General features: G+C 38.1%; 1 protein-coding gene across 2 annotated transcripts; it reads left to right on the top strand.

The window, feature by feature from the left end:
• The first annotated feature begins 28,658 nt into the window (after nt 1-28,658).
• LOC124168177 lies at nt 28,659-108,334 on the top strand. 2 transcript variants are annotated; one of them, XM_046546304.1, is made up of 2 exons: nt 28,659-29,095; nt 106,349-108,334. In XM_046546304.1, the coding sequence occupies exon 2, from the start codon at nt 106,349-106,351 to the stop codon at nt 106,751-106,753; it is 405 nt and encodes a 134-aa protein (XP_046402260.1). In that variant the 5' UTR covers nt 28,659-29,095; the 3' UTR covers nt 106,754-108,334. The 2 variants fall into 2 exon arrangements, with proteins under 2 accessions (XP_046402260.1, XP_046402258.1); XM_046546302.1 differs by lacking the exon at nt 28,659-29,095 and adding an exon at nt 62,731-62,988.
• The last annotated feature ends 20,366 nt before the right edge of the window (nt 108,335-128,700 follow it).

The raw sequence follows: 128,700 nt of genomic DNA, 5'->3' as shown, positions 1-128,700 counted from the left end.
GCCGCAATTGAGGTGACCTTGGGGCGAGGCTTTGAGCGCTGATACGACGCAGGATGCTAGCAGGTAGCAGAGTACCCTGCAAGTAGGTAGCGCTTGGCTTAAATTGGGATTATTAATACCCTATCAAACGAAGGAAACTTTCCGACCTTGGGCAATTTTGATAGGTGATTATTAAGAGATGTTTCCCTGAGCTCAGTGCCTCATGCATGCATTGGTAATGTCAGGCGATGTAAAACTCCTGACTACTCGTATAGCATCTAGGTCCCTGTGACGTCACGTGGAGTGGTATCGCATGGCCGCCAATCTGGCCTTTTTCAAATGCGGTTAAAATTGACCATTAACATTCCTCTAAACTGGGATGTCTAAAACCAAATAATTTGTAAATTATGAATATACTAATGGTGGGTAACGAATCGCAATTAATGCCTTTCGTTTTCTTTGATGAAGGAAACTACCCTATTGCGACTAAAACTTGACCGTCTCAACTCTTTCAAAAATGAATCACGAACTCATGCAAAGGCTGTCACCGCTTTCCAGCTATTCCTCGGATTTTTATGGGCCTCGGATTTATGAGCATGCTCTCGGAAATACTAGGAAACATGAAACATGTATTAAAGTTAGTAAGTTACAATACCAGTCAACCATTGTTAAAGCCGAAGAATTATTATAAAAACATCTGGCTCATCAACCTGCTACTATTCCTGTGTATCAACTCTTTAGTTAATTTAATTCAATGAGTTGATTATTCGCAAAATATTAAGGTAAATAAGTAAGAAAGTGAATTATAATTATGTTATAACTTAGGAATTATTATGAAAAAACTTTGGCTCCACACCGGCATCCATTGCTGTGTATTCATCCCTTTATTTAATTTATAACGAATTGGCATTCCACAAAAAGTCGATAGGTAGACCTATATTGACAATCGTAACGGTGGAACAGTTTTGAATCGCATAACACTTCCCTGGGGAACAGTTTCCACGTGCCAATTCTCGTGCAACCCGTTCATAATGGACCCGAATTATGAAATGTAATGTGAAAATCCGGAACAGCAAGTTCGACGACCTCCTTCCATTGCATTCCCTCACTCGTGGTCGTGTTTGGCATTTCGCTCATTTCCGCGATTCGGCGCAGCGCACTAAAAGTGAAATTTCCGCAACATTCCATTTCGTAATCCGTGGTCATCAACCCCGTCAAACGTTCGTATCCATTGTCATTTAATTAATAGTAGCGCGCGTAACTTTTTGGAAATCCTTTATCGTAGGAATAGCTCAAATAAAAACTTGGCCATTTCCACATGGTATTTTATTGTGACCGACCATGGTTTCGTTAGAGCGTAACATTATCAAGGTGGGGAGTTACAGGTAAGTTGACCAGTATATATATTGCAAAGAAAGGGCCCACAGTGACGCCTAATCTAGCATCGAACCAAACCCAACCTCCCCTTAACCAAGGGCACCCGAAAATTCCCACCCCCCCCCTTCCTTTGCTATATTTACTGGTCAACTTACCTGTAACTCCTCACCTTGATAGTGTTACGCTGTAACGAAACCATGATCGGTCACAATAAAATACCATGTGGAAATAGCCTCGTTTTTATTTCTTCTATTCCTGCTTTGTTAATTATTTGGATGTTATTTGGCCTGTATAGTTTTGTTATGCTGGTCGAGAAGTATTCCTAGCCCTTTCCTACCAGAGCCTGCGACAGTACAGTGTTTTCCGTGCTACGAGGTAGTATGAGAATATTTTAAACCTCTCTGTGCGAAGCTCTTTTTTTGGGGCGAATATGCACAGGCCCTTATTCGTGTCTCACCGATTTGGGGCCCAACTCAATTAGGCGCCCGGGCATTGCCATGAGCACTGAAATAGACCCTTTTTCAGCACGATTCCACGGTCAACTGATCGAATTAGATGTGATTTTCTAAAATGAATATCCTACGTGATTTTCAATAATTTGCACTTATATTACATTATTACCTAACATTCTTTAAACGATTATTGAACTGTAAATGGATTTCTAGTGCTGATAATAACAAAGTTAGTAAACGCAAGGTACAAAGACTTTTACTCCATAGGCTCGATGTTAATAACTCTAAAATTTTGTTTAAAAATTCCTTACGCACAGAACCAAACAAAGAATTCACTTCAAATACAAAAAAATTGGAATATGCAAAAAATCATTGACACTTAACAATCACTTCACCCCGGATTACTGCTGTGAGGAGGGTCATGAATAGTTGGGAGGGTCGGGCCCAATTGCCGTGGGGTGGCACCAAGGTCTCGCTAAGCTGGGTCATATCGATTACACAGGGCATGAATGGGTCATTCTCCCATAATCGTACGACATGTCCATAGGCTGCCATAAAGAAACCTAAACTTTTAAATTAATACTAAACTGGCGCATTATTTTATGCACACTTTTACTAATTTTAGTGACAAATTAGTAAAAGAAAAAAAATTATATTCCCCAAATTTAATGTCCACAGACTATAGTTCGTCATCTCCATGGACATTCACATAGATTTTTGAAGAGGTGTTTACATTGTATTAATAACCTTTACTAAATAATGTATTGTAAAATATATTATTAAACTAGTCAAAACAATATAAACATTCCAAAATAGTCTTTTTGGGTTGATTTTATTTCATAAAATTTATTATAAAATAAAAAAAAACATTTGTCCTACCCAAAATAGCAATGTACGTGGACACACAAGAAAGAGGAGGAATTATTCATAGGAGAAGGTGGCAGCCCTAAACAACCAGTGTTTAGAGAAGGATATCATCAGTTATATTGGTTGTTTGAGTTTATACTTGGTTAAGTGGATGTTTTAGCGCTGGAAGAAAAATTTTAGTTCAATTTTTTGAAAGAGCCAAGATCATCTGTCATGTCCGTGGACAAGTTAAAAAAGTAAAAGTAAAATCTTTTACTGATTACAATTGGGATGTCTTGTACAGCTATAAGATGCAAGTTCAATGTAGTAAGGACAGTGTCCTAACTTATTGTCAGTTCCAACTATAACTTAATTTAGAGGAAATCGTCACGTCCGAGAACATCATGTCCGTGGACCAGGGGCGCAGCTAGAAATTAAGCCTGGGGGGTTTATGGTGCAACTAATACCGGGGTGCGTGGGGATACGGAATACCCCCCAGGATAAGCGGTAGGTGCGACCTTAATAAATAGCGGAATTTTAAGATAAATGGTTCAAAATGGTGAGTTTTAAGGCTTTCTTAGGGATATTTTATTAATCCTTACACTATTCTATTAGTAATATCCATCCAATTAAGTAATATGAATTAAACTTAAAATTTCTCTGAGCTCTGGGGGTTTTATCCCCCAAATCCCCCCCTCGCTGCGCCAGTGCCGTGGACTTCATGTCCGTGGGCATCATGTTCGTGAACTCTGCAGTCCATGGACATGACGGATGGTAACGGACATGATGATACACTATGACTAGTTACAGAATGTGCAATGACAAATTAAAAAGATTTTTTCTCGTGAGTAAACACAATATTCCTCTTCTGCTCTGCCCGTGGGCATATATATCATGTCCGTAGACACCACAAAAGTAAAAATAAAAAAAAAACAGTGTAAATATTACTAACGATATCTGTCACTTAAGTCATTATATTGCATGGTTGACAAACTATAACAACGCAATTTTGGTTCTTATATAAGCAAAGTGTATTTTTCTTTAAATTTTGCCAGTAGGAAATGTACGTTTTTTGGAGATTGACCCGAATACATCCGACCATTGCTAATGGAAATGCTCGACCGCTATAGACAGTCGGCGCGAGAGGCCTAGTACTGCGAGATAAAATAATCTTAAAAAATCCTTCCTCCCCATTTAATTATTCTGACTGTAAGACGCCCGTCTAATCTAAGCTTAATCTATGAGTTACACAAGAATGCCGTATTCAGTGGCGGCTTGCCCATAAGGACTCTCGGACGCCGCCCCTCCGACAGATTTGAAAAAGGAAAAACAAAATAAATACCCATTCGATTATAATTATACATCTAATTAACCAAAGTGTTTTTTTCAATCGCATACATCGGAAATGTAGGAAAAACACGCAAAAATAGCGCGATAAGTTCGCATTTGCAGCCGCGGGGCGCTGGCCAAAACGTCCCAATCCAACGCTATGCTATTATATGAAGAGTGGCAATGGTGGGGGCTGCTGGTGCTATGACGCGACTAAGCTTGTGCCTTATGGAAGTCTTGGGACGCCGCCCGAGCATGCGCAGAGCGACGTATTTAGTGAGATGACATCGCCGCTACGGCTGGCGGCGTTATAATCTGGCGTCTACTTGGTACTGCAGTGTTGCAGAATACATCGTTTTGGTTTAAATATTATTATTATAAATATTTAAATTATATTATTTTAAATAAAACAAATTTAATGCCTAGATAGCCTTAAAGACTCACTAAAATACACAAAATATTCAAAACATATTTGACCTCCCGGTGAAGTGTGCGTTTGACCCGAGAATTTGACTCACGAGCCGCCACTGGCCGTACTTGGAACTTTCCCTGTTTTTAAGCAACCGACCTCTGACCGCTTTGTTTTAAGACGGATGGAGAAGATCTGAGACGCCACTACCCACTGATGATTAGATTGAAAATAAAACGAATTTTTCCTAAGTTTCGAAAACTGTATCTGTCGTCCCCATAACTTGGAACTTCATTGGTATACTATTATGTAGAAAACAATCACGCTATGAGGAAAACAACATTATTGAAACGCTGGCAAAATAACTTGAGTGATATTTTCATTGACCAAGACGCAATATGAAATTATAAAAATTATGTTAACTTAATGGTCATTAAGCAGATTCGTAAAATGTTTTCAGTGCGAAGAGCTGGGAAATTCGTCTGCTGGAATAAAAGAATCCTATTTGGCCGCGAGGATAAAGAGACGAAATGATCTTAGGAAGGATGTCGTGAACGGCATCACGTATTCAGTGGTACTGACCACGCCGTCCGCGAACATCTTCTGGCGCGAAAGAGCCTCATTGACCGGGTCAGATAATTCCATTGAGCGCTTCTTCCTTGTCCCATTGTGAGACCCCTACCATCAATCAACTTCGGCTAAATCGGTTCAAACGAACGCCCGCCATCTGCCCCGTCTGAAGCCGCCAATCCCCAGCCACCCTTTCACTGAGGATGTTCTCGCGCTAAAAGAAGTATCAAAAACTAATAAAAAATCAACTTTAGAGAAAATTAGTGGACAGTATTGTAAATGCAAATTGACCAAAATGCACTCTTTTTGTCTTGGATAGAGTCACTGGAATATTGTAGACTTATTTTTTGTCAAGTAATCACTCCTTGTAGCTTTAGTTTTTGCTTATTATTTTAGTCGTCTTTGTGATTTCTTCAGTTAATCAGTATTGTAAAATGGAGTTATGCGTTGGAGAAGAAAATTCTTCCTTTTCCTCTAAATGGATTTTCATACGTAAAACCAGCAAGATATAGTCAAGCTCTCAATGTGGAAAGTTGCAGGAAAAAGTGTGGTTTCCTATTATTTTTTTATTGCCTAAATCGAAAGATAAACTAGTGGAGTACGCATTTCACGGTCTTAGATTTTTCAATGACGATATCTATTTTTCGTGATTAAATAAAAAGTGAAAATTTTCAAGCGCGCGAAAACGCGACGGCTAAGTATGAATGCTGGGAAAAGCCCGTGTGACGTCATTCTGGTTCCCGCTGCCGTCGTGTGAGGCCACCTTGGTGCGAGGCTATGAACGCCGCAACGAGGTAGTAGAGTACCCTACCAGCAGGTAACGCTTGCCTTAAATACCCTATCAAACGAAGGAAACTTTCCAACCCTAGGCAATTTTAATAGGTGGTTATTAAGAGATGTTTCCCTGAGCTCTGTGCCTCATGCATGTATTGGTAATCTCAGACGATGTAAAACTCCTATCTACTCGTATAGAACCTAGGTCCCTGTGACGTCACGTGGAGTGGAATCGCATGGGCGCCAATCTGGCCTTTTTCAAATGAGGATAAAATTGACCATTAGCATTTGTCTAAACTGGGATTTCTAATCCCAAATAATTTGTATATTATGAATACACCAACTGTGAGTAACGAATCGCAACCAATGCCTTTCGTTTTCTTTGATGAAGGAAACTACCCTATTGAAAATATTATTTTAAAATTTACAGTACAAATGTTAGTCGAGTAGAATGGGGCACTATTTTTATACTCACCACCACCACAGCATAAGTCGACTCGACAAAAGGCAGGTGATCGTCGGAAGCAATCTGCACTCCATAGAGACACAAAATAAACATTTCTGAACGTGCGTCCTTGGAGACCGACGTAGGTGACTGAATAATCTTCGTCCGGCCTCAGAATTCTTTGAGTATAAACATTCCCTCACGTCTATCTATGGAAAAGGAATAATTTATCAGACAGCCAACCGCGAAAAAAATAAATCTCAACATCTTGAGGTGATGGGTTTTCTTAAGCTATTAAATGAGTTAGGCAGGAATCATTTTTGCAAAAGCAAAAACATCGATAGAATTAACTACCATCATGATTACAATATTTATCCAAATTCATTAACATTTTTGTTAGATACTAGAGGATAATGTTAAATTTTTAAAAAGGGGAGGAAAAAGTATTTACCAATATAAAATAGAGCTTTCGTATTCTTAATACTTGGACAGCAATAGAATAATTCAGCTAAAGTAAACCGAAAATGAAACATAAAAGTCTAAAGTAATAGTTTTACTTCTAGGATTGTGAATTAATACATCCATGTTAAATAAATAAAATATACTTGGAAAATGGAACTCAATGAACTCGCTGTGATTAAGGCTACAAAAAAATTAATATAACATTTTTGCATCTTTAAAATAGATTTGACTTCCTATTTATTTGAAGAAATTTTTTCGATACAATTAAAGTATATGCCGACTTATGCGATTATATATAAGATTACTCCTTATAAAGAAAATGCAAATCGATGTAAATAATGATTAAATTTTTTTCTCTCTACGTACTCACTCAGTGCTTAATCCCAATGTTGGCTTGGAAAAAGAGGCAAGAGTGAAGCTCAACCCGGATTAAGTCTGAATTTAGGGTAGGAGGTTAGTTTCTTTCTCTGAGCCACTGCGTACTTTGAAGATATGAATAGGAGGTGTACAATGGCTTCACCCAGTTTTTTTTTTCATTTTCCGTCACTAGCCAAGCGCTCTATCCATAGGGCTACCACGCTACACTTTATGCCATTTTCCCAATATATACTATGACGAGTATATTGGGCGCTTGAATTCATCAAGCGGGTAATTAGGGGGGTGGGAACATAGTTCTGTCACGTGTTTCCGAGTCATGTGCCCATAAGTGGTTCAAAAAGTGAAAGAAACACCCCAAATATCGTTTTGAATGATTGAAATATGCGGGCAATACGCTCATTCACTGTCAACAATACTTAAGACCTTCTTAGTAACCACGGTGATCAATGCTTCGGGAAACCGTTTTGATATGAATGATTTACGCAATGTAGAAAAATATAAAGTGTTCGATAGATGAACTTATGAAATGTAGCCGATTTTTCTTATTTTATCCCTTACCCTAGGATTGTATCACCTCCATTTTTTATTTTTAACGTTTGAATACAGCAGACTTAATGAAATTAAATACATAAGTATTAGAAAATAAACGAACAGAGACTAATGAAATGATTATCCGAATAAATATGTCTCGAATAATGAAGTAATGTTCCGATTTCTCTGACGATGTATGTCTCTCAATGCTGTCATTTTTTTATATCTAAGGAAGGTTTATAAGAACAAAACGCAATGATTACAATAAATATATTAATACGGTTATGAAACTTGAATTGGAGAAAGAATTGAAGAATGTTCAACTGTCCCCGTTGATAGCAGTTCGATATATTTTACAAAAACGTAGATTCGATATGTGTCGAATGGGAGAATTAAAAGCGAATATATTTCATAGGTGCAGCATGAACAATGCTTTAATAAACATATTCATAAAATTTCTTCGGTCTAACATCAATTGTAATAAAGATACGGAAATTAGTAATTTGCTACCATAATCATAACGAATTGTCAAGTATACTCACATGCGAAAATATAAATTCGCAATCCTATTGATTTATCTTCCCGTTAGGTCATCTACCCTATATTTCATGGTCAAATACGACCGCGGATGCAAAATCCTGCATGTTATAGCAATTCGATATATTTTCAGAAAACGCTGAATCGATATATATCTAATGAGACACTACATGCAAAACATATTTCCCTTGGGCTTTGTGAAGAATACCAGGCTGTACATATTCACCAAATTTCATTGGTCCAAAGGATATACGAATCAAGTTATGCCAATTTGCGTATTTTCTATAATAATCGATTCGATCATTCGATTACACTGCATCTGTAATGTAAAATTCGCAAAGCTTTTGATTTTAATTCCGGTCCATGGCCATTTACCATATAATTCCATGTCAACTTTGCCCATTGATGTAAATTCCGATGTGTTATAACAATTCCATATATTTTAAGAAAAAGTATATTCGATATATATCGAATGAGAGACTACATACAAAAAATCTTCCCATTGGGCATTGTGAGGAGTACCAATGTGTACCTATTCACCAAATTTCAATGGTCCAACGCATATATTTTTCAAGTTATGCCAATTTGCATATTTGCTATAATAATCGATTCGATCTTTCGATTTAACTGCCATCTGCACTGTAAAATCCGCAATGCTGTATATTTTAATTCCAGTCAATAGTCATCTACTCTATAATTCCTGGTCAACAATGCCTGTGGATGTAAAATCCTAAATGTTAAGGCAAATCGATATAATTTGGAAAATGAAGATTCGATATATATCGCATGTGAGACCATATACAAAACATATTTCTATTTGTCATTGTGAGAAATATCATGATAGACCAATTCCCAAAATTTCTTTGGTCCAACTTATATAGCAATCAAGTTATGCCAATTTGCGTATTTGCTATAATTATCGTATCGATCTTTCGATTATACTGACATCTGTACTTTAAAATCCGCAATGCTATTGGTTTAACTTCCAGTCTGCGGGTATTTTCTATATGATTCCTGGTCAACTATGTCCTTGGATGTAAAATACTATATGTTATGGCAATTCGATATCTTTTAGGAAAAAGTAGATTCGATATATATCGAACGTGAGACTACATACAAAACATATTTCCATTGGGCATTGTGAGGAATACCAAGATGTACCCATTCATCAAATTTCATTGGTCAAGCGGATATAGTCTTGAAGTTATGCCAATTTACGTATTTGCTATAATAATCGAATCGATTTTTCGATCATACTGACAACTATACTGTAAAATCCGAAATGCTATTGGTTTAACTTAAAGTCTATGGGTATCTACTATATAATACCTGGTCAACTATGCCCTTAGATGTAAAATGCAATTTGTTATAGCAGTTCGATATATTTGAAGAGAAAGCATATTCGATATATATCGCACGTTAGACTACATACAAAACATATTTCTATTGGGCATTGTGAGGAATACCAAGATGTGCACCTTCGCCAAATTTCATTGGTCCAACGGGTATACTTTTCGAGTTATACTAATTTGTATATTTGCTATAATAATCGAATAGATTTTTCGATCATACTGACATCTGTACTGTAAATTCCGAAATGCTATTGGTTTAACTTAAAGTCTATGGGTATCTACTATATAATAACTGGTCAACTATGCCCTTGGATGTAAAATCCTATTTGTTATAGCAGTTCGATATATTTGAAGAAAAAGCATATTCGATATATATCGCACGTTAGACTACATACAAAACATATTTCTATTGGACATTGTGAGGAATACCAAGATGTGCACCTTCGCCAAATTTCATTTGTCCAACGGGTATACTTTTCATGTTATACCAATTTGTATATTTGCTATAATAATCGAATCGATTTTTCGATCATACTGACATCTGTACTGTAAAATCCGAAATGCTATTGGTTTAACTTAAAGTCTATGGGAATCTTCTATATAATACCTGGTCAACTATGCCCCTAGATGTAAAATCCTATTTGTTATAGCAGTTCGATATATTTGAAGAGAAAGCATATTCGATATATATCGCACGTTAGACTACATAAAAAACATATTTCTATTGGACATTGTGAGGAATACCAAGATGTGCACCTTCGCCAAATTTCATTGGTCCAACGGGTATACTTTTCAAGTTATACCAATTTGTGTATTTGCTATAATAATTGAATCGATTTTTCGATCATACTGACATCTGTACCGCAAATACCGCAATGCTATTGGTTTAAAATCCAGTCTATTGGTATCTACTTTTTAATCCCTGGTTAACTATGTCCTTGGATGTTAAATCTTACATGTTATAGCAATACGATATATTTTAAGAAAAAGTAGATTCGATATATATCGAACGTGAGACTTTATACAAAACATATTACCATTGAGCATTGTTAGGAATACCAAGATGTACCCGTTCACTAAGTTTCATTGGTCTAACGTATACACTTATTAAGTTATGCCAATTTGCGTATTTGCTATAGTTATCGAATCGTACTTTAGACAATAGTGACATCTGTACAGTAACATCCGCAATCCTATTGATATCCCTTCCATTCTATGGTCACTGCGTTATCCCTGCCTTCTCTACTATCCCCGCTTTCAAAATTTAGCCTATGTTCTTATATTGGTGACGTAGATAGACGGGATGCGTGTATTTCTTACGGGGGCCTGATACAAAAAGGTATAAATTCATATCGATGTATCTTCATAAGGAAACATAACTCATCTAAATAATTTATGTGTGCGCATAATTCATTCTTTTCTTTACATATTGTTAAAATTTTTATCCCCGTAACTATGTAAATAAGCCCAAAAAAAGGCTCAGTCGAATACAACCTTGTATCGATCATAACTTCGAGTCTTATCAATCGATCCGCTTGATTTAACTTTTGTCGGATGAGTGACATTATCAGTTGTATTTTGTATGACTTTCATGTTCAAATCTTGATTAACAAAAAAGTTATTAGCGATTGAAGCGTATCCAAGGAGATTGGTATCGATATAACTCGCACGTGAATCGATCGAGCGGAATGGCAATCATTGCAAATGTTGACTATTTTAATGATGCTATTACCCTGAAAATTTCATTCATCTAGTTGAAATGGTTGCTAAGATATTCAAGATTGTATGCTTCACAAAAAAATGGCGACAATGATTTTTCGCTTGCAGGACATTTTTCGGAATTTAATTATGAATTAACCAAGAGGGTTACGGCGAAAGTAAGCTTAAACGTGAGGGTACGAAGTACCCTCTAACGGTTTTTCCAGAAGAGTCCAAATTTTCATATGGCACATGTCTCAAGGCTGAAATCCGAGTTTGAAAATTCGCCCTTCACGACAATGTAAAATCGAAATCGTTTATTCCTCGGAATTGTTTCGACATATGAAAATTTCAAGATAGCCAAAATATCAACCAAAAAATCCTCCACCAAATAAGTCAAGGAATTTGTCGTACGATTATTGCAAGTTGGTCAAAAAAAATCCTAAACTTTTTCCATAAGAAAAGCATAGAAAACGTTCAAAAAATAATAAAAAATACTAAATATCAATTGGTCGCCATGACAACCGTACCAAAAAATCGACCAAAAAATCTACTTTATGTCCATTGATTATCATGTTCCTCAAGATTTTCAAAGTACAAAATAAAAGCGAAAATGTTTTAGTCCCATAAGGCTCCCATGTTAATTCAAGTCGATATATCTCGAAAACTAATCGACTTTTTCGAGTTTTCAGATTTTTTCTCCCGATGAATTTTTTTTTACTTTTGCGTCCAATAAGCCAAATACCCACACCTATCACAGTTTGGGCAGTGAATTTTGATGAGTCAGTCAGTGGTTAACCAATTTGCCATTATATATTAGCTTAACGAGTCGATTGGGTGCTTGAATTCTTCAAGCGGGTAATTAGGAGGGTGGGAACATTGTTGTGTCACGTGTTGTCGAGTAATGGGTCCATAAGTGTTTCAAATATTCACAAATTTCCCTGCCGTTTTTTTTAATGGGAAAGGAACCTAATTGTTTACTTTTAAAATTATTTGTTATTTTCATTATGATTTCATTTGACGGATAGTTCTTTATTTGAATAGGGTAAGTTTAGAACTGAGACATAATTGGAATAAGGTTTTTAAAATTTCAAGACAGTGATGATTTTGTGGTTATTTTTCAACTCTTAAAGTCCAAAAGCGTTGTGATAAGCGATAATTGAAAATGAAACGCAGATTCCTTAGATAAATATATAAAGATTTACCACTCGCAAAACATATGTCCATAGTGCAGTGTGTAAAATACTAAATTGTAACGATTCCCCAAATTTCTTTGTTACTAAAAAATGGTTATTCTCAAGATATTCCAATTTGAAAAAAATAGCTTTGGCATATTTGCTATCATTATCGTATCGAATTATCAAGTATACTAACACGTGTATTGAAAATTCGCAATCCTGTTCCAGTCTACGATCATCAACCCTAAAATTCCTGGTCAACTATGCACGTGGGTAGAAAATCCTGTATGTAATAACGATTTGATATATTTTAAGAAAAAGCATATTCAATATATATAGATCGTGAGATTACACGCAAAGCATATTTCCATTGGGCATTGTGAGGAAGACCAAGATGTACCCATTCACCAAGTTTCATTGGTCCAACGTAAATACTAATCATGTTATGCCAATTCGCGTATTTGCTACAATTATCGAATCGATCTTTCGATAAAACTGCAATCTGCACTGTAATATCCGCAATGCCGTAGATTTTAATTCCAGTTAATAGAAATCTTCTCTATATTTCCTGGTCAACTATGTCCTTGGATGTAAAATCCTATATGTTATAGAAATTCGACATATTTTAAGAAAAAGTAGATTCGATATATATCGAACGTGAGACTAAACGCAAACAATATTTCAATTGGGCATTGTGAGGAATCCCAAGATGTACCCATTCACAAAATGTCATTGGTGCAACGTATATACTAATCAAAATATGCTAATTTCAGCATTTGCTATAACTATCGAATCGATCTTTCGATTATACTGACATCTGCACTGTAAAAACCGCAACGATATTGATTTTATTTCCACGCTATGGTCATCTTCTATATAATTGCTGGTCAACAATGCCCGTGGGTGTAAAATCCTAAATGTTATAGCTATTCGATATAATTTGTGAAAAAGCAGATTCGATATGTATCGAATGTGAGACTACATGCAAAACATATTTCCATTGGGCAATGTGAGGAATACCAAGATGTACCCATTCACCAATTTTCATTGGTCCAACGTGTATACTAATCCAGTTATGCCAATTTGCGTATTTGCTACAATAATCGATTCGATCTTTCGATTATACTGACATCTGTAATGTAAAATCCGCAATGACATTTTTTATTTTTCCAGTCTATGGTCATCTACTATATAATTCCTGGTCAAGAATGCCCATGGGTGTAAAATCCTAAATGTCATAGCTATTCGATATAATTTGTGAAAAAGCAGATTCGATATGTATCGAATGTGAGACTACATGCAAAATATATTTCCATTGGGCAATGTGAGGAATATTAAGATGTACCCATTCACCAATTTTCATTGGTCCAACGTATTTACTTATCCAGTTATGCCAATTTGCGTATTTGCTACAATAATCGATTCGATCTTTCGATTATACTGACATCTGTAATGTAAAATCCGCAATGACATTTTTTTAATATCCAGTCTATGGTCATCTACTATATAATTCCTGGTCAAGAATACCCATGGGTGTAAAATCCTATATGTTATAGCTATTCGATATAAATTGTGAAAAAGCAGATTCGATATATATCGAATGTGAGACTACATGCAAAACATATTTTCATTGGACATTGTGAGGAATAAAAAGATGTACCCATTCAACATATTTCATTGGTCAAACGGAAACACTATTGAAGTTATGCCAATTAACGTATTTGCTAGAATAATCGAATCGATTCTTCGATCATACTGACATCTGTACTTTAAAATCCGCATTGCTTTTGGTTTACCTTACAGTCTATGGGTATCTACTATATAATTCCTGGTCAAATATGTCCTTGGATGTAAAATCCTATGTGTTATAGCAATTCGATATATTTTAATAAAAATTATATTCGATATATATCGAGCGTGAGACTACATACAAAACAAATTTCCATTGGGCATGGTGAGGAATACAAAGATGTACCCATTCACCAAATTTCATTGGTCCAACGGAAACACAATTGAAGTTATGCCAATTAACGTATTTGCTATAATAATCGAATCGACTTTTCGATCATACTGACATCTGTACTTTGAAATTCGCAATGTTTTTGGTTTAATTTCTGGGATATGAGTATCTACTATGTATTTCCTTGTCTACTATGTCCTTAGATGTAAAATCCTATATGCTATAGCAATTTGATATATTTTAAGAAAAAGTAGATTCGATATATATCGAGCGTGAGACTATATACAAAACATGTTTCCATTGCGCATTGTGAGGAATACCATGATGTACCAATTCACTAAATTTCATTGGTCCAACGTATACACTTATCATTTTATGCCAATTTCCGTATTTGCTTTAAAAATCGAATCGTACATTCGACTATACTGCCACCTGTATTGAAAAATTCGCATCCTATTGATAACCCCTCCATTCGATGGCCATACCCTTATCCCTCTCTTCTCTACTATCCCCGCTTTCAAAATTTCGCCTATGTTCTTATATTGGTGACGTATATAGGGCGATGCGTGTATTTCTTATGGGGACCTAATACAAAAAGATATAAATTCATATTGATATATCTTCGTTAGGAAACAATACTCATCTAAATAATTTATGTGTACGCATAATTCATTTCTTCCCTTACATATTTTTATAATTTTTATCCCCGTAACTATGTAAATAGGTCTGAAAAATGGCTCAATCGAATGCAACCTTTTATCGATCATAACTTCGACTGTAATCGCTCGATTCGCTTGATTTAACTTTTGTCGAAGAAAAGACATTAACAGTAGTATTATTTATGACTTTCACAATCATGCCTTGATTATGAAAAATGTTATTAGCGATTTAAGCGTAACCAAGGAGATTGGTATCGATATAACTCGCACATGAATCGATCGAGCGAAATGGTCATCAATGCAAAAGTTGACCATTGTGATAAAAGTATTACTCTGAAAATTTCATTTCTCTAGCTTAAACGGTTGCTAAGATATTCAAGATTGTATGCTCCACAAAAAAATGGCGACAATGATTTTTCGCTTGCAGGACATTTTTCGGTATTTAATTATTAATTAACCAAGAGGGTTACGGCGAAAGTGAGCTCAAACGTGAGGGTTCGGAGAACCCTCTAACGGTTTTTCTTGGAGATTCCAAATTTTTATATGGCACATGTCTCAACGCCGAAATCCAAGATTGAAAATTCGACCACCTCTACAATGGAAAATCGAAATCGTTTATTCCTCGGAATTGTTTCGACGTACGAAGATTCCAAGATAGCCAAAAAATTAACCAAAGAATTATCTAACTTTTTGGCAAAGGAATTTGTCGTGCAATTATTGCAAGTTGGTCAAAAAAATTCCCAAAGTTTTCCCATAAGAAAAGCATTGAGAGCATTCAAACAGTAATAAAAAATACTAAATATCAATTCTTCGCTATGGCAACCACACCAAAAAATCGACCAAAAAATCTAGTCCATGTCCATTGAATATCATGTTCCTCGGGCGTTTAAAAGTACAAAATAAAAGCGATAAAGTTGTAGTCCCATAAGGCTCCCATGTTAATTCAAGTCGATATATCTCGAAAACTAATCGATTTTTTCAACTTTTCAGATTTTTCCTCCCGATGAATTTTTTTTTACTTTTACGTCCAATATTCCATATACCCACACCTATCACAGTTTGGGCTACTAATTTGTGTCAATCACACAATCAATCAATTAGTTTCCCACTTTATATATGCTAATATTACAAAATAAGACGCTCTCTAAGAAGACAATCGTCAAGGGATAAGTAGATGGCAAGAGCATGAAAGAACGGCCTAGAACAAAATATATGAAACAGGTAAAGAAGGATGTCAAAGAGATGAAATAATTAGGTGTGAAAAGATTAGATGGTAGGAGAACTGATTGGAGAGCAGCGTCAAACCAGTCTTAAGATTTTTGAGGTTTATTTCAAACCTGCCCCAATTATAGACAGTTGAATCCGTGAAATATCTAGGAGTTAGACTCAAATATGATCTATCGTGGAATAAACATATTCGGGTAATAACAATCCAAGCTAATCGTAAAATGGGCTATGTTAAAAGAATATTAGGAATGTGCGACGACAAAGTGAGAGAAATTTATTTACGCTATTTAAATGAAAGAAGAGAGTTAGACTGTAGATAGAGACAATCTACCGATTTGATCGATAGATTTTTCTTCCTCATAGGAAAATCTACTAAAATTGGTAGTATATTAATTGCGTATTGCTTGGTTTTGCTAATAGTAGGACCTGCCCGCCTTTGTGACGGTGCAGGATTCCTCGTCCCGTCCTTCCTTCCCCGTCCTTTCCTTGGAGGCGTCGTCGGGCTCCTATCGCGGCGGCGCCTCCTTCCTTGCTCCTTCCAGTCCTCCCCCTTCTGCGGTGCAGAGGTGATAAGCTAACGCTTCAGACCTCGGCCCAGGAGAGTAACCCCGCGAGCCCGCCCAAGGAGTTCGTATCCATTGTAGATAGAGACAGATTCAGAATGCCTTTTTTTCCACGATCAATAAGAGATTGTTATGGCAGCGTTAGAACTTACAAATAGATTAGATGACTTGTAGTGTAGCCTACTAACTTATGTATAACTTTATGCATGTTTCTGAATTTCATTATTATTTTTAACAGCATGTGGTAGTTATGATCTGATCTACCGTAGTATGTTGGTGTTTGTAAGATAAGGCTAACTTCATCAGAAAATACAATGCTCTTGAATTTATCTGAAAGGTATAGTCTATTTTTCAATCTACGGTCTGACAGAGATTCCCATCCCAGTTTATCTAAGAGCTCAGTTACACTAACTAGACTATCGTAACGACTTTTCACATATCTGGCAGCTCTTCTTAGCACGCGTTCTGACTCCGTTATTACTAAACCTATTTCAATGGGGTCCCAATTACTGGCAGCGTATTCTAAATACGGTTTAACGAGGGAGAATCAGGTAATTTCTCTCATTTTGTCATCGCACTCTCCTAATATTCTTTTAACAAAACCCATTTTACGAATGTGAATGTGAATCGTAAGATTGCTGACTATTGATGATGATGATGAAGATGCTTTCACGACATTTCACTCAAATAGGTAAGATATTTAAAGAAAAACCTCCAGCAAACTAAAACGCCCATCTGAGCAAGTCGTTAAGTCCTCTCGAGTTGACAAACCACGTCTATTAAGGCTGCGAACGGGCAGCGGTCTCTTGATCAGAGTTGGAATCGCCGCACCTCATGGGAATGCGGCTCACGTGCAGGCAATTGTCTTCCGGTGACATCACTCGACGAACTCCAGCAACAATGCAAGGGCGTGCCCGTAAACAGCAGAATTCTCATGGGGAAAGAGCCGCAGGCCATTTTAGTTTGAATGAGTTTTTTTACGGCAAAACTTTGGAAAGATTAAAAACTATTTTGTGAAGCAGTCATCCGAGAGGCTTGTGATAATAAACACGATGGTCTTATGTGATCCAACCTCCATTTCTACAAGGTATTTCACAGTGGCGTAACTAGGAATATGCTTTGGAGTGGGTGGGACCAGGGGGGGGTGTCGTTTATGCCTTCAATAGTATCAACAAAAACAATTGCGCAATCTCACCCATTTTAATATTATTTCAGACAGTTGAAATCGCACGTTTTCGTCCAATCTTAATGATTAAATGTCCTTTAAATCTAGTTTATTAAATGAAACGTCGAAAAGGCTGGATAAGTATCCAAGAAAAACCGTTTTCATGGTAACCGCAAGTGCATCCAAAAAAAGTGTGCACTACCAAGGCTCAGCAACTACGGAGTTGTAACCCCATGTTCATGGACAAAAAAGTGATTAATTTTTTTCCCTACCACCTACTGAAGTACAACAGTCAGTGGCGTAGCCAAGGAGGTCCGGAGGGTCTAAATGCCCCCGAAATATAGAGACACATTTATTTTACTTCATAAAAGAAAACAAAATATTGAACAATTATGAATTTACTAAATATTCATTTAACAAATGAATTTTTTCCGATTATGAAAAGTGCTAAAAAATAGTTTGAAACACATTACTTGGTACCCTGTTTTTTTTTAATTTTCCCCCCTGGTTTTGGACCCCACCGAACAAAATTCCAGGCTACTCCACTGACTGCAGTTTCCTCGCGAAACACCCAGTATAACAGAATCAATTAACTACAGGCGAATATGTCTTTACTAGTGAAGACGCTATGTTTTTTTTCCAAGAGATGCGAGTGACAAAGATCTATATGTATGAAAACAATCCTTTCATCAAGCTTCAAAAAAGAGGTTGAATATCTTTTTATCTTGAAATGCCTGTTTTATGGTTGTATACTGCATGGTGATCACTAAATTACCGAAGTAGATTGGAGAATGTTGACATTAAAATTCAGTTTTACCTTGATCATACATTACACTAGAAATAATCAGATTTAAATCAGCCGGTGAATGTAACTCAGTGGTTTAGCAGTTAAATTCCTGGTTATGTTGTCAACACTACTCACCGGTCCACATGTAAGAAGTTCCTACGGTTTGCATGCGTTCCATGATTATAGTCTTTGCTGCCTAACTAAGTCTATAATAAATGTTGGCTTACGTTTAGCGAGAGCTTAACTCCAGCGCATGTATTGTCGCACCTAGCTCAAAGGTCTACGTGTACAAAGCTACAAAGCTCTTTGTACACGTAGCACCATGAAAGCCATTTATTGATATTTAATAGGGTAGTGGGATTAAATCGAAACTTGAAGCACGTACGTGGTGGAAGGGTTCCATATTAATAATGAAAGATGCTTTGTTCCTTCCACAAGTTTATAAAAATTTATATTTATTACTGGTTTCGGCTATTACACCATTATCAAATACTACTAACACTTTTAATAGGGTAGTGGGACTTCACGACAGGACCCATTTTTTCAAGCGGTTTTAAGCACCTGTTGCATTACGCTTCAGAATTACCACTTTAAAAAAATTGCAATTGAACGTCTGACGTGGGTACACGATGATTTTTTTATGAGACAAGAATTTGCATATTAACTCTTAGATATAACCATTTAAACACCGCATAAGCCCAGCCTTTGATAGCAATGTATGATAATGAGTATAGAAAGAACCTTCTGCATATTTATATCTTCAACGCTATTTGAGGACATACGTAAGCGTACGAAATGTGTCAAGAAAATGACAGTAATTTAACATTTTTAAAAATATGTATTCATTTGTTAACATTAATGTTGTTTTCTTCAAAATAGTCCCCGAAAGATATTCATTAGAATAAATATTCATAACCATTTATTTCACTTTTACCATGTTTCCATCGGTTTTTGATGTGCTGGAGTGTTCGTTTTCTTCAACGTCTTCGCAGTCATCTTGAAAACGCTTATGCAACTCAAAAATCTTGTTTTACAGATAGTACACTCACCATAGGCCTTTTTTAATACGTTGCACACTTTTTTACGGTTTATTTTCTGATTATTCTTTTCTGTGATCAATTCCTTTTAACAAACGAATCGCCAAACTCATAGAAACACGTCTAACCTTAACGGCTACCACGGATTAAATAAACAGCGAATACAAATTAAACTTTTATCATAATTCAGGGGCATGTAGGCCAGCATAATTAAAATGATATACAATCGGACTTACCAAACCAGCGAAATTGAAAAATTCCCGTTATTTTCTGAACACAGCTCGTATCCCATGATATATGCAATGAGTATTTCTAAAACACCTGAAGATAACATTTAAGGACCATAGAACCCAAGGGATATAAGTGCAATTTTTATACTTTTGAGATAAATGCAGGTAATGGTTGGTGGGATACACAATATTGCTGTGGCAAAGGAATACAAGTGGATCACTTATAAGTAAAAATATATTGCTTCAGTGATTCACTTGTATCCATTTGCTACTGAAATATTGTATACCCTACCAACTGCATTTATCTCCACAATTATGAAAAATTGTTCTTGCGTCCCTTCGCTTCTAGGGCCTTCATTTACTACAGGCGCTGATCATCAAACTACTACACGGTAATTCTAAAAAAAAATAAACTTGGAAAATCAAGGTACGGCATAAATGCTACGTGAACAGAAATTTTCAGCGATTTAAAGTGTTAACCTGAAGTGCTTCAACTAGAAAATTCACTCCATCCGGAGAGAGCTGTGCAACAGATGGCGTTCTGTGAAATTACGATCATTTTTTCTTGAATTATTCATTTCCTCCATTCGATGAGGGCTATAAGCTTTAGAATGCGTCATCGGGAATCCATGGATGAACCGTTTCCCCATTCAAGTCACAAGTGTTTCTTTTCTGGCTGGGTCGTGATGGCGTTTTATGTGGCAACCTATTCTCTTCGAAGAACAATTGAGAAGCACAGTTTCTCGAAAGAAAATTAAGAAGAGTTCATAAAACTGCTATCACCCCACCAGAGACAGAAGTTAGAAAAACTGAGGGGCTGTCTTCACATTCCTATTACGATTTTTCATTTATTTTTTTAATTTACCATCATCTGTAGATATGTCATATTCTAAAAAGTTGATACACATTTTATAATTAGAATAACCATTTTAGAAAAATATTTATTTACAAAACATAATCTAAAAGACACGAGCAAAAGGATTTGAGCAAGAAGCTATGAGAATTTACCGATAAGCCTATAATTTAAGCGACCTTGGTGAAGTTCCTGCACATCTGTAGATAAACGTAATCTGAGTCTGTCACACTATTTCACCAATTCAAATATGACGACAGTTTCAGAAGCTTCTTTTTTTCCAAAACCATCGTCTTTGGTGAGTACAGCTCGACGAATTAATTAATTATTTATATCAATTTGATTTATCATAAAAAATATTGATTTACCAGACATAGACGGTTTTCCTCATCACCTACACATTGTGACATACTCCGTTTCCGCCGATTCAAATTATTGGAAAAATACTCATACGATAAGAAATGAAATTTTACCAAACAGTGACTAAAAATTCCATTGTAAGACTACATTTTGGTGTGAAATTATATGATACTGGCGACATATTCCATATAATTATTGAGGTTTGGATGTCAGATTATAAATACTCTGGCCCTTTGTTCAGATTATAAAGACTGTGGCTACAACTTCTGGCTCATTAAAATCAGAACACCTTACGGGGAATGTAAAATATCCGAGCAATGGAAGGAAGGTTCTTCTGGTATCTTTAAATTCATGCTTCGGAAAGCTTTAGCACACTGTTTTGAGCTCTAAAATAACAGCAGATGCAGAAATTATGCCTACGCATACATTTGTATCGAGGCTTATTTTGCAGAATAGCGGTCAGTCAACACGCTAAGAACAAGTATCCTATCACGCCTTTGACGCAAGTTCAGGAAAGAAAAGTTTTTTCCTACTCCAGTAATTTCCATTTAATCTTAATTTGAGAAAAAGTTGTCGTGGTAGTTTAATTTGATTCACATTGATGATAAGACGAAGGGTAAAAAATTAGATTCGAAAAATTTGCCCATTTTGCACTATAGTTCTCGATGCAATATCTTGATAAAATAGGTTTTATTTTGATACAATCATCAAAATTAGTCTTTCCTCCATGGAATTTTTATATATTCATAATAAAGACTTGATATTTTCCCATGCTATGCATCTACCCCTCAAAGGTGTAAGTCCTAAGTGGTGAGAAAAGTCCACATAATGTAAGGTGCCTCTTTGATATGCCTGAGACATGCGCAAAAGGATTTGAGCTTGAAGCAAAAAGTATTTACCAATAAATTGTCAATTTAGCAACAATGCTGGAGTATCTGCACATCTGTTGATACATTTATCCAGAACCTGTCACACTAGTTAACCAATGAAAAGATATCAACAGGAACAAAAACCATCAAACGCTTCTTCTTTCCAAAATCATCGCAATTGGTGAGTAGAGTTCAACGATTGGAATGAAATTATTGCTATTTCGCAAATAAAATTACAATAAACGCATAACATGAAGTATTTTAGCTCCAATCATGCGAGACTACGTCCTCGATGAAGAAATGGGGTGCCTAAGTGTGATTTTCATTTCAAAATAAAAGCACTAAAACAAATTATTTAACACCTTGAGTGCGGCATGACGTGATATCACGTCATGGTGCGCTATCTCCTGGTGCTGATGACGTGATATCACGTGATTTCTCGTCATGCGTACCCCGAGGGTTTCGGCCCTCTGTAAGAGCTCGGTTCAGTTCTATTATGACATTTTTCGCATCTAAGTTGCTCAGCAGGGATCTAGCAGCGCATTTGTGAACACCGTTCAAGCAACCTATCCTGGGAGGATCGGGAGAAATTTTTTCTTTTATCTGAAGGTAAGCCAATTCCATTCATTTTCCCTGTATTTTATGCTAAAAATTTTATTTCTTTCTCTTAATGCGTGAGTATGACAAATTTTATTTGAGATTTATTTTACAAATCATATGTATTTACTGTCTGGAACTTAATTAGACGTGTTTATTAATTTTATATTCCGTTTTTATAATTTTTAGCGAGAATATAAATATTTTATTATAAAAAAATCGTTGTAACGGACAAAAAGAGGTACGCACTATAAAGTCAACGTAAAATTTATGAAATAAATTGAAATACCACTATTGCATTGCCTAATAGTTCCACGAAAAGACGAAGTGGCTAAGAAAGGCGAGGTAGATTTTGAGAAAATATCGAATTCAAAGATTCTTTTTGCGTAAATCTTTAACGGAGGTTAACTTTAACCCATAAAAGTTTGGGAGAAGCGGTGAGCCAAAAAGATTGAATGGCGTGGGCATCCCTGAGTCGGTAAGGCAAAATTTAATCATTCCCCATTTTCATGAAACTTTAAATCGGTTGAACTTTCAAAGTCAAAAAGCAAAAAAGTCGTCAGTTCAAAAGAAGATTTTAGTATCGCAACATTTAGAACATTTTGCTAACCATTACTACGTTCTAATCTCAAAGGTATTCAGGAACTTTTTCACCGGCCTCGAAAAACCAGATCCTTTACTCAAAATATGCTTCTTTTTCCTCGAAATGGATTTTCGTGCGTAGAAACAGCAAGATATAGTCAAGCTCTCAATGTGGAAAGTTGCTGGAAATTGAGAATTTTATTTTAAAACGTACAATATCTAATGTTAGTCAAGTAGAATAGAGCGCTATATTTATTAAAATAACGCACGAGGCCCTCATCACAGCTTTAGCACAAGAATAAGAATGCTGGGGTACTAAACTTTCATTTTATGACTCTAGCATGATGGCGTAATGTGAATCACTTTTTTGTGAAAATACCATTTACATCCAGTCAACGTTACTTCTACGCATAATAAAGATTGGTCATTAAAGGCTATTGAAAATTGAAAGTCATAGATGCAATTTCCGCATAAAGATAGCATAGATAACCCAGGGTTACAGAGAAAAAGTAATTTTAAAGGCGCAATGCTTTGAAATTTTCGAGGAAAATACATGAGCCTTTTTTCTCGGTAAAATTTCCGCAAACGGATTTCATGCGAAGGCGCGGAAGACGATCGGCATATTCTTTGACACGCGACAATGACCACGAACGAAAAACAGAACAAACACACATCGAGAATCGTCACTGTATCGAAACCTTAAGCGACGTAGCATTGTTGTTCGCCATTTTTATTTTATGAACTCATCAGTGACGTCATGGCAAAATTATCAGTGCCGGAACGCACTTTCCTTAACTTTTATAGAAGTGAAATATTACTCAGCGTATATTTTTATTACAAGTTAGTTTTTATATTTCATTAACACCACTAGTATTCATTGCTAATTTATTCCATAACGCAAACATTATATACGTTGTTAGGACAGTATTGGTTCCAGTGACGGTCTGGTCAAGTCAGCTGGTCGTCAATCGCCGAGGGGCCCGAGCTCATGGGGCCCCAACAACGCCTGCGTCTATCGTGAAGAGTATATGAAAAGCGTAATAAAAATGACTCAGATTACTCGAATCTAAGTCTTTTGCAATTTTTTAAAATTCTACGTTGCCATTTGTGGCTTTATTTACAACATACTAAGTGTTAAACAATTATATAAAAATAAAATTAAATTGTCTGAAGAATAAAGAGAACCCGATGATTAAATGAAAGGGTAATTTGAAAAGGCTTTTTCCAGGTTTTTTTATTCACATTTCAATGCAGTTTCAAGGTAAAAATTCATTATGAAGATCATGGAACCACTTTAAATATTTGAATTTTATTGGGTGTGAAATTCTCACTATTACAGTTTTTTAATCACGAAATTTCAATTTTTTTAATGATATTTAACTAGTTTTTAGGAGCCTTAATAGCGTCAAATTCCTTATCCGGGCATGCAATTTCCTAAAATTGTCCAGGGGAGGACCATCAAATCCCCCGATAAGGAGGGCCCCATCATGAGCCCCAGCCTGATTGGTCATCAAGGATTGACACTCAATATTACTATCTAAAACTTTGGAAAAAGCATGTTTTTTTATCTTTTTTAATTTACTTTTTTCTTCTTTTTAGTGGTGAATCAAGTAAGTGATTAAAAAAGCTTTTAAAAAGCTTAAAGCAAAAAACATTATATAACAGACGCCATCTACTAAGGAAATTTTAAAACTATAATTCCATTAGGAAATGTAGTTAATAAATTAGAGCACAATGGAAAAAAAATTGAAATCTATGATTGTTGAATATTGTATTGTTATCAGAAGCCAGCAAGTATGCAAAGTTTCGAGCCGATCCGACCGTGGGAGGTGGGTTAAAAATCAAGTTCAAAATTCCAACGATCAAATAGACAAACAGACGAAGCAAGAAAAAGCGTACAATACATGGGAGTCTGCTATGCGTAGAGCGCCCGAACGATTCAGGATTGCATAGCGACCACCATTCCTTTGTTTTCTGTTCAGTTGTCGAAACCGTTAAACCTTTCGTTACTGAGATAGAGCCCACGGGCGAATCAGAAAGGGAAAACTTAGCGCATCGCCGCGCCGATTCGAAGATGAAAAAGGAGAGAAAAAAGTTATAAGGAGTGGGTTGAGAGCTATGGGGGAAGTGAAAGTCTTCCAATGGCATATTGACCTCCCTCTTTTCTCTCGTGAGTTCTTCCACTCGCAGTAGGTCTTCAGGACGGCCGTAGGAGGAACTTAGTTGAGACGGAGAATATTCTTATCTCCCAAGCCTCTATTTTACTTTTCCCAGAAAATTTTCGTTCTAAAATAGAACATGAATTAAATGTACGAGTAAAAAATCTTGATATGCAGTAATTTTCCGAAAATTATTAGTAAGAATCAGATATATAGATGAAATTTCCGCATGTGTTGAAGATAAAAAGACGATGACGTGATTGCACCTACTTTGAAATTGTTCAGGAAAATACATTTACCTCGTTTTTCCAGTGAAATTATCACGAACGGGTTTTTTGAATGCGAGCGCGCCGAAGACGATGGCTTCATCCTTTGACACGCAACAATGGCCACGATAATAAACAAGAACAAACACGCATCGAGAATCGCCACAGTGCCGAAACCATACGAGAAGTAGTGTTGTTGTTCATTTGTAGACCCACACCATTTAATCGGCAACTTTCCAGGGAATATCGGTATCAAATTGATGGATAATTTGAAAAGATTTGTAGCGGACGACGAAAAACATATATTTCGTACTATAGTAAACGTGATCACTAGAAGCAAAAGAAGGAAAAAGGCTGCAAAACAGAGATATATAAAATGTCATTCTCTCCTCATCCTATTAAGGATAGCACCGGTGCCTCGATTAATTAAAACTAACGGCGCCACTCGCTGGGACAACTCAATGTATGTTATTATTTTTCCATTGTTCAAACATTGCATAGATTTGCTTTAGGATTCACTTACCGTTGGCAATTTTACTTAGCATGAATTGTGAATGTATATTTTTTTATGATGGGTAATATTTTTATGACCGTGAGGTATGTGTGTATGTGTTGTGCACCTTCTTGTATGATGCATGTTGGTGATTGATCACCCCCTGCTAAACACTACAGAGGTGGCTCGCAGGGCATTATGTAGATGCCCAACCTAAATTGAGCGCTCTCGTAGATTAGACTAAGGAATGATGCGACAATTTATACGTTTCTACACGTTTCATGAAGTTCATGATGACGTCACAAAATGTCATGGTAGATATTTGAATAAAAGTCATTACGTAAACGGACACATGTCAACATTATCGAGATTGATGCACTCCGAGATACTACATTGGTCCCAGCATACCTCTCGCGTCTCATTGTTAAGGAAATGTTTCTGAGTCATGTGACTTGCATAAGATCAGTGGCGTAACTAAGGCGGGGGATGAGGGGATATATTCCCCCTCCCCCAAAGCCTAAGAGAAATAACAAAATTAGTTAAAATTATTGTCTAGTTTTGACGCATAATAACTGCATCTACTTAAAGTTAAATTTGAAGTACCAAATTGATGTAACATGTTATTCCAGGCATGTCTTTTTCAAAAATTTTCCCGGAACCCCCGTTGCCTTGAGGGGTGGATCACCCCCTAGGCCTCTTCATCCCCCAAAGCATATTCCTAGTTACGCCACTGGATACGATTAGCAAATGGTTAATTGTCGCAGTAGATTTGAGTACCGAGAAAAATCATTCAAGGGTAGCTCAGGGTAGCTCAGTAACCCTTCATAGATTATTTTCACAAAAAGAAGGAAATATGGTAGGAAGGGGAAGAACAGTGATAGGTGAGTGAATACCATTCAAGCAGTTCTCTCTTGAATCAGGCCCTATTGGCTGGTAAAATAACGAAATCATCAGCGAAGGAAATGAAAAACAAACGCTACAAATACGGCTCGTGTGCCTGTTTTGTAATAATTCTTTGAAATTTGAAGTGACATGAAAACCAAACAACCCCAAAACCAACCATTCATTATTGTACTTGATAATGACCTAACGGTCGAAACGCGTTGTACGGAAAATAAACCTGTGGAATATTGCCATCTTCGTGTTATTTTTTAAAAACTTAGAAAGTCATTCCACTACATAACGCCTGCTTCTGTTACTTTTATGACATGAAAACAATGAATAACACAATGTGTAGTGATGAAAGGCTGCGCTACGCTATATTTGGCAACTGTTTTATCAGTTATTGTCGCGAAGTTCAGCCGTTGTTGGTAACTGGAGTTTGGCTTTTAAGTGAGGTGTGGCGTTATTGTTTTAAGTGACTATTCTTTGGGTAATAATTGTGTGTGGGATGTGTATTTGCATTTTTGGATCTGTTGTATTTGAAATGTGAGTTGTCATTGTGACTCCAGAACGATTGCAGTAGAGTGTTTTGTTTAATGAATGTTCGAATGATTTCGCAATGTAATTTAGGCATTGTGTCAGTGTTTTGTTCTCGAGGTTTTCGTGTATATATACGTGTTGCGGAAGAACCAGGGGGCCAGTGGCGTATCCAGGAATTTCGTTAGGGGGGTCCAAAACCGGGGGGGAAATTATTTTTAAACAGCATTCTACGTAGAGGGTTTTAAAGTAATTTTACTTCTCATAATCGAAAAAACTTCATTTGTTAAAGAAATACTAAGTAAATTCATTATTTTTCAATATATTTTTTCTTTTATGAAGGAAAATAATTGTGTTTTTATATTTAAGGGGGGGGGGGGGGTCCGGACCGTCCAAGTCCCCCCTGGCAACGTCACTGCAGGGGCACGACAAATTTACAGGTACAAGAGCCGTATTCGTAAGGGTTAATAAAACATCCCTCAAAATGCCGTAAAAATGACAATTTTGAACCATTTATCTTAAAATTCCGCAATTTATTAATCTCGCACCTACCGCTTATCCTGGTGGGTATTCCATAGCCACACACACCCCGGAATTAGTTGCACCTAAGCCCCCCCCCCCCCCCCCCCCCACTAGCCTTAATTCCTAGCAGCGCCCCTGGTTCATCATACACATTTGGAATAAGTAAATAATCGCTCAAGTTAGCTGCGCAATAACCAACAGCCTAGGCCAACACAGAAAAACAAAACTTAGTTATTATCATGAGATATTGAAAAAAATAGATAAAGAACTACTTAAAAATGGTTTTCATCAAATTTCCGATAATTTTTCTTCGTGAGAATAAAATAGAATGAATATAAGTTTTCAATCGATGCAACCAATACGTAAAAAAAACGAGCGATTAGAACTCAGCCAATTAGAATCATCGGACCCATCACGTGATCTCTCTCATTTTGCCATTTGGTGCTGCAGCAAATAGCATAGTCTTAATTTACGACAGCACAAGCTTCCTTCCCCCTCCACCGATCCCTCCTCCCCCACCTCACCGCCATGTCCTTTCACCGAGGCGGCAGACTCTACCGCCCCCCTCAGTCGCAACACCAACCAAGAGAACCGGTAAAAGCACTCGGAGCGCCTTTGTCGACGGCCGCGGCGGACAGAAGCGACCCCGACTGCCGGAGCGACAGACGGTCTAGGCGGACGAATCACTGGCGGGCAATCGTGAGAGACAAAACACATCCGAGGAGGCGAAGATCGCGAGTGCTGAACGCCAACCAGCTGGTCCATCACTCGAAGGACGCGACGAGCCGTAACGCTAGCGATTGTTACGTAGTTACCGAGTGGGCGTTCTCGAGTGTGGTTGTGACAAGTGAATCGTTCGAAGTGTTCCCGCTTTTGAGCGCGTCGTGGTGGTGACCCAGTGACGAGCCAAGGAAACGGAGCGTTCTATAAATCGGCAACCTATTGTAGTGAATTGTCGCAGACGAGGATACTGATTGTCGGCTTCTTCAGGTCCAGTGAAAGAAGAAATCAAGTGAAGGATCTCAGAAACGTGAGTACTTGTTCTGGTTATAAAATAATAGCATGTAGTCCGCGACTCACAACGTTGTAGATTTGCCTAAGTTATGGTGCTAAAATTTATACGTGTCTACTCATTCTATTGAAGTCGTGTTGAGAGACCTTATTACGACCACTCGAGGTTACGACCGAAATTGTTTTAAAAAATTACTTTTGAAAAATCACCACAATTTCTTTTTCGTCGTCATGGGGAAACACAAAAAGACCGAAAGTGTCGGTAAAATGCTGAAAGTATTGGGATGGGACACACTAGAACGGAGAAGAAAATTAAATAGGCTTTGCGCACTCTTCCGCACACTGAATGGGGAAAAGGCATGGGGGGAACTACGGAAGAAGATTGAATACCCCAGCTATATTGGTAGGCACGATCACCAATACAAGATGAAATGCCGGCCGCAAAAGACGAACGTAAAGAAATTCTCGTACCTCAACAGGACGATTACGGAATGGAATAGACTCCCTGTAGAACTGTTTAAGCCCTACCCTAACAACCTAAGGATTTTCAAGAAGAGGTGTAGAGGATTTATATTGGAAAATTAATATCATTGAATTTTAAATATTCACTATCTTCTTTAATTTTGGTAATGTATTTCTCATTTGCAATATTTTTGTTTTTCTTTTTATTTTGTATAAAGTGTTACCACCTGGCAAATAGCCAACTTGTAACTTGTACAATATAATATAATAGGTTTTCACTTTTCTACTAGTGAGTTCGCTCTACGTAAAACCTCATTAATTCATTCTGTATCTATTTTTTGCTTTGTGCGAAGCAGTTTTCGATTTTGTTTATAATTTAACTAATATTTATCAGGAATTATATCCTAGAAATATTTTCGCTAAAGTATAGTGCGTAAACAGTACCTGTACTTCACCGAGTGAATCTACATCAGCCGGCATACCAACGTTTTGCGACACAAAAATAACGTAAATGAAACTAGGTGTTCGCGTGAAAAAAAAATGGGAAATCATCTGCCGCTACCGCAGAAAATTGCAGAAAAAAAATGCACGCAGAAAAATCAAAATTTCATTGAAAATCATGGAAATAATTATGAACAGCAGGTTTTTGTAAAAATGAAAGGTAGAAACAAACTATGAAACAGATGTGCCGCACCCACGATACGAACTTAGGACCTCCGGGTAGGAGTCGAATGCCGAAACCACCGGGGTACCGATCCTAGTTTATCTTAACTTATTTATAAGGAAGTATAATTAGCCTGTATATGTTTAACTGCGTTTTTTGTTTAAACTATTGGCTATATAACCCCATACAGTGGGTGATTCGTGGACACTGTCCACGAATTTTTCATATGTTAGGTTCGAAGACCAGTGATGTAGTTCATTTAAAGGATAAACTACAGCAAACACTCGGTATGAAAAACGCCAGCATAGTATACGACTCCTCCTCCCTTCCGCCGACTTTCGCTAGGGAAGGAGCGAGGGGGGCGTAATGCCGTGATCAGTTGACGGTGAATGCGGCCCGCGAGCGACCAGCTCGCCGTCAGGGGTGTGACGCGCGGCTGTAGCTCGCGGTAAAGTATTGTATTCCTGGAAAACTGTTGAGCGGACGTAAAAATGGAGCGAATTTAGGCCCTATAGGGCCATAAAATCGTGCGTTACCCCTGAAACTGATGTTACTTCAAAAAAATTGGGAAAATTTAATGTTATTGCATTTATGCTCTTTGAGCGACCTCTAAATGTTAAACAATTTAGCTGAAATTTTTAGGATATCCATTCTGCACCCCATAGCATATTTTAAGGGGTAGAAATCAAAAATCCGAGAAAAAATAAAAAATAAGCAACACCCTAGTGGACAGCTCTCGGTGGACTACAACACTTAAAAGTTTGATTGAAATCTGAGACCCAGTTTTGCGACATTCCCCTTGTTAGATTAGATTTTGGACTGTATATGATTTAATACTTTTTTTCCCACTTTCGCCCAATCCAACCAAAGACCAAGTATTCGTAACGTTTCCTGTTCGCAATGTAATTTATTCAGTTTACCTTGAGGTTTGACCGATTAAAGTTTGAATTTAATTATTCGCTATCCACGGGGTTTGGAACTCGATTGGGTAGCAAGTAGATAATGGTTGTTTTTTAAGCAAAATGTTTTCCAAATTAGTTCCAAGCCCGGAAGATAACAAGTACATTTTTTCACGATACTCTAATTGACTAAACCGAAAGATAAACTAAAGATTATAGACCTACAGACGGGAGCCTAGCGTTTCGCCTTTAGTTAAAAAAAGTTTTTCTATTTTTTTTAACATGCAGAAGAGGGTTTTATCCACAAAATTTAAAGAAATTAGATAAATCGAAGGTGTAACGTTTTCATTGAATTAATAGAGATAAACATTTTTCCATAGTAATTGTTCCATATTATTATCATTAATATAATTATATTTTAAATTGTGATATATTTTCATGAAATTATAGGTTCAACGGTAATAATAATTTCTATCGACACCAGGCTAAACGGAGTTATTTGCACTGTGTTATAGAAAAAAGCATAAATAAAAATGTTCAGAAGGAAATGTTTACGATAACTTACGATTCAAAATTTAACAACCCTGTGTATCTAAAACCGGGCACCAATTGGAACTAACAATAAGTAAAAAAAGGATACGATTTCCGAGAACAATAATGATAAAGTCGCGTATATCTGCCCAAAACACCTTCACAATGGACTATAAGTTTCTCGTGAAATGGATTTTATTACAGTTATTACTTTTGGCCAGCTTTTTTTTTATCGATGTGACCCACTGAGCACCGTTTCTTAAGCTATATCACCTTTATGTTCTGTAAGACAATAAAGACGATGGCGGAGGTATATGTTAAAACGATGGGCTTCAACGAGCTTACCGATACTAGTAAAATACGGAGAAGGAATTATACTTCCATAAAAAATAAAACAAACATTTTAATCACGAGTTCGTAAGTACGAACTTAAACTTTTACCTTATCCTAAGACACAGCTTGCAGACGCAGTTAGCTACTCAATACGACAGAGTGACTTCATTTCACTTAAAAGCTATTAAGTGAAGCTTAAAAAATTTAAAAACCTAAGATCACCTTTTGACGGTAAATTGTCCTCCAGAATCGGTCTCCGACTGACTTGTAATATGCGTGAATTCGTACCGTGCGTAAATCCAGAGTACCTATTGCAATATTTTAAGTTTGACGGAGAGATGCTTGTGCTTTTTTTTTACCTCCCCAAGGGATTCTTCTCAACAATAAAACTTCAGGGAACAAAAGAGCAGCGCAGAAACGCCCATCAAGTTTGAAAGCCAAGGTCTGGACTTCCCCAATGTTTTCTACAGTCGCCGATGAAAATCTATCATGGTAAAATAGAACGGCGCGTTACGGAAGATTTAAATATCTCCGATCGATGTGATTTGGCATTCACTTTAGGTGCAAAATTGAATTCCCGTACTTCCACAGGCTTATTCCAGACGATTTTTGCGTGAAAATAAAATATTATTTGATACTTTGGGAGGAAAATGTTTTACGAAAAACAACACTTCTGCAGTAATGCATGCAAACTTTGCCAAGGGTATTCAAACGTTTCACCGAAAGAATTATTGGACGTTAGTAGAAAGTCAATTTTATTTATTTGAATTTATCAAATACCTACTTATTTAAATAGACACTAAGCATAAATTGACATAATTTTGGTAATTGTAAGCTTGATATTCACGATAATAATTTGACCAATGCCACAAAATATTTTGTGAAGCTCTAATATAACCATATTCGGAATAATTAAGTTCGGAATGCACATAAAAACAGCCATATAGAAGAAATGATCGATCAAAAATAAAAGAATAACGCATTTATTCTTCCCGCTATCGATTCATTGAATTGTACCAATGCAGAGGTAAATTCATCAAAATCAACATTATTTATTACATTAGCCGCGCGATATTTTTCTTTGAACAGAGAAATAAATAACAAATAAGAAGGCATTGCGTGAAAAGATCGAAGGATTAAGAAGTCTCACAGTTTAAAAGGTTTCAATGGAACAGAACTGATAGAGATTTATGCTGAAAAATATATCTTGACATATTCAACATTTTCACAGTGACTTGAGTTTAAATACGTCAGCTAATGGCTTCGAAAATCCCTTCCCTAGACCCCTTATCTCTGCCACTATTCATAAATCCTCCTTAAAATGCTACCTGAACAATTCACCGCTGTCTAATCCATAATGCCCTTTCTTATGTTCAAAAATTTTGTTTGCTTTTAGTTTTTATTTATTGTGTTATCTTTTAGCTATTATTTATTTACGTAAACAGCCAATTTAAAAGCCTTGTTGCCGTTTTTGGTGGTGTAATAAATAAAATTGTTCACCCTTATGGTAATGATCAATCTTAATACCGGAAACAAATCGCGCTATGGGAAAACTAGATCTTTTGAGAGACTTGGAGTAGAATGCGAGGAAACAGAGAATGGAAAGGAAGCACTTGTCTTACTTTTTTTCTCGGGGAAAAAATGCTAAATGGAATATGTGTCGCTGTATGACATGCCAAAGAAGGCCAAATCAGAGCAACTCTGACTTCTGCATCATGTCTTCGCGGTTGGCGCGCCGATACTAAACGGAAACCTATGCTACAATGATAAATGAAGTAAAAAAATTCCACAATACAATTTGCCTATTACTTCATCCGTTTCGCTGCTAAGCAACCCGATCAAATTACCCTGCCAAGGTTTATAAATTTTTTATTCTGAGTTTCATTTAACAAATTTTGTCAGCAGATAAAATAGAATATATTTAAAATGAAGTTGTGTCCTGCTCAGAAGTTTCCACCCAATCGCAGATACGAGTTCGGTGAAGTAAATTTGTTGAGTTTTGAAGAAAGATTTTCACGGTAGATTAAAAGGTAAATACAGGACGAATTTAATTAATCTCTTCGTCGAAACTGCAAAATAATTACTTTAGTGCAAGAAAAGGAATAAATTGTATCACGAAAAGCATAAGCCAATGCAAATTTATTTCACGACTTTGAGATTAGTTATCTCTCAACTCTTATATGAAAAACTCTTATATAGTTATCTCTAAATATGAAAATTTAAATATTTAAAAATTGTTGGTTGATTTTCAATCATATAAAGTTATAAAATGACATTTGTAATCATCTACACATCCAGAGTTTTTCTTTCAATGCCACACATCTATATTGATTTCAATCCTTCGACAAAAGTGGAGATTCCCAACCAAGGATACAATTACAATAACTCCATTAAAAAATAAGTCCTGGTGATCCTGCAATCGTGTAAACCTCGGCAATGGGAGCACATAGTGAAATATGTGCGAATTTTCATTAATCATTGTATGTGGGCCACGTTTAGCAGTTAGGTAGGAAAGATGAGTCGTCGGAGATAAAATTAAGGAATTATGGCGGTCCGGAAGTCAATAACCATTTTCTTAGTAAGGTTAAATAACCGAAACCGGCGTTATTTACACCGTATTGGCGGCGTAGCGATAGGAAAGGTATGTACAATTCCGATATTTCAATGCGTCATTGGGATGGGAATTATTAGGATCACTCAATTTCGGTAGTAATTCCTCTTTTATAGCACTGTTTATAGCCGAAAGGATAACTGCGTTGTTCTTTTATTGTTAAACAATCATTTCTTAGACATCGTTACTTTTTCTGTGAAATTCGAGATTTATTTTTCCGACAGTGATAATTTTAGAGCTCTATAAATTATGATGTATTCATCCTTAATGTTCACGCCAACAAGTAGATAATTAAATATCTAAAATAAATGTATAAAAATTTGGCACTGTTCATATTATAATCGGAAATGTTAAGCTTAGCGTCACCAAAATACATTAATTTATCCTTAGAGTGTATTCCAATCAGTAGAAAATTGAACAACTAAATAATATCTCAAGGTGTATGCGCAGTAACCAACAGCCTAGGCCAACACCGAAAACAGAAACTTCGGTATTATTATGAGATATTACTAAGATTAGAAAAAGAACTACTTCGAGATGGCTTTTACCAAATTTCCGATAATCTCCCAGCGTGAGAATTAAGTAAAATAAATGTAAAGTTTTCAATCAATGACACCAATGCGTAAAAAAACAAGCGATGGACTCAGCCAATCAGAATCATCGGACACATCACGTGATCTCTCAGATTTTGCCATTTCATGCAATTTCGTCGTTTTTCCCTCTTGATAATTTTTACACCGAGGTATACACTCGTGTTCCCAGTGATCCTATGCCTTCATAATTCATAAGTTCGGATATTGTCATTATCCTTGACATTGTTGGCTATTTTCTGATGTATCTTGATATTCTGTTGGTATTAGGCTATCATAACATCATAAGTAACATATTTTATGCGTTCATATTAATGTATAATGACTTTTAGCTGCCATTCATTGCTACAACTCATAATTTACTGTGACGCTGGTTTATAAATTTAAGTCGTTTAAGGAAACCAATGTATTACACTTTTTCTTATCTACCCTGTTGACAGTAGAGTTTTTTCATCGGTGTCACGAATTTAGGATTAATAGGAACCATTTGAGAAATCGCCGATTTCTTACTTCCTGAATCTTTATTGCTAATTGTCATTGCCCATACTGATACCTCAACGGTATAAACGCTCAACAATCGCCCACAGAATCAAATCCGCTCATCTAGTAGCCCAACAATACGAATCCGCTCAGCTGGCAGTAGCCGGACCATAAACGCTCACCACCAATTCTCCAAGCCTGGAGCTGGAAGCTTGGAGAATTGTAGGTGAGCGTTTATGCTCCGGCTACTGCCAGCTGAGCGGATTCGTATTGTTGGTCTCCTAGATGAGCGGATTTGATTCGGTGGGTGATCGTTAAGCGTTTGTGCAGTGGAGGTATCGATAAGGTTCGGAATACCAAGAAAAAACTTCCTTGTTTACACTGAGGTCCACACTCGCGTTCTCAGCAATCCTATATATTCATAATCCATACGCGTGGAATCTTTACTGCGCATGCGCCGGAGGACTACATTACGAGAGAAGTGAAAGGAAGTGATGCACCCACAACGTGATTGCCGCACAAAGATGGCTTAAGCTCTTAATCCGTGTGACCTTGAAGGACCGGCTATTGGGTCACCATAGAAGCTCTGTTGGCGTACTTCCTCCGTGCTGTGCATGATCACGGCTCATCCCGAACACTCGTGCGTATCGCGCGGCGCAAATCGTTGGAAGAGAAAGAAGAACGACAGATTCCTCTTCTACAGCACTGTTTATAGCCGTAAGGATAACGGCGTTCTTCTTTAATTTTTAATTAATCATTTCTTAGACATCGTTACTTTTTCTGTGAAAACCGGGATTCATTTATTCGACAATAATAATATTAGATCTCTATAAATTATGTTATATTCATCCTTAATGTCCATGCCAACAAGTAGATGATTGAATATCTAAAATAAATGTATAAAAACTTTGGCACTGTTCAAATTATCATCGTAAATGTTAAGCCTCGCGTTAGCAAAATTACATTAATTTAATTAATTATTGCGATTGGGCCGAACTTTTGGCCCACACGCAATGAAAAACAATTGTCACTCGAATTGTCTACATTTTGCTATTCGTGACTTTTATCCTTTGTTATTACATTTTAAAATGTATTTTTAAAAATATGACAACAATTTTCATGAAAAAATGTATTTTAAAAATATTATCTACGTAACTCTGTCCTGGAACGATAAAATTCACTTCTTTCACATTCCTTTTATTCTGCTAACGAATGTCGTTCTCTATGATATGATACCGTTTCATAAATCTCAAATATTGCTCAACTCGGTCTGTTCACGGCCAATTCCGGTTTGAGGGACACGTCAAATGGTTACATAAACAATAGCCCTCCAACGCAACCACTATCTGCAACACTACCCTTTTATCAAGCTCTTAATTGCAATATTTCCAGTGTAAAAATTTCAAAGAGGAAAATTAATTTGCCTTGACCGGTGTCCGAACCCGAATCCCCCGAAGTCGAGCCAGATGACCCATCATTGCTGCTACCAAGCTTGTTATCGCTTCGGATCCCGGTATAAGCAAATGATTTTTTCCTTAGAAGAGTTTTGGCACGGTTTAGAGCAATGGTCTTCAACAAACGGCTCACGAGCTGCATTCGGCCCGCTGGCTCATTTCTTGCTAGAGGCTAAAGAAAAAACTGTATCACGAACCAATGGTTACTAAGATCATATTTTTTTGAAATTATGTTATCATGGAAACTAATGTCACAACATGAAAATACATTTAAAAATACAAGAACAAAGGATATTTACCACGAATATCGACACACTCGTCAAAAATTAACAATGTAAAAAATCGCATTAATTGATTGAATTTTTTAACCAATACATATCATTGCACATTAAATCATATGTTGTTTTTTAAATTTTATTGATGTGGTGGTAAAGTGACGTGGAGCATTGTAACCCTCCGGACGATGTGAAATCGATTTTTGGTCCTTGCATTAAAAATGGTCGAAGACCCCTTGTTTAGAGCTTGGCACATGTCTAACCTTATTAATTAATACAGCTGAAAATTTTATCATACCTCAGAGGCATTTATAGCAACATAAAAAAGAAATTTCTGCAATCGTACTCTCCAAACTCGCGAGAAACTTGAGAGCTCAAGTTTCCGTTGTTAATTCTTTGAATTACAATAATAAAAATGTTTTAAAAAATAAAAAAATAATAAAAACTCCTTATTACCAGAATGGTAATTTAAAAAATGATAATCATAAAAAATTCAATAAAAATTAAAAAGGCATTTATTTTAATTGTCTACTGTTCTGAATTTCTATTGTAACATGTAAAATAATTCTAGTTTTAAGTTTCTAGTTAGTTAAGTTTCAGACATACAACACTTTACACCAACAAAGATACACATGCGCTATTTTTGTAAATCGTTTATTGTAAATTGACTGGTTAGGGTGATCCAAGGCTCACCGGTACAGCACGATGTTTGCGCCTTCGCAGCGATTATCCTGTGAAGGTTTTTTTTTCTGAACACACCTCGTGAATACCGGGTGATCCCCAATGCAAAATATCCTTTATGCACCTACTAACGTTGCACTAAGTTTTGTATGCCGCGCATACACAGCCCCTAAAATTTTCCAATCATACCTTTTCAACGATCATAAGCAAATATTGACTAGACGATTATAACCGAAGACTTAGAAGCCCTTGGACAACTATGGAAATTATAGCTGTCATATTTGGCAACGAAACGCTACGCTACGCTATGTATGGTAACCTTTCGGTTATTGAAGCGATGTTCAGCCGTTGGTGATAATCGAAGTGTGGCTTGTATTTTCTGTATGGCGTTATTTTTCTATGTGACTGTGTTTATTGATTTATTGCGTTGGTCGAGTAATTGCGTTTTTTTATCTGGAGTGTTTAAAGTGTGGATTGTCGTTGTAATAGGGTAGTTTCCTTCATCAAAGAAAACGAAAGGCATTGATTGCGATTCGTTACCCACCATTAGTGTATTCATAATACACAAATTATTTGGTTTTTGAAATACCGGTTTAGACGAATGGCAAGGGTTAAATTTTATCCTCATTTGAAAAAGGCCAGATTGGCGCCCATGCGATTCCACTCCACGTGACGTCACAGGGACCTAGTTTCTACACGAGAGGATAGGAGTTATACATCGTCTGAGGTTACCAATGCATGCATGAGGCACAGAGCTCAGGGAAACATGTCTTAATAATCACCTACTAAAACTGGCTAAGGTCGGAAAGTTTTCTTCGTTTGATAAGGTATTAATAAACCTTTTTTAAGCCAAGCGCTACAATTCAGCAAGGTACTCAGCTACCCGCTGGCAGCCTGCGACGTATCAGCGCTAAGCCTCGCCTCAAAGTCACCTCACCGGGCGGGAGGGGGAACCAGAAATACGACGTACGGAGATATTTCCCGGCATTCATACTTGAGCGTCGCGTTTTCGCGCGCTTGAAATTTTTCACTTTTCATTTAATCGCGAAAAATAGATATTGTCATTTAAAAATCTAAAGGCGTGAAATACGTACTCCAGGAGTAATCATCTTTCGATTAAGGCAATAAAAAAATAATAGGAAACCACCCTATTCCAAAGTGGTTGCAGTAGAGTTCTAACGCTGCTGTTATAATCTCTTATGGATCATCATTCTGAATCTGTCTGTTCTACAGTCTACCTCTCTTATTTTATTTATATGATCTGATCTTCCGTAGCATGTTGGCGTTCGTAAGATATGGTCAACTTCGTTAGAAAAGACAACAATTTTGAATTTATCTAAAAGTTGTAGTCTATTTGTCAATCTAAGGTCTGAGATAGATTCCCATCCGAGTTTATCTAAGAGGTCAGTTACACTAACAAGAGTATCGTAACGACCTTTCACTTACCTGGCAATCATCATTAGTCAACAATCCTAAGATTAGTTAAATGCATCTCTCCTGTGCGCTACCCTTTACATGGTGACGTATTTCTTCTCTTTTACATCCTTTACAACCAGTCTTGTGTAATTCATTCGAGGCCGTCCCTTGCCCTTCTTCCCTTCCACCGGTCCGTCAATGATGGAAAAAAATGGATCGCATTGCACTCATCACCGCGCCGCGGACATTTTTGAAAATCGATTAAAATGCGACCGAATGGGCAACAGAAGTCAGCCTTCTGTGGCATGGAAATATGCCTCCTCAAGCAGAAATCTTTTCACAGGCTTATATTTCTGGTTAGAATATTCTCCGATTGGAAATTAATGTGAAGATAAAATCAAAATATATTTTTAGAGAAGATAATGAAAATAAAAACATTTATCCATTTATCTCAACAAAAATGACAAGGGATTAAAATACAAGTCGCTCTATTTCACTTAATGTGATTTCTTTGCTTTCCAGTGAAACTACACATAATGCATTTCCCTTGTTATCAAAATTATAGCCACCTCGTACCACAAATTAATGCTTAATTTAGCAAAAATTAGTTGAGTGCTGAAGCAAACGAGTGAAATGCACTCACTTTCTGATCCGTCACATGAACGATTTATTGCTGCATGAGCCGCTCGTCACGGCGTATCTGATCGTAGGAAAAATGACATTTAATTCTCAGAGAAAGTTTATGAGCCGTTCGAACCGAGCACAACTGAAAGCGATCCCATTTCATTTCGCCATTTTGCCGCACTGATTTTCAAGGCGTGCACTACGCTGTATTTAGTGCTTACAGAATCTCCCGTTTTTCTCCTGGATGACTTTGGAAGATTTCATTTACTTTTTTTAAAGGAAATGCTTTGACGGCTTTCGAATCTCAGATTTTGTAGCTGCTGGAAATGATTCCCAAATCATGCGTCCCATCAATGCGAACGATTATAACTTATTAAACTTTCCTCCGGAAAGTCTTTTAGTTTTATAATTAATTTTATATTCTAATATTAATTCTTATCTTTTCCTTCTTTTTTCCATTACTTTTTGCATAAATTCATTTGTTGCCACCTTCTACTTACTTCTTTCTGTCACTTAAATTTTTATTTCAATCAGTTTTTCAATAAACTTTGATGCCAACAAATAGGTTGCTATAATTTTATAGCATTCTCGTTCCTTTCACTTTTTTGTAATTTTCTAGAGTCCTCATTCCATTTTAATGATTGCAGTCCAATATAAGATTTTGGTGGCCATTTTCAAAAAATATTTTACATATTTTCTTACTATTTTATTATAAATTTTGAGTACCCATTTTATTATAATTTTTGAGTGCCTATTTCTATTTTTAATTTTGAGTAAAAATCGAGATACAGTTAAAATCATATTAAAAGTTATAGAATCTTGCAATGTCACCTGGTTTTGAGTTATCATGAAATTTTCAGGTTGAAATCTTAATGGGAAGTGGGTTAAAATTGAGTTGCAATATTCCTAAAGTTCCTGTAAATTTTCAGCGTGTTGAGAATTTATGCAAGGGTCAATGTTTATTTTGACTCGGTTATTTATGCACTTATCAGTTTATTTTAGAAGCCGGTCGAAATAGCCTCTCAGACGGAAAAGACGATTCAGACATGGAAATTCAACATGGACGGGTACTGTCACTAAATTACACGAAAGTATCAAATGTAAACAGGAAATGGCATTGCATAGATTATTTTAAAATTTCTTCATCTAAAAGTAAGCTTTCCCTAAAGATTCATTATTTCAATAAAGGTCACTTGGTGAAATTGAACAACATTAGATCCTGACCTCGTTATCTTCCAGTGCAGCAATACGGCTACGGGTCATCCTGAAGAAACAATTTATTGTACCACCTATATTTTTCACTGGATTACTAAAGACAACATAGGAGCAACGAGCCCTTAACATTGACCCACCCATTTAAAATTAACCCACGTTATAAAAGCACGTGAAAAACGAGTCTATTTTACCCTAATGACGGCATATAAAATTCTTACTCCTGGATGACCGCCTTACTTGTTCAATATTCAATTCATTCAATGTTCAATTTGTCTTTAAAATAAATGTACAACAACTTTCTACAAGAACTCATCCTTCTGAAATATTGATCCCACACCATCGTACAGAGATGTATCATACATAGTTCATATATCTTTGCTTCCAATACTTCCTTCCGTCTGTGAGCGCATAATTCTCAATAGGATTTTCTACTTCACCTCTCCCTTTTTATCCCCCCAGCAGCATGGTTTCCTCCCTGGGAGATCATGCCTAACAAATCTTGCTGTCTTCCAGCACCACGCCGTCACTGCAATAGACAACTCTCGTCAACTTGATACCATCCTCCTTGACTTCTCCAAAGCTTTCAACACACTCCATCATCAACTCCTCCTTCATAAACTAAACCAGCAATTTGGCATACATGGTAAGTTCCTTAGCCTTCTCACAAGCTTTCTTTCCCACAGAACCCAGCGTGTAATACTCACTGGTGGATCTTCTTCTTGGTCTCCTGTGACGTCAGGAGTTCCTCAGGGCAGTGTCCTAGGACCTTATCTTTTCAATGTATATATTAATGATCTTCCGTCCCACCTTCTGTCCTCCAAAACACAAACTCTTTTATATGCGGACGATTGCAAGATCTACAAGGAGATAAAAAACACCTCTGACTGCAGAGATCTCCAAATTGCCCTAAATAAAGCTTCCCTGTGGTGTCACACTTGGAAATTAAAGCTCAACCCTAAAAAATGCAGCATCATGACTATTGCGTTAAAACACAGCCCATCACTTTCAACTACACCATAAATTCATCTCCCTTGACCAGAGTTACGACGATGAAAGATTTGGGCGTTATAACCGACCCCAAATTAAACTACTCCGACCACATTCAGACTGTAAAAAAAGAAAGCCATGTCTCTGTTAGGCCTTCTTTACCGCTTCACGGAAATTAAGGATCCCATTGCACTCCACTCCTATTTCTCAACGATTGTCCTTCCCATAGTTTTGTATTGCTCCCCAATTTGGTCCATGTCAGCCCCGACTAACCTAAAATCCCTCGATTGCATCCCCCACTTCTTTGCCAAAATAGTTAGGCATAGAATCCCTCACTTACGCAATATGTCCTCTGATGCTGTATTGTCTTCTCTTTCCTTGTCTAATCTGCAGAATCTCAGACTTAAAACGGACTTCAACTTTCTACACAACATATTGAACTCGACTTTTGACTGCCCTGAACTCCTCTCTCAGTTGAATTTTAGAATACCGACTCGTTCCACCCGCTCGCTCTCCCTACTCCACCTACCGATTCCCAGAATCTCCCTGACCAAGCGCTCACCTTTATATCGCCTCTCCTCCCTTCTAAATTCGCTCCCTCCTTCCATAGATCCTTTTTACCTGTCACGCAAAAAATTCACCGCACAAGCTTTGACCCATATGTCTGCTAATTGAATGTTATACTTCCCTACTGGTTAATTCTTTGTTTGTTTTTATATTGTTATTGTATTGTGTCTAATTCATGTATGTCATTGTTAAAAGTTTCACTGTAAATTGGCGTCACGGCTGTATGTGAAATTTACTTAAATAAATAAATAAATAGTGTCAATTTCCCGCGGATGGAATTCACTGCCTGATGATGTTAGAACATGTTAATGCATCGAAATTTTTAAAATAAAAGTTTTAGGTACGATAATTCCTACATGTTGAAATGAAATGAGGCATTGATTGTTACATCTTTTGAATTATAATCTATTGTAAAAGAGAAGCCTCATGAAAACCTTAATTATAAGACGGAACAACCTTATAGGCCACATCTTGAGACAAGATGGCCTGATGAATACAATCGTCGAAGGACAAGTGGAAGGCAAGAATGGAAAAGGAAGACCTCGAACAAAATATATGGAACAAGTAAAGAGAGATGTGAAAGAGAAGAAATACGTAGGTGTGAAAAGATTAGCTGATAGGAGAATAGAGTGGAGAGCTGCGTCAAACCAATCCTAGGATTGTTGACCAATGATGATGATGATGATGATGATTATTTCTTTGTTGATTATTTTAATGTATTAGTTCGGTTGCTTCATTCATCAATTTCTAAAGGATCAATTAGTTTACGATAGTAAATTTATAAATGTTAAATGTTGCCGAAATGCTTCGTGAAGCTCCGTGCAAACCTGCCTTAATCGGTAGAATACTTTAACCCTTTATCGGCCAACGTATCTCGTGCGATGCACCATCCAACCAGGCTAGCATAAGTGATCTCCACGAATTTCTTAGCACTTCAGGCGGTGTTTCTCCGAAGAAACACTTGTTAAAAAGGTATAGTAAACTACTGCCATTTTCTGAAGTTTTCCTGAACTAAGTCAATGCTTCACCAATTTCAACACGGCAACGAGCACATCACTATCTTGTCAGTGATTAATAATTTTTGTTTACATATCTTTTTTATATACATGCAGAAAACAATTCAATTCCACCTCATGCTCACAATGGAGTCAATGTTGATTAACTTTTTAGCCTAAATGGGCAATGTATATCAGGGGATGGCACTGCATTATTTAATGATTTTTTTTTCAAATAAATTAATATGTTCCTACTTTCCTTTATGTTATACAAACTGAGCTTAAATTTAAAAAAAGATACTTTAAACTTAAAATTTGAATTGTTTAACGATTAAGGATTCATAATAAATGTTTAAAATTGAAAAATGCCTTCACAATCACATGGAGAAAGTTTTCTGGGCGGAATTTGGTTTACGCTCATTTCTAGTGAACGAAATTAGCACCCAAGCTTTATTTCCCGAATGATAGAAAGCTCATTTTTTACTATTTAGCACATTTTATAATTTTAAGCGTGTATTTCTATCTCATTCTATTTCCACAACACATAATTAGTGGCTTTTCTCGGCGCATTCACCAAGGTCTTACACTCTTTCAATCCCAAAAATCGTTACATTATCGTTATCGTCAATCGTTAAGCGTATGTGTTAAGGGAACAAAAAAATATTTATAATAAAATAATATAAAATGCACTAAAAAGTCGATCGTCTCGAAGTGGTTTTCCCCTCTTGCAAGAGGTTGAAAACGAATTTCCGGTGAATGCATGTTAGGAGGCGTGAATGTTGAAAATGATTCGCAGAATCAAGTAGTGAGAGCGAATATTTGGATAGTCACGAGTCGCCGCGTTTTCCTGGATCTCGAGGTCGTCTTCTTCGAGGAGTAAGGCGAAAGGGACAGAGAACCAACGAGTGCGCATTCTTGCGGCGGCGAGCTCTCGAGGACCACCTCATGAGCGACGGAAGGTGTGGAGGCTTTGAAGGCCGAAATTTACATCAAGTTTAGCGTATTTGAGAGTACCCACAGCTCCGGCGAAAGCGTGCGGTGTCTCCCAGCAAACGAATTTGAGATCGAAACGAAAACTGAAGGACCGAACGAAGGAACGGTAACTGCAGTGGCGTAGCCAGAGGGGGGTCCAGGGGGTCCGGACACCCTCCCCGAAATTTAAAAACACAAAAAACGTAATTCCTTCATATTTTAATCGTATTTCCTTCATAAAAGAAAACAAAATATTGAAAAATCATGAATTTACCAAATATTTCTTTAACAAATGAAGTTTTTTCGATTGTGAAAAGTGTTAAAATTAATTAAAAACCCATTGACTCAGTAGCCGGTTTTTTTTTTTAATTACCCCCTCCCTGGTTTTGGACCCCCCACCAAATTCCTGGCTACGCCACTTGGAAACTGAATGAGTTGGTCAAAAAAGGAACAAAAAAATTCGTGAAAATTGATGAGAATTATAATAATAGAAAACATTTTTTGTTATCTATGCATTACCACGAAAAGGGTACCATTATTTTTATGGTGCTTCGAAAAACTTCAATGCGGGAAATTTTCGCGAAATTTGTTCAACTATAAGGCCATGTTTTTTTGTTAAAAATAGCAACTTGTGCAAAATGGTATGCATATAAACATGCACTAATTCACTGACGACAACTGTGCACAGTTTCATCATCCATACTCAAAAAACTATTTTGAGGTTTCGGCCAACTTTTTTCGATTTCAGTCCACTGTGGGCCGTTCCCAATCAGATTTGACGTTCCTACATAAAAACTCAAGTGGAACTTAATGGAACGATGAAATTCTCTCTCTAATTCGCTTGAATGTTCCTCCTCGCCCCTTACGTAATAACTGTCTTATCCATAACCCCCGATTCCATCTTTCCATTTCTCAATGCTTCCTTTCTACCTAATACTCTCCTTGCGTAATTCCCTGGCCTCAAAATATGCTTCCACTGGACATCTCTAATGCCACTGTTTTCAAATCCTCCATGAAAAGCCACTTAAAATAAAAGAAAAAAAAGATTAAAAACACCCTTCTTACTAAAACAGAAAATAATGCACTAAAATGTAAAAAATAAAATTTGTTAAATAAAAATTAAATTTGTTATTTTATTTTTGGACTTACTAATTTCTAAAAAACTCCAATTTGAAAAAAAATGTAGCCGTCCCTCCGTGACCTACAACCAGTGTTCCTTCATTCATATCTATAGCAAAGGCCCATACGTGAAATTAAACTTTTGAAAATCTAGTCAGATAATCATGCCATTTTCAGGGATAAAATAAATTAATGGGTCATTTGGTTATTGCCGATTCCTGAAAACCTGCATCTGTCATTTGGATTGTTAACTGGAATTCTCATTATTCGACGCACCACAGGCGCGTTGCAGCTGTACCGGTAAACCATGTTCCCCACGACCAGCCAGTTGACATTACAATAATTATGGAGCGTATTTTTTTGTGCTATGCGGGTGGTATGTTCTTTGTAATAGAAGATATTTATGTACAAAATTGAGAACATTGATGAGACAACATTGATAACAAATAAATTATATTTTTTTGTAGCAAATTTGGTATTATTTAGGCTTTTTAAATTATTTTATTATCAATTCCATTGCAAGTAGTAATTTTTTATCATTTTTTTGTAATTTTTGCTATCTTTCCTTTTTTTATTTTACATTTTTTTTGTTTGGACGCGTTCCATCAAAGAATAAAGTTATTCGACACTTGATATCGTTAAATCTGGAAGAAGGAAAGAATAATAGAACATTAAGCGACCACTTCATTTCAACCCGTTCATTGGCTCGTTCAAGCCGGGCTCACTGTAGTTGCATTGCGCCCAATGGAGTTCAAAAACACCCAGAGAAATGTCGGACGCAACCCTAATTTCAAATTCAGCTTGGGCAGGTGGTCGAGTGAAATGGAGCAAGTGGCCGCGATGACGCCCACTGGATCCAACTTTCACGCTTTCCTCAGGACAATGGAACTGCCCGAAGACCAGCCCAGGAAAAAAAGAAACGAGAGCGCTTTCCACTAATCTTCAAGTTTGAAATAGGCAATTAATTTTTACGTAGCTCCCTCCTCTCCCTCCACAGTCGTTTGATTGTTAGGTTTTTGTGACTTTTTTCTTCTTTGTTCGAGGTCAAATTTTACGGGAGACGCATCGTAGAACAAAATAGCGAAAAGATACAAACGATATCGTACCGTCTACTTATTTTAACTTCAAAACTCCACAGCAAGTTTTTCATCTGGCTCGCAGTCATCATCAGATGCAGGGATATTTTCACTTACACAGAGATGTGTGATGATGTTTCACGATGAATCTGCAGTACTTCAGGAGGTGGTGGTGGAGACAATTATAAACATTTTTTGTCCATAAAAAAGGGACAAAACTCCTTAGTTACTGAGCTGTAGCTACACATACATTTTAAAAAATGTATCTTGGAGTTACCATGGAAACGGTTTCTCTTGGGTATCCAGTCCTTTCGAAATTTAATTTAATACTCTGGATTTTTAAGAACATTAAATAATTGAGGTTTCACGAGAATATGCGACTACAATTGCCAGAAAAAAATCCAAAAATGGGTGAGATTGCGCAATCGTATTGTTGATATTCGCTCAAAGCCCTCTTCTCAACCCATTTCCGCCCACCGACGCCTTTATGTCTACATTCGACCAGTCTAAGCATATGTGGCTCCTTATGAAAACTCGCTCTCCCTTTTGCTGTCGAACTGTAACAAATATTCATGGTGGAGCAAAACCTCATTACTGTTCCACAAAATTTTATTTGCTATCGACTAGTTTTGACGGCTATAGCGTCATTATCAAGAAAAGTCTATCAAGAAAAGTCTGTCGTCATTATCAAGACAGACTTTTCTTGATAATGACGCCATCGCCATCGAAAGTTTGTGGAACAGTACTGGTTTTTTTGCTTCACCATGAATAATTATCTCATTGTTCCACCAAGCCAGGTGATTTCATTTGTCACAAATATGTTGTTGAAGCTTGTTAGTACTCAATCCATTTATTATTTTATCTTTTGAGGCCGGTCGAAATATGGTCACTGACGGAAAGAAATGGGTGCTAAACGGAAATTCAATATGGACGCCTTCTTTCTGTAAATCATATGATATATATATATATATGACATTATATATTGAATTTCCCTCCATTTTAAAATATGCTGATTCTCAATATTTGTTCTTTTCTATCAAGGTCACTCGAGAAATTGAACAAAATTACATTCTGGACTCCATACATCTCATTGGAGCTATATGGCTACGGATCATTCTGAAGAAACAAATACATTTAACATCAAAATATTTCACCGGATTACTAAAGACGGCCATGGGACCAACGTCCCTAAATATCTTCACAACCGCAAGCAGAAAGTTTTCTGGGGGGAAATGAGTTAGTTAAGCTCAAAGATGAATAATTTCGGACAATTATAATCGCGCATTTTCGTCCAACCTTAATTATTCAATATCCTTAAAATTCAGGGTATTAAATAAAATGTCGAAAAGCCCGGAGAGCCACGAAAAACCTTTTTTTATGGTAACTGTAAAGCACAACCGAAGAAATGTTTGCGTTGGCATAGCTCAGTAACTAAGGAGTTTCAACTCGATGCTTACGGACAAAAAAATTATTAAAAATTTTCTACCCTAATACCACCTGAAGTATTGCACATTCCGTTACCTCCACTTCAAAAATGCTCAAAAATCGCCCAACGAATCAAATCCACCCATCCCCCAATCCCCAAACAACACGAAATCCCCCAACAACACGAATGCGCTCAGCTGACGGTGTCCGGAGCATAAACATTCATCTCCTATTCTCCAAGCTTGGAGGTGAGCGTTTATACTCCGGACACTGCCAGCTGAGCGGATTCGTATTGTTGGGCTACTAGATCAGCAGATTTGATTCGGAGGGCGATTGTTGAGCGTTTGTGCAGTGGATATATCGGTATATAATAAAAATATTATATGAGTAGATAAACAAGACGCTTTTTCTAAAACCGGTATTATATGCACAAAAAAGTAAAAAAATTAGCTTTTCATCACTCCGTGAAATGAGCGTGGAAAATGAATAGGTTTATTTAAATTGAGTACGAAAGAACCTGATAGGTGAGCAAATATTAATTTCTAAAGCTTGTGCAGAGCGTTTGTGCAGTGGAGGTATCGATTCTTCCTGAAACTCAGATGTCTATGTTGAAGAAAGAGAGCGACTTTTGATCGACCGAATTCTTAAGGAGAAAAATATTTATTTTATTTTGTTCTCAAACCAACTAATACAGCTCATATTGGCCATTTTACATCGGGGTATTAAATTAACTTTACAAGAACAACCATGCCCTGGACAGGGGAAACCTACCCAGGCGGGACTCGAACCCGCGACCTCTTGTTCGGCAAGCTAGGCGACATTACCCCGCCGCCACCGAGGCCGACAATTCCCGCTACCACTTCTCCCTCACACACTGACTGTGGTCAGTAGAGCGATGAAATTCGAACTCGGTTTCGAAAACAAAAGCTTTTCTTCAGCACTGGACGATTAGTGAGCGTTAGAGCAGCAAACGGCTCCCGATACGAGGATGAACGATCACATGGGGTGAACGCTTTCCTTTATCACTCTAAGTGTATTAGTGCATTCCTTAACGCCGCGCCGTTTTGCTCGGAGCACGTAATTGAGCGGTTTATAACTGCAACATGGTGTGCAATTGCGCGAATACACGAAAGAAATTACAAAAAAGGCTCTTTTCCATTTCATGTCCATGCATTCTCTCGCATGGTTTTAGCAATTCACCGCGTTAACACAATGCAATAGTGTGGTTTCCTATTTTTTTATGACCTGAATTGAAAGATTATTACTCTTGGAGTACGTATTTCACGTGTCATCACAATACCCTCGAGACGAAGATATAATCTAAACAATGGTGCCACCCGACGTCTCCAACACCGGAAAAGGTCAAACAAACTCGGTCAGCCAAGAAGTGCATTGCAACAGCGTAACACTGAAAATTACTTCGATCTTTAGGTGCGCGGAAAAGATAATAACATACAACAATAGAGAGGGTGAAATTTTGCTAAAGAGACCAATCAGCGTAGTGAAGATCAAGGGATGACTCTATATGTAAAATCTAGAGAAATAAGGGGATCGGTGGTGTGGAGGTTAGAGCGTTGGCTTCCCACTCCGTCGGCTCAGGTTCAAATCCCGGCGGTGGCAGAGAATTTTCAGAGACTGCCCTATCCCTGCTTGAGTGTTATGTGGAGGACATTTCAAGCGCAACACTCCGTCCGTCGGATGGGACGTTAAGCCGTGGTCCCCTTGGCGCCTTTCGTTAAGAGCAGGCTAATGCCGACGCCGGGTTTCTCTCCACCCTTCCTTCCGTACCCTCCCCTATGGCGCAAATGACCTCAGCTTTATTCGCTTGCCAGTCGGTCGCCTCCTCCAAATATCACTCCAACAAGAGAAAATGAGGACAAACCCTAAAAAAAAAGCACCCTGCGCGACCGTTGGCCAACGACTTAATCAACACAGACCATAAAATAATAAAAATAAAGCAAATATTTTTTTTAATCTGAGACACACCGCACATATTTGCATCGTGAACGTACGAAATCAGTTTCTTGAATCTCTAACTGGGAACTTGCGGCGGTTCATTTCGCGATTCTGCGATACTAACTTGTTGACAAATGAACCAATTTTATCGAAAGAGGAGAAATTCTCCCTTATTTCCTTATCTGTCTCCATACCTGTGGGAAAAATGGAGTCACTGAACGATAAGACAACACGACATCAAAGAAACTTTCTCATTGTTCTCTCTCTCCTTTCATTGAATCGTTACGGTCTGTTTGTCGACGCTATTGGACGACAGCAAGAGGCATTCCGAGTCTCCACAGATCGACAATTTTCGCGTCTTACGCTTTTCATTCGATCCAACTCGAAAGTCTCAAAGGGGAGGATTGGGGAGCACTAAACCGAACCAGCTCAAAAGCCATTGCGTCAAGCTTGCATAATGAACCGTGGAAAACTTACACTTTCCAAAGTGCCGCCACAGTTTCTATACGACTTTTCCCTCCCTTGCCCATGTTGAAAGTGTCTCGAAATGAGTGAAATGCGATCCAAGCTGTATCATTCTTCAAATTTCCGCAAGTCGTTAAACTGTAATACAATTTTCTACAATATGGTGGTTCCCTATATTTTTTTATTGGCTAAATCGAAAGATTATTGCTCCTTGAGTACGTTTTTCACGCTTGTAGATTTTTTAATGACGGTATATATTTTTCGCGATTAAATGAAAAGTGAAAATTTTCAAGCGCGCGAGAACGCGACGGCTAAATATGAATGCAGGGAAAACCCCGTGTGACGTCATTCTGGTTCCCGCTGTCGCCGTGTTAGGTGACCTTGGGGCGAGGCTTTGATCGCTGATACGACGCAGGCTTCTCGCAGGTAGCGGAGTACCCTGCTAGCAGGTAGCGCTTGGCTTAAATAAGGATTATTAATACCATATCAAACGAAGAAAACTTTCCGACCTTAGCCAGTTTTGATAGGTGATCAATAAGACATGTTTCCCTGTGCTCTGTGCCTCATGCATGCATTGGTAATCTCAGACGATGTAAAACTCTTATCTAATGGTAGAGAAACTAGGTCCCTGTGACGAAACGTGGAGTGTCATCGCGCCAATCTGGCCTTTTTCAAATGAGATTAAAATTGACCATTAACATTCGTCTAAACCGGGATTTCTAAAACCAAATAATTTGTATATTATGATTACACTAATGGTGGGTAACGAATCGCAATCAATGCCTTTCGTTTTCTTCGATGAAGGAAACTACCCTATTTTATAAAGCATTTTATTTTAGAAAAAAAAATTCTTATCTGTGGCAAAACTTAAAATTCTGGCTGGAAAACAAATGAACTAATTAATCTTGATTGTATTACTTAAAAATTGGTTCGCTGAATACTGGTATATTTGCGCAATATGGATGGATATTCACTTGTAAATTTATAGAATGCTCATATGAGACTGAAAAGCCTCCGCGTATGTGACAAATTTTTGTTTAATATTCTGTGTTGGGATTACGAAATAAAATGTTTTCTAAGAATTGTTCCGCAGAGTAAGATACTTGAAGGTAATGGTAACTTTTCTAAGCTCCACGAAGCGGATATTGTCTTTCGTATGAAAATGTAATCATGATGAAAAGTAAAAATACTTTTTAATTCCACATGAATTTATTTAAGAAAGACCTAGGTTTAGACGTGGTACGTCATCATCTGATACATTTAAATGGAAGACCTCTTACATTCAAATGCACCAGATAATGACGCCCCACACCGAAACATAGGTCGTTCTTCAATAAGCTCATGTGGGATTACAAAGGTTTTTTTTCACTTTTCATTGTGTTATGTCGATTCCCTGACGTCACGCCCGAGACAATGAAAATATAAAAGGCGAAATTTTATTGGCATTACATCGGTGGAGGTCACAAATGCTGAAAGCATCCACTGATGCCTTCGTTGAGATGGGAGCAAGAGTGATAACTTCTATTATGCAACGCAACACTTTATTTTCACCGAGAGATTACCGCAGTCGTGCGCAATGGCATAGCGGTGCGCATGAAAAACTACGATACGAAAGGGAAATCCCAATTGGCTTATGGCCGTCCGTCGCAGTCCCGAACAGAGAGAAAATCTCCACAATGGGGAACTAATGACTTCCTCCAAACAAATATATCTGCACGAGTCTCGTTCAAACTTCATTACAAGGACATTAACGAAGTCTCTTGGCCTTGTTTTTCATACAAAAAAGCCTATCTTTCAGCCTGTCAGCCTTAAGCCCGTTGACAACACAATTTGACTTGAGAGTCACATCATTTTAAGCGCCGCATGCACGTTACAGCCGCATCGGTGAACCAAGTTCACCCCAATAAGCTATTTAACAGTACCTTTAATTTTTTTTCTCATCTTTGTTCGTTGTGTGTGAAGTTTGCTGTTTGTAATGTCATTGAGGCATCGAGAGATAAATTGAGACTGTTGGTGTGTTCACATTATTATCAGAGAGATTAAACTTTATCACGTTTTTAGAGATTTTATGATATTTTGTCCCTTTTTTTCTTTTCCTTAAATTAGTTTATCTTTTTTCATTGCAAGCAGAAATTTTTTATCATATTGATTTATTTTTGCCTTTTCTTTTAATTATTTTGTTTACATATTCTTTTTTATGGCTGGGCATATTCCAACAATTAATTCAAAACGCAAAAACATGAACACTAGAAGAAGGAAAGACAGGATATACCCAAGGAAGAGCTGTTATAACAGGCAGTGTATATTTTGTTGGACTTTAAGGTTCATAACATCCAGACCTATGAGTGAAATATGAAGGATATTTTTTTTTTCGATGTCCCATCGGTCATGAAATTAAAACCACAGAGAAACTTTTAAATGTATTTTTGCAACATTTATCCACACCATTCAGCTAATTTTCTTCATAATCGCCTTTCCGACTGTCGCGAGGACATTGTTGCCGCGTCGGCGTCACCCGATCCGCTGCGCCGTCTGAGGGCGGCGTAGGATAAAATGTTGCGGAAAGCATATACCGCATATACTGTTGCGAGGGACATAGTATGTTGCATCGGCGACGGCCGACCCACCGTCTGGAGGGGTATATAAACCCTGTGAGTCCCTCGCTCACCCCCCACTCGTTCCGGGCCTTAGAGTCAACCGGATCGGTTCGCCTGTGTCACCGCTGCCCAGCGCAGACCGACGGCCGACCTGAGCTCTCCTAAGTGTCTCCTCATCCCGGATCGGCTCGCCTGTGCCACCGCTGCCCAGCGCAGACCGACGGCCGACTCGACCTGATAGACCCAGCCTTCTGGGCTTGCATTGTGAGTGTGCCCCAAAACTGTGTCCTTATAATATTTGTGATTTCTCTGTACTTATGATTATTGTCATATTAAAACTGCCAAAAGTAACACCAACTGCTTCCTGCTCATTGAACCCTTCTATTTCCCGTGCGACACGACTAAGATATTTAACGTGGCATGATAGCAATTTTTCAATACCCCCGTCATAGTAGGTAGCCGCCTCTGCTATCTGCAAATTCTCTATTCTGATCTCTACTGCCTGCAGCTCGTTGTCCGTGCCGTTAACACTGTGCTTACTTAAAGTGCGTTAACACTGAGTAACATGGAGGATAGAAGTAAGGAAACATTCATCAGATGCTACATATGGAGTATGTTTCTCTATGGAAGCGAGGCTTGGACGTTGACAGCAGCAGAGAAGTCAAGAGTGGAAGCATTCGAAATGTGGTGCTACCGAAGAATGATGAAGATAAAATGGATTGACCGTGTGAGTAGCCATGAAGTGCTAAGGAGAGTAGGAGAAAAGAGAAGCCTCCTAAAAACATTAAGCAGAAGAAGGGACCACTTAGTTGGCCACATTTTGTGGCACGATGGTCTGATGAAGACAATCGTTGAAGGACAAGTGGAAGGGAAAAAGGGCAAGGGACGGCCCCGAATGAGTTATACAGGACAGGTTATAAGGGATGTAAAAGAGAATAAATATGTAGCTATGAAGAGATTAGCGGATAGGAGAGAGAAATGGAGAGCTGCGTCAAACCAATCTTAGGATTGTTGACTGATGATGATGATGAACATGGAGGAAGAGTTCTCGGGTTTCCAGCCGGGTCCAAGGGTTTTTCTGCACCGACGTTTCGAAACCCGAGAACTCTTCCTCCAGTCTATTCGCCGGGAAAACCTTAGATCCTTCACATTGAGTAACATGTTGCACCTATAAAAATTTACATATAAGATGTTTTACGAAAAAGTTACAAATCTGAGTGTTAGTTACAAATGTTACATGTAGAATTGTATCCTGGTTTGTAGCATTTGTTCCTGGTTACGCCCTTGCCTGTTGCTGTATGCTATAATTTTGCTAAGGAGAACCACTGCAGTAAATAAACAGGAATAAATTGTGGCTTGCCATTTTTTGTCTCCTGTTTTGTGGGCAGAATGTTTTTGGTACGTTTTTGCGCATTTTTTGCCCTCAACTTAACGCAATGTCTCACTGCGGCGCTGAGAGCAAGTCTTAAATGTGCGTGCAAAGATTCTCAAAAGCACCAAACCCCATACCTGTACCACTTGGTACGACTCAGATAGGCCCTAAAGTTTGACTGCGCAAAATGCAGACAGACTGACACGCAACGAACTTAATATGTATAAATGGACCTTGTCCCCGGGCGGTGCAGAGGAAGTGGAATGCAGCGGTATCCATCCAGCGAAATCGGCCATATCTCGTCGACCTTAATGGGTACGGTCGACCAATACTGAAATAGCAGGAGAAAGGAATAGTTTGGGAAAGGAGGTAGTTAAGTTTTGTTTCAGCAAGTTATGCCTTCTCATTTCCTCATAGAAATATTCGCCTACGGCGTTCATGGATCGAACTCGTACGAGAAAAACAAACAACTGAAAATATAACTGGGAAATATATATATATTTTTGTTTTTTGGAAGAATCATAGCCCAATGTTTATTTATAGACGAATAATCAGTTTAAAGAGAGCATCGGCCCATGTAAATTATGATAGACAAGAAAAAATATTCCTTGAATAATATTAATATATTCAGCCAAAGATATCATTGTTGTTAATGTTGGCACATGCCCTTTTTTTCCAATTTTTATAAATCTATGCATGGAAGATTGTTATATAATTATGGTAACCTAAACACTGATCCTTCTTGGTTACCTTAAGCTCCTTGTATTTTGTATATGTCTTTGCCTGTAATTAATGATGAGTAATAAGCATAATTCATTTATATTTTATTTCAATAAAAACAGCTATGAACGGTTTGAACAATCATTCAAACACCACACAGGAGCGTCGGCTTCGTATATGTGTACCAATTTCCTTCACTTTCCGCTTCAGCCAAGAAAAATCTTTCCATAATTCATTCTCTGGGAATTTGTATTTGAAAATCCGCTGTTATATGCAAATTCTAGCAGCAATATTTGTCTGAGAAAGTCCATCGTTTTAGTACACGACCAATGTTAAAATTAATGCCATAATATAAACGTCGTTCTGGTATAACGTTCGTTATACCTTCCATCTATTGGGTAATTTTATATTTACTGAATTCCTCGATCAGACTAGTAAAACAACCATATAAGAAAATAAAACTGGGATATAGTTTCGTAATGTATCCCAAAAGAACCACAGCCTAATGACAACTGTTGTAAACGGTTAGAACACTTATACGAACACCACACACGAGCAACGGCTTCGACATACCTCTTGGTATTGTGCAGTGCAACCTTTCGTCACAGCCACTAGGGGTCGCACCAACAGTTTCACAATACGCCATCGCAGCTAAAGGTCTCGCGGAGGTTGAGATGAGATTACCTGGAAACGATCCGACAACAATGAATACGTCACGGAGGTAAGATCGCAAAGTGAATTTCATCGTATTTTGAATCGGTATTTATCTACAGACGTGTAATCTGTTTAAGCACGGGCATCAGCCCGTGTAAAAGTTTATAGGCAAAAAAAATATTCCCTAAAAAAATATATACGTCTACATGCTACCCTGCAAGAAACTTGAAAAGGCGTGTGGCGGGGGTGTTAGGACACCAGGCGATCTTTTATTTTTCTGATATTAAAAAAAATATCGTAATTAATGTGGAGGTATTCGTAGAGATGCTGCAGGGCGTTTCAAAAAGAGCTATGGAAAGACATATGATAGGTACAATAGTTACATACTCATATTTCGAGGTATGGACGACCAGGTGCTTTAACGACTGTCTCTAGCTGCTATCTACCGCCACCGAGTGTTTTCGGGACGAGTTGATTTCGGAAGAGGATGCGGGCAGGAGATACAAGCATACAAAAATAGTGGAAAGCTGATATACGGTGTTCCATAAAAAAAAGTCACTCCACAAAATAAAGCGTGGTTAGACTGTCATTCCACGCTAACTATTATGAACGAATTAATGCTGCTATTGAAATCGGAATGCTATAAATAAATGAAAGTTGTTCCCAAGATTAAATCGTTTCATATCTAAATTAGTTAGCACCAGACACGAGTAATCAATAACACTTTACCTACAGAAATTTAGAATAAGACTCATCAATTCCAACCACGTACACACTGTCTCAGCAAGTTAGTCTTCTTCGAGTTTTTTCAATGCATTTTTTTCTTCTACTGTTTAAATGGTCGAATAATGAAAATGTTTATTGTTGCAATATTATGTGTAAAAACACAAGTTAATGAAAAAAGAAATAAAATAATATATAACCACAACATCATAAAAACTGCAACTTGCAATGAAAAACATTAACAGTAATCGAAAAAATATATATGGTCTGTTGGCTTCAAAAAGCAAAAAACAAATATTTGGTATGTTTAATACTTTCCTATATTGCCATAAAAATTGTCGTTCAGATTCGTTTTCAAATTGATAATTCTTAAGTTTCTGCCAACACAAACAAAACACAATTACACAACACATACAGATGCGCCCAATAATTGTTGTATTGTTAACTGGCTGGTTGGGGTGAACATCGTTTGTAGGGAAAGCTTTCAACGGACTTGCGTCGCGACTAAAAATGCGAATCGTTTAGTAGGAGTTAAAACAATTGGAAAGGTTCTAGCTATTTTTTTTAAATTGAGTGAATCAGCGTAGCCAGCGGCTTCAAGGGATTAACAATTGGATATTTAAATATAAATTTAATAGTTACATCACTGGGAATAATCTATAAAAAGAACTTCAACCGAAAACTAAATGGGTGCAGACCCAATAAGCTCATACTTAGGATGGCAAGTGAATCGAAACGAAAATGTTTCGTTTCGACCCGGAGGGAAACGATAATACGAGGCTTAGGTTTAGTTTCGTTCCCGCACGAAATTTAAATAACCAAGCAGTTTAGCTTCGACCTGGGACGAAACTTAACTCCCGGAAATGAAACTAAATTAAACAAAACTCCGCTGCTCATCGTTAAGTTGCGATCTCAAAAGTTAAGTGGAGGGGGATAAAATAGTATAGTTTCGACCCATTACGTTTGACATACGTGTGAAGAGGTTCAGGCATTGAGCTCAAAAATCGAATGATCTGTTTGAACCGTTCTCCTATTAGTGGTAAAAATATGAGTGACTCATGCATCTCAGGCGTCAGGCCAAACCTCTACTTCATTCAACCATATTTCGTACACGGCATGTGGGTCGAAACTCAAAACTAAATCGTTCGAAGGTGAAGCACGTGGTCCTTCGGTGCGAAACATAATCTGCGTTTCGTTTTGTCCCATAGTTTTACTTTAGTTTCGGCCCGAATTAGTTTTCACTCCGATTTCGTTTCGACCCTGAGTTTAACTCCCCGGGTCAAAATCCATTTCGTTTCGCTCCCGGGAGCGAAACTATTGAAATTTTACGGGTTTTGAGTTTTGTTTAGTTTCTCTTGCCAACCCTGTCTGTAACCCAACTCAAAGACAAAATTCATCGTGTACATAGCTGTGATTCCTCTTCCTCAATGAGGATGGGTATTCCCCTTATTTCGAGTAATAGTGATACATTTTGAAAAAATAATAAGAAGGAAAATGAATGGGCCGGAGTTTATCCCCTTTCTTGCTTGTTAAGATAACTCCGGCGCAGTACTATTCATCTAAAAGGAGCCACGCGACTCGGAAACGGATGTCTCACTTCGTGTTCCACAGACGCCGCTCCCGATAACAGACAAACGCATCGCAGTCCCTTCATTGTGAATGACAAATGGGCGAAAATAGACTGAAATGAACCGGGCCGGTTCTAGGCGTGAGCAACGAAAACAAAAGACTTCTATATTTATTTTTTGCCTATTTTATTAGAGCTATAGGGTAACTGGAGGAAATTTAAACTTCGTAAACCTGAGTGTGTGAGGACCAGAGACCTACGCGGAAATTTGTTCCCTTGGAATATCTTCTAGATGAGTGAGTTAAGCCTGCATATCCGTGTGAGTGTTCTTCGTGGACGATTACTCGGGATTTCCACCTGGAGAGTTTCTCTATTACGACCGACGCACAGTGGGGACAAATTCGGAGAAAGTCGGCAAAATACCAGAGACTTGTCCGATTTGCATCAAAATTCATACGATGGGATATTATGAACTGAGTTTTAGGAATATATAATAAAATTCTATGAAACAAATGTGGAAAATTTAAAAATAAATTTTAAAAAATGTTATAAATAATTTTTTTATTTCCAGGCATGTCATTTTTCAAAAAAATTCCCGGACATAAATCTCAAACTCACTCAAAATCGGAGATTCGATCCGATTGGTTGGTATGGATAGGTGAGGGTAGAGATCATCCCAGACTAAGCTACAGACGAGTGAATGTCACGCATTCAGAATGGGAGGGCTGCTCCTTTTCCTGGGTCACCTAGCACTTAAAGAGAATATTTGTTTTGGGGTGCCAGAAGACTTCAACCCGAATTTGAAACAGCAAGGTCAGCCAGCAAGCGCTCAAACCACTTCGCTACCACACTCCCCTGATGTCAAAGTAACTGAAAGATTGTCATGAAGCACAATTTTGGCTTTTACTTCCTCTAGTTTCATTAGATAACCGCGCCGAAGCCGCGAATATCGTGCTGTGTCGATGATCCTTGGCTCACCCCAACTAGTTAGTTTAAAATAAATAATTTAAAAGGTAGCGAATGTGTATCGCTGTTGGTGTAAAGTCTTGTGTGTGTGAAATAGAAACTTAAAACTAGAATTTTTTTACACATTACAACAAAAATTCAGAACAGTAGCCAAAACTTTTTTCTTTTTATTGAATATTTTCTATTATTTTTTGAGTTACTATTCCGGTAATTAGTATTTTTTTATCTTTTTAAACATTTTTTAATTCGAGGAATCATCAACAATTTGTTGTATATTATATTTTTTCTATTTCCAATTCTTTTCATTTTTATTATTGTTATTCTTTTTATTTTGTTATTGTTATTCTTTTCATTTTATTATTGTTATTCTTATTATTGTTTTACTTTTAATTATGTAATGAATTGAACCATAATTTGATAGAAACCTTTGACTAGAAGGAGGTAAAGATAGCCACTCATTATTATGAGCTTGGTCTATGCCCGGCATGCAAGCGTGCGTCTGATTAAGGCTGGGATGAGTGGTGCATGATTGGCGCGGAATCACCCCGTGTCCTACACCGTGGTGGTGGCTTGCACGGTACCTCGCAACTACATCTACGATACATGCATATGTAGATAATATGCACAAAAATCTCTATAAAATATGATTCCATTAGTTTTCATGGGATTTTCATTAAAAATTAATTCCTAGTCTCGATGATAGGAAGGAATCAGTCGGTCGTACGGGATAAGCCTGACTTTTCTAATCTCTTTCAATTACATACGGCGTCAGCACCATTTCGGCTCAGTCAGCATCAAGCTGATCGCGCCACGCAACAATCGTAACCTTGGCATGCACGGGATGCAACTGCTGCTATTTAAGAGGCGTAGACGATCAGAGACAACATATAATATCATGACCGAGCTCTGTGAAGTCAGGCAATTATACCTATTCGTTTATTTTTATTTATTTATTTTCAAACCACCGAATACAGCTCATATTGGCCGTTTTACATCGGGGTATTCAACAACTTTAACAAGTACACGTACACGAACAACCATGCCCTGGACAGGGGAAACCTACCCAGGCGGGACTCGAACCCGCGACCACTTGTTTGGCGGACGAGGACGTTACCCCGCCGCCACAGAGGCCTGCAAATTCGTTATACTTCATTGGCAAAATTATTGCACGAGGGAAATAACTACCTCTTCATTCACGAAGTAGCGTGCAAGCCACTACCAGAGTGTGTGGCATGGGATGTCTCCCCACCAGACGCGTAACACTCATCCTAGCCTTCATCAGACACGCCCTCGCTAGCCGGATAAGACGATTTGCTAAAATTTTCAATTTCGGCCTACTTTATTTCATTCTACCTAAAAATCCTATTATCTTCCTTCCTCCCCATTGTTTACCCAACATTCTTCGCTCTAACACTGTTTTCAACATCCCCAACCCGCTTAATACTCGCTCCATCCATACCCTCTGTCTCCTTTGTCAGTGGCGTAGCCAGGGGGTCCGGACCCCCCCACCGAAATATAAAAACACAATTATTTTCCTTCATAAAAAACATTTAAAATCGTGAATTTACGATAGATTTATTTGACAAATGAAGTTTTTTCGATTATTAACCATGCTAAAATTGGTTTAAAAACCTCTACTTATGACCCTGTATTTAAAATATTTTCCCCCTGATTTTGGACTCCATCTTCAGGGCTGAGTGACTTGTCGGCAGCCATGAAGGAGATTACCCGGTGGAGAACTCGAATAGCCTTCACTAACTCCAGATGAGACTTTTCAATTACCTTTTCTTTAACATCTTACATGACGATCCCGTCACAAGCACCTTTCTGTTCACGAACGCCTCCTGTGCAAATTCAATTCTCTTCCTGATATCCTTACTGTTGTATCCGTTTCCATCTAATATGATGCCCAAATAGATGAATTGTTACCTGCTCAAGTTTTTTCCCGCCTAATTTTATCTTGAGTCTCACATTTCTAGCACGCCATGCTTTACAGAACCGCATAATTTTGGTATTTTTGTGAATAACTAAATAAAAGAGTGGCTAAAAAAATAAAATGAATTACAAGTATTGTATTGTAGCCCAGTAAAAACTCTATTGACACTAACTCAAATGCTTACGTAGGAGAAATTACACTGACCATTTCTTTAAACTCTTACATAACGATCCACTCATAAGCTCCTTCCTGTTCACGAACGACTCCTTTGCTAAAGTCTGAATCACACGGTCATTTTTTTCAACATTTCCGAGTGATCACTCCAGCGATAGCAATCACTCGCAAATGATCGTCGCCGGCAATTGTTTCTCGCGATCACTCTAATGATGAGGATTCCCATCACTTTTTTCGTCACCCAACTGGTCGCTTTTTTCCGTCACTGAAACCGTCACTAAAACTCCATATCAGCATATCACAACGCATGCCCGTATGGAGCGATTGCAGCGCAACGTTCGACAATCGTGGGAACGACATAGGTAAACATAAACACGATGTATTTTCGTGGTGTGGGCCTATGACAACAAGCTGTGTAAATAATGCGAAAAGCGACGGCGGGAGGGACCGGTGATTCATAAAAATGATCATTCGAGCGATCACTTTTCCGGTCCTGAAAAGCAATCGCTCGAGTGATCCCTAAGATGGACGACTCAAATGATAGTGTGATTAAGGCTTAACGTAATTCTCTTCTCGATGTTAACAATTCCGGACCGCAGAAATCTCCGCTCACAGTACGACTTAAGTACAAATTAGATTCCTTTTCCTATGCTTTCATTGCAATTGAGTACATTTTAGTACAACTCTGTAGGCTGTTTTACACGGTGCACGGAATTGCGCAGGTTAGAACTGCATTAATTTCTAAAATGGCGTGGAATTGCGCGAATGCATGAACCAAATTAGAACGGGCTATTTTGCCATCTCACATTCACGCATTCTCGCATGTATTCTAGCAATTCTCCACTTACACGACGCAATTTTGACTGCGCCTTCGTACTCACGTCAGATTGTGCAAGTACGTGCCCCGTGTAAAACGGCCTTATGACTACGCAACAATGCAGGAGCAGTGTGTTCCCGCCCGCGCGCTCTTTCCACTACGTATCACGTACGATTGTCGCGGCGGCAACTCGTGGCAAGTGGTCGAGGAAGAGATTGTTGGGCAGGGAGGGGAGGGAAGAGAGAAAGGGAAGTAGGGGAGGTAAAGAGAGCGATTACGGAGAGAGGGGAGGGGGAGTAGCGGAGGCCTTTTTCCACTGGCAAACCAAGAACTTGAGCGACTCCACAAGCCAGTCTCCATTTTCCGGACGTTTGCAGTGGTACGAAGTGGTAGTGCCCCTTCTCTCTCTGCTAGGTTGTGTACAAGAGCTCAGAAGAGATAGTTCACTCATAACAGTTATCATTAAGTGCTGAGTGCTTTAGTGCGAGGATTGGACCCGGAATTGAAAGTATTGGTGACCACGAAGCCCACAGAACCAAACCTCATCAGCCTCTGACCTTCCTGCCATCTCAAGATGACCCGAGACAGGGTGAGTTATGATGGGCCACCAATTTCTACGCCGGTCGCGCGTCGACTTTTTTTTCTTGTCGCATTGTCAGCGTAAAAGGCTACTCCAAGCCTCTGATACACCATTCGCCTCCCCCTCTCACCAAGGCAACGAGATAAACACGCGGTTATATCTGATCTTTTACACGAGACGACACACGCGTGTCACAATAATCTTTAGCTTGTCTATAAGAGAGGAGAACGTCTTCAAGGAGGTAGGTTCGCACGATACAAAAATATTTTTTTTCACCTAAGTTGTTTGAATAAAAGGATTTGACATTTGGGCGACATATCTCGATGGCAAAAAGCAAAGTAAGGGATCAAAATGTTCGCTGGCGTAGCCGGGGGCGGGGGTTTTCGGGTGGACCGGAACCCCCTCCCCCCCCCCCCCCCCCCGAAATATAAAAACACCCTCATTTTCCTTCCTAAAAGAAAACAAAATATTGAAAAATCATGAATTTACAATTTTTTTGACAAATTAAGTTTTTTCGATTGTGAAAAGTGTTAAAATTAGTTACTTACAATTAGTACCCTATTTTTAACAAAATTTCCCCATGGTTTTGGACCCCGCCCCCCGAGCGAAATTCCTGGCTACGCCACTGACAATTTTGATAAGGGGTATTTCAAAGTGAATAGCGGGATTTTAACGCTGTCTAATATTTACTACACCAAACTTGCAGCTATAAAGCATACATGAAATTAAAGAGCAACTTAAATAGTTATTAGATAAAACCCTACAATTATTCAGTGAGTCCATCCGTCACAAGGCACACGCCAAGACGAAATGCGAGTTCTTCCCAAACGTAGATTAGTTTCTCACGAGTAATTATAGCAGCAACTGCCTCAATCCTGTTTCTTAATTCGGAAAGATCATGTGGTAATGCTAACGAATGCAGCTCACATTGAACACAAACATGTAAAACTGTCGGAGTTGCTCCTTCATTTGATGCATAATTTATATCTGTAAGTTCAGTTGAATAATAATTAGAGGGCATTATACCCCGCCATTCATTTTTAAATAACTGGTATGACTTTCAATTTAAATTTAATGTTTTTTCCTCCAGCTAATTTAGCTACCGACCGTAGCCCCATTTACATGATAATTACCTGTTATGACTCCAACGAAATCATTCATTTGTTAATAACTCAAAAGTATCGGGATTTTATTTTCATAATGACTCTTAGAGTAAAACGAGTTTTCGTCCGAAATTGCAGAAATTTCCCGCTGTAACCAAAATTTTTTAAAGCCTTCCCACACAGTTCAAAATATCCATTGGATGTCTAATGGATATCCATAATGTTCACCACATATCCATATTCATTGGAGATTTTTTATGTTTAAAAATTGGATATCCATGGCTGGATATCCCGTGAATAAGTATTGTGGAAATCCTCTGGATATTCACTGTATATCCAGTGAATGTCCACCTGATATCCAATGTCTACTGCATTTCCTCTGGATTCTCGATGGATATCCATCGGATTTCCACTGGATATCTCGTATATATCCATGGTGGTCTAGAAAAGGGAATTTAGATAAGTACTGGATATACATAAAACTTGTTGTGATATCCGATAGTAATCACGGATATTTAACATGGATATTCATTGTATACCCAATGGATATCTTTGTGCAGTCTGGTTAGATAAGGATCGCCTTATGGCCCTCCGTAAAAATGAGGAATCTTTGAACTCGAATGGATCGCGTACTCATATCCTCAGGCCATTCATCGCAATGCATTAAAAGAATTCGTTAGATGGTACGGAAGGATTAGTAACGATGAAACAAACAATTTTCCCTATTCAGCCATTTTCTTACAAGTGTGAAATTTAAAAAATAAAAGTTGTGCCCCCATGTGCTGTCCAAATAGTTGAATTGCCTCGCCTGCTTCAGCTTGTGACAACCTCATCTCATTCTGGGCCTAAAATTCCTTGCCTTTGATCCCATACGAAACCGCATTACTGTAGTCTTCATGAGATAAAAATTAATAATTAACATTCCTGCGTGAATCTTTCGAATACTGGCTAACCAAACCCTAATAATTTGCGTGCCTCATCGATTTCAATTCAACGTCGACGCTCCCTCTAACAGGTGGGCTTATAAAATATGGGAATTTTAGTTTTTTGACCAAAAAAAATTATTTATTCATCTGCATTAATGTTGTTGCCTTTAAAATAGTCCCCATTAGAATATTATGCACTTTTTGCTACGCTTCTCCCAATCCTCAAAACACTTCCAAAACTCGATATTTGAGATATCCTTTCGCTGTTTCAGCGATTCGCTTTTAATGCCATCTATTATTTCAAAAAGACGGCCTTTTGAGGTTCTCGTTATTTTTGGAAACAGAAAAGGTCGCAAAATAAAGCCATGCCTGGCGAATATGGAGGCTGGGACATCGTTACGGTATTGTTTTGGCCAAAATTTCACGCACTTGCGACGTGCAAGCCGAAAATCGCCGAGCTCAAAAAAACACTTCCAACCTTAGTGGGTGGCATATAAACAGCAAACAATGATTACGGCTGACAATTTTATCGCACTTCAGGGCCATGTATGGCAAAATAATTTTTAAAAATTGTCAATCGGACTCTCCAAACTCGCGAGAAATTTAAAAAATTAGTTCCCGCCATTTTCTGTACAAACTTTGTGCACTCCCGCCTTTCACACATATAAACCACGCCTCTCTCACCATGAATGCCTAACTTTGATCGAGTACACGACTTAATGCTGTGCTGATGTCTCCTATAATAATTCACGCATGAGTTTCTTTACTAACACGCTCAAATTTTCAAGTATTTCCGAGAAGGTAGGGTAGGGTTGAATAAAACTCTTAAATCCATTAGAATGCAGAGTATATATTTAAAAAACAATATTTCGTAAGAAGGCTGACCAAGCTTCCACGAGAAACTATTAGCATTAAAAAAAATACCAATGCTAATTCTCATCACGACAAGTAAATTGGATGTTCCAACCGAACTCAAAGGTTTACGTGCCAACGCCCGTGACGAAAAGCTTTCGAAAACATCACTTTTATTTTTTCCGTCCTTACCAGTGAGAAGTTAATGACGAAAAATAGTTTCAGGTTACTCGAGCATGAGCTTCAATCACAACACATCAACGACAATCAGGCGACATAAAAAGAGCTAATTGAGGGTTTGTACAGTATGTAGAGAGTATGAAACGTTATTAACAATGCAGGGTGGAGAAATATTTTTCACGATATTTTAACCCTGAATAGCTGATGCCAGTAGGAACTAAAATTACTGATGATGTTTAGGTTAGCCAGCAGCATACTATCTGATTCGCCAAAGGCGCTTGAAGAAAAGGGTGGTTTCCTTTTATTTTTTTATTGCCAAAATCGAAAGATTATTACTCCTGGAGTACAAATTTCACGCTTTTCGATTTTTAAATGACGATATCTATTTTTCGCGATTAAATGAAAAGTGAAAATTTTCAAGCGCGTGAAAACGCGACGGCTAATTATGAATGCTGGGAAAAGCCCGTGTGACGTCTGGCTGCTTCTGTGTGAGAAGTAAAGTGTTTTAGTGCCCTTCAGCCTAGACTTAAAATTGGTTACTAATTGTAAGTGGGAAATTAAGTAGGTCGAAAACGCACCATTTTTAAACAACAGGAACTTTGAGCCAAGCGCTCCGATTGGCCGCGAGTTTGTCCTGTTGCGTACATACCTTGGATACATTGCGATCTTCGGCAGGAAAAGCATGCGAAGACTCGAGTCGTCCAAAAATGGTGCGTTTTCGTCCTAAATATCATTAGAAATTTTGGTTCATACTGGCATCAGATATCCAAGATTAAAATGTCGAGACACAATTTTTCTCCAGCCAGTAGACACTACATGATTCACTGTCCTGCAATATAGGTAAACATACTGAATTCCTGATCTCTGTGTTCAACTTGGCTGTACTTGATTGCAGTGGCGCAGCGAGGGGGGGTTTTCGGGGTTAAACCTCCCCCACCAGAGCTCAGAGAAATTGTTAAGTTTAATCCATTTCACTTAATTGGATTAATATTACTCATAGAATAGTGTAAGTATTAATAAAATATCCATCAGAAAGCCGTCAAACTCACGATTTTGAACCATTTATCTTAAAAATGTTCTGGGGGAGGAACCCCGCACCTCCTGCTTACCCTGGTAGATACTACATGCCCCCAACCCCCAGTATTAGTTGCGCTTAAAACCTCCCCCCCTAACCTTAAATCATAGCCGCACCCCTGCTTGATTGATAGATTACTAACAGATCATCTGATCGTTCACCAGAAATAATCCAAAACACGATACTAAAAGCTTTCGTCGATAAAACATCAAGCATTATTTGTGGACGCAGAGTAACACAATAATTTTTTACTTACTGCAAAATATAGATATAAAAAATGTATTGATCCCAACAAGCAGCTCAAAGGAGCCAATTGAATGTTTTGATGATTAAAGATTTAAAAAAGCAATTCATCATAATAATATGGTAAACGACGGATCTAAATATAATTTTTCTTAAAGAAGAGGTTATAAATAATAAAAAATATACCTTAGTGCCAGTGAACAACATATGTATAGAAAAATAACGTTTAAATGCATGGGAGAAATACAAACATTATTGACAAACATCAGCAATGAACCAAAGCATTAAGCTATGAATGGAATATTTTCCCTCATTGGTCCAACGTGGATTTCTGGTAAATAGTTCACATTCCTGTCGTTATTTCAATTAATTAACACTTCATTACTGTCTACTTTCATAATTTATTCTCTCAGTCAACTCAACACTTCATTTTGTTACGTTCGTCTCTCTTGACTTCATATAAAAACACAACAAAGTACTATTCAAACATAAAATTGGTCGCTAAATAAAATAAAACTTTCAATAATATTCCTAAAGTTCTCCTAAAGTGAGGAGTATGTGCAATTGGCAGTGATGCAGCAAGAAATTTCGTTCGGGGGGGTCCAAAACCAGGGGGGATTTTTAATAACAGGCTACCAAGAAGAGGGTTTTTAACTAATTTTAACACTTTTCATAATCGCAAACAATTTCATTTGTTTAAGAAATATTTAGAAAATTCATGATTTATCAAATATTTTGTTTTCTTTTATGAAGGTAAATAATTGTGTTTTTACATTTCGGGGGGGGGGGGCGAATCCCCCGGACCTCTCCCCACTGGCTACGCCCATGGCAATTGGCTAAAATCGACATCGTTGACAGGCATACGAAAAGAAAAGGATATAAATATTCGTAACCTTTCGACAAATAAATACATTTTGTTTGCGTTGCGTCACCAAGGTCCTAACCCAACAATCGCTAGATATTCATCTAGCCTCAACATCAACAGTGACGACACTTCGCTGACAAGAAAGACAAACATTCCATTTCAGTTGAATCAAAGAGATAAGATCTGCGGAGTCTCAGAGTAAGATGATATCGAGTTATGGCTAAATACGGGGATCACTAGGTTCACGTTTCAAAATAAAAACCAAAATAGCCTTTGAACAACGGTAGAAATTACGGTTCTTTGATTCAGTTCATTTCGTTTGGTTCATGGCAATAATTCTGGCCTTTAAATCGTTCGCAATGAACGAAAGTATGACCAATAACAATTCTGTTGATTTAACCTAATATCCGAGTCTAAATCCATTCGTCGCTGAATCAAAAATCGCTGTGATTCAATCCATTCGGTCCATGAACTGCAGAGATATACTTCAAGGTGGTCTTAGGGGACTTGAAATAGACCACTACCAACTTCCTTTACTACGGAAAACTCGGTTAGGAACGGGAAGCCACAGCTTATTCGCCTTCATAATTTTCTACTCACATTCGAAAGTTCTTTTTGCCTGATTTGTAGCAAATTATGTACCAAAATATGAAATCCTCGAAAGCCGTGGTCAGAATCGAAGATGTTTTCCTTCATGCCCACATCTTGAACGCCTGCATCCTATCCTCATTCTCACTGATCAGCGTACGACGTTTCCGCGGTGCTAAGTGCCTCTCTCCACTACACTATCACACGACGACCTTCGAAGAGATTTTACCAGCAAATAACGGCTCCCTTGGCTAGAGCGATTCCGCCACGCCACGCCGAAATTTCCTCATTCTTTTGTCACTTTTCCCAGCCGATTGGCTGTCAATAGTGAGATTCTGAATTTTTTATTTCAATTTTCGTTATTCATGGATTAGTCACAGTGTGGCAGAAAGATATTTTAGGGGGAAGGGATATGTTAAGGGGAGGAGGGTGTATTTTGGAGTTTTGTGCTAGTCGGTATGCACACACTGAAAGAAAAAATTGGTTGTGGTATCCAAGAGTTGGATCCCACACCCAATTTAAATGGATGCTGGGGCGCCATCCAATTAGTTGGATGAGGCAGCCATTTTAAATGGCTGGGTAAGAGATGGCTGTGACAACCAAATCGTTGGATACCACAGCCAGCGTCGTTGCGTCTTATGCCCATCTATATTGGATGCCGCAGCTTTGCGAAATTGTTGCCGTAGCGTTTGATGAATGGGTAATATTTTAGCGGATATTATAATTATTATTACTAGTGACACCAGTTAAATATTGTATGTAGGTTATATAATAAAAGATAACAATGATATTTTAATATACGCCTTTATTAAAAAATGGAAGAAACTTTTTATAAAGAAATTTTAAAAAAACATACATATGCCAAAAGTACTCAAGAAAATTTTCCACATTTTTCCAAACAGAACATTCTACAATGCCAGATTTATCAATCCTGCCAAGACATCTTCATTATCATAGCTATCAATATTCCGTACACTTTCCTTCCTCTCCTGCAAATATGTGTGACTTGCTTTTGACTTTTACATCAATGACAGAAATAATTGGCTTTAAACTGTAGTAACAAAGTCCAATAAGTCATTTAACCCCAAATTATCTTCGAGAATTCCAAAGAGAGAAAAAAGAATTCTCTGCTTGCCAACCTCTGCATCAGCAGCAAATTGTATGCATAGGCATTTCCATACCTAAGCATACAATTTATGCCTTCCACAAGGATGTTAAAGACCTTAGAGTTTTTGTATTTTTTCTATTTGTACAATGAGAAAGGAGGGCTAAAAAGATATTTCCTAATAATGAGGTGTTTAGTGGCGAGACATAGAAGTATAAGTGCCCCTCACCTTCTAGCCGTCCTTTTACTAATTTCATGTTCATCAACTTAAAAAAATCTACATTATTCTCCACGCACTCCCCCTAACGGCAAAGGGACTTTTATCTTACATTTCCACTTGGGCATGATTTAAGTGGCTTCGAAGAGCTAATATGAGAGCGGGTATTCTAACTGCTTCCATCTGTGGCTAAATGTTTTCTACTTTTAATATCCGGAATTTATTTTCTTTTTCATCATGGCAACTATGACGAAGGCGTGACTACTTAAGACGTGATTGCTCCAGGCGTGGTCATTTATATCCGCATGGGACCTATGAGACCCATTAGTGTCTCGTGAGTTTACCACACATTAATATTAGGCTCTCAAGGAGATGGACCGTGATGTCTCTTGTTTACTTAGATGCATTTTTTTTACCTCAATTTCGTCCCTCAGCTGAATCAGTCTTAGCGGACCATGGCATTAGTGGACTATCTCTCTTGAATCCTCCTTCTAGTAACGGCAAGATTCTCGAGAAGAACGGAGTGAAATGAGTTCACACTCGATTTTCAAGGAATTAACTGTGCGTACTTTGGATTCAAGTGTCGAAGATGAAGTTTTTCAGTGCTTCTTGTACAATCAAATGGTTTGAAGTTGTGTGTGTTCCTTTTCGTTTTCTTTGAAAGTGTGGTTTAATAGGCAAAAGTTGTGCCCATTCTGTTCTCAGGTAGCCTGTTATATTTGTTTGCATTTTTAGACTCCCTATTTTATGTCACCTCTAGTTAATGTAATTCAAAAGAGTCCTTTTCTTTCTTAAGTGGAATATTTACCTCCTATAACTTCAGGGAGAAGTGAATAACATAATATATAACAACTTCCCAAAAACCCGGTCATTCCAACCCCTGTTTCGACATATACACAGTTCAACAGCCAAATATCGGGAATAGATATCAGGAAGATGAAAATTCTGCAAAATGTAAGTACAAATTTAATAAGTGGTAGTCCAAATTCCATGGTATAAATTTTGAATAATGATTAGAATGCTATAAACATTAGAGCTGGAGGTTTCACTAATTTTCCGATGTCTATCACATAAAATTACCCAAGATATTTTAAATACATCTAATTAATGTAATACTGGAGGCAACGTATGATCACGTGTAACGCATATTTTGCTAAGGACACTTGTTAGAGGCTAAACATAAATGAAGACGTATGTGTACGCAAACATCGTAGTCCCTCAAAATTTCTTAGAAAACATAATTTATACTGTAGCCATCACTGTATCGCGAGCATATTCAAATTTGACATGTGGCAAATCTTGGTAAGGGGCAGAAAAAATCAGTTGCCTTACACACTCACAATAGATTTTTGATGATATATAGTCACGTACATATATCAAATGATTTTCAAGAGATGAAAGATTTTCAATAGTCACAAAATTCATAAATACATTAAGGTCAATTCAAATAATAAATGATAGTCTATATCCTTTTAAAATGATACTACCTTCGTGCTTCCGAACATGAAGTATTTTATCACCTTTCATTTACTTTTTCTGAAGGCCCTATGGGAGGCACTTGACATTCAACGTCCTCTCTCGTCAACATCATTAGGTTTGTATAGTCAATGTATTCATCTGCAAAAAGAAATAACTATGCCATTAAAAATACTCATGCTGGAAAAAGAGCTTATTTAAGATTCCATTTTTAATTATTTCTGAGATCAAAGAAAGAATGCTGTTGAATGAATGAATGATGATCAAAGAAAGGTAATACTCTTGCTAAATAGTCTTATTGACCATACTTAAAATCTCTACACCATTAAATACGTGTTTCGTTTATTGGTTCCTCTTTTACAGTTAGTTGCCTAGGTTATACATGAAAAGACAGCAACTTCCTACTCTTAGCATAAGCCATTAATGCATTAGATAAATCAGCATCCATTTTTTGCACGTGTAAACATCAAGAGTTAGTATATCAGGAGAAAAATTATAGATAAAATTCTGTGATATGTTACACAGCTTCAAATACGGGCAGAAAAGGTCTATATCGACCTGAGTTCTAAATTTCGTGATACACAGTTCTGAATTGCAGCTCATACGCATGATATTGTATGCATTTAGAGTACAGGCCTTGAATAATTAGTATACAAGTGTCTGCATTTCACCTTGCGTAGTGATACTCAGGCTATAGTTTGCATGAAATTATCATTGATAATGAAATCCATATCCAAATGATAACTATCAAGTACTTTTTCACAAATTTTTATCTCATTATAGCCTTTTTTGAGTCACATGATATCACATCTTTCATGAGAGTCTGGCTTCTGGTGATGATCCTCGAGTTGACACACATTTAGTGGATATTGAATTTGTGGAAAACTGCTTGAAAATTTTCCTTAATGGATTAATTGAGAATTCCAATGTATCATTTAGTAATAGTGCTACACATGTACTAAATGCAAGCTAAAATGTATTCATTCATTTAGTAACAAAAACCATAATTTATACGGCAGTCGTTGAAAATTGACCGGAATTATTTTCGAGAAAACAAGGGTAAAAACACAAAATCCAACCTGAGGATAACATCAAATAACAAGATAAAACCTTTAACGGCGAAATATAATAAGAGTTGCGCATAGTAACGGAAGTACAATTAGCAAGCTTACCAGTAAATTTTCCCGCGAGACTGGTCAGGTCCAAAGTATCAAGAAAATCCCTAGTTTGATTATCCATATCTTCTCGTCTTCTTGTTCTAAGAAGAAGTGTTCTAAGAATATAAAAAAAGTATTATGCCAATGGATGGCTATATTTTCACAAATGCTAGAGCAAACAGAAAAACCATTTACTTACCTTCAAGCACGCTAAACATGTGCACTTGAGAACTGTATGGCATTTTATCGCTAGATGGCTCTGGCGTAGAAGCAATATTCACCACCGAGTTGGCTGTGGGATCTAACTGTTGGATGAGCGATCTCTTCAAGATTGGTGTTGGGACCAACACGTGGACCCTACAACCAAGTTGCGAGCGTCCAATTTAGTTGGATAGTACACCCAATCGCGTTGGCTGCCGTGTCTTTTGCAGTGGATACTGCATCCAACTTTCACTTACCCAATAAAAATTGGATGCCACATCCAATCCTTTTTTTGAGTGCAGGGGGGTAATTCCAAAGATTTAACAGCAAGTCGTTTTTTCCACAGATTTTTCGTATTTGTATAACTGGGACTTTAAATCAATGAGGATTGGTGTTTTATTTAAATCCATCCTGATATCCTTATTCCTAATGAACCACGAGGCCTCCGCATTTCTCCGGATTATCTTGTTTTCAGTAGATTGAATTTTATTTAGATGCGTTTCTCTGGCTAGTGCGATTCTCCTCCTATAGAGAAATTATATTCCTACAATAGCACTCCATGTGACTGAGCAGTAATGAAAACCCAAGATCGAAATGAAATACAAAGATATTTCTATTACGGGAATCGTCACAAATACGAGGGGGCACCGAAAAAAAACCGGACGAAATTTTTAAAAAATTCAAAATTTATTTTTTGTGTTACAAATGATAGTCACCGTCGATGCACTCTCCATTAACACTGATAAATTGGTTCAAGCGTTTTTTCCAATGTGCGAAATACCTTTGATACTCATCCTTTCCGATTAAACGTTTTCTTGGATATTTCACTGCTACTAATCACTACCACTTCTATGTTGCTAGCCACCGCGTACGGGAGCAGTTAGAAACGGGCTAAGCACCTTTCGGGACATCAATTGAAATTAAACAAATTGCTTCAGCCAACGGTTATTCCCAAAATTTAATAGACTGATATTTAAAATACAGAAAAGATTGGCTATCGACCAAACGTTTTCGGCGGACGAGGATAAAAAGAAACAGTGGTGCACAGTGACGTACCTCTATGCACTTTCTCTGAAAATGGCTCATCATTTACCTAAGGACAAATTCCTCATGGCTTTTAAACCTTATGCTACTCTGAGCAGACTGATTTTTAAATGTAAGGATCAGATAGACCAATTGGATAGATGAGGAGTTTATTCATTGAAATGCAGCTACCTATTGCAATGGTGTCTGCATGGGGCAGACAGGAAGAAGCTTTGAAGTAAGGAAGAAAGAACATTTAAGTGCTTACAAAAATTACAAAGGTGAAAAAAAGTAATTTTGATAAACACTTAATATGCAACTGCCATAGGAGCGATTTTCAAATGAATATTTTAATGCAATGACAACTGTGAATTGGACTCTAGAGAGCAGTTAGAAATTTTAAAAATTATTGAAAGTCAGGACAGTACTCTGATGAATGAATATCTCTACCCATCCTTTTCCCCTATTATGGCGTCCGTTTGTCATCAGGTAACTAGGTAACAATAATAAGATAAATAGATCGTAATTTGCGCTTGAAGATGATGATAATTCATCGGAACCCGAGTCGCGCTATGTAAAAAAAGGAGTGGTTTAAGTAATAGTGAAATATCCAAGAAAACTTATAATGGAATACCACAAAGTTAATAATGAGTTAGTGAATTTTATTTCCGATTAAGGATAATGTAATTAAAACTTATTGGACCCCAAACCAAATTTTAGCACATCAATATGCACTTTTATTTCAAACGAATTAATCTCATTTCCCCAATTAAACTACATGGGAGTCATGTATTGAGGTGCCGAAAGATGTTCAGCTCGTTTTTAACTGCTCCCGTACGCGGTGGCTAGCGACCATTCCATTTTTTTGAGTGAAGTGATCGCGGAAACACAAGCAAGCTCAGCTGATTTCCATCACAACCGTTCGATTGGATCAGACTGCGAAAGTGAATGTTGTGTGTTATAAGAAGCCTATCGAAGGCCACGAAGGATAATAGACGTCTTGGAGGCCGGGTAACGAGGTCAAATCGAAAGCTGATTACTTGCGTATCAGGGAAAGGAAAAATTATGCATTCTTAAAGGAGGCACTGGCTAATTATGATGTAAGACAAAGGGTTAGGTTGCGTTTAAGGCTGCAATAACGATAATTAGTTCATTAACCTTTCTCTGCATTGTTTTCAGAAAGCTCAAACCTAGGGCTAATTAAGGTCGTCTTTTTCCCTGGAAAAGGGGTGGAGTTTCGCCAATTTCCGCGGCTCCTTGTTGGCATGCAGTAACTCTCATCGCCAATGCGTCTGCTTCAGCCTTAATCACACGATCATTTTTGCCATCCCTCAGAATGATAGCTCCAGCGATGGGTTTCCAGGGACCAGAAGAGTGATCGCTAGACCCATCATTTTCTGTATCACACGGTCATTTCCACCGTCCCTCTTTCCATCGCTTTTTCCGTCACTTTCCGTATTTATAACAGTCATTCAATAAAAAGCCAAGGGCGGCGTTGCAATCGCTGTTAGCGGCCCTGCGTTCTGATTGGCTTAAGGGCAGTGCCAGCGGTTGTTTCAGCGACCGAAAAAAGGGACTTGCCGAGTGATGTAAAAAGGGATGAGATTTATTTCCCTTGCGCATATGTGGAAAATGATCGCGTGAAACGGTCTTTCCTTTCCCTTATCATTGGAGCGATCATTGGAGCTGTCCTTCTAACGGAACGTGTGATTCATGTTTTGGACAAAAGGTCTTTATATATCCTCCAATGATCTTTAAGCAAAGTTTGTTGAGCTGGTGAAATTAAATATTGGATTAAAGAAACTTAATGATTACCAACTAGAATGTACTACTTACTATACTATCTGGCTTTCTACGCAGAATCTTGCCGCCTATGAATTTCAATGAATGTTGCCTTTGTCCTGAAGTTCATCGCTCGTTTCAGAGTACATATGCCAGTCACACTGCACTATTTGGACATTACACGGTGGATGATCGAAAATGTCCCATTGAAATTGCTGAAGGAGCAGTTGGGCTGCATCATTACTGAGATGACGGTCGTTGTCATGGATGAGAACACTTCCTGAAGCCAGCATGTCTCCTCTTTTGTTTTGAAAAGGGAATAGACGTAATGCTTCACACTGTTTCACACTCTGGCCACAGTTCATTAACAAATTCTCTTTTATCGGCATTAAATTCAAGACATGTCTATGCTGAAGCCATTCGGCGAGTTTTCTGGCTCTCTCTCCGCTGCGCACACTTGGAGGGAGAATCAATTGAGTTAGTGTAGCTAATGAGATTGCTACTAACAAGGGAGTACCCGGGATCAAAACTAGAGGAGGGCAAAACCTAGTCGTTCAGGTTGTAATACAGAAAAGTTCAAGGAAACCAAAATTTCAAAAAAATTATAACAGCGCTGCATTATTTTTTTAATTATTTGCCCAAAAAATTATATCAATTACATGTTTTTTACTAATATCACTTTTCTTGGATTTAAAGAAAAATTTTTCAAAACATTCGTTTTGAACTAAATTTAACTTTGCTTCTAGGGATGGATAAAATGGATATCTTTAAGACCGACACGGAGAACATAATATTAAAGCCCCACTATATTTCCAGGTCCGACAGAAGCCAAAAATTAAGAGAGATATTTTGCCGAACGGACAGATATGGGAATTCGTTTTCCCACGAATCATAAAGGATTTCAATAAATGCTAGTCGTAATTTCCTTAGAGCACTTCCTTTTTATTTGTAAACGGCTGATGTCCTAACATCCTCTGCCACACACCTTTTAGGCGGCTTGCGGGGTATTATGTAGATGCATCCCTGCGGTGCCCGCCTGTCGCTTGTATGGTATTTTTGCTGAGCTATCGCAGTTTGAAATAAGATGGCCCTCATATGTAGATGTAGAAGTAAGTACGATTGTAACCACGCTCACGGCGCAGAGGTGACGAAAATTTGGAAATGACAGTTCAGTCTAAGCTGCTTGGGACAAAAATGCATGTTTTCCAAATCTCTGACGTGCGTGATGGAAAGGTATTCAAGAAATAACGGATAGCGGGAGAGAGAAATTCCCTCGCAAAGATCACGTTCCTTTCGGGAAACTGTGCCGACGCGTGAATTATCTGCCTTCGACACGCATGAAGTCCTCTTCGGAGAAACTCCGCGCGAGGAAGTTTGAAAAATGAAAAGGTTGATTAGTAAATGGAGAAATCGCCATTTTTACTGACAGTGCGAGTCAAATCTCCTCCCTCCCGCAATTTTAAACTAAGAATAGTTTCGCCTATTATACTGAATGGTGTCGGTTGAACAGCTCCGGAATCTTAATTCAATAAATAATTCTATATATCCCACGGAGATACGTTGCAATGAAAAATTACCTCATTCAGTCATTCTCTCTAGTGATTAAAATTGAAAAAAACGCGACAGTTGCCACCCAATTAAAATGAGTTGGTGACGTCATTATAGTTCTTGTTCATAAATTCGTTCAGGGAATGAATCTCTCCCAACAGGATTAATGACAACGAACCTGTGGCGGGAATAAGTCCTCGCCTGCTATACAAAAGGTCGCGGGGTCGAGTCCCGCATGGGTAGGCGGCCCCTGTCCAGGGCAGGGAAGTTGGTATGCGCTTGATTTTAAGTTTAAAAAGATGATCCAAAAGGCCAATGGCGTTGTTTTCCGTGGTACAGGAATAAATAAAAATAAATAAAAAATTTAAAACTGAAGAGCATAATGGTAAGGTGGCATGAACCATAGACAGCATTAACATAAATCAAGCTTATAACCTAATATTTTGGATAACAAGCCCAGTGCTGCTAGGAAGGAGCAATGTTTGGGGATAATTGAGATAAATATATAAAATTGACGGCCTCGGTGGCGGCGGGGTAAGCCCTTGCCAGTCAAACAAGAGGTCGCGGGTTCAAGTCCCGCCTGGGTAAGTTTTCCTAATCCAGGGCATGGTTGTTCGTGCATGTGCCATCGTTGAAATGTTCAACAAATCCAGATATAAAAGGCCAATGCGTGTTGTTTCTGGCGGAATGGAGATAAATAAATAATATATAAGGACCATGCGAAACCGTTGCGAGGAGAAGAGTAGGTTACCCGCCCGGCATGATCTCATGACGTCATCATCTTACCTCCGAAAGGGTAAGGCCGTAGATTTTTCACCGAGATTAGTTCGAGAAGTAGGTAAAGGAAGGAGAAACAGAAATAATAAGCGTCTCTTTATATTTCAAACTTTAAATTAACAATTTTGAAGGAGCCCATTTACTTACTTGTAGACCTATCCTCACATCAACCTTGACCACTGATGATAAAGTGTTTATATTTCAAATTAATGAGCCCATTCATGACTCGGTTTTCGGCCAGTTATTCCTGGTAGAACATGCGCTGCGTGACTCATGAGGCTTTTAAAATTCGTGGTCCAGGGTAGTAATGAAAAAATCAATTTCGATTAAAATTGAAAATCGGGGCTTAGTGGTGAAATATCGTTGAAATCGAGATCGAGCCATGATCTTCGAGGTTAGATCCAAACTCGATTTTTTAACCCCGATCTTAACCATTTCGTTTCATCAAGGCAACGTAACTACCGACCTAAGACAACGTCTTCCTTCCCATGTGAAAGATTTGTATCTAAAGCCGGATTAATTCAAAAGATTCGGTCGTCAAGAAATCGTCTCAATCACTTCATCCTTCTTAAAAATCTTAATCATATCCGAATGGTTCTAAGTGGTGATTCTCAAATTTGAAGTTACGTGCATTTTAAAATTTTTATTACTAAAAATCCAATCATGTATTCTAAGTAGATTTTTGTCTACTCAGAATTTACGGATGGAGCGAGTACTTAGCGGGGAGGGGATGTTGACAACAGTGTTAGAAGGAAGATAGCTAGGTAAAGGAGGAAGAGAAAGGAAAAGAATAGGATTTTTAGATAGAATGAAAGGTAATAGGTCTTATTGTGCACTGAAGAGGGAAGTGCATGATGAAAGGGGAGGCTCCCGGAATTCTTCTTAAGCACTCCATGGAAACCTGCCTTAATCGGTGGAGTACTTTAATAGTAATAGTATAGTGTATTTCAGTGTTTCAAGAATGAATAAAAACATTTTTGTACAAACTGTTTGGGCATAAGAATTGTCGATGTTTTCGATAAATCGGTATATTGGTTCCGATTTCGATTTGAGCTGAATAGTCCAGCTTCCCATTTCGATTAAGAATCAATATCTCGAAAAATCGATTTCGAAAGAAATATTTCCATCACTAGTCAAGAGCAACGTCCTCATGACTACATAAGTTATGGAGTTCGGAGCAATATTTTCCACGCAACGTACCTACTGCGTGCAAGATCGCACTTCAACTCACACTCAGGTGACGATCGGAAAGCGTGGCGAGAGAAGCGCACTTTTTTGCGTCTTATAGTGAAGGAGATGTTCTGTTCACGGGTAAACCGTTTTCACTCATGACTCTCTTGAAGGTGCTCACATATCTCCTGGTAAAAAGACTAGTTCCACTATCTCCGTTGAAATAAGGAGTCGCTTTAACAGATGGCGTGAGTGATTTCTAATCATCAGAGCCCTCTGTACAGTTCAGTTGACATCATTCCCGAGCATCATATGCTACGCAATGAAAAGCAATATTTTTAATTTCATCGCACTGTATATAAACATCGGGGCACATTAATCAACCGATGATACCTCCTAATTCCGAGAAGAAAAAGGCGTTGAAAATACCCATGAGTTTTAAACGCAAATTTAATTGTGATTGATGTTCCCTGCTATAATTGAGGATTACAGATAAAAATAGCCTTGGAAATTAACAGAAAATACATTACATAGAAAACATTACAAATATGAAAAAGATATAGAGATAACTTAATCTCAAAATTACGTAAGTATATGAATGTGTTTTGTGTTTCATAGTTACTTGGGAACCTCAGTTCACAAGTTAGCCATCAATAAATGAAGTTTAAACTCACATTATGTTTGAATTTCGATCGCCAAAATTATCTTTGCGAAACAAATAATCACGAAAGTTACAATAAAGGATTCTTCAGCCGGTAAGGCTAGGTACAATAAAAAGTCATGGTAACTGCAAATTGCATCCTAAATATGTTTCGTTGCCATGGCTCAGTAACAAAGAACTTGCGACCACATGCTAATGGACAACAATTGTCTCCCCTATTACCTCCTGAAGTATTGCAAATTCCTCCTTAAACATCCAGTATTTTTGGGATACTTGGGTCGTAGTCCCAAATGTCTGTACACTGTTGTTTATGCCCTTCAGCCTAGCTTTGATTTTGGGAGATGAAGGCATTAATGCATTTCTTTGTTGTCCTTTCTTCGTAACCGCACCGTTCCAATTCCGGTTCATATGGCGAAAAAGTTATCCGAAGGAAAGACATTCTCGGAAATAGATAGTTCAAACAAGTTGGTTCTCACGAAAACTCCTTATCATTTTTCTGCCAAATTTGATTACACTCACCAGACCACCGACTGTTTTCGCGTTCGAGAAGACCAGAAATTTTAGCTTCCTTTCCAGATAGCATTGGTAGCACAGAGGTAATATTATCCGTCGCTTTTTCGGAAGTAGGCACTCGAGGGACAGAGAAAATTTTCAAAAATGTCTTGGGGCGCCCAAATATACAGAATGTTTGAATTTCTAAACAACGAAGACCAAAAGAAGAAAAAACACTCAAAGATATCGTACTCTCTACTTATTTTAATTCCAAAGCTATACAAAATGTGTTTCAATTGGCTCACAGTCATCAGCAGGTATATTAGATATGAATTGAGTGGGTTGGAAGGCAAGGGGTACAAGTGATTTTTCTTTTCTATACAGAGTTAAGCACAGGAATTAGGTATAGAAAACAAACGAGATCAATTAGATACTTAGTAGTGCATTTTATTTTCCATTCGATGTCAGCACAGAACAAAGACTCAGTCGTTTCCCTTGGCAACCAGGTTTTTGTGTATTTATTCTAACAATTAACTTTACCTAACTCTGTTGAGAAAAAGATCACTTGTACCCCTTGGCTTCCAACCCACTCAGTTGGAATGCGTTTTTTTTATTTAAAAACCTGATAAAATGCATAATAATCATTAGTAATCATGCAAACTGATTATTATTACGAGGCAGTCGAAACATGTTGTAGAGTTTTGAAATTAAAATAAGTAGAAAGTACGATATCGTTGTGTATTTTTCCACTATGCTAGATATCTCTCCCGAAAAGCTTGACTTCATACGGAAGACCAAGGTTGATTACTTCATTGAGCTCAAAATTAACTGTTTCAGACTATTATAATCTCACATTTTCATCCAATCTTAATTATTTTAATGACCTTAAAAATCCAGAGTACCAAATAAAATGTCGAAAAGTGTGGATACCCAAGAAAAACCATTTTCATGGTAACGTCAAGGTGTATCAAGGTATATAAAAAAATGTGTGAGTTGCCATATCTCAGTAACTAAAGAATGAGACCGTTGCTAGAGTCCTCATCAAACAGCATAGGGACTAACTCCAGTGTAAAGCTCTATATAACAAACAGATGAAGATGCTAACTAAAAAAAGTGAAATTCACTTCGATACCTCCACTGCACAAACGCTCTACAATCGCACACCGAATCAAATACCAGTACTACTAGGGATACTAGATGAACGGATCTGTTTCGGTGGGCGTTTGTTGAGCGTTTGTGCAATGAAGGTATCGACTTACACCCTAATGAATTAAAATACTTCAATTATTTTTTAGACCTCTGGTTACCATCATGGTTGCCGCTAAGATAGAGCTTTTATTGGCATCAAATTCAACTCAGCAAGCCGAGCTTAATGGATTCTTTGAGTTAGACAGCTATTTGGTATAATTATCTACTACCACTTATGGGACTCGGATTCAATTAATATTTCGCATACATTGTGTGAGTTGTTTACCTCGAGAGTGTTTGGCATTGTGTGAGAGTACTCATAATGCAACTTACGGCAACAATACGGCTACATCTACATCTACAAAATACCCTGCGAGCCACCTCTAGGGTGTTTGGCAGGGGGTGATCAATCACCAGCATGCAGCATGCAATTGGACTCCCACATGCACACCACACGGTCCAAAAAACGTCACGCATACTAAGAAATTATACCACCATACGCTGTTAGAAATAATAACAAAATTCAGAAACATGCATAAGTTTTACATAAGTAGGCCATGCTACCAGTCACCTAATCTATTAGTTAGTTTTACTCTAACCCAGTGTAACCTACCCCTTCCATTCAGGGGCGCAGCTAGGAATTAAGCCCAGGGGGGGGGGGGGTTTAGGCGCAACTAATACTTACGGGGTATTTCATACCCATCAGGGTAAGCAGGAGTTGCGGGGGCCCTCCTCCAGAAAAATTAGAAGAATAATGGTTCGAAATGGCGCGTTTTACGGCCTTCTGATGGACATTTGATAAATCCTAACACTATTCTATAAGTAATACTGATCCAAATAAGTAAAATGGATAAAACTTAAAAATTTCTCTGAGCTCTGGGAGGGGTTTTGTACTGCTGCGCCACTGCTTCCATTTACTTATATCACCACTATGCTATACATAATTTCTTGCTCCACTTAGTTATTATGGACCGAAAAACAACGTGGAACCCACATTCCGTCGCAGTACCCGACTCAATTCACGATCGTGGGGTTACGAAAGCCTTGGCCCAACGCGTGTGCGGGAACGTGAACGGATCGAAGCTGTCTCAGCTGATAGATGGGTCGTCGACGACGTGCATGGATTACGAGGAGGACTTGAAACATGACCAGTGAACGGAAAAGCAGTCCAAAATGCTTCCAACTCGGAATACGGAGAAGCAGTGGAGGGAGGAAACGGATGTCTCCCGTTGGCTGAGGCACAACACCTTCGGCCTCCGCGACTCGAAAACACTTCCGCCCTCCTTTTGCAATATCCGAATGTCTTATACGGCGTGGCGGTCAGGTAAGCGATCTTCAAGTCACAGAAGTGCTGCTTACTGCTCGACACATAATAGGGTTGCCAACACCAAACAACAAGAACGACGAATTTTCACCAGAACAAAAAACGAAATTTTAAGAGCACTGCAGAAACAAATGACTTCGTACGCAGTCACGCGCACGGGTGCAAAGTTAAATACACCAACGGATGAAGCTCGCAATGAAAAAAATATTTGACTTAGCCAGGATTCGAACCCGGATCTCCCGATTGCCGGTCAGGTGTGCTAGCCAGTTACACCACCATACTATTTTCTCTCGTTCGCGAAATTCACTTTGAGAAAATGGCTTGGTGACGTAACTAGCTAACACACCTGACCGGCAATCGGGAGATCCGGGTTCGAATCCTGGCTAAGTCAAATGTTTTTCATGGCGAACTTCTTCCGTTGGTGTATTGAAATTTTAAGAGTTTTAAACGAATGGTAATTGGTAAGATCTTGGATTTTCCCGGCGTGTCAGGTGCAGAAATAATCTTCGGGCTCTCTACCGGGTAGTTGGCGGGGCATGCCTCTCGACGTTTCGAAGAACGACTTCAGAAGATCCCCCGAGGATGAAGAACAAATCGTTGTTCGAAACGTCGGGAGACAATTCGGCAAATTACCCGATGGAGAACCCGATAATCCTTTCTGCACTGCGAATGGTAAATCATTCAATGCTCATTCAAACTCATACAGAGTATATGTACACATTAATAAAATTAAAAGTAGATTTGTGCCTACGCATGTGATATCGTTAGTAACTTTACAAAAGCAGAAACTTTTCTAAGATAGTAAATATCGTTTTAAGTTTTCCCATGTAACAAAATTCACCGTTACTTTCTACCTGCTTGACCCTTAAGTAATAGGGTTGCCAACTCTAAACAAATAAGTAAAGCATTCTGTATTCATTCAAACTAAAACAGAATTTGTAGACACCTGAATAAAATTAAAAGTAAATGTGTAAAAAGGGCTTGCGCAAGTGATATCTGTTAAGTAATTTTTTTAATACGGGAAATTTTCTGAGATAATAAATATCGCTTTACATGCTTTCACGTAATAAAAAATTCATCACTACATTCTTACTACTCGGCCCATAATAGGATTGCCAACTACAAACAACGAGTGTATTACCGGGGATTTTTACGTTTTTCTACCAGAAAACACGAAATTTTAAGGACTCTCAACGAAAGAAAATTATTTTGTATTCACTCAAACTTATACAGAATACATGAACACCTAAATAAAGTTAAAAGTGAATGTGTGAAATGCGTTTGCGTGAGTGATATCGTAAGTAATTTGTCGAATACACGATCTTTTCTAAGATTATAAATATCGATTAAAAACCTCCATGGAACAAAATTAATACATTTATAAACAATCATAAAATTTTATTCACTGTTTTATGGTGACTTTTACATATTTGCTATACCGCTATTCAATGATGTATGAGATAGGATCTCGCAATAAAGATACAGCGAACTTACCTATATAAAGTTCTTATTTCCGTGTTTGAGAAATCTTGCTACTTAAATGCCACATAATTAAATTAGGGATTAGTAAAATATTGCTTAATTTAAAAAATTTACTTAAGCGCAATAATTCAAAAAAACTTACACATCTCTGTACTTTCAATCACCTTTCAAAAATAACTTTGGCCTCCGTATAAAAAATTATAGAAAACAAGATGACTGTCGTTTAGATGAGATAGCTATTTAAGTCGTAAATAAATGGCCTATTTTTTTAAGCATAACCTGTTTAAATATCTAGCCGAGGTTCAAAAAAAATAGTCTACCTATCGAATCGCCGTCCCAACAGAGATATCAATTCTTCTATTCTTTGCCAATTGGTGCAAAGTAACCTATTTTTTTAAATTCTTGATAGTTTATCTCACCATTATCAAGTAGCCGCAGAGTGGTGGAATTCGCAAATAGTATTTCATCATCCTTATAAATGCGGGTCAGGCTTATAATCCTGAGTTCTAAGAATATCGTCCAGCCATGAGAGGAAAAATTAATTGAAAAAATTGAATTCTTCATTTCGTGCTTTTACTTGCCCACAGACAATAACCATTTAAATAATACAGGTGCTGAAATTATATAGAATAATTAAATCATCCATTTCGAAAGAAGTTTTCAGAACATGAAATACTAATCCATTTTCGCCCACTGTAACCACATAATAGCTACATAATACCACAATAAGCATCTGAGGGAATTTCCATGGTGCGAGGGACGTTCAATAAGTCCTTAGAATCTCCGAGAAATAGCTCTTTTAGTGTAAATAATTGATGTTAACTAGAAAGCAGCATTCGTGAATTGTCAGCTGTTACAGTTTCAGCTAATTCCATTCCAAAGCTTCATTGTTGTTACCGATTGTAGTGATCAACTTTCATTTGTTTAAAAATAGATAAAAGGGAGTTTCGTGAGGTGATCAAACACTTGTTTTTAAGGGTTGACACAGAGGGAAATCAAATTTGAGTTGCATAAAGTTGATGGCACATCTGCTTTTGTGTTTGCCATTACTTACAATTGGGTTAATGCATTTAAAATTAAAATTTTTCCGGATGCCCTGTGGAGATGGAAACCGCCGAAATGATTGAAAACATTCACAATATGGTTTTAAATGATAGACGAATCAAAGAGCAAGATATAGGTAGGACCACAGGACTATCGCAGTGTAAAATTGCTTTAATTTTTCACGAAAATTTGGGTATGAAAAAATCTCGGCAGGATCTCTGCCGCGTTTGCTCACAATGGAGAATAAACGCAATGGTGTGGTAAACTCAGATGCTGGTTTGGCGGCTTTCCTTCGCCATCCTGAGGATTTTCCGCGTCGACATATAAATTTTGATGTAATATGGATTAATTACTAGACTACAGAGACAAAAACGGGTAAAACAATTGAATTTCGAATATGAACGGGCTCCAAAGCAGACGAAAATGGTTAAATGGGTCGCTCACGTCATGGCAAAGATATTTTTGAATATACGCGGAATCAATCTACACCGATTCCTTGGAAAAGGGAAAAAGGATAACAGGTGAGTATTATTCATCGTTATTGGACCGGTTGATGGCAGAAATCAAGAATAGCGTCCTTATTTGAAACAGAAAATGTTCTTCCTTCAACGAGCAATGCACACTTAGTCAGTTGCAATAGCCAAAATTACGGAATTAATAATCATAATTTTTTATTACTCCAAAAAAATATAAGTACAAAATAGAGTTAATTACATAAAACAGAGTAACTTTAGGTAGCCATTAAGGACAACCTGTTTTTTGGCTACCATCATTATATAGGGCCATACTGACATATAAACATTTAGGCACAGCATTTGAATGGAAGTAAGTACGTACATGTATTACATGGTATTATATCATAGAAAAAAATCCTCCATACTTTGCTTTCTGAACAACCAAGACAGAATATTTTTCATAATTACGATATTATTTTTTGCTTTCAGACATGAATCAAGTAATAAGTTGTACACTTTTAAAGATAAATTTAAATTAAAGTTTCAATTATTACAAAATTCACCCATATTCACCAGATTTGGCCTCCAGTTACTTTTTTTTATTTCAAAACTGGAAGATATGTCTTGACTGGCAAAGGTTTACGTCATAGGAGGAGATCATCCCCAAGCTAATGCCAATTCTGAGGATATTCCGAAATTCTGCTTTTAAGACGGCTTAAAATACTTGGAAAAATGCTTACAAAAGTTTATAGAGTCGAAAAGAGATTATAATTAAATGTATTAAAAATTGACGCGATATAATTTCCTTTTATAACTTTTTCTAAAGACTTATTTAACGACATACGTACCTTCAGCGAGCATGAGATAAAACAGAAGAGCACACATACAGAAAGAAAATCACCTCGGACTGGACAAAATTTGTGCACGCATATAATCTGCACTCACCCCTTACGTTAAGAAATAGCCCTCTTTCACGTCTTTTCGTACCACTTCCATTCCCTTAACGATAACACTTATCGCCGAATTGCACGTGAAAAATATGTGCTGACCCATGAAGAATAAGACAAAGGCAGATATGTTTTTGAGCTGCGCGGAAGTCATAACGACCTCGAATGCATATCAATATCCCCAAAGTCATTTCCTCCTGGAACAGATATCCCCTCACCACATGTGGAGCGGAAATGGAGCGACAAGTCCTGGGAGGTTTGTACTCAACGACCCTTGCAGCACCAATTTGAGTACACGATTTTACGGAGAAGAAGAAGGGCCACTTTCACAGATATATCGTTCGAGAAGACATGATTATTATTCATCAGTATTAATACTATTAATAAAGCTCAAGAAGAGAAATACCTACCGGAACCTCTACCGGAAGGTTTCGTAGCACTGGATTGCAGTTCTCCCCATACCTTACAGGTTAGCTGCATCGATTTTTTTTATTTTTAAGATGTATTTATTTATTTCCACACGTCCGAAAAGAGCAATATTCGGCCTTTAAATCGGGGTGGGCAAATGGCCAAAAAATGCAAAAATAAACCATTGCATTTTTTAGCCAAACGGTTAATTTTACGATTAAAAAAAACGTTCGGACAAAAATTGCAAATCAGAAAATTATCTACCAAATTTTCATGGTACTTTTTCTCTAAGATTTACCATTCCTGAGAAAAAGCCGTTGGAAAGTTAGCTAGGGCTGTATTCTCCGTAATATGCATGACTGTATTGTTGAGCTTTCCCAAAATTATTGGACAGCTCCAGTTATTTCAGGTCCTGTTAATTTGTAGCTTGTTGGGAATTTATGCGAGGGTCAATGTCTATTTTGACCGCGCTAAAGTGCCGACTGATGGTAATGGCCCTCTAAATATAGGTGCTATCCTCAGAGTCTGGCCTATCGGTGTCTCTACCAAACAACGTCGAGGACTCCTATTTTGGCTCAATTTTGCGAATGATTCTTTCCCAAGACCTCTAGAAAATGTAACCTCCACCATATTCTGAGGTATACATTTTTTATGCCGAGATACAGCCGCACATTTGTCTAACTATGACTAAGCTGGTGAATACAGTACGTGAAAGTTACGATGGGACGAAGCAAAAGATGAGAGTTCAAGCATTAATATTTACGAAGCGAAAACAATGCAAAATTAAATTTAAAATAAAATGTAATTAGATAAATTATATTTAAATTTTCATGGAGACTTTTTAAAACAACATACCACGCACAGCCATATATTTTATTTAAACATCTCGCGCACGCTTTTCTCCTGAACCTTTCAAAATTCACCTATATTCTCAATACCCTTTCCGGCCATAAACTCCGTGAAGGCAACCAGTTAATTAATAATTTTATGCTCAGCCTTCGGGGCAACAAATAACACTTTACTTATCGTCATTTGGAATTATGATCCAACAAATCCAACAACATAAATTCTGCCTCATCAAGTCACTCTTCTTAAAGTATTTACTATGTCTATTCTTCTTCTTATTCATTAGTATTCAATTTTCACATAAAGTTTATCGTTTGATGAATGATATCCAAAAAAGAAAAGAAGAAAAAAGTATACAAAATTATGGAAATTGCTACTAGAGATGAAAAAAGAAATATAATTAAATTAAAATGAAAAAAGTAAATATAAAAGAAAATTGCAAAACTATACTTTTTCGGCAATTAATTTTTATACGAAAAAACATGTTTCTTATCGATGTTCTCAATATTAAACCACAAATTTTTGCTGACACAAACAACATACTACTCAAACCACGCAAATATATGCGGTCCAAAATTATTATATTGTTAACTGGCTGGTTGGGACGAACTTATTTTACCGGCTTGAACGCGGCTGCCATATAATGTGATTCCTCAGATACACTATTTCAGCCAAAATTCGTGAATGCGGAATAATCTCCTTGGTCGGAATATTTAACATGCTTATCGCCCTTCACTTTGCTCAGTGCGAATTGCGTAACGTAACGCTATTCTCTGCCCAAAAGTCCGCTCAGTGACCCCGGACGAAAACGCGGCAGCGGAATTTCAGACGTGGATGGACGCATTGCTTGAAATAGTTCACAATATATTTTTCGCCCTCGTCCACTAACGTATGCCCAAAAACGATTCTCTAATGATTCCACAGCCTCCATATTCGCCAGGCATGGCTCAGTATGACTTTTTCCCATTCCCAAAGGAAACCTTTAAAAGGCGTCGTTTTACAAGCATAGATGACATTAAAAGAAATGTCAGCCAGATCTAATAATAATAATAAAATGCCTTTACTCGGCTGAGGTTGAGACTAAGAAGTCCCCTCTTCCACCTAACCCCTCGATAGCGTCAATGCGAACATATTAAAAAATAGTAGACAAACATTTACAATACAAAGATTATACAATATACAATATTTGTGAAATGTCAAAAATATGAACAACTGCATGTGAAAATTTTGTGGAAAAAAGATTTCTGTTTGTGGGAAAAAAACATGAGGATAAGGGTCCTTCAGCGAAAAAACCCACTGCAGGAAAACGCCCACACAAAAAGGGGGGCGTGAAAAACCTGCGAAAACCTACTGAGTGAAAGCTAAAGATCTAAAGGCTATCCCAAAGATAGAATTTTGAAGTGTTCGAGGATAGGAAGAATCGCATGCACAAGCGCATAGCATCTAATGAGGACTTTTTTGAAGGCGATTCAATTAATGTGGATGAATAAATGAATTTTTTCAAAAAAAAAACTTAACTTCCGGTTATTTTCCGAAAACACATCGTATTCCAAATTCTGAACCAGCCGAACATCGAGATAATGTTTTTACGCCTTTGACAGGACGTATACTGGGTGTTTCAGTAGGAATTTACAATACTTCTGGAGGTGATAGGGAGACAATTTTAAGCATTTTCAGCCCATAAACATGGGGTCGCAACTCCTTCTTTAATGAGCCATGTTTTGGATACACTTTGCAAATACCATTAAACTGTTTTTCTTGGGACTTGGACCTTTTCGACATTTCCTTTAATTCTCTGAATTTTTAGGGTATTGAGGTATATTAATTCTGGACGAAAATGTGCAATTATCAATGTCTGATTCATTATATCTCGAAATAGGTGAGATTGCGCAATGGCATTGTTGATACTGGCTCAAACCACAGTTTAATTAAGCTCAAATATTAATTGCTTCAGACAATTATAATCGCACTAAAGGCTACAAATACTAAGGAGTTTCGACAGCGACACCATGTTTATGGACGACAGTTGCATACAATTTTCTCCCCTACCACCTCTTGAAGTAATGCAGATTCCTCCCGAAATTCCCTTTATATCTTTGAGTGCGTGCATACGACAAACGGTCTGGTTTGCGCATGCTCGTCGCGTCAGCGAATTCGTAGTCTGGGCACGGAAGGAAATGTTCGCACGTGCGGGGAAAACCCTTCAACTGTTTGAGGCGACCGACCACGTCTCACTTACGGAAAACACGCAGCGAAACAACCGGTCACCCAGTTACTGGCTTGCCAGTCCCAATCGCCAAAAAAGAAGCATTCGGAAACATAAAAACGACGTAATTTCGCGACTGTGAAGGCTGGTTTACAAAAGGAACTCTCATTTGCTCACTCAAAAAATATTTTTGCTATCATTTTCTATCATTCTCCTTCCTTTAAAGGATTGCACCGACGCCATCGGATTTGGGTGGCCATTTTTTAAACTAAACCTCATGTATGATTTTAAAAGAATCGATGGATAGCAAGAAGAAAATTTAGTGTTTCGACAATTTTAGAGGGAGGCATTTTTACTTTTCGACGATTCTCGTCTCGTTCACGCCTGACATTTTTATGAGTGAGTGAGAGAGTGAGTCAGTGAGTGGTCGGAAGTGGGTTTTATGCTTTATAGATTACCGAAAAATTAAGAAAAGAACTTTACGAAAAATTAGCTTAACGGCTCTGGAGCGTTTATAAAAAAATTAAAACATACCCCATCCCATCTATCTATCTTCTTCAGAACTAACACCAAAATGCCGCACATAATTGAGTTGAATTTTTTTCTAGCCGCATCGATGTCTTTCCCATATTTTAATTCTAAATTACATGTTTTGTCCATGTTATTTTTCATTCAGATAAGTCTTCTCACACGATCAACGAACACTTCCGGAGCGGTTCGTGGAACGAAATTTCGCTATGTTTTACATCTCTGATTACTACACATTCGAAAAACACCGTCCATCGTATAATATTACACCAGGGAACGACCAATTTGTTGTCTTGGATCTGAGACTTATTTTTGACTAAGTTTTGGTCTCTGCATAAGAAAATAACCTCAGTTTTTGTCTATAATGGAAAATGTTTAAGCAACAGGGTACCCTCTTTTTGTAACATATTTCATACGAAATTCGCATTTGAATGAATTTAATGTTTCACTTGATGACCCTAACCAGCCAGTTTACAGTAAACTATTAAAAACTACGCAAGTGTATCGTTGTTGGTGTATAGGGCTGTTTGTTTAAAGTAGAAACTTAATACTTGATTTTTTATATAATGCACAAAAGCTCAGATAGCGGTTTGAATTACCATTCTGGTAATAAGTAAATTTTTTTATTTTATATAAATTCTTTTTGGAAATCTTACCTTATATACTGCCCATACAGATTGATATTACCGACGAATGAGTGGTTTACCGATGCCTGTGAGTGGACAAAAAAATACCAGAGATTCAACTCGCTCAGCATTGTAGCTCCCCACGAAGAAAATTTTGGACTAAGTGCCTGAGTCTCACTAAAATTACTCCGGCGTAACTAGACAACAATGCACCTGTCCTGGCCTCCTAGGGCGTCAGTCACCCGTCAATAGTCGCATAAGGTTAATGTCAGCCAATTGGAGAGCATTGATGCCTCGTGTGATCGACGCTCAATCTAGCAGAGAGTGGTCACAATCACACAAGGAATAGTGAAAACACTTGACGTGGGGGAAAAAATTAACAACAGTTTTGAAGTCAGCATTTTACCTTTAAGTAGCCCTAAAATTGAAGTCAACAGAAAATTTGTTCGTATTATAATATAATCACTCGAAAAATCTTAGGCAATACTGTAACATGAATAAGGACCAAAACCGCGCGTACAGGGGAAGACCTCACTCAAACAGACATTGTGACGCTGAGCGCTCCAATTGGAAGCTCAGCAACAATTGCGACGCTCCAATTCATTTGCATAGCGCTACGATTTAAGCTCACGCACATCGGTGGCAGACGAGATCGTCACTTTTCAACGTGGGACGTCCAAATGAGCGCCCTCGCCAACCGCTATTAAGAGGATAAAATGTGAGTGCAAGGATCTCCAACATCTCCAACAATTGAGTTCAAGCGACAAAGGCGCTTCGTGATTTTCACTTCAAATGGGGTCTCCTCCCTCGTGGTAGGCAAACTTTGGGTCGGACTACATAATGTTCAGGGATAATCTCCTTGTAATCTCCTCATACAAATGTATGGAGTGAACGAGACGAGATACGATAAAAAGCCAAAGAATCGAAACCCTCTAAAATCGTCAGAAACCCGATCGGAGTACTTTTAATTTTTTAATTTTGGCCAAACCATACAATTACACTATTTCGTGAATTATTATCTTAGCAAGGTAGGGAGAAACGGTGTTGCGTCATAGAGAGGGATGAAAAGGCCGCAGGGGGGTCTAGGAGGGCGGCACAGCCCCCCTAGCGAGCAAAATCGAGTAAATAATGCGTAAACAGAGGGTGCGGTGCAGTGGCGCCGACTCCATGGGGCCTGAGGAGGTCCCAGCCCCCTCAAAAATTCGTTATGGGTGAGAGGAAAAAATGTATCAGGCTTGCCGATTTTCCCCAGTGTCCAGATATCGAGATTCGAGTTATCAGGAATCTAATGTTGGTCATATGACTCTTCTAAATGCTTAAAAAACTAAAAACTCACTACTTATGAAATTTCCTGGGGCAAGATCCCCGGTTTGGGGCCCCCCAATATTTTTTGTAAGTCGGCATCCCTGGCACGGTGGCCAACTTGGTACAGCGTCGGGACACTTGGCCGAATGATTGCGATTTCAAATACCACGCGGGGTTTGCTTAACTCTTCAGTATTATTCCCATCGGTTTTCATTCCGAAAGGGTTGATCTCACCCCGGAGTAAGCCCCAAGCGAGTTAAATCACACATTCAGGGTAGGAAGGGTCAGTTCCTTTCCCGTTGTAAATTTGTACTCCCAGGATTTTTCATATGGGATCCGAAGGCTTCACTAAGGGGTTAATGTTTGCTTGGCACTTTTCGGAATAATTCTGATCGATTTTCATTCCGAATGGTCTATACATCTACTGCATTGCGGTGCTTGATAACCTTGGAAAAATTCTATCTTATGACAAAAATAACGATACTAAATCTATTTAATCCATTCACTTATAGAGTAGTGCTCCTCTGCCAAGTGAAAACCGGTGAAAATAAGAATTTTTGTCTCTAAAACGGAAATATCTATCATTTTGACAAAATTAACGGTACGTCATTTATTTAGCCCAATCAGTTAAAAAGTAGTCCTCTGTGAAGTTGAATGTCGGTGAAAAATACGATTTTTTACCTCTAATGCAGAAAAACCTATTTTTTGACTAAATTAACGGTGCGACATCTATGTAACCCAATCAGTTACAGAGTGGTGTTCCTCTGGCATGCATAAACCCTACATGTATTTCCATCTCCATCAACTGTGTTCTTTCCAGGCCGTCACTGACCTTCTCCAGCTCCGGAAGCACTTTATCGGGAGAACTCGGCGGTCTTGCCTTTACAGCAGAACAGGATATTTTCCCAAAATAATCTAATCTATCTCTTTCCAACAATTTCAACCACCCTGGTAACGAGTCGCCAAGACTGAGCGTGCGACTGAAAATTGATCCTCCTTTAGTCTCTACGTTGCTAGTGAAAAGAGCCTTAACTAGAGCTTGGTTTTGGGGGGATATTATGTTGAATTGCACAACGCACTGTGATAAATCATGAAATTTTGATTCAAATTGGATATTAATGTTAACGAAACCTTTTATGTATCAATTAATGAAATATTTTATTTATCGATTAAAGAAACCTCTTACGCCGGGTTTTCAAAATGAATAGCGGAGTACCTTGTGTTCAATAACTTTGCTATTATGAACGCGATAAATCCGTTTAAAATTCTACAATATTTAGAGGATGTAAGTTAGTCTTATTGAAGTGTTAATTATTGAAAATCAAAAGCAATATTTGGTTTAAAAAACACTGGTAGCGCAAGAAGTTGACCGTGGACTAGTGCTAAGATAGGGTCACAAGGTTTAGTCCAGTGGACGGGTTAATGGCCGGATGCCGTTGAGTTGAATCCCAAATCAGAGGGACGTGTATACGAGGGCAACTCCTCCCCAAAAAAGAGCTCCGTACAGGGAGGCTTAAAATACATATTCCTATGCTACTCGTAGCACGGCAAACATTTCCCTCTCGACGCGAACTAAAACCTATGATTTACAATATTTATTACACTTAACTTACAGCTATAAATGATATGAGTGGGTGAGAGCCAAGGTGTTACGAGTGATTTCTTTTTTCTACACAGTGTTAGGTATAGGAATTAGGCACAGAAAACAAACGGAATCAATTAGATATTTAGTAGTTCGTTCGATTTTCCACTCGATGTCAGCACAGAACAGAGACTCACTCGTATCCCTTGGCAACCAAATTGTTGTGCATTTCTTCTAACAATTAACTTTACCTAACTCTGTTGAGCAAAAAATCACCTGTACCCCTTGGCTTCTCGACCCCTCATGTATCAAATGAAAGAGCAACTCAAACAGTTTTATTTGTTGGCAACAATTAACATGAAAAAAATGTTTCCACCGCCATCCGTTATAAAGCGCTAGTAACTAAGATGGCGATTAGTGAAAAGAAAGTTTTTTGTATTTCACAATTTGCAAAGACGCAATCTGTAGTTACTGTGGAACGTGCGTTCCGTATTAAGTTCTGTTGTGATCCTTCAGGTAATACAGTAGATTCCGGTTAATTGGGACATATCGGGACTTTTGCACTTTGCACCAATTAAGCGGCTGCCCCAATTAGGCGAACTCTCTTGTACATGGACATAAAAAACTTTGAAATGCTAGAAAGAAGACTAAAGAATGTTTATAATGCAACATAAGTTTATTAAACTATTAATTTGATTAATAAATCAGCGATTTTTGTTAATTTATTATCATTTTTAAGGACTATAACATTTTTGATAAAAATATTTTTCACAGCCTCGGGCGACGCTGAATGAATGTCTTTTATTAAGTCCTATTAAATAAAAGTCCTATCCTCTTACGGATAGTATAACAACAAGAGCTTTCAAAATAGGGCAAGAATAGGACAATTTGTGAAAAATAAAATCGAAGGAGGAAAATTAAAAAAAATAGTATTCTGAAAACAAAAAATTTTAATTTCGTCGCGAGTTTAGAGTCTATGTCGCCGACTCATGGCCCAATAAAGCGGCATGCTGTCCGAATTAAGCGGAGAATACTCTGGGATATTCCTCTATTGGGTTTTGCTCTTCAAGATCTGCCCCAATTGAGCGGCTGCCCCAAGTAACCGATGGACCCATTAAACGGAATCTACTGTATAAACATCCGTTCATCCACTACCAGCTGACCTTTCCAAATTAGAAAACAGGATTGAAGCAGCTGTTGCAACCTCGAGAGGTTCAAATAAACGTTTGAGAAGAATTCGCATATCGCCTTGCCGTGTGAAGAATGGCGCTCACATTAATCAATGGTGGGCTTTTTATGTAAAACTGAGTTGCTCTTTAATTCAATATATGATTTATGTCTGTAATTTGTTGTGAAATAAATACAGTGGAACTTGGTTATAACGTCATCAAAGGGACCAGAAGATTTTTAACGTTATATCTGAGTGACGTTATTAAAAAAAGCAGCCTCTAATCTGAGTGAAAGGACAAAGTAAAGACGCAAATGTTCTGCTATATACAACACTGTTTATTGAAATCTACTCGTACATTGGAATATGTATAATAAAAAAATGATATTCACTTCTACATATGGTTTCTATGAACTTTGGGACATGATACAATCACACTACCACTTTTGCAACCTAAGAATCGCAAAATTTTTGACGCTATACCCGAGCGTCGCAACATTTGTTGACGATATAAACGGGTTTTCGTACAACATATAATGTTCAATTTTGGCTGGTCTGTATAAAATGTGACGTTAAACCCGAGTTGACGTTACAGCCGATGCCGTTTTAACCAAGTTCCACTGTATTTAAAAAGTGTTAAAACCCCGATGTTCATTTTGAAACACCCGTTATATCGATGGAAGAGACCTCTTTTCATCAAACTGAAACAAGTTGACGCAATCTGCAATTCAAATCTGGCAGCAAATCCCAGTCGGAGCCAATATACATCTCTCTTCTTCACAGCAATTCCGCGAATCACTTAAATGGCGAGTGATGCCCGTGATGCAAAACTGAGTACTTTGCAGCTTGAATTTTTCAAACCCTATGTAGGAAACTCCCGGTTTCTCAGACCGGCAATTACATCTCTCTCATAATGCAGACGATGAGTAACAGGCTGCAGGCCATACTCCTCAGAACCTTCAATTAAGTCATATATCTTCTCGGCTGCAAGAGCTCACATTTTAATTCGTGTAAGTAGTTGCACTCATAGAGCCACTTTCGGACCCAAAGGCAAGTGTGTCACCCCTTTATCCCTTGTATAATGTCATGCCAAAAGGAGAAATGAGCATTATCTGAAAGATAATTTAAAAAATGTTTTTAGTTAGTTCCCCAAAACCTCAGTGAGGTGGTTTTTTTACGATTCAGAAGAATTTTGGCAAAATTATTTAATTTATTATGTGAATTGGGAGACGTTTTTCGCACCCCACCTGCACCTTGGATCGTAAAACCCGCGGAATTCAGTCAAATAATGTGCTAAATCAATTATCTTTGCCGTAGTTCTCTTACTTAGTTCAGTGAATATGCTTAGAATGTTCACCTCATACATGTTCAAAGTTAGTGCAGCGAGGAACGACCCCTGTACGTTCTATGAACGTTCTAAGCACATTCAATCTTAATTAATGCAACTCTGCACATACTTTAAAGTACTTCAAACATAATTCTGCACAAACTTTCTCCACTGGGAATCAACACGTTTTATCGCGAGGTCACAGGGTTATTGCCAGCCACGATGCTCTGTCCTCGATTGCCGAAAAAGAGGTCGTGGGTTCGAGTCCCGCTTGGATAGTTTACCCCAATCCGGGGTTAGATTGTTCGTGCATATATAACTGTGATATAAAAACCTATATAAAAGGCCAATTTGTACTGTTTTCGGTAATACGGAAATAAAAAAAAATTCAACCACCTTACGTCCGTGATGAAAATGACCTGTTTTTATATTTTTTTAAACTTTTAACTGAATAATATTAGAGACAATTGTTTTGAGACATTGTATATTATATCAAGTGAGAAAACTGTCCTTTCATAAGTAATAATAACGCAGATTTTATATTGGTCCAGGAGACCAAAGTAACCACTCCTGCAACAGTTGTCCACGTCACTTCGGTAACTCTAAGCGATACATGCATGGTCGTAAGTGGTGATCACTGCTTCACCACCAGTTATGTTACAATGAGGCGAAGGAATGGTAATGTCCGACCGTGCGGCGAAAAAAAATCGGCTTGCCTCTCACATTTCGCTTTCTCCGACCTGCTTACGAAGGAACAGAGAAAGTGAAACTCCCGCCTAAATGCTTGTCATGTGGCGACCAATCCTTTCGCTCCAGGAAGAAATTCTTCCGCGTCCCCATGACGATTTTATTATTCCTCCAGGCGAAATATAAATTTACACGCAGCAAAGGTTATTCGATGAACGTAACTTGGTGGGAATCCAGTGAAAATTAAAGTTGACGGGCTGAATAAGAACGAAAATATTTCCTGAGCTTCAATAGATAAAAGCAGCATGAGTGTATCCCCGCCTACGTTTAGAGGGACTTAAAATGTTGTAAAATAGGCAGGTGTAGGCCAAAGGTTAGAGGTGCTTAAAAATGTTGGAAAATGATTTTCCACCCGCTCGCTTTCCCTACTCTCTCAAATTATTTCCATTATCTCCCTAACCAAGCGATCGCCTTTATATCGCCTGTACTCCTTTCTAAATTCATTCACTCCCTCCATTGAACCTTTAAACTTATCATTCAGCAATTTTAGCGTTCATTTTTTGTCCCATTTGTGAGCTTATTGATGGATTTCCACTCTCACTTGTTTTTTTTTTGGTTTTTATATTGTTATTGAATTTTGTGCCATTTTATATTTAGTTAAAATTTTCACTTTAAATTGGCGTTATAGCCGTACAAGAAAAATCGTTTTAATAAAAAGATAAACTAATTAATAAGCAGAACCTTGAAAAAACATTTTCTGTACAAGTGATAATATAAGTATGCATTTTCAAGGACAAAAAAACTGGGTCTCTTTCAATCTACAAGGAGGTACGGATAAGGCCAATATGTATTATTAAAATTAAGTATGATTTTTGAACGACCATAATGAATTAGTGAAGTTCGTATCTAAGTTTTCATTTTTCGCGTAAGTTAACGTATTGTGTGAACGCACCAAAACAGAGACGTAAACGTCAAATTTTTTCAAACAAATTTGTATTCAAATGTGATAACTTTCCTTATCAATTCCACTACTTATTTTGTAGATGGATAACAATTAAATGGTATTACCTTACGTTATCGATCCATGTTTCCATCAGCATTGTCATGCATAGGCATCTAATTCGGACCAGGAACGATCGCAGGAAATTCGGAGATAAGAAAATTGCATTTCATATCACCACATCAATAACAGATATATCTTTCTGCAATTGAAATTCAACTTTCTTTGAGAGATAACTTTTTTGATAGATCTTATCCAGCAGCAGCACTCGACCTGGGAGAATTTCCGCCTTACCTGGGCAAATTGACCTGCAAGCATTTTGAAATTGTATTCATTACACCCTCACCCACTAACGTATACCTGTTGCCCGACCTGACAACCTGTCCCTCAACCCAGACCAGGGGTCTTCAAACTTTTCCATGTGAGGGCCACATCATACATTTCCCACATTTATGCGGGCCGAAGGAATAAAAAATATTTAAAAAGATATTCATGGTTAAATAAAAACACAGTACTATTCCACAACCTTATATTTTTGCAGTCTACTAGTTTCAACGTTACAACGTCATTATCAAGACTAACTATAAGGTTGTGGAATAGTACTGTGTTTTTATTTAACCATGAATATCTCATCGTTCCACCAAGTAACGCCTAAATCTGTTGATTTTATATTTAAAAAGAACAAATCAGTGTCAATAATTTAATTCCCTCAAAAATTAGAGTGCAAACATGGAAAAATTAAAAAATACCTTGTAGGAAAAAATTGGGGTAAACTAAATAGATTCCTACCTTGAGTTTTGTGCATCCAAATTAGTGTAAAGAATGATACTGTCGTTTAGACTTAAAAATTTCGCTCCAGATTAGGTGAGCCAATCGTAAGAATTTTAAGTATACACACAAGAAGTGTAAGACTTTTCTATCGGGCCGAATGTGACCCGCTGGTCATAGTTTGGGTACGCCTCCCCCAGACCAATAATCCTTGCTACGGCCCTGAACCGTGGAAATAAATTAGTAGAGCAACAAGAATTCATGTTTTCATTTTTTCTCGTAAATTAAACGCATTACCTGTCAAATCAAATACAAAAGATGGAAATCTACAGAAAAGGAACCTAATAGCGAAGTGAACGCACCAAAACAGGGGCGTGGATGTCAATGTTAAAAAAAAACAATTATGTGAATGTGGTTCCTTTCGCCATCAATTTCATTGTGAATTTTGTGGACGGATAACGGGTAAGAGGTCCCATATGTTACCGATCCATGTTTCCGAAAATATTTTCCAGCAAAGGCACGTACTTCGTACCAGGAATAATCGCAAGAAAATTCAGAGAAAAGAAAATTGCAGTTAATATCATCGCATCAAAAACAGAAATATCTCTCAAAGTTCAACGTTCTTTAAGAGATAACTCCTTTTAGACATCTTTTCCGGCGATGACACAAACCAAGATAGTGGACATCTTCACGATCACAAGGACGAGACGAGATCCACTAAAGAGATAACCGGAAATCTTATTTGGCAACCTTGAAGTCGACGGACCATAGGACCCAAGTGCAATATACCACCAGCTGTCCCGTCAGCGAGATAATTATATTGATGAATCCCAATATCGGGGTTGCCAGAGTTGTTTCGCTTTCCTGACCATTAAGGAAACAACGGAATCAGGCTCGCAATTACCACCGCTATTAATTACGTTTCATATAAATAAAACCAGTGATTTTTCAAAGCTATGTTACAACGATGCCTGTGATACATTCAGGGTTTATTGATGCAGGAGAGCTCGCTAGGTGAACCTGAAATAGCATAATTTAAAATACTAAAAATTCCACATTATTCTTATTTGTAACTGACGAATTATCCTTCAGGTTAAGGTAAATTTGTTTACAACAAGGACACCCGTGATGGCCTATCTTTATCGAAATTCCTTCATCATAACCTAGGGATCTACGGCAGAGGGTAATACCAGGTACCTATCTATCTAACGCTTTTTGGGGGGCTCGCAATCCCCCCCCCCTTACATTCCCTACCCAGACGGCACAGAATCCTCCGTATCTAATACGTATGCAGATAGTATCCATTAACAAAAAGCGACGGAGCGGTAGTCAATGGATACTATCTGCATACGAATTAGATACGGAGGATTCTGTGCCGTCTGGGTAGTCACTTTTTCAGTTCTTACAACTCTTGTCTGCCGTTTGTCCCTTAAACCTTTCGGGTCCATAAAGATTGCAGCCATTAGAATGCACAACAAATTACGTTTTTAGGATTATGTACCAATTCTCGCGCCCTTATAGTCCATAGGGACATATGTGTTCCATGACATATAAACACAATCTTTTTTAAATTAAATCACAAATACGGATTTATCCGTGCTAACTCCACAGGCTAGGTACGAGTAAAGGAGAAACCGACACTCCTGATATAATTGACTTTCTCATTGATTTTGTTATAAAATATCAAATTTGCACTTCGTAAACAGAATTTCAACTGAAAGTTCTTAACGATGTGGAAACTATAATATATACAGTATATCAGAAAAAGAATATAAAACTTAGCCGGTAGCCTATTCTTAATTAGAAGCAATTCTTACAATCCTAAACCTTCTCGTTTAATTTTGAAAGAATTTTAAAAATTGGGACATATGTCCGTTGGACGTTAAAGAGTTAAAGATCGTTTTTTTTCATGATATCTAACGCGCCTAAATTGAATCCTAGGAATCACAAACAGTTCTTCGCTTCCAGGCTAACTGACTGTCACGAGGCGTGGACCAATGGCTGCCACAGTGACTTTTGTGTCATGAACAAGCTTCTCCGCGATTTTCAAATTCCTCAACACCATTGACTTTTTGTAATTTTTAAGCACCGTAATATGAAGAAAATATTTCGTTTCCACAATTTTTTCCAGGGTCTCAGACGATTGTAGGGGGGGTCGATTCAATGAATTTTGGCCGTATCTCGTCTCTTTCACCTCAAAAATTTGTATGAATCGGTCAGTCAGTCAGTGGTCGCAGGTGGTTTTAACCTTGTCTAAACCAGAGCTGCTTCTAGAATAAATTAAATTATCAGGCTTCTCGTTTTTTTAAATATTAAAATATTAAATTATTATATTTAAAATTAAATAACTTTAATCAACCATAATAGGGTAGTTTCCTTCATCAAAGAAAACGAATGCATTAATTGCGATTCCTTACCCACCATTAGCGTATTCATAATATACAAATAATTTGGTTTTAGAAATACCGGTTTAGACGAATGGCAATGGTCAATTTTAACCGCATTTGAAAAAGGCCAGATTGGCGGCCATGTGATACCACTCCACGTGACGTCACAGGGACCTAGATGCTATACGAGTAGTCAGGAGCTTTACATCGCCTAAGATTACCAATGCATGCATGAGGCACAAAGATCAGAGAAATATCTCTTAATAATCACCTATTAAAATTGCCTGAGGCCGGAAAGTTCTTAACTGCTTCATTTGATAGGGTAGTAAGAATCCTTATTTAAGCCAATCGCTACCTGCTAGCAGGGTACTCTTCTACCTGCTAGCAGCCTGCGTCGAAGCGGCGCTCATAGCTCCGCACCATGGTGGCCACACACGGCGGCAGCCGAAACCAGAAATATGTCACACAGGCTTTTCCCAGCATTCATACTTAGCCGTCGCGTTTTCACGCGCTTGAAAATTTTCACTTCTCATTTAATCGCGAAATTTATATATCGTCATTTAAAAATTTATAAGCGTTAAATACGTACTTTGGGAGTAATAGTCCTTCTATTTAGGCAATAAAAAAATATTGGAAACCACCCTGTTATTGCGGCGGCTATATATTTCGTCATCATACTTCACAACACAAAGGAACACTTAGTTTAAATCTTTCCTGAACGAAGCTGAAAATGTATACCTTTTTAATGGTACTTAGAAGCAACATTGGGTTATAATAGGTTAACAGTAAATGGATTCCAGTTTCATAGCGAGAGGCGAAAAAGTAAATATATTTTCAGAAATATTTGCCTTCAATTCATGAAAATTTTTGCATTCGAAGAAAGAGTCTGATATCGCAAACAGTAAGACGCGATGTTGAACAAATATCGAATGGAATGTCGAAATAGTCCATTTTCTTCCGCGTTAGTGCGATAACTGAAGTTTTAAAGCAGTCAACGAACTTTAATGTAACTTTGCCGGAAGCTTTGAAGGAATAATCTTTAAAAGACTTGATATGTGATCCATCGCATCGGCGTGAATCAGCAACATTGCCTCCCGAAATTACCCAAGACAAAATCAACAAGCAAGAAGTTTCTACGTGCGGGGCACACGAAGAAATCGAAAGATATGCACAAGGCTGGCTGATAAAGCTCGCTTGGATACGAAAAAGATAATTCGTTGACAGATTGGGGAAAAAAACGGCAAAAATCAAAGGAATGGTCTTCGGAGACAAAAATAATTCATCAATGAAATCAGATTGTTTATTTTACCATCGACCATAAAATTGTCAACACTCAGTTCATTATGGAAAATCCATTCGCACTCGTGGTCATAATTTTCTTCGTCTTAATCCAGTTTTATCAGTAATATTATTTCTATTTTTAGTGGTTTAATTTCATGATATTTGCTTAATAACTATATGGCTAAAAGTTTACGGTATAATAATCACTTTCAACGTGCAGCTATTATTTTCTTTACATGCACATAATTGCATAGGTCGCTTTGGCGGATTTACATACATAAATGCAAATAAAAGATGAAACTGACAATGAGATATAGGAACACCGGCACATGACGCTGACATGGCAGTGGCGTAGAGAAATTCGATCACCGCATATGCTAGACCTCCGATAGAGGCTGATACATTGCAACCTATATATCTCACTTCAGTTTCATTGTGAGAGACAAATAAGTAGATTCATTTGCGGACATATTTTCCCTTGGCATTGCCTGAAAAAAACTCAATGAATCATAGGCATCGTCGCAACATAGTTTTGAAAAAAGTTTTTTTTCCTATGAAACGTAATGATAGGCGAAAACATATGGGAAAATTTTCACCTTTCCCGGTAGATATATATTAGGGATGAGGCGATTCCAAATGTCGCTATCCGATTCCACCGATTCTCGTGTATGAAATAGGAATCGAGAATCGATCTCCTAAAGTCGATTCCGATTACATCGATTCCAGGAAAAAAAATATTTGGAAAATAGACCATAAACTTGGAGCATAAAGGCCGGCACACACCTGAGCCATTGTGGACTTTAGATTATTAAGTTAACAATTTTTGTCTCAAACAGTGTAATGGTTTAATATTTTATTAAATGTGAGGATATACAACTAAGATACTAATTCGCTATCTTTTATAAGTATACTTTTAGTGTCACTTAATTATCTTTGTTATTACATGCCATTCAATTCTTAAAATTTCCTAACAGAAACGCTACTGAAAAATCAATATCCCACCTGTTACTATGAATAAGAATCGATGCAATCGGAATCGAGAATCGGGAATCGATTTGGTAGAATAGGAATTGGAATAGAAAAAAGTGGAATCGACTCATCCCAAATATATGTACATCACATTCACTCGTCGCCATAGGCGATTATTCAAACAAGAGTACAGATAGAAATTGAAACAAAAAGACAGGAAGATAAACTCATGACGATAACTCTGCGGCGGTGTGGATTGGGAATGATGGCCGAAAACACAGGGAAAAATTTTACATTGACCGGGAATCAAACTACGGACCTTCTGCTTTCCGGGCAGATGCTCAGACCACCGAGCTATCGAGGCTACTCTTATCTTCAGTGTTTGCGACGGGGGGTTTATGCAACCAATTCTCACAGATGTAGCCGAATGCGTTAGCCAAGCGATGACCCTGGGAACGGGTCCCGCCACCAAGGATATATTGTTTTAATATGAAAACCTTTTTCGTTTGTTTCAATATTCAAATAGTCACCTTGTCTCCTGTAAACAACGACCGTTTCTGAAAGCACTAAATTTTAAGTTATCTTGGTTTCGAGTTTCCTTGAAACTCGTATACAGCGATCACATATGACACTATCGAACTAGAGCCAGGTAACACCTCCAACCAACGAGATAGTGTTATCTCTATGAAATTATACTAGAGAGTATCTGATTACTTTTTTTTATATGCCGATGAAGGATAGTTGCTAGAGCACATTCTGAATCTTCCTTGAAAATGATGCAGTGTTGTTTCTCAAAAGAACCTCCTTTAGCCCTATTTTTGCGTCCTGAATGACAGAACGCAACTTAGATTGGACTTCGACCCGAAAGGCTAGGCCAAATTCTCGAAGATAGGGCTCTGGCACATAATAGTAGAAACTAAAGCGTTCGCAATGGAAGATGCTCAAAAGCTCTAGATGGCATCAGAACCGCCGGCTATACCGAGGAGATTTTTTCCCCGAGTACTGGATTTCTGGCGTTCCTAAACGGCTCTCTTGGTCTAAGACTCCGCAGTCAGTAGCGTGGGAAGAGATTTTAGCCCGAGATTCCCACGGGAACAGTTCGAGCGCATCTTCATGCTTTGGTCAGTGTACAGGTGGCCCATTAAGCAAAATCCTTGATTGCACATTTAAATACCATCACAGCTTGGGTGGACGTCTGGCCGGCGAAATACTGACCGACCCTTCGAACTAATACATGGCCGTTTATATCTCCCTATCACTCCAGTTGCGACACCCTGGACCGTTCTCACACTGAAGCAACCTCTATATAACTCCATATTCTATAAATCTAAAAGTTAATTAAAATGACAATTTCCATGCAGATGGGTATATACAAAACTTGAAGAGGGGGCTTATAATACTTTATCCAGCTGATCGATCGTTAAAACCTCTGCCTTGAAGTGCCAGTTTCTCCAAATAGGGTAATATTCCTTGTTATCCAAGTTTTCAAAAATCAGTTTAAATTATTTACTCAGTAATCTGACCAAGTTAATGTAACTTGTTGAACGCGATTGTTGTATTATCTCGGTTTTTCGGTAAAATTATCTGAGTTAAGTAGACTATCCTGGTAGGTAAAACTAGTCCTAAAACATTCAAATCGTGCTCTCATCAGTATATTCTCAATACCTTTACTTTTAAAAAGAATGCGTACGTACTTTTACGTCGCATAACACGCTCCCAGCATATTGACCTAAGATTCCCCAAGACAAAACTGAAATGTATAAGAAGTCCTACATAGCTACAATATAAAGAGGAACTTATTGGAATGCACACCTGGAAGATTTTAAATAATGTCAATCTGTGGCTATTTAAAAAAAAATATTCAACTACATATACATATCTCAAGCATAGGTCATAAGCAGAATGTATCCTAAATTCAGTCGCGTTTGATTTTGTGCTATTTTTATTATGTATGATCTACCTATTCCTTCTGTATTAACGTAAACCTGGAGATTCCTGTAAATGGTAAACAGACATGTTGTTTGTTACTATGCACCTTAATTCTTTGTTGTCGTTAGTTTTCACTCATCGTTTGCCACTATGCATCTTTTATATTTCGTGAACTTTCCCCACTTTATTTTTCTCAAATTCCATTCTGCTCCAGATATACACTATTTACTTCTTTCAGCTCTAGTTATGCACTGAGAGTAAGTTGTTGTTGTAATATGGTAAGTGCTATTTATTTTCTGTTGAATCTAATGTCTATGTTAAAGTTCTTCGAAATTATTATTATTTATTGCAGTTTTTTAAATTTATAGCAAACCAAATTTTTGTTTCTGTAAATTCTTTAGGACTTGAGGGTCCACGACAAAAATCGTTTATTATTGTTATTACTATTATCATGTTTTTTTCTCTCCCCAGATGGATAACACCGCTTTCGATGGGGGAGAAGCAGTCCTGTTGGCCGCCAGAGGTCTTCCCAATCGGGAGGTGGTTAACGGCAGCGGTGGGGGAGCGGCCAGGGGTGGCAGGAGCTCGAACAGGGCCGGTGGTGGCGGCGCGGTCGCAGTCAATATGGGCATGGGCGATCCGCCAGGGCCTCCGCAGATGACCCAGACAAACGGGGGACCCAACTGCCACTGCCCCCCTCACGAGGAAGGCACCAACATGGGCTATCGGGAGAAGTCACCCGGCGGACCAATGCCAATCGTGGCGCAAGAAAGTCCATGGCATCAGCACAAGACCATCTACCTTGCCATCATCGTGGTCGCCTTGGTTCTCTGGATGGTCATCTACACTATCATCAGCGAACTGAACCTGGCCTGAGCATACTTCCTTGTGTTTAAAGGGAGCAGATACCTGGGCTACGTTTTGGGCACAAAAACTCTATGCAAATGCCAATAAACTACGAATTGACGCCCTCCAAGTGTAAATATGAGTATCACTCAGTGTGTGTCTTTGGAGAAATTCTCAGTTGATCCTCCGTTCTACGGATGGTCATCGTGGTGAGCTGACTCTTGCCAGAAGTTTCGTCTTTGTGATGAAGAAAAACGCTACAATGATCCCAGGACTAAGCCGTAACTTACGTCCTTGCGATGTAAGGGACATCAATTAGCAGAAAACCCATTCTAAAAGCCTATGCAAAATTTATTCGCACTCCGTAAGTGTAGATGTATTTTTAGTTATCATTGCAACAGGGACAAAAAAAACTCGGCTTAGGTACCAATAACAATGTACTCCCAACATCCACAAGCAAACATGTGTTTGATTCGTCATTCTGTGTGCCTTCAAGTGATTCTGGATCGATTATCAGTCCTATTGATCTCCATGATCATTCGAGAGCTGAATCAGCATTGAACTTAGGTTATTGTGACGAAGAGAACGAAACGGGATGCGGGCTGGGTAATATATTCATTGAAATGTATATAAGCACCTTCAGTTTGTAAATATGCTTTGCATTCTTAGGTATCATCGTGAATGGAATCATAGGGAATGTACGGGATCATCAGCGAGTCAATTCTTGATTGAACTTTCGTCTTAATATTAAGGGAACCAGAACTTGGATTGGTAAAAGGCAGGATGCTCGATCGAGGAAAAAATAAATCCTCAAATACTCGTACCCTTCACGAGAAAATATATTTCACAAGTCATCCTGTGGTCCTGTAAGACAATCATCGACTGGTCTTTGCCCCTCTAAGTGTTAGTGCACACGGTCATTGGAGGTTCACAAAAGCCTGACCATACTCCTCACGATATTACGGACTGAATCTTGACTCATCTATGTACAGAAATCCCAGTCTGAAAGCCTATGCAATTTTAATTCGCACTCCCCAAACGTAAATATGTTTTCAGTTATCATTACGTGTGCCTTCAAGGAAAATCTTGACTGGTATTCTTCGTCGTGACTTTTCGTTTCGAAAGCTGTCGCGAAGCGAGCCGCAGCCATCTTCCGACATTGCGAAGACCTGTGTCTGTTATTTCATTCTCCATCGAGATCCAATTTGCAGATGTGCGTTGGTCAGTGACAGTGGCAACGAACTCAGCTATAGAGGTGATTCAGCTACGAGATTTAAACACCAGTGACGGAGAGGATTTAATACAGTTGTTAATCGCATCGTTACATTCCATAGAAATAAGGTAGGAATTTATCTTAAGAAGTTCTGAATAAGTGCTGTGTTGGTGATGTTCGTGTGAAAGTTGAACACTTGAAAATGCTAGATGTTCGATTGTAAAATCCTAATTCTGCAGCAAGCCGGTGAGTGAAAAGTGCATTAGATGAGAGTAGTTTTCTTCACACACTAGCAAATCAGCGTTGTGGAACCATAAATCCTATAATTCTTCATTTCAGCCCGTGTGTATAAAGAAACAATTTTAGATAACGCATTAATAAAATATTTTTGCGGAAAATACTTCATTTTCATATCCCCTCATTTTCCTGTATTTCTGCGGTGCAAAGCCAATATTCAACAGCTAATATTTTCGTTCTTTCTTCAAAGGACGTTAAGAGGACAGTCAAGTATATCTAAATGCATGTCTGAAAACATGAATCTGCGACTTTCTCATTATGAGAAATGAAAGGTCAACTTATTGAACAATAGTTCCGCGTGGCGAAAAAATGATAATGAGCTAAAATGAAAATTATAATTACTACGAAAACATTCAAACAAAACGAATTTATTCCTTTTTATCGACTAGAGTTCTGTCAAGCCTGTGTTTCTTGAAGAAATTAATCATTTAGCTCAGCCTGAACAACATCCACAAACACAAACATACTAAAAATAGGTAAAAATTATTAGAAAGAAACTAAATCTGTATAGGGTACTATTTACAAAAATATTTCTTTTAGACCTCAACAATGCCAATCAGATTAGCTATCGATTTTACTACACGCTGATTTTTTCTGCACAGGAAAACTTCCATATTTTTCATTCCCAAGGTCACTGGTAATAAAAATTTTAGCTAACTGTAGCTATCATCTTCCTTATCACTGGCCCTATTTCATGGTATTACGGTTCGCTAATTTCTGAATTGGAGTTCAAAGTGTTTTCAATCTTCATCGCCTAGTTGCAACAAAAATAAAACATTTGCTGATGTGGTCAGATCGGCAGCAGTTTGCGTATGTTTTCAGGGTGAGCGAATTCAGCAGTCACCAGTTATTAACAGACGTATATGAACAATTATCACTGCCTCCATTACTGATCTCCTGCGGAGAACGATTGCAGGGTCTCAATAGTTTCTTTCCTTAAAACTTTTCCTTGACCAACCCTAATCACGTGAGTTTTTTCAGGCTTACTATGGTGGAGTTCTAAGATAATACTAAATAAATATTTACTGACCATTTTCCACGAGTACTAAGTATTTTGTGCTTTGGCGGTAAATTGCTAGTAACTTGCAAATTACTAATACCAACCCACTCCCTTTTTGACTTCCTGGAAAACCTACAGCTAAGGAAAACAGAGTATTACCGCGGTGTAGTGACGTGATGCAGAGCTGAGTACCCTGCTAGCAGGTAGCGCTTCGCTTAAATAAGGATTATTAATACCCTATCAAACGAAGGAAACTTTCCGACCTTAGGCAATTTTAATAAGTGATTATTAAGACATGTTTCCCTGAGCTCTGTGCCTCATACATGCATTGGTAATCTCAGACGATGTAAAGCTCCTGACTACTCGAATAGCATCTACTATCCTGTGACGTCACGTGGAGTGGCATCGCATGGGCGCCAATCTGACCTTTTTCGAATGAGGTTAAAATTGACCATTAACATTCCTCTAAACTGGGATTTCTAAAACGAAATAATTTGTATATAATCAATACACTAATTGTGGGTAACGAATCGCAATCAATACCTTTCGTTTTCTTTGATGAAGGAAACTACCCTAATCTGAACAATGCCTTTCAAAATTAACATCTCAGAGAGTGCATCGTCCCGGCGTTTTTTTTTCATGCTATCAATTGAAGGACAGCGACAGACTACTCGTTCCAGCGATACCTGATAGTGAGGGGGAGTTATCCACCACCCCTCTCTCCCACCTGCCGGCAAACCAGCAGCACGGCAAGAAGATGACACCGTAAAAGAGGGGGAGGCATGTCAGTGGATCCGGCTGTGATATACACCGGCTCCTCCCCGCTTCCCTCGCGAGTGCTTTCTGCGAGACCATCGCGGTTCTACGAGTGAGACGGAACAGGGCACCACCGTACTTCGCGCAGATTGTGTGTGGCCCAGAGGACGGAATCTGAACGGAAAATATGGACTCGGCGACGGTTTCTACGACAGATCTGACGAACGACGCGAAAAAGGTGAGTCTTACGTTCATGTATTCGTGCCGTGGGTCTTAAAAGTATGGTCCACCAATTGGATCTCGCGAGGATCATTATTGTTTACACTTCTATAAGCAACTCTTTCCCGCACTGAAAGGTTCCATTCTGAGCAATTAAATGAATCACAACTCTAAAAACGTCAGTTATCCATAAAAAAGTGGGCGGCAACATATGCAATATTTCATTCTAATCTAGAGATTGACTGAATGAGAAAGATTGTGATCGCTCTTGGCCACAAAGTAGTATGCCAAAATAATGATTCCATTCTGGCGTATCTTGAAATCATTGACTAGAAAACGTAAAACATGAGCAAAATCTGAAATTTTGGCCATACAATCGTGCGTCAAAATACCAGTTTACAAGGGCGTATGTCGGCCGATATTCCATTTTCTTTATTTGAACTCAATTTTCATTAATTTTTTAAATGAATACATGTATGAAAAATATTTTCGTGTTCTGTTTCAATATTATAACATTTTACCAAAGATAAGTTTAGCTAATGATTTCTATGGACGAAATTTCAAACAGTATTATGTAGCTCAAATTATAAACATACAATTTTCTGGATAAGAAATTGAAGGCACGTCTGAATTGAATGATATTTCGGGGCACTACTTTGAGGCTAGGGGCGGTATATTTGTTTCCGCTGTAACTTTCCCTTCCATCAATAGAAATATTTCATTAATCACGATTTTGGGTTTCAGTGAATGACTTTAACATGACAACATTTACGCAGATAACATCAGGCGAAAAAAATAATTTGAAAATCTAATTGCCAACATATACGAGAAGTGTGTTCAGAAAATAAGGGGAAACATTTTTTTTTGTATTTCTCGCGATTTTGGAAATTTCGATTGTTAATTTTTTTACATTATTATACATGTCCCTGAAGTATTATCAAAGTTTCAGGTGTATTCATTCTTTAATTTGTCTATTGCAGCCGACAAGGTTAGACGTGTTCTTATGAGCTCGGGGATTTTCGGCTTAAACTACAATGCTTGTTCGTAAATTTTTGCCACAAAACAATACTATGACGATGCTCCGGCCTACATATACGCCATACAAGGCTTCGCGTGAATCTCCCCTATTTCCCAAAATCAGGAGAACCTTGAAGGGTCGTCGTTTAACAAGCATAGATGATATTTAAAAAAATCACTGATAGAACTAATGGCTATCCCAAAGATTTATTTTGAGAAGTGTTTCGAGGATTGGAAGAAGCGTCGGCACAAAGTGCATAATATCAAATGGGAACTATTTTGAATGCGACAACATTAATGTAAACGAAGAAATGCAACATTTTTACAAAAAACTAAAATTCTCCTTATTTTTTTAACACACCTTGTTCATGATGTACCTATGCTTAGCAAAGGCAGACTGAATCTTAAAATTACAATTTTGGGGCCATAAAAATGTTCACCCACACGAAAATTCTTACTTAGCGGATGGAAAATTTTTGCCAAAGGGTGCTCAAAGGAAATGCAAATGGAACTCCATTTCTACGCCTAAATGTTAGAGATCCGTATATCTGTAATGATCATGGTTTATTTCGGGGTGAGCTCAAGTCTAACTTACATTCAACCAACCAATTAATTTAAGCGCTCCGCGAGTTTATCTATCTACGAGTAAATGCCCTTAGACCTTACTTAAATGAATAAATTTCAGTTTTTAAACATCTTTCTCAAAATGCTTCCCATCTTCCTGACTTTATCAGATATTTAACACGCATGCAAGTAACGCTTTGAATCTTGAAATATTTCGATAATCTTCAGTGCACGTACAGTCTCTTTCACTGATTGACCCTCGTAGCGAGTATTACTTACGAGTTATTCGCAGAGCGAGGAAAGGATCGTGGGGAAAAAAGTAGGTGACTTACGAGATCCAAGTGATAAACAAGCAACGGTTTTTCGGAGCAGTAGACGCTGCTATTTTAAACATGCTGGACCCTGCAAGCTTCGGTGCATCCGCCTGATAACTCTGTAGTCGCTGCCTCCCATTCCGATGTCAGGTGTCTCCATCTCACTGAGGAGCCTGAAAAAAAATATGCAAACGGTATCCAATAAAATCTGAACAAGTCTTGCAATTTATTCATCTGCATTACCCTCGAAAACAGGACGGATTAGGCGTTTCAGATTGGGGGGTTTCAAAAAGCAAACGACGTTCACAAATACCAAGAATTCTCTGGGTAGGTATATATATGGGAAGGAATATTTTTCGGGTTTCGATGTGGTATAGTATTAGAGGAGGCGACCGACCGCTGAGGTCATTTGCGCCGTGAGGGAAGGGTAGGTAAGGGAGGGTGGAGAGCAACCCGGCGTCGGCATTAGCCTGCTCTTAACGAAATGCGCCAAGGGGACCACGGCTTAACCTCCTATCCGACGGACGGAGTGTTGCACTTGAAACGTCCTCCACACAACATTCAAGCAGGGATCGGATAGTCTCTGAAAATTCTCTACCACCGCCGGGTTTGAACCCGTACCGAAAGGGTGGGAAGCCAACACTCTAGTCGCCACACCTACCCGATACCCTTTTCGGGTTTCCTACCGGGTGTGGTTTTGGAAATTGGTCCCAAAGTTTCGAAGGCTGAGTGTGCCCCCCCCCCCCCCCCCAGAGCTCAAACAAATATTTAAGTTTCATCGATTTTACTTAATTGGATTGATATTACTAAGATAATAGTGTAAGGATTAGTAAAATATCCCTCAGAAAGCCGTAAAACTCACAATTTGAACCGTTTATTTAAAATTCCGCAATTAATTAATATCGCACCTACCGTTTATCCTGGTGGGTATTCCATACCCCCACACTGCTATTAGATGCAACTAATCCTCTCCCAGCCTTAATTCCTGGCTGCGCCTCTGGATGATGTCACATTGTTAGAATTTATTTGGTGTATCAAACTGTAATGGATTACTAAAATGCACATTGTCAGTTCCTTCATCGCAGCTATTTGTTATTTGAAGTATAATCTATAACCTTATATAGCCTTTATGTACTACGAGAGAATATCAGCCAGTGTAAAGGGGTAACGCCGTGTGCTCGTGTTGTTATCTCGATTCGAAAATATTTAGCATAAGCATTCAAGAATTTTTTTCACATCGCTGCACTATCTGTTATAGATTTCCCGTATCTGCGTTTATTAACGAGGTGGATACACACGTGTATGTGCTTGCCACGAGCTATGCGTTATGAGTGTACGGTGGGCTTTTCGCTTGGAATCGCATCTTCAAAGAAGCAAAGGAAAATCCTGCTGGCCTTATCTGATGACAAGGAGGATTTAACGCCGAACACAATGAAAGGATTCCCCTCCCCCGTCAGATTTCCCCCAGCTAAGCTTTTCTCTTCGTGGCAACTTAGCCTCAGCCAAACACAGTGGAGGTGGCTTCGCGTTTTCCCTCAGAGTATACGTGTTGAAGATGAAATGAATAGTGGAGGCTGATACATTGTAGAAATTCATGGTTAGATATGAAGTAATGAAACTTTGCACTGTTCCTAGGGATGTGCGAGTACTCAAATATTCGAGTCGAGTAATTGGTACTCGACTCGAGTGATTCGAGTGGCATTACGAATTTGGAGTCGAGTAGCTTCGGTTACAGAGCAGTCGAGGCCAGTAAGTTCAGAAATCTGCCGACAGGAAGCTCTATCTTGAAACATTATAACAGTGGTGCAAATACTTATACTCAAGGCTGTGTCTATCAGTTTGGTTACATATGTATAATATATAAATTGACCACATATTACCAGAGGTTAATTCATTTCAATATTGCTCATGGAACTTTTCAAGACACGTTAATGTTCATTCATCTCCTAATACTGACACAATTACTATCAACGTCCCTCATTATCTTTTGCTTTTTACATCAAGCTAAGTATTCAGAAAAGAAAATTCACAAAGGGATTTGAAAATGAGAATAAGCTGTGGCATATATATTATCATATATGCCAGATCCAGAAATGACCAAACTCGACTCGAGATCGAAAAGAACTACTCGCGCATTCCTAACTGTTCCATATACATTTTTATTCCAAATATTTCAAGGGAGATAATATGTTTCACTGCAGTGCAGCATCATCCGCTTTTTCCTTCGGAATATACGTATTCGAGATGAAATGAATGTTGAAGACTGATAAAGGATCCTTGTAAGATATAAAGTAGTGATACTTTGCACTTTTCCACTTAAATCTTTGTATCAAAGGAGTCAACACTGCAGCAACTATCACTGCACTGCAGGGTCATCAGAACTGATGATCTGCAGCTGATCCGGAAAATCGCTGGGGCCCCGTGGTATATCAGTTACAAAGACACCAGAAAAGATCTGAAAATCACTCCTATCCTGACTGGACTAAAGGCACAATTAATACAGTTTGAAAAATCTCTGGCCGCTACTAACAACAGCTCGATTATAAATTTCTAGCAATACTCCCTGAACCCTACTGACAAGCACAAGACCCCCAAATATACCATCCTTCCCGATCATACCCCTTCCCCATAAGTATACTATCTGCCACACCAGTGGCGTAACTATGCGGGGGGGGTGAGGGGGTTTATCCCCCCCCAAATCCTCAGAGAAATAAAAAAAATTATTTAAAACTATGGTCTAGTTTTGAGATTTAATTCTGAATTTGATCAAGATTAAAGATCATTTATTAATGATGTAAAATGTATTTCCAAGCATGTCATTTTTCAAAAATCTCCCCGGACCTCTCGTTGCCTGGGGGGGAGGAGTTACCCCCCAAGCTCTATCATTCCCCCAAAGCATATTCCTAGTTACACCACTGTGCCACACTGAAATGGATCGACAGAGTAAGTGGCGAGACTCTTCTTCTCGGGTGTCACACCGAGTCATGGGGTAGTGCCTTTAAAATGGGAAACGTTTTTATTGAACAATTTTCCAACATCTTCAAGGCTGAGGTTAGATCCTAAACACTGATGATGAGGTTGCTTTTTCAGCATTTTCCTGCAGCTCAATTTTGAAAATGTATCCTTAGTGTATTCTCAGATAAAAACATTTTTATGTTTGAGATACAGCCGATGGTACTTAAAGAGCTAGGCTTGGAGGTTGGCAGCAGCGGAGAGTCAAGAGTGGAGGCACTGGGAAATTGGTACAAACGAAGAGAGAAGAAGATAAAAATATATTGACCGAACGAGTGGTGCGGAAGAAGAGTGGGATAAAAAAGAATTACTCTAAAAACCCAAAATTTTGAACGAAATAACTCAATCGATTACATCATGAGGTGTGATGGCGTGATGAAGACAATATTTCAAGACCAAGTGGGTAGCAAAAAAGGCAAAGAATGGTATATGTTGAGAGTTGCTTCGGGTATTAACGAGAGCGTGCTTGAACATTTTTACTGGCGAAGGGAGAAGTCTGTCGCGAGTTACGGATGACGATATTACAAACCGGTCGTGACGCTGCTGCGATCGAACGAAACGGTCAATATCGAAGTTGAAAAATCGAGTTTGGATCGAAACTCGAAGATAATGAGATCGAAACTCGATCTTGATTTCCTCGATATTTGACCTTCAAAACTCGATTTAAATTTATATTGATTTTTTTTCATCACAAAATGGGTGATGGAGGTGTTTACATCGTGTTGAAAAAAATTGTTATAAAAAATAGATGATCGTGCTTGAAAAAGAAACAACAATGAACGTTTCATAATCATCTGGATGTTTGAATATCTTTATCGCTTTTGGAACACATGTATTTTACCAATTGGAGATAAAAAATCTAGGATTTCGCGGAAACAAATGATAGGTAAATAGTGGCGTGAGATAGATAATTTGTCGCCTTTTTAGCCAGTTTAGAGAATAGAGTGGAGTTAAAGTGTCTTGCTAACGATTTTTTTCTGCCATTGGAGGCAACTGTTGATTAGTCGTTTTTCTTTCGCTGTATCGCAATTTCCGTAGATCTCGCTATCTCGATGAGACTCCTCCGCAAATATAATTCGGTGAATTTTTGAGTCGGAAACCCCCAAAACACCCCCTCGCTGCGCCACTGACATCATCCTCATCATCGGTCAACAATACTCAGATCGGTTTGACTCAGATCTCCACTCAATTCTCCTATCAGCTAATCTTTTCGCACCTACGTATTTCTTCTCTTTCACGTCCATCTTTAAACTGCTCCATATATTTTATTCGAGGTCTTCCTTTTCCATTATTGCCATCTACTTGCCCTCGACAATTGTCTTCATCATGCCATCACCTACATTGTGACATAGCAACCAAAAAAAAACAAGTAAGGCGACAATCAGCAGCCCTGAGGATGAGATCCAGTGTCGGAGCTCTAAACGTCGGCAGAAATGGAGTTTTTAACCCGGTGGGGATCCCGAGAGAAGTTTACCCACATGATTCGCCGGGAAAGCACCAAATCTTATTTCTCTCGCAAGGATAGAAAATTTGGAGAATAACCGATGTTCGATACTTAGTGCGCGTCTTCAAACCGACTTGTCCAAGGGTGGTAACTTTATAGAAATGAAGAACGCGTAAAGATACTTAGTGGACTGTATTAACAAATAGCAATGGTTCACAGCACAGAATAGATGCTTCTCGGTTGATGTCACGCCGAACACTGCCCTTGTCTCTGTCTCTGAGAGTGCAGCCCTCGCACTAAATCATGTCACCCTAGGGCCGCCACCCCCGACCCCACCGAAGGCCCCTAACCCAGTCCTCCACTCATAGATCCATCATCGACCTCCACTCACCACAACCCTAAGGTCCAAACAACCGATTGTACACAACGAGTCGTGAAGAGAGTGCTACCTTAGCGAGAAGTGAAATTTGAGAAACACGTTGACTTTTACATCGATAGGCCTATTTCAAATTCAGATATTTTACCTAACCCAGCAACGCCCGACGTCACCTATAGGTGACACAGTTCTGTAAACACATTACATACAACAATGTAAACTTAGAGACACGGAATATTTTTGTCACATTTTTTAGTCTCTTTCAAAGTCGCATAATGGAATATCATGTTGCTTTGGCGACAGGGAAGCCTTCAGTACGCCTGTGAATAGAAGGCAGTGAGGTAGCTTGCTTGGGGGCGAGCATGGGAACTGACGGGTTAATTATTAGATAGATGGATAATTAACACCAATTGGATAGAGCGTGTGAGTAAAGTGGAAGTCTAGCAGAAGATATAAGAGTGAACGAGGAGTATTTTGAAAATCTTGCGCGGAAAACAAGACTACTTATTATGTAATGTCATGAATCGCGATAGAGTGAAGAAACAATCGTTGAATGACAAGCAAAAGGGATGAGAGTCAGATCAGTTCAGGCGAGATCTATGGAGCAGGTGACGTATTATGAACATATATAGATATAAGTAATTCTGACTAAAAAGTGGAATTGTACTTATAAAATCACGAGAATTGTACGATAAAAACAAAACGTTGATACGTCACCTGCTCCATGAGTATTTGCCCATTGAATGATGTAATGGAAGTCTTATCACGTTAGTTACCTAAAAATAGCGCCAAGATCGGTCAAAAAGCTGGAAAAAGGATAAATGCAAGAATATAAGGAATAATTATCAACACTTTGTGTAAAAAAAACTTTGTATTTCAATCTAGATGGATTTCTTACATGAACCGTTCAGAAATGAGGAGGAAATGCGATGACAAAATCACGCCAGGCATTTATGAAAGCCCTTCATTGTTCGGGGGAAAAAGGAATTCCCATACCTATCCGTTCGGAAAATGTCTTTTAATTTAAATTTAAATTCTTAAGTCTTAAAATTTAATTTAATTTTTCTGTCGGATCCGAAATATAGCGGTATCCTGATGATGTTTTCCGTGTGGCTCCAAAAAATATATTTTCTTAATTGCTCAAGCAATCAAACTCAAGCGCAAAGTCTCCCAGTCTAGCAAGGTGTATTTACTAAGAATATCGTGAATTTCCAAACACAGACTCCATATAAATGAGTCTACTTCCGTGTCCAAATTAGTTCTGTTCCAACACATAATGAATGTGTTCTTGCCTAGTGATAATTCCTCTTTTGATGTACCAGGAATTTCATCAATAAGTGATATAGAAGTTTAAAATTCCTTTCCCTTCTGAAGCAGTTATCAAACATTCTCAAGCATAGATCATCGGCTGCTTTCAGGTTCTCTCCCGCGTGTGTTTTATTCCCCGTATGTGGCTTTACGAGGGTGGAGCCACGGAAAAAATCGCGAGAATACTCAGGAGACACGACTTGGTGACCAGATATGCCTCCGTCACCAAGACAGCAGATTTACTTAGCAATACCACAGACAAACTGCCCGAAAGCATCCAAGAAGGAGTATACGAGATGAAGAGTGATTGCGGCCAGGCAAACATCGGGCAAACGTCTAGAGCTCTTAGATACCGCCTTCAAGAGCACCGGAAAGCCATTAAAAACAGGCAGTTTCGTACCTCAGCCATCGCCGAACACGCATGGAGCGGACCGAAACACAATGTAAATGTGGAAGAAGCATGATTGATCACAAAAGAAAGACGCTATTACCCGAGACTCATCAGAGAAGCCATCGAAATAATAAAAACCCAAATAATTTCAACAGAGAAGATGGCTACACACTGCCCAGCTGTTGGAAACGAGTTTTCAGCAAAAACAAGAAAGCGCACCAAAACGAACCGGCCCCCGGCTGAAGGAAAGGTATATAAGGAAATCACCAACTGCTTCCTACACTTCGGACCTGAAGAAGCAAACAGCAGCATTTGCGAAACATGTCGTCGCCTGCGATGAACAGCCGCGGCAGAGAACCTGAAAGCAGCCGATCATCGACACCACTCCGCGGAAGTCTTCTTTCCAACATTCTCAAGCCTTGCCCGCTTTCCATTCAAAGGTATCAACGGGCCCGGGAGACAATCCGATTCAAACCGGTGCGAACAAGTTTCAAAGTAGTTGAGATATGAAGAAGAAAGATGGAAAAACCACCATCTTCGAGGCACTCCACAGTTATCAATTTTCCCACTCAAAAATTCACCGAATTATATTTGCGGAGGAGTCTCATCGAGATAGCGAGATCTACGGAAATTGCGATACAGCGAAAGAAAAACGACTAATCAACAGTTGCCTCCAATGGCAGAAAAAAATTGTTAGCAAGACACTTTAACTCCACTCTATTCTCTAAACTGGCTAAAAAGGCGACAAATTATCTATTTCACGCCACCATTTACCTATCATTTGTTTCCACGAAATCCTAGATTTTTTAATCTCCAATTGGTAAAATACATGTGTTCCAAAAGCGATAAAGATATTCAAACATCCAGATGATTATGAAACGTTCATTGTTGTTTCTTTTTCAAGCACGATCATCTATTTTTTATAACAATTTTTTTTCAACACGATGTAAACACCTCCATCACCCATTTTGTGATGAAAAAAATCAATATCAATTTAAATCGAAAATCGAGTTTTGAAGGTCAAATATCGAGGAAATCAAGATCGAGTTTCGATCTCATTATCTTCGAGTTTCGATCCAAACTCGATTTTTCAACTTCGATCTTGACCATTTCGTTCGATCGCAGCAGCGTCACGACCGGCCTGTAATATCGTCATCCGTAACTCGCGAAAGGCTTCTCCATTCGCCAGTAAAATTGTTAAAGCACGCTCTCGCTAACACCCGAAGCAACTCTTTATGCATACCATTCTTTGCCTTTTTTTCCTACCCACTTGGTTTTGAAAGATTTGTCTTCATCACGCCATCACACCTCATGATGTAGCCGATTGTGTTATTTCTTTCAAAATTTTTGGTTTTTAGAATAATTCGTTTTTATTCCACTCTTTTTCCGCACCAATTGTTCGGTCAATATATTTTTATCTTCTTCTCTCTTCGTTTGCACCAATTTCCCAATCCCTCCACTCTTGACTCTCCGGTGCTGCCAATCTCCAAGCCTAGCTCCTTATGTAACATCGGCTGTATCTCAAACATAAAAATGTTTATATCTGAGAATACACTGAAGCTACATTTCCACAATTGAGCGGCAGGAAAATATTGAAAAAGCAACCTCATAATCTGTGTTTAGGATCTAACCTCAGCCTTGAAGATTTTGGAAAATTTTTCAGTAAAAACGTTTCCCATTTTAAAGGCACTAACCCATGACCCGGTGTAACACCCGAGAAGAAGTTTCTCGCCACTTACTCTGTCGATCCATTTCAGTCATCTTCATACTTCTCTAGCATAACATTACGAATGCTTCCCCTCTTGACTTCTCTGTTGCTAACTAATACTTACGGGTGTGGGGGTATTGCATACACGCCAGGGTAAGTGGGAGTTGCGGGGGCCCTCCTCCAGAAAATTTTAAGATTAATGGTTCAAAAATGACTAGTTTAACCGCTTTATGAGATATATTTTATTAATCCTAACACTATTCTATAAGTAATACTAATACATTAAGTAAAATGGATTAAACTTCAAAATTTCTCTGAGCTCTGGGGGGGGGTTTATCCCCCAAAACCCCTCCCTTGCTGTGCCACTGCTTCAGATTGTTACAATTACACTACCGTACGACATAGTATTGATGGATATGGATGATTGAGTACCGTATTGATGGATATTGAATTCACTCAGATACGTAGTTTTCCACATTTCCTTAATTTTAAAATTGATTCTGCGGCAAGAGCATTCTTTTCAATGCTAGCCATCAATCTCGTCTGGTTGAATCGTTGCAAGAGGGAATTTTTTCCATAGAGAATTAGCCACGTCTTATTTTCCCCACCGTATCAAAGCGGCGGTGAGCGACAAGATGCATTATCTACCCACCTGTGGCTGGTTTGTTCAGAATGAGGAGCTATTTTTTGCCCCAAGATGACATCCGCCTCGCAACAACCTTTATGACTGCCGTGATCCAATAGCATACTCAAGAAAAGGCTCACTTATCATGATTGTATCGCATTAAAAGACTTTCCCATTCTTTACACAATTCAAATGAGTAAGAAATTTTTTTCTTACTGATTTTTGAGAGGTAAGAATTCGGTTTTCAGAATGGCTTTCAGAATCTATTTCACGTTTTCAAATATGCTTGTCCCTTAATTCTGGGTAAGTTGCAGTAAAATAGGCTAAACTCAGCTTTAATTCTGTCTTTCTTCGCTTAAATGTTTCTGTCACTTTTTTCCGACGAATAAATGCGTCGATCGCCTTTTGTTAATTGCAAACAAGGCGAGGAGGTTTACTCCTCAAATATTCAAACGAAATCTTATGTTTTAAAGCTGGATTACAGCTACCAATATCATTGAAAATTTTGTACAAATTTTCTACCAACTATACTTGTCGATTACTACACGATTCTCTATACATACAAGTCTAAACATTTGATTTTGCCTTAAAACTATGGATACAAAAGGACACCACAGATATTTTATATCCCAACAATGTTAGAAAATATACGTCCAAAAGAGAGTTAGAGCAAGCTGGTAGCCGAGAAATGGAGAGTTAGCCGCTAACGAATTGGCCTGCATGTAAGCTTCCTCAGAATAAAGTGGACTGCGAAACCTCTCATTGACGCCGAACATGCGAGTGATTTTGTCCCAGACATTTTACGCAAAGTATGCAAAGGACTAGAAACAGATTCTCTTGAATAGATTAGAACTGGAAGATTTTCTTCATTTCCCAACACGAACCTCTGCAACGAACACGTATTTCAACAACCCTTCTGAATTACTACATTAACATGAAACCAAAATTGAAAGTAAACGCCTAATGCTTACCTTTCCTGTGATATCCTAACCTTGATCCAGACATGTCATTCGCTAATGAATGTTTTTTCTACTTTTCTTAAGGCCTGGTTACACGGTACATGAGAATGTACAAGAAAATGTGAGAATGTCTGAATCTCAGAATGAACGCGAAAATGCACCGTGTAACCACGCAAAATGTAAGAATGTATGAATTTCTGAACGCCTGCTCTAATTTCATTCAGACAATCATACAATTTGAACTCAGAGTCACCTGGTGGCAGACTACGAAAACGACACATTCATTTCATCTGGCTTGTATAGGCGACTTCTTTGTTTACGTACGGCCCCGATAGTTATTTGGATTTGATATGATCTTGCTGGACTTGGATATCTCACTGATTGGATATGGGTAGCGAAATAATGGAACACAAGAAAAGGGGATGGGTAAAAGGAAGGATCAGATGGAAAGGCGCTGAATGTATGAACCGCGAGAATTGTCCAAGATTTAGATCCAAATGATCGTTAAAAGGTAATAAAGAAGCATGTGATCGGCAAAGAAATAAGTTTCAAGTACTATTTACGCTGTATTTACTCAAGTTCCTGTTTTTGAATCGAGACCGACTGCAAAACGAGTCAAAATTTTAGGTGTTGCGTTGACATGCAGCGAACGTTATGGGCATCGCAGTAATAAATATTGAATTTACCTTGCCAAAAGCCTCATATTTCTAGTATATTCCTGTAGCGTGCGCCGATTCACAGGAGAAGGATGGAGAGAAATCACGACACACTCGCTTTCAAGTCTAAAATTCAACTGCCTTTATTATGTCCTGTTTATTATATCACAAGGCTTAAGGGCACGAGAAATTTTGAAAATGTGCTTTTATAATGGAACACTACTATCCAACAAAATTTTAACGATATCGGCGAAAGACACTTCGTGAATATTCCTTGTTAGGGGCTCCTTGTGACGAGAGGCCGGCCGCTCATTACATTCCTTATTTTTCACCGTGGTTTAATCGTAATCGGTATTTATTCTCGTAAACAGCCACTTTCCTTATAATTTGATCCTACAATGGGTAGAATGATAGGTACATTTATAGAGTTGTTTACAAAGTGAAATAAGTAACTTGATAAAATCCTGCGGTAACCCTGATTTAAGAGTGTACTTACGTTGAGGATATCCCGTTGACAATATAGATAATGTATTTGACTCCATTCTGTGGATCATCAACCACTTATTCCTCTTATTTTTGTCCCTTCGAACACAAGCAAAAAACTTTTCCGGCAAGTAAATAGAGGTACTAGACGTCGGGGCACTTTATATGGTTTTATGGGATACACGATTTATATGGTTTTCACACGTTTTTCTATTGAAGGTCCATGCTGCAATATACTTACTGCATTAAGCAAATGATGAAGGTGTGTTACGTAGATCATAATCTGCAATCAACTTATTTTTATTTAATCTTTCCAAAGCCTACCAAACAATCCCCTTTATTTATTTCAACAACGCCTTGGCAACCCAATATATTCACAATCCGAAGTTTGACGTTAAAGCAGCAATTATATTCGCCAAATTTGCGTTTGAGTCCCTACATAGACAGTTTTTCTAACCACTTCCTCAGTCTGTCATCAGTGGATTCCAGGCCGTGATGTAACGCGCGCACGCTCCGTCACGTGTTTTCAAACAGTCGATGAAGATTATTTTTAAAGACTCACATCTCAGCTATAAAACATTATTCATCCGCGAAATTTTCGGCAAGTACATTTGAGGTAAGGATCTTATTATTCTAGTACTTTTAACAAAGTTTGCATGTTCCCCATTGGTTTATATTTGAAGTTGAAATATTTTGTTGCGCATTTAAAAATGTACGAAAAAATGTACCGTGTAACCACCTACTCGTGGATCTTGTCCATGAGAATGTACAGGAATCTGTTCAGAAAACCATTCAGAAAAATGTACAGATTCTTGTACATTCTAATGTACCGTGTAACCAGGCCTTTAAGCAATTTGTGATTCGAAAAAATCCTTTAAATTTTACATTAATTTTTAATAATTTTCAATTGTTTTGTATAAATTTTATACTCGATATTTTCAAAATAATTTATTCATAAAAACATAAAACATAGTTCACACAATAATGCAACAAAAACTACCATGAATTCTGTCATGTAAATGTACTTGATGTTGCAGCTTATTGGTGAAACATATTATTCAAATATTAAATTTTAGTAGAGTAGGACGAATAAATAATTAATAATATTAATGAAAAAATGGAAATTCAGCGTTTCTCTCAGCCATAGTAATTGAGTAGAGCGAGTAATCGTTTCAGGTGTATTTGAAGACAAGAATAGCCTCATTCCCATCAAAGTTAGAGGACTATCATCTTGTAAACTACTTTTTTATATACTTGATAACCATCTAAGGGGGTGCTAGGTTAACAGCCGGACCCTAGGAAGGCCTACGCCTGTTCTCCTCCCTAAGGTGATTGCCGTATCAACCGAATATCCAGTTTCGGAGGTATAAATTTCTTTAAAGTTAGTTGGCATTCCAATGTCCCTGAAACCAAATCGAAAATATTTGGCCACTTCTTCTTTGATGAATTCGTTAAAAATGAATTCCATCATCTTGGAATTTCAAGGGTGTATGGACTGTAGCCATGTTGAAATTAGCTTGTATCTCAAACACACAATATAAAATTCAAATCTGAAAAGGTTCAGAGGTGAATTTTTCAAGCTTGTGAACTTGTTAAATATTCTCTATGGATCCTGAAAACTTCAAGACGGACTCAATCAGGCGCGCGGCGAGGAATTATGGCTAGGGGGGTTTAAGGAGAAACTAATACTGGGGGGTATTGAATACGGGATGTGCAGGTGCCCTCCCTCAGAAAGTTTTTTAAGATAAATGGTTAAAAATGGTGAGTTTTACGACTTTCTGAGGGACATTTTATTAATCCTAACAATATTCTATAAGTTATATTAATACAATTAATTAGAATAGATTATTTTTTATTTTAAATTTTCTCTGATTTCTGGGGGGACAAATAAAGCTGTGCTTAGTATTTTCAGCGGGTGCCATACCAAAAAAAATGACTAGAATTCTCGCCATCGGTACACAATCCGTTAGACAGTGAATAAAATGTGTAAATCAGAATTCGCTTTGGACCGCAGGGTTACAGCGGAACCTTATCTAAGGCCTAGTTACACCGTACATTAACACGTACGAGTGATTAACTGCTTTGCATGCAGGGGCGGTCTGATCGGCAATTGCCGAGGGCCCCGAGCTTACGGGGCCCCATAAGGATCCCATCAAGCTTCCCTTGAAGCTTACATGAGAGGTGCATTGAAAAAAGATTAAGATTGCTTGAGCCAAAGTTTTTATGACATTATAAAACTCTACGCTTACATTAGTTGCTTTATTTACAGCATATTAAATGAAAAAAGATTATACAAATTAATGAAAAAATAAAGGGCACAATAAAACCGAATGCTTTTTTGAATGGGTCATTCGAAAAGGTTATTATGGAAGTATTTTTTTATTTCTGTGCAATTTCAAGGAAGAAGTTCACTAAATAATAATGCATTCTTAAATTTTATAAGCTGTGAAATTCACACTTTTCGTAGTACTTTTTCTTACGAAATTGCTATTTTTTCATTTACTTTTATCTGGTTTTCAAGAGCCAGAATAGCGTAAAAATCTATTTCCGAGCTTAAATTTCCATTCCAAATTAGAACAGTTTCTATTTTCTGTACATGTATTCGCACAAGTTGGGTGGTTACACGGTGCATTTTCGTTTTCGTTCACACATTCGCATATTTATTTTTTAAATGTTTTTTCTAAATAATACTATACGGAATGTCCATTTCTGCGATCGTCAGGGTAATTAACTACATAAAATATAGGAGAGTTTTCTCAAATCATCAGAAAAAAGACATGTAATTCATTTATCAGACCAATCTCCCAAAGGAATGTCGATGTGTGGTCCCCTGTGTAAGCTGGGTGGTTACGCGGTGCATTTTTGTCATTCACGCGATCATACATTTAGACATTAACGCGTAGGTACGTGTAAATGAATCGTGTGACCGGGACTTTATGTTTGTTAAACGACATGATTCGTTTCGTTTCTAGGTGCGCGAGCATACATTTAGACATTAACTCGTACCTGTTAATTTATCGTGTAACCGGGACTTTATGCTTGTTTAACGAAGTTGATGGTTTGAGGCGTCACTTTGTGGAATTTACTCATGTAATGAATGAAAATGGAACTTCATTTTTCCACATAAATACATAAATTTTCACATAATGTGATTGATTAAATAATTATGTGGAAAAATAAAAGTTCAATTTTCATTCACTGTTTTAACGACATGATTCGTCTCTTTACTGCAGGGTGTATGGCACACGGGGATCGAGGACGGCGCTCAGCCACAGGTGGACGACGGGAGCGCCGCGGAGGAAGGCGGCGGGACCTGCAAGAAGCAGAAGATCATTCTGCTCGGCTGGGACCGAAGTCGCGGCTACATCTTCGCCGGACTGAGCGTCGCTTTCATCATCTGGGCGGCCGTCTTCTTCCCGCTCATCCTCAAGTGAACGCGATAACGGACTCGAATCAAATGAGCTAAAGACTCTGAGAGAGATATCTGTGATCAAGGCTGTGATATTCTTTGGGTGTGATCTATCCAAGAAAATGTGATGAACGATTAGGAAGACTACTCTGAGAGTGGGAATACAGCTCGAATATATGAACTAGACTCAGGGGCGGTGCTGTAGGAATTGAAGCGGGTGTTCCAGTCCCCTAACTATTTTAAAGTAATCGGTATATTCACAATGATAAGTTGTAATTGCTCTTGAACCAGTCAATCATAAGTGAGACGATTCAGAAAGAGGGACAAGAGCTCTAATATATGAACTAGTCTCATGGGCGAAACTGACGGAATTTTTGCGGGTTGCCCAGCCCCTTTGCCCTTCAAAAGTAATCCGTATAAAGGCCGTTTTACACGGGGCACGGAATTGCGCAGGTTAGAGCTGCATTAATGTTTCTAAAATGGCGTGGAATTGCGCGAATGCATGAACGAAATTAGAGCAGGGGCTATTTTGCCATCTCACGTCCACGCATTCTCGCATGTTTTCTAGCAATTCACCGCTTTACATGACGCAATTTTGACTGCGCCTTCGTACACACGTCAGATTGTACAAGTACATACCCCGTGTAAAACGGCCTTTAATCTTGATGAGTAAGCGTGTAAAATAACAACCGTACATTCAGAATGATAAGATGTGAATGCTCTTGAACCAGTCCACCATCAGGAATACCGTCTCATAAGTCTTCAATCACCCTTAATCAATTTCACTGCTCCGCATTGCCCTCCCTGTCTCACTTGCCAAATCTTGGAAGCGTTCAGTCTCCAAGCGTCCATGAATCACGTTGTGTCACAATTAAAAGCGCGCGGCAGTGCATGGGCGTTTTCGCACGCGCATGAATACCTTCCAGTATGCTGTCCTCAGTAGAAGTTCTTCAATCCCATAAGATAAATTCTTTGAAGTGGTTAGAAAAATTGAATACCGACTCTCGTAACAATTTTAAAAATGATGAGGAGAGTTCCGTGATGGAGCGAGTCTCTCATTGCTGTTTTTAAAATACCAAGTATACCTGTAAATAGTGTTTATACAAACACATTTACCATCATAAGAATGATAAACGTGATATACAGGATTATTAAGATGTGGCATTGACCGGCAATGAAGTGGATGTTATCATAGTCATGTAACCGACAGCAGATCTATCTATCACAAAGTAACGAATGGAGCATTCAAACGGTGGAACATTCGAATTAGTAAGCACTACAAATCTTATCCTCAACACCTATCTCTCTATCTCTATATTAAATCTCAACACATACACAATTTATTTTTCAAGCCATAACAAAGTATTAGTTCTTACTGGAAGTTCTTAATAACAGGAAGAAAAGGGAGAAATATTCGGCTATGCAAGAGTAAATCGACTTTTCCTGTAGTAATTCCGGTCATTGAAGTGATATCCCAAGAAGAATCACAAGCGAAAATAAGTACGTCTGTTTGGGTCACTAGGGAATATATATATTTATAAAAAAACTCCTCTTCTCACGGTAGTAGGCCTTACTTAACCAAAAAAATCGCTTAATGGCCAAGGGGAAGGTTAACTTACATATTTCAGCTCGTTCTTTTTGTCTTCTCACGAAAATAATCAACGGACTGAAAATGGGGATGCGAAAACCATCAAATTCATGGTCACGAACGGTTCCACTGCTCTCACCTTGATGAAAAAAATAAATGTTAAAAGAATTGCTACGGCCGTTGGAAAGTATAGTGAAATAACGTGGAAAAAAAGAGTCATCAAGATAGTCATCCTCAAATTCACGCTCGTTGACGGGTACCACGGTGAGAAGATATCACGATCATTGATTCGGTTAATGGGCGTGACCGTGAGAGTCGTCTTTCAGGTTGGAAAAGCGAAGATTCCCATGACGGGATCTCACTGTCTATTTCGCCAACCGCCCATTCACACTACAGAACTCAATACGATGGAATGACGACAGCCTATCCGCGAGTAAAAACAAAACTGCGAGTCTGGCCACGCTTTGAAGGTCGGACCTCAGAGCAGAGCACAATATTTTAACGAGCGGGAAATGATAATATTTGAATAATTTAATCATTGAACTCTCACGGCTTCTTTGTGGCAGTTAAAAAATTTCAAGCAAGACAGCGGTAATATCAGAATTTCCTAATTTCACATACGAAATTCACGATTAATC

The sequence above is a fragment of the Ischnura elegans genome, chromosome 11, assembly GCF_921293095.1.
Source record: "Ischnura elegans chromosome 11, ioIscEleg1.1, whole genome shotgun sequence".
NCBI classification, from domain to species: Eukaryota; Metazoa; Arthropoda; class Insecta; order Odonata; family Coenagrionidae; genus Ischnura; species Ischnura elegans.
The sequence above is the reverse complement of the archived record's forward strand: the minus strand, read 5'-3'. Positions and strand labels throughout refer to the sequence as shown.